Source organism: Rattus norvegicus (genome assembly GCF_036323735.1).
Source record: "Rattus norvegicus strain BN/NHsdMcwi chromosome Y unlocalized genomic scaffold, GRCr8 chrY_unlocalized_36, whole genome shotgun sequence".
Classification (NCBI taxonomy): Eukaryota; Metazoa; Chordata; class Mammalia; order Rodentia; family Muridae; genus Rattus; species Rattus norvegicus.
Window position 1 is genome coordinate 12182 of NW_026947396.1, and position 144179 is coordinate 156360.

The following is a 144179-nucleotide window of genomic DNA, read 5'->3' on the forward strand; positions in this document are numbered from 1 at the left end:
GCTGGATGATGTGCAGGGAAAAGAATGACCTGAGGACCAGTTAAACGTCTACTTCAGGTTTGGGATTTACCTCAATGGAGAGCGCTTGCCTAGCAAGCGCAAGACCCTCGGTTCCTTCCCCAGCTCTGAATAAAAGAGAAAAAATCAAGTCTACTTCAATAGGTTCATAAAAAAAGGGGGAGTCTCTTTGAAATTGTCATTTTTGAATTCTATATTCTTGACCTAGTTGGTCAGAATCCATGTTAACTTTCCAATTAACTTCATAGGTGTAAGAGCCACCAAAAGTATATATGTATACATCAGACCAAAAAAAAAAAAAAAAAAAAAAACTAGATAAGATTGATGAAGGTAGGAAGTGCATTCTGCAAGGAACTGGATATAGATATTTACTGGAGACACAGATACAACATGTCAAATACAGAAGTGAATGCTAGTAGCAAACCAGTGAACTGAAACCAGACATGTGGTTAAATTAAAAAAAAAAAAAGGATTAGAAGAACTGAACGTGCTTTAAACCACATAAGAACAATGATGCCAATGAACCAGAGATTTTTATAACTAGACCAATAATCAGAGAAAGTACATGGACTAGCCTATGGCTACAAATGCATATGCTGCAGAGGATGGCCTTTTTGGGCAACATTGAAAAGAGAAGCCCTTGTCCCCTCTAATTTGTCTCCCTGTTCAAGGCAATGTCATGCGGCAGAAAGTTTGGTTAGAGAAGAAGGATATGGAACAGGTAGGGATCTTATGCACAGGAAACTGGGAAAGGAAATAATATTTTAAATGTATATATAGAAACATCTAATGAAAAAGCAATAAATTTTGTTTAAATATAAAAAAATGAATGATATAAAAGAAAAGAAAGCTGCAATGTCATCACAAATATTGACTCAGAAATCTGAAGTGGTAGAGTAATACTAGTGGAATGACTGAGTTATTGAAGTCCCAACTAGAAGCACTTCTCTCTCCCAAATATCAGTGTCAGACACAAAGTGCATGATAGGTATACAAAGCATGTATGTGTTTACCTTTAGTTAGTGACACAATACTTGTTTTTCCCTTCTTCCTTAGGACCTTTTCTTCTTGCGAAAAAGTGTAAAGGTCATGAGTTCTCAGGAAAACAACTGTGCCCTTCACAACACTTGGCTTTTGGAATAAAGAAATAAATGATATAAACCCTTTGACTTCCAGGAACCATAAGAACAGGGAAGTCTACAAGCTTCTAAGAGCCTCACAGTTCCTTATTCCCTTATATAGAAGCTCAGATCAAGGCTATCTCTTCAGCCATCCCACTCAACCCCTACCAAGGGCTCTCTGAGTTTTCCAAAGGACCACATATTTCTTCCTTGTTTTTTTATACCAAGATAGAAGGCCAGCATCCTTCTACCCATTTCCAATCTCTTCATCCTCTTTATTATCACTCCCCAATTTCTCTGAATTAAATGTCAAGCAGTAACCACTTTCAAAGTATGTCTCCTGTGACACAGTGGAAACCTTTATGTACTCCATCTGTCTAATTCTAGAGATTTCTCTCTGCTTCACTAGTGGTTTCATGTTCTGAATGGAGAAACTTGTTCAGGGGCTTGGCATGGGTAATAAAGATGTAGGAACATGGAGTGTTGGAGATTCTTCTAGAGAATATTATTATTCTGTATGTCACAGATTTTTTCCTGTGACATACAGTTCAATTTTCTAGGTTTTCTCTGTTTTCCAAAGTCTAGTATTTTCCCTACAGACCTTTTATTGAATGAATATTGTATTTGAATTTCTTATTGTAAATTCCTTGAAAAGCAACTGTAGGCAGCTGCGACGTGCCAGGACTCTAAGTTGGTGCTAGTTTCTGCCTTCCACCCTCCCAATGGTGAGCTCTCCTTTTAGTAAACTATTCCTTATTTGGCTATGCCGCCTGGCCTGCCAGATTCTGCATTTTGAAAGCCTATCTGCATGACCCATTTGGCTTGCTAGGATTGGCCAGCACTATCTATTTAAGTTTGGTTTGGGGGTTCCCTGTGGTCAGAAATTGTATCAACGTTCCTGAGTAAAACTCGTCGAAGATGATCTTCACTATTCTTGTCTTCCATGCTGGTCGAGGGTGGACATGGCAAGTGGTGACCCGTAAAGGGACCTCCTGATATCAGAATTTCTTGCAGTCGGGGCATCGCTGGAAATTTCCCAAGGTAAGGTGGGACCATAAGGACCGTGGGAAATAAGTGGTTATAAATTCTCAGGGTAGTTAAAAAGTAAGTTCTCGGTAGAAACAAACTGAAATTAGGAAGACACTTGGTAAATTTAGTCACAGCAGCCTAGAAAGTTTTGATCCTGAGGACCTCACAGTCTCATCCAATTTTTCTGGCTCTTCAAGAGCTGTTTGAGCATAAGAAACTAAAAATAAAAAGGAGCACCATAGAGAGATTTTTGTGTGAATGCCATGTCTTTGCTCCCTGGTTCTTAGTCTCTGGTAATCTTACTGTGGCAAGTTGGGAAAAAATAGGGAAAGACCTTGATTTTGCATTGGAACAGGGGACTCTAAGACCTGGGGTCCATCCAGTGTGGCATTTACTGCATAGTTGTCCTGAGGATCAAAAATGTTGTCAGGCAACTATAGAGAAGGGGAAAGCTGCCCATGAAATGCTTCAAGAGGAAAGTTCAGAAAACCAGGGAGGTACAAAGGAGACAGACTCAGAAAAGACAGATATAGAGGAAGAAACAGACGAAACAGATTAAGAAGAAGAAAAGGAAAAAGTCTAAAATGGTGGAGGAACTCCCTAGGAGGGTACCCTCAGCTCCTCCTCCCTGCAAAGTTGTAGAGGGAGAAAATAAAGTTTCAGGTGCAGGGGGTCCTCCTGTGGTTAACAACGGCACTGTACATGTGCAGGGTTTTCACCCGGCATCAATTGGCTAGTAATATGCTAATGAGGGAGCAGCACAATGCTAATGAGGTAATTCATGCTCCACCAATCCCTGAAGGACAATTAGCATAGCCTCTGCTGCTGTCTTTATAAGGTGAGCACTCTTGCTGCTTGAGGTCCCACTGTCCCTGTTCAAGAGAGCTGTACAATAAAGGCTTGTTCGCAGAGGAATCCTGTTGCCACGGCTTCTTCTTGCGAGACATTGGGCACGCAACAAACAGGTAGTCCATTCTGCCCAGAAGTGTGGGAGCCAGTCCGCACAGAAGTGAATCTGGCCTATCCTGTTTATGTGGATGCTAATCAACAAAGGTATCATGAGCCTTTATACTTTAAGGTGATCAAGTCCCTGAAGGAATCAGTAACACTTATGGCATTATGGCCTCATTTACCATAGCTTAGGTTGAAGTCTGACACAGATTTTGCATGACTCCTAGTGATTGGATTAAACTTACTAGGGCCTGTCTTAGACTGCGACAGTATTTGTATTGGAGAACTTGTCTTATTGAGTTTCCCAATGAACACGCTGACTCTAACTTGGCAGCAGGGCGAGGGGCAGCCAGTCTGTCTGGGATAGAGATATGCTGCTCTGTCAGGGACACTTTGCCAATACTCAGACAGGGTATCCAGGACAGGTTTACCAGCAGATTAAGAAGTTGCAACAAAGGCATGGAAATCCTTACCTAATAAGGGAGAAGTGAGTGGAAACCTAATCAAGATCCTTCAACGACCTATGGAGCCATAATCTGACTTTGTAGCCTGATTAGTGGAAGCAGCGGGGAGAGTCTTTGGCGACCCCGATATGGCTATGGCGTTGATTAAACAGTTGGCCTATGAACAGTGCACAAAGGAATGTCGAGCTGCTATCATTCCTTACAAGAATAAGGGACTTGAAGCTTGGATGAAGGTATGTAGAGAAATAGGGGGACCTTTGTCTAATGCTGGACTTGTGGATGCTGTTATGCAGAAGACGCAGAGAAAAGGAGGAAGTTCAGGAGTGTGTGTTAAGTGTGATCAACAGGTGCACCTAAAAATGCAATGTTGAGAAAGGAGAAGTCTATTCAGTACTGGAATTGGCCAACGCCCAAGGCAACAAGGTCTGTGCCACAAGTCCAAAAAGGGGAACCATTGGGCTCATGAGTGCCACTCAGTAAAAGACATCAATGGGCAGCCTCTTAGCTCGGGTTTTGGTATAGCAGGTCCAAAAAATGGACAGCCGGTTCCAGGACACCAGGACCTACAAATATGTGGGCCAGTGGAGAATCAGGACGTATAACAGAGTCACGAGATATGGCCGTCCCTTCGCCATCCAAGAGGACAAGGTGAGCCACTAAGTGCTCCACAGGACTGGACCTCTGCTCCACCAGCAGACCTGTACTAACACCTTGAATGGGGGTCTAGTTGATAGAATCTGATTTTAAAGGACCCCTTGAACCTGGGCCAGTAGGGTTACTTATAGGGAGATCATCTACATATTTAAAAGGACTACATGTCCATCCAGGAGTTATTTACCCAGATTATACTGGGGTAGTCAAGATCATGGTAGAATCACTGAAAGGTATTGCTACCATTTCCCCTGGGGACAGAATACCCCAAATATTACTTTTGCCTAGACTTCATGAAAGATTTGTAGCCCACTCTAGAGGGAGAGGAGAGAATGGTTTCCATTCCACAGTCCCCGACCTTACATTTTTAGCCTTGGGTTTAAACCAAAGCCCAGTAATGGAGCTAAGGGTAGATGGTAAAAGGATCCTAGGAGTGTTGGATAAAGGGGCCGATAGAAGTATAATAGCTAAGAAAGATTGGCCCTCTGGAAGACCAGTACAGGCCTCATCTCAAACATTCCAGGTCTCCATTAGACAAAAGCTCCTGATATGAGGGCAAGACAACTGAGTTGGAGAGATCAGGAAGGGCATTCAGGAGTTATGCAACCCTATGGGTTGGATTTGCCCATTTCCCTTTGGGGGAGATATTTGCTGAAAGATATGGGTTTCAAATTGACCACTGAGTATTCTGAAACTTCACTAAAGATTATGAAACATATTGGCTATTTTTCTGGTATTGGAATAGGGAAACACCTGCAGGGTACGACTAACCCTATAACTGCCCAACAGAGGGAAAGGAATCAGGTCCTGGGTTTTTCCATGGGGCCACTGAAGAAGGGTTCCTATTACCTGGAAAACAGAGGAGCCGGTTTGGGTTCCTCAGTGGCTGCTTTCTTCTGAGAAGTTTGCTACAACTAAAGCTGGGTGCCAAGCTTATAAAACCATCAGTATTACCTTGGAATACCCCAATTTTTGTGTTTAAAAAGAAGTCAGGGAAATGGAGACTGTTGCATGATTTACGAGTTATTAATGAACAGATGCAAATCATGGGCCCCAGTGCAACTCGGGCTTCCTCTTTTATCCTCTCTGCCAGACTGTTGGCCTGTTGTAGTGATTGATATAAAAGATTGCTTTTTCTCCATACCTCTTTGTCCAAGAGATAGTGAAAGATTTGCTTTTACTGTTCCATCATGCAATCATGAAGAACTTGATCAACGACTACAATGGGTAGTTTTACCACAGGGTATGGCCAATAGCCCTTCTGTGTGTCAACTTTTTGTGGGCAATGCCATTGCCCCAATAAGACAGAAGTTTCCTGCACCCAATTTTACAGATGATATACTTTTAACTGCAAAGTATGAAGAGATTTTAGATTTAGTATATGGAAATTTAGTTAAATTGCTAGAAGGTAGGGGATTTGATTACTGCCCCAGAAAAGGCACAAAAGGGCAATTTTGTGAATTATTTAAGAACAAAACTAAGTTCTTATACCTTTATCCCCCAGAAGGTTGAATTGAGGTAAGATAATCTTAAGACTCTTAATGATTTTGAAAAATTACTAGGAGATATTAATTGGGTCAGATGTCATTTAAAATTACCAAATTATGAATTAAAACCATTGTATAATACTTTAGTTGTGGATTCGGCCTTGTAATCTCCAAGACAATTGACTGATGAAGCAAAGGAAGCTTTAGAGAAGGTTGAAAAAGGATTACAAGGCACAATTTTACATCGATGGAAGGAGGGTGCTATGCATTCTAGCCACCCACAGGCAGCCCACAGTATTGTTGTGGCAAGATGGTCCTCTGCTTTGGGTTTATCCCAAGGTTTCTCCAGCTAGATCAGTAGAGTATTACCATACAGCAGTTGCATGATTAGCCCTGAATGCGATCCAACAGTGCGTACAATAATTTGTTGTTTCCCCAACCTCAATCATCGTGCCCTATACAGGTCAGCAGATGAAGATCTTGTGTGGCACTGTGGATGATTGGGCTATATCATGCTGTGGATTCCATGGAGAGATAGATAATCATTATCCAAAACACTCTTTGCTATCCTTCTTTAAAGAACATCCCGTGATCTTTCAGTGTTCCTATATAGGGGGCGCCAAACATTTTTACAGATGGATCCAAAAATGGCTGTGGAGCTTATGTGATTAACCATCAAGAGACAATTTTGTGCCAATATCAACCCGGCTCTCCACAAATAATTGAATTCAAGATTGTGCAGGAAGTGTAAAAAATTGTTCCTTTGCTTTAATTTGCTCTCTGATTCGTCATATATGTTAATGCAGTTAAGATATTAGAAGTGGCTGGCCCTATTAAAATTAGCAGCACGGTATGCCAGCTGCTGAGAGAACTTCAGGAATTGATCTGAGAAAGAGGTCACAAGTTTTTTGTCCAAAATATTAGAGCACATAAAGGTTTGCCTGCTCCTCTCAGTGAGTGAAATGATCTTGTGGATAGATGTACCCGAATGGAGTTCATATTCCTAAGCTCATCATTGGATGAAGCCCAACACTTTCATAAACAATTTAATGTGGTTACTAAGACCTTAGAGCAGAAGTTTCACTTGTCTTGAGCAGATGCTTGACAGATAGTTTTAGGATGTCAACAGTGTATCACTTTTCACCATCCCCATAGTGTAGGGGTTAATCCTAGAGGACGTTTGCCCCTAAAGGTTTGGCAAATGGATGTAACTCACATATCTGGATTTGGGAGCCTAAAATACATTCATGTTTCTGTGGATACTTGTTGAGGTGTCATTCATGCTACCACTACGAGTGGAGAAAATGCACCCAATGTTGTTGGACACTGCCTCTAAGCCTGGGCTGCTTGGGGAAACCCTCAACACTTAAAAACTGATCGTGGCCCAGCATAAACTGCCAAATCTTTCAAATCCTTTTATAAACAGATGAATGTGCCATGACCTGCCTTATAATCCCCAACATCAATGTGTTGTTGAGCAAGCACATCGTACCTTGAAGGAATGCATAATTAAACAAAAAAGGGGAATAGGCCATGGTAGAAGCCCCAAGGAACAGATATCCTTAGCCCCTTTTATTCTTAATTTTTTTTTTAATTTTGAATGATGATGGCCTTTCTGCTGCTGACCGACATCAGTGTCGGGCGGGCACATTGAAAGTTATGTGAAAGGGAAAGATGTGATCACTGGCTTATAGCATGGACCAGATCCCATGTTGGCATGTGCAAGAGGGTCTGTTTGTGTGTTTCCTCCGGATCTGCAAGATCCTTTGTAGGTCCCTGAAAGATTGACCAGGAGGTGCTACAAGAATGATGATCCTGCTGTTGCTGACACTCCTCGGTGTGACCCAAATGCTGGTTCAAACAGAGCCCTGGTGGGGGATACTACCGGTGTTCCCAAGACTCATGCCGATACGTCATGACTTTTAAGCCCACTCCTCTAATTTGGTTAAACAGTTGTCACGTTATCTTCAAGGCAATTGGGCAGGAGAATTCGACTCCTAAATGGATCAGCTACATGTAGCCATCCTGAAGATGAACTCCACACGTGCAGATGCTAGACTGGCTACAAGATTGTCATCTTGGATTGCTAATGCTAAGAATCATCTGAGGGTATGGGTGGGTATGGAAACCCTAGCTGGACTCTTGCTGCTGGTCTCCCTAGTGTGCCTGTGGTTTCTATTTTAGAATGAGGTTTGTTCAGAGGTGGCACACAGTTTGCAGCCATTGAAGCAGGACAGTCCCCTCAAGCCTGTCTAAGGGTCATTCAGAAGACCTTGTTGTACCTCACGCCCGAGTATGTGTGAGTGACTGTGCACAGTGATGGGCAACCTACCTTCTATCTATGGCATGGAAACTTGTGGAAGACGAGTTGTCCTAAGACTGGTTTAATGAAGAGATGATCCTAAGACACGTGGTTGGGGAGGGGTCACCATGCTCAGTGGTTCCTTTGCCTGCTTGGTTAATTAAATAAAAGGGGGAACTATAGGCAGCGGTGTTTGGTCCGCCTCAAACATGGCACTGGTTTCCACCTTCCACCCTCCCAATGGTGCGCTCTCCTTGTAGTAAGCAGGTTCTTATTTGTCTATGCCTGCCTGGTCTGCTAGCTTCTGCATAGTGATAGCCTACCGGCATGGCCCACGTTGCTTGCTGGGATTGGCCAGCACTAGCTATTTAAGTGTGCTCCGGGGGTTCCCTAGTGTCTGAAAATTGTATCAAGGTTCCTGAGTAAAACTGCTTGAAGAAGATCTTCATTGGTCATGTCTTCCTTGTTAGTCGAGGTTGGGCATGATAAGGGACTTTGTAAATATTCCTCCATGTGTACTCAAAAATATTGTTTTCAAATTCCATTCTCTGCAATGATTTTGGTCACAAAGGGGACCCAGGTAATGAGTGAGTATAACATTGTAAATATGGTGTACCTATTTCAAATGATGAATTCCCAAATACTTATTTTATAAAAAAAATTACCAGACATCAGGAAAGCAAAGGACAACATGGACTAATGAATTTGGTTTCTTGTCCCATTTGATATCAGTACTACATTATTGAGCTTCCAGAATTCCTATGGCCAGACTTGAGGTTTTAGGATGTTTTAACATGATTCTATCTTAAGGCAAAACATAAGATACCAGATGATGGGCAGGGAGAAGAATGGCTTGGGGAACAGTTAAACATTTACTTAAATAGGTTTATAAAAACAGGAAGGAGTATTTTTGAAATGGTCATTTGTGAATTCTATGTTCTTGACATAGGTGGGCAGAATCCATGTTAACATTCCACTTAAACACTTAGGTGTTGGAGCCATCAAATGTATATATATATATATATATATATATATATATATATATATATATATATATATATATATACACATCAGTCAAAAAAACTAGATATGATTGACGAAAGTAAGAAGTGCATTCTTCCAGGAACCAGATATAAATATTTCTTGAGAGACACAGATATAGCATGTCAAATACATAAGTTAATGCTAGTAGTAAGCCAGTGAACTGAATATGGACCTCTTTTTGGTAAATTTTGAATAAAGATAGAGGAGCTGAGGGTGTTTTCAAACCCATACTAACAACAATACCAATGACCAGAGCTTTCTCGTACTAGCCCAACATACAAAAAAAGTACATGGACTGACCTATGGCTCCAAATGCATATGTGGCTGAGATGGCCTTTTTGGGCAACATTGGAAAGAGAGGCCTTGTCCTCCACAGTTTGTCTCCCAGTTCAAGGGAATTTCATGCGGCAGAAAGGCTGGTTAGAGAAGAAGGTAATGGAATGGGTAGGGATCTTATGGAAAGGAAATGGAGAAAGGAAATATTTTAAATGTATATGTAGAAACATCTACTTAAAGAAGAAAAAATTGCTAAAATATAAAAAAAATGAATGATATAAAAGAAAAGAAAGCTGCCAAGCAATCTCACATATTGACTCAGAAATCTGAAGTGGTAGTCAGGTTAATACTAGTATAAAGACTGAGATGATGAAGTCTCAACTAGAAGCAGTTCTTTCTCCCAGATATCAGTGTCAGATACAAAGTGCCCTATAGGTTTCCAAAGCATTGAGGAGTTTAACTTGAGTTAGGGACACAATACTTGTTTTTCCCTTCTTCCTTAGGACCTTTTCTTCTTGACAAAAACAGTACAGTCATGAGCTCTCAGGAAATCAACTGTGTCCTTCATAACACTTGGTTTTGGAATAAAGAAATAAATGATATAAACCCTCTGACATCCAGCAACCATAAGAACAGGGGAGTCCAGAAGCTTCTGACAGTCTCCCAACTCCTATTTCCCTTATGTGGAAGGCTCACATCAAGGCTATCTCTTCAGAGACCCCACTCAATTCCTACCAAGGACTCACTGAGCTTTCCAAAGGACCACATATTTCTTCCTTGTTTTTTATACCAAGACAGAAGGCCAGCTTCCTTCCCCCATCCTATCTCATCATCCACTTTGTTATCACTCTCCAATTTTCTCTGAATTAGAGGCCAATTAGTAAACCCTAGAGGTATTGAAGGATATCTGAGAGACAGTTGCAATCATGACAACAGTTATGACATCACAGAATAAGCCAGGGCTCTCCAGGTTACAAGAGAGTTTTCAGGGAGGACCTAATGATCATGTCACTGAGAAATGCCATGTCCTACATCTTGAACATCTTTCTTTACATTGACAAGATTCGAGGGTGCCCTTTCCTGGTGTGTCTCTTCGACACGGAGGAAACCTTTATGTACTCCATCTATCTAAAGGAGAGACTTCTCTCTGCTTCACTAGTGGTTACATGTTCTGAATGAAGAAAGTTATTAAGGGGCATGGCATGGGTAAAAAAGATTTAGGAAAATGGAGTGTAGGAGATTCTTCTAGATAATATTTTTATTCTATATATCATAGGTTCATTCTTGTGACATACAGTTCAATATTTGAGGGTTTCTCCGTTTCTCAAAGGTCAGCATTTACCTACAGACCTTGAATAGAATGAATATTGTATTTCAATTTCTTACTGTATATTGCTTGATAAGGGACTTTGTAAATATTCTTCAATGTGTACTCAAAAATTTTGTTGGCCAATTCCATTTTCTTCAATGAATTTGGTCACAAGTGACTCCAGCTATAGAGTGATTATAAAAGTGTAAATACTGTGAACCTACTACAAATGATAAACTCCCAAATCCTTATTTTATCAAAAAATTTCCAGACATCAGGAAAGCAAAGGACATTTTTCAATGTTCAATTCAGTTCTCTACTCCCATTTGATATCAGTACTAGACTACATAGCTTCCAGTTTTCCCATGGGCAGACTTGAGGGTTTAGGATGTTTCACCATGATTCTTTCTTCAGGCCAATCCTAAGATATTGGATGATGTGAAGGGAGAAACATGGCTTGAGGAACAGTAAATTATCTACTTCAATAGGTAAACACAAGAGGACTATTTGAAACTGTCATTTGTGAATTTTAGATTCTTGACATAGTTGGGCAGAACCCATGTTAACTTTCCCCTTAACCACATAGGTGGAGGAGCCACCAAAATCATATATATATATATATATATATATATATATATATATATATATATATATATATATATATAATCAGCCAACCTAACTAGATAAGATAGGTGAAGGTAAGAATTGCATTCTTCCAGGAATCGGAAAAAGATTTTTCCTGAGAGACAATGATACAGCATGTCAAAAACAGAAGTGAATGCTAGTAAAAAACCAGTGAACTAAAAACGGACCTGTTCTTGGTAAACTTAAAAAAAGGATTAGAAGAGCTTAAGGTACTTTCAACACCATAAGAACTACAATGCCAATGAACCAGGGCTTTCTCTTACTGTACGAATACACAAAGAAAGTACATGGACTGAGGAATGGCTCCAAATTCATATGTGGCAATGGATGTAATTTTTGATCAACATTGGAAAGAGAAGCCCTTGTCCTCCCTTGTACATCTTTCAGTTCAAGGGAATGTCATGCGGGAGAAAGGTTAGTTAGAGAAAAAGGAAATGGGAATGTGTAGGGATCTTATGCTCAGGAAACTCAGAAAGGAAATAATATTTGAAATTTAAATATAGAAACATCCAGTTAAAAAAAACAATAAAATATGCTAAAAATAAAAAAGAAAGATATAAAAGAAAGTAAAAGCTGTCAAGTAATCACACATATTGACTCGTAAATGTGAAGTGGCAGAGTAATACTTGTGGAAAGACTGAGATGATGAAGTCTCAACTAGAAGCACTTCTGTCACGTTAATATTAGTGGCAGACAAAAAAATCACTATTGGTGTCCAAAGCATGTTGTTTACTTCGAGATAGCAACACAATATTTGTACTTCCCTTCTTCGTTAGTACCTTTCTTCTTGACAAAAACAGTAAAGGTCATGAGCTCTGGAAAACAATTGTGCTCTTCACAATACTTGGGTTTTGTAATAAAGAAATGAATGATATAAACTATTTGAATTTTAGGAACCATAAGAACAGGGAAGTTCCGATGCTTCTAAGAGACTTGCAGCTCATGATTCCCATATGTGGAAGGTTCAAAAAAGGCTATCTCTTTAGCGATCCCACACAAATCCTACCTTGGACTCACTAAGCTTTCCAAGGACCACATATGCCTTTCTTTTTTTTAAAAAAAAACAAGACAGAAAGCCAGCTTATTCCCCTTCTCATATCTCTTCATCTTCTTTTTTCTCACGCCCAAATAACTGTTTACTCTGAATTAGAGGCCAATTAGTAAACCCTAGAGGTAATGAAGGAACATCTGAAGATCAGTTGCAGTCACAGCAATCCTTGTGACATCACAGAAGAAGCTTTGGCTCTCAAGGATACCAGAGATTTTTCATGAATGAACTAATGATGATGTCTCTAAGACCTGCCATGGCCTATCTGCTAAAGAGCTTTCCTTACATTGACTAGATTTGAGGGTGCCCTTTCCAGGTATGTCTTCTGTGACACAGTGGAAATGTTTACATACTCCATCTCTCTAAAGCTAGTGACTTCTCTTTGCTTCATTAGTGGTTACATGCTCTGAATGGACAAAGTTATTCAGGGTCTTGGCATGGGTCGATGAGATTTAGGAACAGGAGTGTAGAAGATTCTTCTAGATAATATTTTCATTCTCAGGTTCATTCCTGTGACACAGTTCAATTTTTTTCGTTTTCTATTTCCCAAAGGCCAGTTATTCCCTACAGACCTTTAATTGAATGCATGTGTATTTCAATTTTTATTGTATATTCCTTGATAGGTGACTTTATACATATTCCTGAATGTGTACTGAAAATTCTTTTTTCCACTTCTATTTTCTTCAATGATTTTCGCAACAAAGGCACCCAGCTCTAGAGTGATTATAACCCTGTAAATTGGGTGTACCTACTTCAAGTGGTAAACACCAAATTACTATTAAATCCTAACATTTCCACATATAAGTAAAGCATAAGACCACATGTAGTATAGAATTTGGTTCTCAGGTCCGTTTTGATCTCGGTTCTTCTGTTCCAGTGTCTCAGGGCTAGATTTGAGGTTTTTGGATGTTTTACCATGATTCTTTCTTGAGGCCAAACATAAGATAGAGAAGGATAGGAAGTGATAAGAATGGCTTCAGGACCAGGGAGACCTCATCTTCAATAGTTTCATAAGAACAAGAGGGAATCTATTTGCCAATGCAATTTGTGGATTCTACATTCTTGACCTAGTTGCACTGAATCCATGTTAAAATTCCCCCTAACTTCATAACTGTTGGAGCCACCAAAAGTATATTCATATATATCATTATATATATATATATATATATATATATGTATATATATATATCATTATATATATATCATACGTATATCACACACACACACACACACACACACACATATATATATATATATATATATATATATATATGTGATCAGCCACCAAAACTAGATAAGATTTATGAAGCTAAGAAGTGCATTCTACCAGGAACTGGATATAGATATTTCCTGAGAGACACAGTTAGAGCATGTCTAATACAGAAGTGAATGTTAGTGGAAAACCAGTGAACTGAAAACGGACATCTTGTTGGTAGATTTTGAGACAGTATTACAATTGTTGAAGGTGCTGTTAACTACAAAAGAACAACATTCTCAATGACCCAGAGCTTTCTGGTACTAGACCAATATTCAAAGAATGAACATAGACAGAAATATGGCTCCAAATGCATATGTGGCAGAGGATTGCTTTTTTGGCACCAATGGAAGGAGAAGCCCTTGGTCCTACCTTGGTTTGTCTCCCAGTTTAAGGGAATGTCAAAGGGCAGAATTATGGTTAGAGAAGAAGGGATTGTGAACAGGTTGTGATTTAATGGGCAGGAAACTGAGAAAGGAAATAATATTTTAAACGTAAATATAGACTCATTCAGTTTAAAATCACTTAAATTGATAAAAAATTTAAAAAAGAAAGAAATAAAAGTAAAGAAAACTTCCAACTAATCACAGTTATTTACTCAGAAATCTAAATTGGTATTCAGAGTAATACTTGTAGTAAGACAAAGATGATGAAGTCTCAACTAGAAGCACTTCTTTCTCCGAGATATCCGTGTCAGACACAAAATGCACTATAGGTATCCAAAGCTTGGAGGAGTTTACTCTGACCTGAGGACCCAATACTTGTCTTTACCTCCTTCCTTAGGACCTTTTTCTTCTGGGCAAAAAGAAAAAAAGGCCATAGATCTCAGAAAAACAACTGTGCCCTCTCAAAATTTTGCTTTGTAATTAGGAAATGAATGATATAAAACCTTTGACATCCAGGAACCATAAGAACAGGGAAGTCCAGATGCTTCTGTGAAGCTTCCAGCTCTTGATTCCCATATGTGTAAGTCTCAGATCAAGTCTATCTCTTCAGCGATACCACTCCAACCCTTCCAAGGGCTCCCTGAACTTGTCAAAGTACCACTTATTTTTCCTTTTATTTCATACAAAGACAGAAGGTCAGCTTCTTTCTCCCCATCTCTGATCTCTTTATCCTTTTTGTTCTCACTCCCAAATGGCTGTTTACTCTGAATTAGTGGCCAATTAGCAAACCGGAGAGTTACTGAGGGAATATGTGAGAGGCAGTTCCTGTCAGGACAGTAATTGTTACATCACAGAAGAAGCTAGGGCTCTCCTAGTTACAATAAATTTGTCATGGAGGTCCTATTTATGATGTCACTGAGAACTGCCATCTCCTACATGCTAAACAGCTTTCCTTACATTTACCAGATTCGAAGGTGTCCTTTCCAGGTATGTCTCCTGTGACACACTGGAAACCTTTATGTACTCAATCTCTCTTAAGGTAGAGACTTATCTCTGCTCCACTAATGGTCACATGCTCTGAATGGGGAAAGTTAGCCAGAGGCATGGCTTGGGTCTCTAAGATCTAGGAATATGGAGTGCAGGAGATTCTACTGGATAATAATTTTATTCCCAGTTCCATTCCTCTGGCCTATAGTTCAATTTCCTCAGATATCTCTCTTTTCTAAAGGCCAATATTTTCCCTACAGACCTTTAATTGAGTGAATATTTTATTACATTTTGTTATTGTACATTCCTTGATAGTGGACTTTATATATATTGCTGAATGTGTACTCCAATGTTCTATTATCCTATTCCATTTTTTGCTCTGATTTTAGAAAAAAGGGGGCCCAGTTCTAAAGTGAATATAATAGTGTAAATATTCTGTATCTACTTAAATGATAAACTCCTAAATCCTTATTTTATCCAAAAATTACCTGACATTAGTAAAGGAAAGGACAACATAGACTATATAATGTGGTTCTGCAGTGGCATTAGATAGCAGTTCTCTAATATCTACCTTCCAGTGTTTCCATGGCCAGATTTGAGGGTTTTGGATGTTTTACCATGTTTCTTTATTCAGTCCAAACATAAAGTTCATGACATGGGCTGGGAGAGGAGTGGCTTGAAGTCCAGTGAATCTTCTACTTCAGTAGGTTCATAAGAATAGGAAGGAGTCTATATGGCTTTGTCATTTGTGGATTCTAAAATCTTAACCTAGTAGTGCAGAATCCATGTTAAAAATCCACCAAACACCATAGCTGTATAAGGGACCAAATATATCCTCGTCATTCTGATTGGTGTGCTGTGGAAACTCAGGATTTTTTTTCTTTATTTCCGTTTACCTGATTGCAAAGGATGTTGATATTCCTCATTTGAGAATTCATTGTTTAGCTCTACAGACACAGAAACACACACACACCACACGCACGCACACACACACACACACACACACACACACACACACATTCAGCAACCAGATGTAGATAAGAGTGTTGAAGCTAAGGAGTCTATGCTGCCAGTGAACTGAAAATTGACATCTTGTTGGTAGGGTTTGAAAAAGGATTAAAAGAGCTAAAGGTGCTTTCAACACCATAAGAACAACAATGCAAATGCAACAGAGATTTCTGGTAATAAACCAATATTCAAAGACTGTACATGGAAAGAACTATGGCTCCAACTGCATATGTTGCAAAGGATGGCCTTGGGGTCACCAATGGAAGGAGAAGTCATTGGGTTTGACTCCAAGTTCAAGGCAATGTCAGGGGGCAGTAAGGTGGGTTATAGAAGAAGGGGAGCAGAATTGTATAGGCTAATTATGGAAAAGAAACTGGGAAAGGAAATAACATTTGAAATTCAAATGTAGAAATATCCAGTTAAAAAAGCAATAAAATTTTATAAAAAATAAAAACAATGAAAGAAAGAAAAGAAATCTGCCAGCTAATCAAACCTATTGACTCAGAAATCTAAAGAGTCACTGTCAGAGAATGATATTCAGAGTAATACTAGTGGAAAGACTGAGATGATGAAGTCTCAACTAGAAGCTCTTCTCCTCCAGATATCAGTGTTATAAACAAATTACACAATAGGAATCCAAAGCATGGAGGTGTTTACACTGCTGAGGAGACCATACTTTTCTTTCCTTTGTTTCTTTGGACCTTTTTCTTCAGAGCAAAAAGAGTAAAAGCCACGAGCTCTGAGAAGAACAAATGTGCCCTTCCCAACAACTGGCTTTTACATTGAAGAAATTGATTACATAAACGCTCTGACTTCCAGGAACCATATCAAGCAGGGAAATCCAGATGATTCTAAGAAGATCGCAGCTCCTAATTCCCATGTGTGGAAGGCTCAGATAAAGGCTACTACTTCTGCAATCCCACTCAATACGTACCCAAGACTCACTGAACTTTCCCATGGACCAGATTTGAGGGTGCCCTTTCCAAGAGTGTCTCCTGTGACATACTGGAAACCTTTACATATTATATATCTTTAAAGCTAGAGACTTCTCTTTGCTTCATTAGTACTTACATGTTCGGAATAGAGAATGTTGGTCAGGGACTTGGCATGGGTAAAAAAGATCTAGGAACATGGTGTGGAGGAGAATATTCTGGATAATAATTTCACTTCCACGTCCATTCCTGTGACATACAGTTCAAGTTCCTAGGTTTTCTCTGTTTCCTAAAGTCCAATATTTTCCCTCCAGACGTTAAATTGAATGAATATTGTATTACATTTTCTTATTGTACATTCTTTGAAAGAGGACTTTATATATATTCCTGAATGTGTACTCAAAAATTCTGTTTTCTAATTTTATAATTATAATTATAAAATTATAATTATAAAAATTATTAATTATAATTTTATATTTTTGTAATGATATTGGCAACAAAGTGGGCCCAGCTAAAGCGTGAATATAACAATATAAATATTGTATACCTACTTCTAATGATAATGTCCCAAATCCTTATTTTATACGAAAATTACCAGCCATCAATAAAGCAAAGGAGAACATAGACCCTAGAATACGGTTCTAAATTTCTTTTAGGCTTGAAAAATTTTGCCTAGAAAGTTTTGTAGTTGTATTTGTGTCTTTATCCCTCCACTGGTGTCCTTCCGGGCTACAGGAGTTGGCCTCTTAATGTTCCATATCACCAATGTAAGTCACAGCTTCGGTAAACCCCATTGATTCGTGCGCACCTTCATTATCCCGGACTCTTTCTCTTCCTGGAGATTACCTCCTCATCTCTGAAAGTTCAAGATATCCTTTCCTTCTCCTGACTATCGGGTCATATCTCCTCTCCCTTCCCACACAGGATCCATTTTCCTCTTCCTTCCATCTCCCATCTATTTCCTTCCCTCAATCGGCCTCCTAGACAATTTTATGCCCATTCTACATGAGACTCAATCATATGCACTTGGGGCATTCTTCTTGTGTATCTTCTTTGTATCTATGAGCTTAGTGGAGAATGTCCTGTAGTTTACGGATAATATTACTTATAATTGAGCAATTTCAAAAACCCTGCTGGATCATATTTTTATATTAGTATTCAACTTTGAAAATGATAATTTAATATGTGTGAATGTCTGGAGGAACAAATTTAAGTAAAAAGAAACTTAAAACATAGATCAAATCACAGATTTTAAAAGTTGACCTAATAATAAAATTGTCTACTATCATAAAGTTTGATTATATCACAGGCAATTTTTTAAGTGGTACAATAAATTTGGCAGACAAATGATGTTTTTACCAAATAATTATGGATAATTTGACTAAGATCAAATAAGATAAATATATTATTTCCATTTTGATATCACTTGCTGGCATTTTTCCTCAAACATGATGTATATAGCATTAAACATAATGGTATTAGATTTAAATTTTAATATTTATTTTAACCTAACCTATAAAGTAACAGGTTGTCTTATTTTATTCTTGTTGACATTCAACCTCATCCTCGCTTTTTCACTTCTTTATTCCTTCCTGTCCTATGTCCCTCACCACTTATACTAGTCTCACTTCATTAGTCTTACATCTACATCCATATCCCACATGTTCAATATCTTCCATGGCACACTGTTTAAAACCCAACTTTCTAATGTCTGCGACCTATATCAGTTAAATAAACTCAAACCATCCACAGCTTCACATAAATACAAGTATATTAGAAGGAGATTCTATGATCTATATGAGGAAGAACACTTGGTATTTGCCTTTCTGAGTCTTTGCTACCTTACTCGGTATATTTTCTAGTTACATTTATTTTCCTGAAACCATGATAGTTTAGTTTTCCTAGGGCTTAATGAAATACCATTTCGTATATTGTCATATTCTTTTTTTTTAACAGTGAAATGTGTGCTTTTATTACAGGACTCGTTCTATCCTTTATGCAGATAGATTGCCAATTCAGAGAATTATAGGACGAACCAGACCATATCCGGGCAACTTCTGACCCACTTTAATTTTTTTAAGTCTTTCCATAGATTTACAGCATCCAATTTGAGGTCCATTGGCCCTATTCTGTCATATTCTTATGTATCTACATATCAATGAACATTCCTTACTTTTCTCAATAAAACAACAATAGATTTTTTTGTGAATAATGATGAGAAAGCTCAGATAGAGAAGTCAAGATTAATTACTGACAAACTAAGAAAAAAACTTTAAAGATAAAAATTTGTGGTTATGTTAACTAGATCAGTGTATGCTAAGGTTAATAAAGGTTGTGGTATATATAATGTTTTAATACTAATTAAAATTGTAGAATATTCATACTTTAGAGAATGTTTATAAAATTGTCCATCACTAAGTGATTTTCCACTAATAATTTAATTTTTTATAAAATATTTTTGTTATATATATATACATATATATATTTACCTATTTACCTTAAAAATAAAGAACATTAAGAAGATACTGTCATAAAATTCTATAATAACACCAAAGACCTGTTAAATTAATTAAAAACGGATTAGAAGTTATGGAAAACCTCTTTAGTTAAAATAAGAGAATTAGAAAAGTGATAGCATTTTAATAGAAATGCACATGTCAAACAATATATTATAAAATCCTGAAACTATACTAAGATGGTTACTATTCATTCCTATGTTCTAAGGATTCATCAATAAGCATGGTATATGAAGAGAAGGCATATATCAGAAAAATTTATTCATGTTTAACATACTAACTTTCTTCATGAAACTCAAGCGGACAATTCTCTTTTTTGTTGCTTAAAAAGTTTGTACAAAGCACGGCTTTTGATTATAACATAATATTTCAAAACTATCATTAAATATGCAAAGATCTTAACACAAAACCCAGTGTTTTCAGAGCAACCATACAAACTTAAGAAGAAAAGAAAACATTTTTAAGTACATAGATATGCGTAATGAAGTCCCCACCTTACCAGTAACAGACGGGTCAAATTTATTGTTCTATATATTACCTAGAATACTCTATCCCAGTTCATTGTTCCTTAGCATATGTTTTTCCTCATCTTTCTCTGTTTCTTATCTTCTGAAAACAGGTGGTATTTCTCATAAAATTAGTTCAAATCATAAAATCTTCACTCAACAAAAAGAAAGTGTTTACATTAGAGGAAAACCAATTAAAGGTTCTCATTCTTTATTGTGCAAAATTTTATATTTGATTTTGTATGCTTAATATGCTTCTACACCTTAGTGATGACCTTTCAAGATTGGCCTGAAATTCACCATTCTTAATTCACAATGTAAAAGCCCTTTAGCTAATCACTGAAAAGCCTTCAAAGTGTATTTACATAGGATTATTTAATAAAAATTCAACTTATAGTTTAAGGGGAATAGTGATGTAAAGCACCTTTTCTTACATTTTCGGTGCCTTCAGATTATTTTATAGCTAAGTCATTTCATTAGAATGAAGAAAGAATTATTAACATCTTACTAAAATAAAATGAGAATTTTTTTCTCTGTATAATACGGAACTTATTCTTGAACATTTTTTTGACAGTGTTTCTTTTATATCCCTGGCAGTACCAGAAAACAATCTCTCTCTCTCTCTCTCTCTCTCTCTCTCTCTCTCTCTCTCTCTCTCTCTCTCTCTCTCACCTTTTCTCTCTTTCTCTCTCTGTAGACCAAGCTGGCCTTGAACTTAGAGTTCTGCCTGCTTCTGCTCCCTAGTACTAAGATTAAAGGCCTGTGCAACCACACCGCGTGCTTTTCTACATCTTTAACAAGCTCTTTTCTGATTATATTCCAAATCTTATGAAGTTAGTTCCCTAAAGTACCTAGAAGAAATCCAATACCAAAAATATATTTTGCATATCTCAGTCCCTCTTCCCGAGTTCCTCCTTGATCTAGTCTCCTAGCAAGCTCTCTGAAGGAACTGAAAACAATAAATGTTTGCTTTCATTACAGGAATAAAGAAAAGGACTGTTTACTGCACAATCTCATGATATCACAGAACAATTCTTCCAACACTACAAAGTGAAATCTCATAAAAGGATGGGTACCCGAAGCCACAGTTTATTACCTTCTATTTGGTTGTGCACACTGTGACCACCATTCATTTTAATCAGGTTTAACACAAAGGTAATCTCTGCCCCAAGAATCCATTTCTACTATATTGACATATGCAGCCATGTTCAGTTAAATTTAAGCACCAACCGCTCCAAAGTAAGGATTTATAAAATATCCAACAGAAACATGGGAAGACATTCTACAAAAATAAATTCATACCGAATAAATAAACAAAAGGTCTTTTACTTTTTGTAACACAACATCTATCCATTTTTATTATATTAATTGGTTCTGTGTACATTCACAAGCAAAGAAAATTGAATTTAAGCCAGGAAACAACTTGTGAGATTTAGTTCTCTCTATTATTTAGACTATGAAGACTAAACTTAGATATCAATGCTTAATAGAAAGCAATTTTAAATGTTGTGTCATTTAACTTTTTCTCAGATTTTTTTGTATAATTGAAAAAGTATAGCTAAATCTTGTTATTTAATATTTTTCCCACTCCATTTTAATATCTACTTTAACTCTGAGTAATAAGTCCAAATGGGATCTGATTACATATATTGGCCACATATGTATTTTTCTAAAACTTATAAGGCAAAGTTTTATATGCTAGAATGTACACTTTTGGGAGTACTGGAATTTAGTTCATCCTTTTTCATTATTTTCTCTGAAAGACTATTATTTACTAATTTGTTTTAAATTTTTAGAAGTATTTTGTGTGTGTGTGTGTGTGTGTGTGTGTGAGTGTGCCTGTTTGAGTATACATACATACATATACATGTTCATTTGATAATTCAAATATAATAAGACCAGAGAAAGTAGCTTGAGTGATATTGATAATTTATGGACACAGTTAATTTTTGTATATGATGTATATATAACCTTGAAAATATTTTCTGAGTATTTTTCAAAAGCAATTTTTAAATATGTACACTAGATCACACATGCTAATTGCATTCTTATCTTTTTCCACACTAATTTTATCTCATTGGATGTCTAGAAAGAAATACATGGATCCATGAATCATGTCTTAACTTCAACTGTAGGTAGAATCAATGATAGATCTTATTTTACTCACCTTTAGTTCATAAATTATATATTTAATTTGCTCTATTTATATTAGAAACGTGTGCCATATATATATATATATTCATTGATAACTTCCTTCTGTCAACAAACATTAAGAATTAATTATTTATATGCATTATTACAAAATCTAAGAACATTTAGTTTCTTCCATAATCAGCTACCATAATGCATAAATATTAGAACCATTTCCTGACTGACGCTATTAACAAAAAGTACTTGATGTACCATTCCTATAAACATATTTTGATATTATCCATCAAAGTGTCTTCACGGAGATGTCTAACTTTTACTAAAGGGAAATATAGTAAAATTGTTATTATCTTTGAATCACAAATGATGTCAGTATTTTTTCCATTCTATATTTATTTAAATTGTAAAATACAGTTTTTTTTAAAATAAGGCATAGAAAAAAGGGACATATTGGCTATAGACAGCAAAAGAGACCAAAGAAATTAATCCTAAACTCTAATATTTGAGCCAATATCAGAAATGGGAAATGATATTTTACTATTAATTTAATGAGACATAGTGTCATTTTTATTTAATAATTTTTCCTGAATATTTTATGTATTTTCAGTTCAAATGGTATATCCTTTCCTACCTTTCCCATAAACCCCCACTTCAGCTTCTTTTGAGGATGTTCCCATTCCCACCCACCCACCTCAACCTCAATCCTCTGGCATTACCCTACACTGGGGATATAAGTCTTCACAGTATTAAAGGCTTTTCCTTCCAATCATGCTCAACAGTGCATTTCTCTGCCACACATGTGGCTGGTATCGTGGGTTCCTCAATCTGTACTCACTAGTGGGTTGTTTAATCCCCCGAATATATAGTGGGATCTTGTTCGTTGGTGGTGTTGTTTTTCCTGGGGTTTTGCAAAATCACTTCAGATCATTAAGTATTTTCTCTAAAACTTCCATTGAAATCCCCTTGTTTAATCCAATGGTTAGCTGCAACCATCCTCATTTATATCAGTAGGGATCTGTCAGAGCCTCTCATGAGACATCCATATCTGATTTCTATCAGCAAGGATTTGTTGGCATCAGCAATAAAGTCTGGATTGGGTGGCGGCATAGTGGATGGATCCCCACGTGGGGCAGTCTCTGGTTAACCCTTCTTCAGTCCCTGCTTGACTCTTTATCATTGTATTTCCTCCCATGAATATTTAGTTCCTTTTTCTTAGAAACAATGTAGCATCCACATTTTGGTCTTCTTTATGCTTGGGCTTCATATGACCTGTGGATTCTTTCTTATGAATATGTTTGTGTGTGTGTGTGTGTGTGTGTTTATAATACAATATATATGTATGTATGCACATATAATTATATACATACATACATACATACATATATATATATATATATATATATTGTTGCTATCCACATATAGCATCATGTGTCCTTGTTACATGTTGGAGCATCTTTTGGGTAAATAACCAAGAAGTGGTATTGCAGGATCCTCATGTATTACCAAATGTGTTAGAAAATTCCAGACTGATTTCCAGAGTGGTTATACCAGCTTGTAATCCCACCAACATTGGAGGAGTGTTCCTCTTTCTCTACCTCCTTTTAATTATCATTTGTCATCTGAATTTGTTTTTATCTTAGCCATTCTGATTGGTGTGCTGTGGAACCTCAGGTTTTTTTTTTTTTTTTTTTTTTTTTTTTTTTTTTTTTTGTTTACATTTACCCGATGGGAAAGGATGTTGATATACCTTAGTACCTTAGTTAAGAATTCATTGTTTAGCTCTAAACACCATTTTGATAGGACTATTTGATTCCCTGTAACATAATTCCTTGAGTTTTTGTTTAGATTGAATTTAGCCCTCTATCATATGTAGGATTGGTAAAGATCTTTTCTTAATCGATTGGTTGCTCCTTTTTCCTAATGACAGTGCCTTTTTCCTTACAAAAGCTTTACAATTTTATGAAGTTCCATTTGTCAAATCTTGATCTTAGAGCATAAGCCATTGGTTTTATATTCAGGAAATTTCCCCAGTGCCCAAGTGTCCAAGATTCTTTCACATTTTTTCTTCTATTAGTGTTAGGTTATATGATTTTATGTGGAGACCCTTGATCCACTTTGACTTGAGCTTTGTATGCGGTGATAAGAATTGATTGATTTCCCTTCTTCTGCATGCTAATTTCCAGTCAAACCAGCATTATTTGTTGAAAATGCTATGTTTATTCCATTGGATGGTTTTGGCTCCTTTGTCAAATATCAAGTGCCTGGGATGTGCCTTCATTTCTGGGTCTTCAATTCTATTCCATTGATGTGGGTATCTGTCTCTGTACCATAACCATTAAATTTTTATCATTATTTTTCTGTTATACAGTTTGAGGTAAGGGATAGTGATTCCCAAAGAAGGAAAAGATCTTTACCAATCATGCAACAGATAGAGGCCTTATATCCAAAATGTACTAAAAACTCAAGAAGTTAGACCGCAGGGAGACAAATAACCCTATTAAAAGTGAGGTTCAGAGCTAAACAAAGAATTCACAGCTGAGGAATGCCAAATGACTAAGAAACACCTAAAGAAATGTTCAACATCTTTAGTCATAAGGGAAATGCCAATCAAAACAACCCTGAGATTTCACTTCACACCAGTGAGAATGGCTAAGACCAAAAACTCAGGTGACAGCAAATGCTGGCAAGGATGTGGAGAAAGTGGATCACACCTCCATTGTTGGTGGGAATGTACAACCATTCTCGAAATCAGTTTGGAGGTTCCTCAGAAAATTGGACATTGAACTGCCTGAGGATCCAGCTATACCTCTCTTGGGCATATACCCAAAAGATGCCCCAGCATATAAAAAAGACACGTGCTCCACTATGTTTATAGCAGCCTTAATTATAATAGCCAGAAGCTGGAAAAAACCCAGATGCCCTTCAACATAGGAATGGATACATAAAATGTGGTACATCTACACTTTGGAATGTTACTCAGCTATCAAAAACAATGCCTTTATGAAATTCATAGGCAAATTGATGGAACTGGAAAATATCAACCTGAGTGATGTAACCCAATCCCAGAAAAACACATATGGTATGCACTCATTAATATGTTGCTATTAACCCAAATGCTTGAATTACCCTAAATGCCTAGAACACATGAAATTCAAGATGGATGATCAAAATGTGAATGCTTCACTCCTTCTTTAAAAGGGGAATAAGAATACCCTTGGCACGGAATAGAAAGGCTAAGATTAAAACAGAGACTGAAGGAACATCCATTCAGAGCCTACCCTACGTGTGTCCCATACATATACAGCCACCCAATTAGACAAGATGGATGAAGCAAAGAAGATCAGGCAGAGAGGAGTCAGTTGTAGATATCTGCTGAGAGACACAGCCAGAATATGGCAAATACTGAGGCAAACGCCAGCAGCAAAGCACTGAACTGAGAACAGGAAACCCGTTGAAGGAATCAGAGAAATAACTGGAAGAAGTTGCAGGGGCTCTAGACCCCATATGAACAACAATATCAAGCAACCAGAGCTTCAAGTGACTAACCCAGTACCTAAAGACTATGCATGGACTGACCCTGAACTCTGACCTCATAGTAGCATTGAACATGCTAGTAAGATCACTCATGTAAGGGGAAGTCTTTGGTCCTGCTAAGACTGAACCCCTAGTGAACATGATTGTTGGGGGGAGGGCGGCAATGGGGGGAGGATGGGGAGGGGAATACCCATAAAGAAGGGGAGGTGGAGGGGTTGGGGTATGTTGGCCTGGAAACCGGGAAAGGGAATAATACTCAAAATGTAAATAAGAAATCCTCAAGTTAATTAAAAAAAAAGAAATGAAAGGATCCAGTGTTAGAAATATGCAAAAAAATTAAGCGAAAGACTACAGAAATTTGGAAGGGAGATGAGATGGGGGCAGGTCTAGGAGGAGCAGGAGGGATTGTGGGTGCACTTGATCAGAGCACATTGTATTACATGTACAGAATGTTCCACAAATGAAAAGCAAACCTTCCCATCCTTTTGCTAACCTTATGCTGTGTTATGATGCAAGGCTTTCAAGAAGAACACAGATCAGATATCAGCTCCTGCTTCTTCCTTTAGGGGTGCCCTTGTGGTGAATAAACTTTACAAGCAGAAAAAAAGGAAAAAGTAAAGAAGTTCTATTCTTGTTGAGGAGAGTTTTCTCTGTCATGGGGTTTTTGTTATTTCAAATGAATTTTCAAATTGCTCTTTCTAACTCTATGAAGCAGTGAGTTGGAATTGTGATAGCGATTGCCTTGAATATGTTGATTGCTTTTGCCAAGTTTGCCATTTTTGCAATATTAACTCTACCAATCCATAAGCATGGAAAATCTTTCCATCTGAGATTTTCTTCATTTTTTTTTCTTCACAGAGTTGAAGTTCTTGTCATAAAGACCTTTTACTTGCTTGGTTAGAGTCACACTGAGGTATTTTTTATTATTTGTGACTAATGTGAAAATTGTCATATCCCTAATTTCTTCTCAACCTGTTTATCCTTGAAGTAGAGGAAGCGTAATGATTTGTTTGAGTTAATTTTATATCCAGCCATTTTACAGAAGTTGTTTATTGGCTGAAGGAGTTCTCTGGTTGAATTTTTGGGGTCACTAAAATATACTATCATATCATATACAAATCATGATATTTTGACTTCTTGAATTCCCTTTGATCTCCTTTGGTTGTCTAATTTCTGTGAATAAGATTTCTAGTGCTATATTAAAGAAGTAAGTGGAGATTGGGCAACCTTTTCTATTCCCAGATATTTGTTGAATTGCTTCAAGGTTCTCTCCATTTATGTTGATGTTGGGTACTCTTTTTGTAATATTGTTTTTACTAAGTTTATGTATGGACCTTGAATTTATAATATGTACCAAATCTTTTACCATGAAGAGGTATTGATTGTTTTCATTTTTGTCACCATCTAACAAAGTGATCATTTGTTCCCCCACCCTGTGAGTTTTTTTAAATAATTGATTTTTCTATATGCTGACCTCACGTTGAACCATCACCATTTTTGAAAAATCTGTCTTTTTTCCATTAAATGGTTTTAGAACATTTGTCAAAGGTAAAGTGACCGTAGGTGTTTGCATTTATTTCTGGATCTCCAGGCTTGGATATCTGGTAAAATTTTCAATTACCATGAATGCAGAAACCAAGATACTCCATGACAAAGCCAAATTTACAAAACATCTTTCAACAAATCTAGCCCTACATGGGATAGTAGATGGACACTTCCAACACAAGAAAGGAACTACACCCTAGGAAAAATTTGGGAATTAATCTTTCAACAAACCCAAAAGATGATAGCCACACAAAAGTAATTCCATTTCTAACAATAAAAATAACAGGAAAGAACAATAAATTTTATTTAATATCTCTTATCATCAATGGACTTAGTTCTCCAATAAGAATATATAAACTAAGGGATTGAATAAATAAAGTGGACCAAACATTTTGCTGCATACAGGAAATATACCTTAATTATATAGACAGTCACTATCTCAAGGTAAAAGGCTGGAGAGAAATTCCAAGAAAATGGTCCCAAGAAATAAAACGGAAATAGCCTTTCTTACATTGAATAAAATTGACTTTCAACCAAAGATATCAAAAATGATAAGGAAGGACAAAATAATTGTCAAAGAAAAAATAATACTAAGATGAACTATCAATTATGAACAACTATGTTTCAAATGCTAGGGCACCAAATTCACCAAAAGAAAATCACTAAGCCTCAAAGAATATATTGGCGCCAACACGATAATAGTGGGAGATTTCAATACCCAAGTTCATCAATTGACCGTTTGTGGCAACTGAAACTAAACTGATACATTAAAGATAACAGAAATAATCATCCAAATGGATTTAGCAGATATTTAAATAACATTTCATCCTAAAACTAGAGAATATAGCTTTTTTCTTTGCACCTAAAAGTAACTTCTCCAAACTTACCATATACTCTGTCACTAAACAGGTCCATATAGATACCAGAATATTGAAATAATTCCATGCACCCTATCAGATTATCATGGACTAGTGCTGGTCTTCAATACTTTCTTATTTTTATATTTGTTTTTATTATCGATATTTGCTTAATGTGGTATTTTTGAAACACTAGCTTTCTTGATAGTTTGGCACTATGAAATCTAGGTTGGGTTTAGCCTAATAGTAATTCTTCCATTTTGCCTCTATAGTAGCAAGAATGAGAGCTCCATTCCATTCTTTGGTATATACTATATTTTGAGTGAACATTTTGGGCACACTGTGCATTTAATGGTTTTCATCTTTTCTTAAGTATATATTATTATTATCTCATCTTAAAAATTTGTAACTGGACAATGACATTTTTAATATCATGTTTCTGAATGGGTCTTTTGATCTCATTTTGTTTATATTTTATCTCCATTTTAAATGGATTTCCTTTGTGAATATTTTCTGTCTTTAAGTATGAGATTTTATTATTGTTTATCAATGAAAAAAATGCATTTTATTTACACCAGCAGCCATACAGGAAGAGGAACACAAGAGTTAGTTAGCTATTTGTATAGTATTGGTTACTTATTAAAAAATAAAAATCTCTGAAACAAAGGACAGTGATTAATTTAACACTATACTCCACCAATGTTCCCTGCATACAGTAATTCCTAGTAATGGCCTGAGGTCATGTGCTGTCGGGAAATACTTTATGGAAGAATAAACCCACAAACCACAGAATATTTAAAGAAAATCTTTCTTCTATACACACAGATACATAATACGATTACAGGGAGGTCAATACAATTAATTAAAGAAGATGTAAAGAATATGTTGTTACAAGAAACTGAGGACAAGGAAAGAATTTCAAACCACTGTCAACTATACAATGGTGAACATTTGTTCCCAAAAAGTAGTTTGTGTGCCAGAACAATAACAGCTGTACTGGACCCACCTTTTATCTACACAGAGTGGGGAGCTACGGTCCTATTGGAAACAATGAAGACAGAAAACCAAAACAATAGCAAAAGGGGGAATTAATATAAGCAATCTGGTAATGCAAACTACCAAAGACATCTTTATGTTCTAACCGGAAATCGCAGGAAAACTCATATCTGAGCGCCCTATCTAATGACAAGAGTGAGCAAGCCATGGCCTTTCTCCCTTTCATATTTTTAAGTACTTTACAGAAACAAGAATCTCAGATTGCTTTATCCATGATTTATGAAAGGGTTTTCTAGGCGTCATGTATTAAGAAATCATTTAAAATATTTTTAGCTCCTGACAAGTTTTTATTAAAGTCCTCAAACTTCTTGGACTAAGATTCCAAAGTGTAACTAGGCCAACCCTGAGCTGTAAAACTATGACAAGGCAACAATAACAGATATTTTCATGGCCCAAGCACTATAGCAATATACTATTGAGTACAGAGATCCAAATTTATTCAAACAGCTCAAGAGAGAAGGGAGAAAAAAAGTTAGAAAAGTGATGAAGAATCAACACCTCCCTTGTGTATGCCATCATTTATGGTTCTGTAGTAAGTCCTAAGAGGCAGTATCCAAGTAGCAAGGGGAGGAAAGGAATAAGGACAAAACAGGGAGATAAACTAGCATGACAGGTGTATGTAAGAGAAAAACTTAGACATGAAAATGTCCTGTAATTTAAAAAAAAAGATTTTTTTTCATTATTTTCTCATTCCAATCAAAAGAGACATCCATGAATGATTCTCCTCTAAGGCTTCCATAAAAGTGGTAAAACAAAAACGAATATAAACATTGAAAGTTTGAAAATAAAACAAAAGAAAAAGAACTTGTGTACGTTTCAGAGCAGGAGCACTTAAAAATGAACTAAATCTGGTCAAGATGAAACCTAGAGTGAGAAGTAGGAACTAGAATTAAGAGCTGCAAGAGATAGGCAGGTGAGGAGTGACAGGAACATGGCCAGGCCTGAGAGATAAAACTGGTCCTTTACAAGGGCACAGAATGAGGTAAGAAAACATTTCAAATAAAGCAGCACATTTCCTTTATGCTCACCTCAGTAATCCCATCCTCTAATAACCCCCATTTACATACTAAAATAGAAGAGTTGTGGTATGTATATCACTCACTTCCCATTTACTTTTAACCCTGCCTCCAAAGTCAGGAAGTCCAAACTTTCTAACTTCCAAGAACAAAAATACAGCCCCAGGTATAAGGGGGTCCTGAGGGACAAGTGACAAACTGCAATATGTGAGAGTAGAGAATATGGAGATTTCTCATTCAACATAGCAGAAGTTTGATGGCCCAAGCTAAGAAAGGAAAAGGCAACCATATCAGGTAAACAAGGTCTGCTTCTCATAACATTAAACTCATTTATATTATTCTTTCCTTTAAAAAAGAAATACTTTATTTGGGCTTATAATCCAGAATATCAGAGTCAGTGATGGATGATATCAGAGTAAAGATAAACAGGCAGAGGTTGCTGAAAGATTACATCTCAGACCATAAGCAGAAGGTGGAGAAAACTAGATTGAAATAGCTTACGTCTTTTGAAACCTCAAAGCCTAACCCTAACAACATACCTCCTGCAACGAGGACATACCACTTAGTGAGATTGCAATTTTTGGGCATTTACATTATTCTTAACTACACTTAGTCAAATCACTTCCCAGCTCAATCTTCATTTTGAATGAAGCTGATTTTCCTGCAAAGTGGCTGTACCATCTTCTCTTCCTAATATTGGCTTTCATCATGGGGATAATAGATGATTCTGGATGCATAGGGGATGTTTTTATTCATATGTATCATTCCATTATGTACTACATGTGTACTGACATTTCAATGAGTTTCATTTGGAAAAGGTATAAATGGTTGATCTTATATATACAGTTTCAACCTCTATTAACATCTTTTAGAAAATATCAAATATCCATTCTTGATTAATAATTTCTTCTCTCATATGATAAGAAAAAATAAAATTTTACTCTAATCAAAATAATTCTCTATATTTTCATACTGAAAAATACAGAAGAATATTAAGATAATGTGGAATATTAAATCAGCTGAAATGCATGTTCATTAATTAAGAATAACCAGAATCATTGATATGTTTTTGGTACATAATATACGAACAAATACCAAAGCATTGAATAAATAGTGTCAGAAGACGAGGGTCATTATATAAAATGTACCTTACCTTCAGATCCAGTGTTTTGTTCATGTAGCAAGAATTCAATTTACCTACTCTTCCTCAGTATTTTTCATCCTCTCATTGACTCGAATTTCAAAGCTGTATCCTATAACTAGCATGATTGTTAAATTTCAAACCAAGAACAGTGCATGTGTCAATCATTTTCCGCCTTTCCTTATTTGTGTTTTATTCTGTTCCCAAAAGGCCATGTTGTGTTGAAGTTATGAAGAATTTCTTGCTCCTTTGATGAAAATTTTCTAGAAGCATAGATTATTCATATTCAAAATACTATTGATATGTTTAATAGTACTGGATATTATAGTTAAAGTCATCTGGGTTAGGAATTTTTGCATGTATATCATAACACACTAAAATACTAAAGATTAAAAGTAGAAGAGATAGAATTTATTACATGTTTTTACTCTTCTAGGGTTTGTAAGTTTACAAAATCTGAGCAAATGATTTCTTTCTGTGAAATTCACATTCATGAGCTATTATATTCTAATCAAACAGTGTGTCAGCACCAATAAACTTGGATTAAATTCTAATTGCAATACAAAATGTTTGTAGTAAATAAATGGGCAAATAATTTGTCTGTATATACTAAATAAGCATGTAGTATAATCATAGGTTTGCTCTTAATTAAATAAGTACTCCCAGATACACCTTGAAAAAATACAGATAGTAATGTAAGTTTTTTTTTTATATAACAGCTAATAATGGTCTGAGTAAAGGTTTAAATCAACAAACCATGAACAGTAAGTAGGAATGTCTAGTGAGTTAGAGGTTCTTTCAAGCATCTTCAAGGGTCTAAAATAAATTCCTTTATAATTCTCCTGAATCCACTTATCATGAAACATTCCACATCAGAGTAAATAACACCAACATCTTTTCATTTTCTCAAAAAAAAGTCATTGGGTTTCTTTTCTTCCTACTCAACCCACCCTCATTCTACTACCAAACACAACAATTTCCATCATAGCTCTCTGATATGACTCTTTTTCATTATCATTGACACTACTTCCAGATAGACTTCAAAAACATCCTTAAAATCATTCTCTGTATCATATCATAATTCATAAGTAACCAGAGTCCCTTACTATATACATTGTGAGTTAAACAATCTTATTTAAAACTATTCAATGATTTCTAAGACATTTTCAGTAAATAAAAATTATATGTCTAACATTGTTTCTATATTCCCATATGAGACATTGCCTGAGATTCAGCTTTATTTGGACCGTTCTTCGATCTCTTAATCAATACAAACTACTCTCATATTTACTTTTTTGGATATGTCAAGGTCTTTGTCTTCTTATCATCCTTATATTTACTGTAATTTTGCCCAAAATATAGATCAATTATTTTTCATCTAATTTAACTTAAATGTCACTTCCTCATGACAATCTCCATGACCTTATTTCTAAAATAGATTCTTCAACTACTTGCATACTATCAACTCCAACACACTGATTTATGCATTCATTTTTTTCTTTTTTCTTGTACTATAATGCAATCTTTATAAAAGAAAGTTCATAATACTTTCTATTCATTCCTAATCTATACACTATTATGGACATGGTACATTAGTGGAGACTTATTATTTATTACATGATTCAGTAAGTTGCATAAATAAACTTTATACTATTCTTCATTTTAATGAATATGCATCCCGTGCATTGTTTAGACCATCATGTAGTAATTATGTGAGTTCTTCAATTCAATGACCTAGTTCACATTGCCTAAACATTTTAATTTGTCACAGATAGTCTCTGTCATATTCAAAACAATACTTTGTTCACTGAACAATTATCTCAGCTGGGAATATATTTGACATGAAAGAATGGGATTCCTAAGTTTAATTCACAGCATCCATGTGAAAATGCCAGCTGCCATATGTTTGTGGTCCCATCTCTGAAGAGACAGAGAGATGATGATTCCTAGGCACTTACTTATCAGGGAGTCAAATTTCTTTTGTGAGCTGTTCCAGTGAAAGTTTAAAAACCAAGAGGACCCAGAGCTGTGTTCCCAGAGCTGAACCTGTACCTCAGCTCTCTGTCCTCAGATCCAATGAGGAAATAGATGGACTTCCAGGAGTGCTGACACACTCAAGAACACAGGAAAGACTTTTTCTTCTCAGAGGTAACTTCCTGGAGTGCTCAGAACCCATGAAAAGAGGTGCAGTCTGTTACAGCATACTTTTGTTTCTATCTATTCCATATTGCTGAAATTTATCCACAGTTCTTGGCACACAAGATAATTCAAGAGAGAACAACGGTCCCATTACTGTTGAAACACAGGCTAAGAGAGAATTCAAGCCACTTTCAGAGACAGCAAAACCAGCTAACTCCAGATGGTGAGGGGCAAGTATAATTCCCTAAGGAACATAAACTGATGTTACTAGACATCATCAGAAACCAGTTCTCCCACCAAAGCTAGCCCAGTATACCCCTGACACACCAGAAAAGAGATAGAAAAGTTTGTAGTTCAAATCACTGAACATGATGAGGTTAAAGGATTTTAAGAAGGACATAAATAACTCCATCAAAGAAATACAAGACAACAGATGTAAAGAGATAGAAGACCTCATAGAGGAAACCCAAAAATCCCTTAACGAATTACATTACAACATAACCAAGCTGCTGGAGGAATTGAACAATCCATCAGGAAGTATAAATGGAAACAGAAAACAACAACAACAACAACAACAACAACAACAGCAAACCACACAAAGATGAACACTCTGAATATAGAAAACCTGGGAAAGATATTAGGAGTCATAAACGCAAGCATCAACCAACAGAATATAAAATATAGAAAAGAATCTCAGGGGCAGAAGATACCATAGAAAACAGTTACACAATTGTCCAAAAATACAAAACAAAAAACTCCTAACCCAAAACATCCAGGAAATCATAGACAAAATGAGAAGATAAAACCTAAGGATAATAGGTATACAAGAGAATGAAACTCCCACTTTGAAGGGTCAGTAAATATCTTCTACAAAATTATACTAGAAATCTTCCCTAACCTAAAGAAAGAGACAACCTTGCACGTACAAAAAGCAAAAAGAATTCCAAAAAAATTGGAGCAGAAAAGAAATTTCTTCCATCACATAATAGTTAAAATATAAAGTGCACAAAACAAAGAAAAAATATTAAACGCAGTAAGGGAAAAAGGTCGAGTAACATAAAAAGGGAGACCAATCAGTATTCCACACTTCTTAAAAAAAGCTAGCAATCCTGGGCATATATCACACAGATCCTAAATGAAAAAAAATGTCAGCCCAGGCTACTGTAAAACCTCTCAACTACCATAGATTGAGATTCCAAGATACGCCATGTCATGAGCAAATTTACACAATATCTTTCCACAAATCCAGTCCTACAAAAGATGATAGATGGAAAATTCCAGTAAAAGGCAGGAAACTACACCCAGAAAAAGAAAGAACACAATCTACTTTTAAAAAACACAAAAAAGAGATAAAATAGGTAGCCACAGAAAAATAATTCGACATTTAACAAGAAAAATAATAGACAAAAAAAATCATTTGTCCAATATCATTAAACATCAAAGGACTCAAATACCTATAAAACGACAAACACTAGAAGTCAACTGCCCTGGAATAAAAACACTTTATTCTTCCTCTGTCTGCAATGGAGGGGTCAGAGACATGGCCATCTGATGGACCAAGATCTAGAATTGACCTTTTGACTGAGGAGTGTCTCAAACAGTCAGCCTCTGCTGTAGTGTACCTGAAACTGAATCCTTGTGAACAAGAATCCATAGAAGATTCTCACTTTGTTTGTGGCTGACCGGAACTTGTTCCTCAAACCTTATTGCATAGCCAATACAACTCTGACCACCAAAAAATCTCCAAGAACAATGGATTGAGGTCCCTTGGCCAATGAATAAAAATTCCAGCCTGGATCCAAGGCCACTTATCTCAGATTCTCACCAGAAAGGCCAATATCCCTCACACCCATACCTGTGCGGCTTATAGTAAGTTTAAATAGGGTTTAGATCCAGTGACTTTGACACAAGATTTCAGAATAAATCTCAGATTGCTGTCAAGTCTGTAGTGGAGGCCTTGGAGATAAGAATTTTCTTGAGTTCTCTGAAAATATGGAGTCCTGGATTGCTGGGACCATAGTCTTCTATAGAAGGTAATCAGGAATAGTCCCTTACTTTCAAACTGGTTTAAGACCTTTCTCCTTTCAAAAACATTGGTATTTTTTTTCTGCTCAGGATGACTAGGCCTTAGAGTTACTCATTTGACCAAATGGTCTCTCAGAACCATCCCTTTTGCTTGGGGCCCATGGAATATTTTACCTCAGACCATGGAGCATTGATCCCTCTGTTGAAGGTTCACTGAAATCCAAAAGGAGGGAGCAAATCCTGGAATCTCATGCTACTTCCTTGTGTAAGGTCACATGGTATGTTGTGAAGTCATCAGTCTGGTGCTCATTTCTTTTTGGTTGAATATAGTTTTTAGGAGGCAATCAGGCTTAGGACACCCCCAACTTTTCTTGAATCATGGAATCTATATTCAGTTTCTTGCAGATTCAGCTAAAGATGTGTATATGCTAGACTGTGAAGTACCATTAGAAGATGAAGCAATGTAGGACCTCTTGAGCTATTGTAAGCAATTTAATTTTTTCTCAAATACTAGGGGAATTTGAATACTCAAAACAATTTCCTGTCACAGGGACATCAGCAACTCTTCTTTACTCGGGGGTACTCATCTATTCTTTCTTTGATTAAGGAGGTGTCATATGTTATCCCTGAAAGAAAGGTTACTTCATATCATTCTAGTTTGTCCAAAGGAAGTTTAGATATTAATTTAGGGTGAGGAAACCCACACTATTTCTTGATATTATGGACTGTGCCACAGATATGTTTCCTAATTTTTCCCTGGTTTCTCTGTCAGTTCAAGGTAAACTGGAGGTTCAATTGGGATGCAATGAAGAGCCCCTGACAAGCATATTCTTCAAAGTAAGATGAATATATTCCACTTTCTTTGAATAAGAAAATCTAGACATACCCTTAAAGTTGAACGTGGCTTAATACAAATTCTTCTGATAAAGAACATACAGAGAAGCAAATGAAATGAATTCTCATACAGATGTTTATTTTTTCTTAAGGAAACTTTAAATTAATATCCCCTGACAATGGTTTCTTCCGAGAATCCACCTCTATCCAGAGAATCTCAGTTCTATTCTTCTAAGAGGTCTTAATGTTTCCTTCTGACCTGGGTGGCCAGGCATACATAAATGTTTGAAGGAATGGCAGACCACATGGACATGATGTCCTCAGACATGTCAGTGCAAATCTGAGCCCTAACCTACGTTCTGCCTTTAAGGTTTGTAACATAAAATGGAGCAGTTTCATCTTTGTTGTCGATGATTATCCTGCTGCTTAACAGCTTGAGGAAAAGATAAATCCAGAGATTACCACCCAATATGTAAGAGCAAATTCCCTAATTTCTGGCAAGCACGCCTCATAGTCCCCAGACACATGGTTATTCTGGACTGTGAAAACAGTTGCACTTGACTCTCTTCTTCCAGTACCCAAGGTAAACCTTTGCCTGAAGGATTCTGTGACCTTTTCGCTCTTTCCAGTCCTCCTAAAATGTTCTCTCTGAATATTGGGCCCTTGAATTTCCAACAAAGTAGTTGTATACCTAACTGATCAGACATATTTTCAAAAGTGACTCCTTCTATAATCCAGGGACTCGACTCTACTCCGGTTTGAAGTCCCAGAGTCGAAGTTTGGAATCAGAGTATATAACCCTTGCAAACTGCAATCAGGCAAATCAATAGAAATGTAATAATTTCAACATTTCTGCTTAGATCTTAACAGCTGAACGAACCAGAAGGATTAACCTAGCCAGAAACAATTATCCAAAGCCTTTGGCAGAAGAAATATGTTCCTGTCTTTTCTCTTGCATTAACAGAAATTATGAATATATAAAACTCTGAATGAGAATTTGAAACTTATGATTACTGCTGGAAACTTTATCCACTGTATAAGGTACCAGGGACCTTTTCTGTTGACAGAAGTGTGTATGGCACCTATATACACTATGCCTGAAGAAATTTCTCTTCATTTTCAATAGTGCTTTAGAGTTTTCCTCTCTTACATGGGGTTCACTTTACCCAGTGTTAACTTACTCCTTCTTCTTATATTGTAGAGCATGTCAGTACTCGCGAAAGTACAGCATTGCCCTAGATCCTTTATGGTAAAGAGGCTTAAAACCTGCTTGAAGACTTACATGGCCCTTTTATATTCCTATTCCCATCAAGTGGTGTTGTGTTTTCTCCTTAAAGAGCTGCCAGACCAAGGGAGTGTTATACCACGCATCCTACATGAATGATCATCTAACATTCCCTGTCTTTCCAGTAGGATTGTGGGTCAATTTTCTACTTCAATCCACCCAGTAGATTTTAGACCCTCAGCTTCTGCAAATGGGGGCTTGGGAAATCAAATTCTATTGAAAGGGCTCTAAAAATTATTCCCAGTGCACATCAATTGTCTCAGACCTTCTCCCTGTGTACTATGGGAATTTTGGAGTACCTGTGGAACTAAAGAATCACTAGAGCTGCCCTTCGTCCTATGCCACAGAACACAGCTATTAAGAAAGTTTGCTTAAAACTAACCTCTTTATTCAAGGTATTCATACAACACATATGCAAACAATGGTATCTTATATTTCTCTGCTTCTAAATCCTAGTTCAGAAGACACAAAGCTAAATTGACTCTTATACTATGTGCCTTAAAGTAGGTCATTAAAATATACACCATTCCTATATTTTATTCACATATGTGTGTAGCTGAACACATCCATGAAGAAACATCACCGCTTCCTGAACCACTTATACTGTTGTTGTGACCATTGCCTGGACTAAAAGATATATAGGGTATACATATAGAGAACATACTTAGAAGTTACTGAGATAGAGGCAGAACATTTCTCCAAGACCCAGTGTAGCCGATAACCTTCCCCTGCTGACCATGGGTGAAGTGGATACTTCTTTTCTTCAAAATATGACTAGGGACCTCCACATTCTGAACCAATACATTCAGGACTTCACTTTTGCTGAAGATCTTCTCAGAACTTCCCATTCTGTGAATCTCTTCTCAGAACTCTACTGTTCTGATATACGTCCTAGACTCATTCCTCTTTGACGAGGCCCTGAGAACCACCCTGAATGATGATGTGACTCCTTCCCCATCAGTGTGGCCTTGGATCTTTCTCACCTCTTGATGGAGTACACTGCTTTTGACCAAAGGAAATTCACACATTCCTTTATTCACAAGGTGACATGAGACATGCTTTTCCAAAAAATAGTATGCCATACCTTGTATTCTAAAGCAGTCCCTCACGAATTTGAATTACCTCACATGGATATACTCTAAATAATAGAAATTCAAGGCTTTTACCTTTTACCATGGTGGATAGAGAAATATGTTCTTCCACTCGGGTTTGAGGTCCCAGTTCTTATATATAGAATCATTGATTGATGGAATCAATCCAATCACTAGAAATCAAGAGCACCCTTTGTTGCTGCCAATATATGGACATATTAAGACAAACTGAATGAGCAAAAGATCCAGAGACAGTCATGCAGGCTGTTTAAAAAAAGGCCTGGGATGTTACCTGCACTTCCCCATATTAAATACAAGATGTAAAATTCCTACCAACTAAAGAAGTATAGAAATTGAACGGCATTGTTGGGGAAAATCCTTTACCAAATCAGGTAATAATGACATTCATGTTTCACAGGATGTTTCATACTACCAACCCCAACTCCAAGGGTTTTCTAACACATACCTTTGCACAATCAGATCTCAAAGTTTTCTCTTTCTTAAAGGCGTCAAGATCTTCCTTTTTCCATCAATTACCTAAGTCATTGAACAGAATGTCAGATCTCCCTCTTACAACTGAGCCTACTCTACACATTCCCTGGTTGCCTTATGTCCTCTCAAGTACTCATATAAAGGAAAGACCCCCAAACTTTGATTATTTGAAAGTGGGCTCAATTCACTTCACTTCTGACGAAAGAGGCCCCATGGTCTCATCGAATACCTCTGTAGAAGCCAGAATCAGATTCAATAACATGCCGTTCAATGTAGTACAAAATGGGATCTTCATCCACAAAAACTATAGACATCCAGTTCCTGGCCAAGGGAGTATTGGTATGGATTGATGCTCACAGAGAAATCTCAGGTTTGGCTCCTATGGGCAAGTCTCATTGATTCCATCTATATTTGTGAGGAGTTTCAGTTGTAGCCTCTAGCTCTGGATGCCCCAAGAGCATCACTTAATTACAAGGACATCTTATACCTGATTTAACTTCATTTTTCTTAATTGCCAAACTTGACCAAGATTGCCAGGCAATCATAATTCCAATTTCCCAGTGGGACATCATAAGATTCTTGGTGTAGATCAGAGGGCAGAGTACAGATAGCTAAAATTAAAATATATGCAACCTTACTACAGAAGGTTGTCAGAAATGCAATTTTTCCATCTCTCATTTATGGATGTGTACACATGTACACTTATAAATATATACATCATATATACATATATACATCACATATATGTATATATGTATATATACATTATATATATATACATCATAGGTATACATATATACATCATATATACATACATATATGATATATATACATGTATAAATCTTATATATACATATACATATACATATACATATACGTACACGTACACGTACAGATACACATACACACACACACACACATATGTGTGTGTGTGTGTGTGTGTGTGTTTGTGTGTGTGTGTGTTTGTGTGTGTATCAATGGAGCATCACAGTTCAGACAATCACCCTGATAGAAGAGCATGCTGACTAATGGAAGCTGGAAAGAATAATTGGAAGAAAATTATGCAATACCATATGTTTTCCCACCACCAAAGGTGAGCTAGAATTTTTCCTTCTTCACAGTTAGGTGACTGGATCTTGGTAATTGGTTAAAAATGGCCAGGCACTTTCTTGTTTAGCAAAGCAGTTCAGGATGACTCCATAAGTTGCAGTTATGAACACAGGTTACTCAAACTGCACCTATTTCCAAGCCATCTCAAAACCATCCCCTTTAGATGAAGGGAAATCAGCACTTCACTTTGATTGGTAGCCTTCAGGTTTTTATTCTTTGACAAATAATACCTTACACCATCCCCTTCTGTCTAAGATCAGTTATAAGAATGACTATAGTTTACTATTGAGATCTCAGAATTTTTTTTTTTTTGCCCAAGAGGACCAAGATTAAAGAGTCCTTAGAGCATACTCAACCTTCTAATAGGGATGTTTAGATCAAAGGTAACCCTCTAATAGGGAGCTTTAGATCATGTCCATCTAATTATGGCCACTAAGAAAATACAGATGTGACCAAAGGCACTTCACTTAATTATGATCTATGTTAGTAAATCGTGAAACTTTCATTATTTGTCCTATATACCATCCTTCATGCTTATAACCATCGTCGATGATTAGCTTCAAGAGGATTTAGAGAATGAAAATCATGACTGCTGAATAATACTAATGCTTGGATCCCTGACAGGCCTCCCATGGTGTAACTGAAGATACGATATGTGAAGTAGCCCTAGCTTGCCTGCTCAAGGTAGGCTTGAACACTCCATTATCCTTAAATAGGTTTGTCACTTTAAGCAGATTCTACGTTTCTTTAATATTCTACTCTTAAACGTCATTACTTTAGATCATCGATTTATGTCCAGTATATATCAAATGTACATTCTGTATATAAGAGTGTCCGATATCTGTCTTATAAGACTTACAATTCCTGAAGTCATCTCTGGCACCCAGGTCTCAAACTCCACTTCCACTCAAAAAGGTCCTCAGCAGCTAACCTATTTGACAAAGAATGATTCTGAACCATGCTACTTTTGATGAAAGATGTCACAAAATTAACACTTAATTGTGTCTCACATTCAAAACTTCCTCTAGGAGGGACATCAGAATGATACCTTTTGCTCCAGTTGTTCTCAAATTCACATCTTCTGTCCATGGGGTCTGTAATGTCACCGTTTCATAGAAGAACTTCAGTGTCTCTCCTTTTCCCTATGGGAGCATCAACACTCCACATCTACTCACAAGTATTTCACCTTTTTTCTCTGTATAGTGGACAAGAGCACTTTCACCAAAGGCCCACATTGGCCTGAAATATCTTCTTTTGCCCAAGGCGTACTCATGCCTGCACTCTCTTGTGGCCATCATTAGCACTTCTTCTCTTGATTTTGTGAGCCTGCTATATCCCAACTCTTTAGGATTACATACAAACTTATTTCTGCTACATGTATTCTGAGACATTCCTCCATGGAAGAAAGGGGTGTTGATCTTTTCTTGTCTGACAAAAGTCTTCAAAGCCCAAAGACAACTGCTGGAATGAAATGCAACCTATAGGACTGATGGAAGAATTGCTACCTGGACTTTCAAATGGCATGAAAATATATGGACATTCTAAATACTGAAAAAGAATAGTAAGCTGATCAAGCAATACTGGATCTTCCTCTGCTCCACGAGGTACTAACATTTTCTCCAGAATAAAATGTTTTTTCTTATATTTTAGAAGTAGCCAGAGATTTTAAACTTCTAACAAACCGGTATACAATATCTCCTTTGCACATTTTCTCAGAATTCCCGATGATGTCCACGGTGCAATAACAACTTTTTCCCATGAAGTCTGGTATATTACCTTTTTGATGACTGACACAACAGTCCTACTTCTATGCAAGTTCCCTACCTCCACCATCTTACTGAGTAAGATTTAGACTTATACAATTAAGAGGACTCCAGAAGGCCAAGGAATTACGACACATTCCCCATATGCCAAATCCATTTCCTCTCTAAAATTTCTAAGTTTATTGTCCTGAGAAACACTGTTCTGACGAAGAGATCTCAGAGAAATCTGGACTGAGTTCTCAAACAAGAGTCTAAAAGCAAGCACAAATCAGACTACTGTCTTCATTGTGTTCCCTTACACAGAGGTGTCCTTTCACATGCAGAGGAATGTGTAGATGGACATATATTTGAATAAGATACTGAACCTAAGACTACTGCATTAGAGCCTCGTACAAGACTTCTAAGACTGTTGACTGCCTACCATGGATATTCAGGTGTGTATTCTTTACTGTGATTTTCAGTTTGGAGTTGCTGAAGTAGTGTGTGGCTGGAATGTTCTATAATTTCCAAGGTATCAATCAACCTTCAACTTCTGCTCAATAGTACTCCAGACATAAGAGGAAGAGAAGCTATGCACATTCCATAAAGTCCAGGGGATATCCTATTTCACCCTTATACTTTAAAACATCAAAAATCTATCACCTTTTCCTGGAGGGACAGCAAAAATTCCTCTTCTGCACACAGGGAAATTAGATATTCCTCCACCTATTCAAAGGAATCTGAGGATCCTCTTTTCATTTATATGATTTTTTAATTTAAGTTTCAAATATACCATTTCCTGGTTTCCTGTTCATACATCATCTATCTGCTCTCACTCCTTCTTCGATAATGGTGTTCCCATCCACATCATCCACCCGTCTAATCTTTCTCACCTTCCTTATATTAAGAGTCCACATTTGGAAGGATTAAGAGCTTTTCCTCCCCTTGTTGCCCAAAAAGGACATCTTGTGCTACATATACATCTACAGCCATGAGTCAATCCATGTATATACTTTGGGTGATGCTTTACTCCCTGGGGCCTTTCGTTGTTGGGCATTGTTGTCCTATGAGGTTGCAAGCCCCTTCAGGTCTTTCAACCGCTTCTCTAATTCCTGCAACTGGTGTTCCATTTTCAGATTAATGTTTTGCTGCTAGCATTCAACTATGAATTTGACCTGCTCTGGCTGTGTCTCTCAGGGACATCTATATCCAGTTCCAGTCAGCATGCACTTCTTAGCGTCAATAATCTTATATACTTTTGGTGACTGTATATATGTATATGAGCCACAGGTGGGGCATGAATTCCTTCAGTCTCTACTTCTACCTTTGCCTCCACATAAACTCCCGTGAATGTTTTTTGTTCCGCCGTTTAAGAAGGAGTGAAGCTTGCATAATTTGATCATTCTTCTTGAACATCATGTGGTCTGTGGATTATATCTTGCCGAATTCGAACTTTTGGGCTAAAATGCACTTATCAGAGAGTGCATACTATGTGTCCTTTTCTGTGATTGGGTTACCTCACTAAGGGTGACGCTTTCTAGGTCAATCCATTTTCTTATGAGTTTCATGAATTCATTGATTTTAATGTGGAGTAGTAGAACATTGTACAGATGTATCACATTTTATGTATCCATTCATCAGTTGAAGAGCATCTTGATTCTTTCCAGTTCCTGGCTATTATAAATAATAATGCTGTGAGCATAGTGGAGCATGTGTCTTTGTTGTATGTTGCACCATCTTTTGTGTGTATGCAGAGTACAGGTACAGCTGGGTCCTCAGTTAGGGCATTATCCAATTTTCTCAGGAAACTTCAGAATGATTTCCAGAGTTATCATACAGGTTTGCAATCCCTCCAATAATGGAGCAGTGTTCCTCTTTCTCCATAACCTCACCAACATCTGTTGTCACCTGAGTTTTTGAACTTAGCCATTCTGACTGCCGTGAGGTGGAACCTCGGGACTATTTTTATTTTTATTTCCTTGATGACTAAGGATGTTGAACATTTCTTGACACACTTCTCAGCTATTTGTTATTCCTTAGTTGAGAATTCTCTGTTTAGCTCTGCACCCCATTTTTCATAGGATTATTTGGCTCTCTGGTGTCTAACTTCTTGAGTTATTTGTATATTTTGGATATTACCTCTGTATCAGGTGTAGGATTGATAAAGATCTTTTCCCAATCATTTGTTTGCTGTTTTCTCCTAATAACAGTGTCCTTTGACTTACAGAATCTTTGCAGTTTTACGAAGTCTCATTTCTGATTCTTGATCTTACAGTACAAACCAGTGGTGTTTAGTTCAGGAAATTTTTCCCAGTGCCCATGTGATCAAGATTCTTCTCTACTTATAGTTTCAGTTTATTGGGTTTGATGTAGAGGTTTTTGATCCACTCAGACTTAAGGTTTGATTAGACCAATAAAAATGAATCGATTTGCATACTTCTACATGCTGCCCTCCACTTGTTGAAAATCCTAATTTTTTTTTCATTGGATGGTTTTGGCCTCTTTGTCAAATATCAAGTGACCATTGATGTGTGTGTTTGTTTTGGGGTCTTCAATTCTATTCCACTTATCAACATTCCTAGATCTGTACAAATACAACTTTTTTTTTGTCATTGATTTTTTTTAATCACTATTGCCCTGTAATACTGCTTGAGGTAAGGAATGGTGATTCTCCCAGAGGTTCTTTTATTGTTGAGTACAGCATATGTATGTGGTGCCATCACTTTTATTAAATTCTAAAAAGTCTTTAATCTTTCTTTATTTCTTGCTTGACAAGTTATCTTTGAGTGGAGCACTGTTCAACTTACAGGTATGTGTGGGCTCGCTGATGTTTTGTGGATATTGAAGATCAGCCTTTGTTTGTCACGGTTTGATTGGATAAATGGACATATTTCAGTTTTCTTAGATCTGTTGAGGCCTGTTTTGTGACTTGTTATATGATTAGTTTTGGAAAAAATACTATGAGATGCTGGGAAGAAGGCATATTATTTTATTTTAGGATGAAATATTCTATAAATATATGTAATGTCCATTTTGTTCACAACTTCTGTTAGTTTGTCTAGATCTTTGTTTAATTTCTATTTCCATGATCTGTCCATTGAAGAGAACGTGGTGTTGAAATCTCCCACTCTTATTATGTGAGGAACATTGGGTGCTTTGAGCTTTAGTAAGGTATCCTTTAGGAATGCAGTTGCCCATGTATTTGGAGCAAAAATATTTAGGAGTGAGAGTTCCTATTGCTGTGATAATCTTTTGATAAATATGAAATTTCCTTCCTCACCTGTTTGGAAAACTTTTGGTTGATAATCGATTATATTCCATAGTAGAATGGCAAATCCAGCTTCCGTCTATCAGACCATTTGCTTCAAAATTTGTTTTCTAGCCTAATACTCTCAGGTAGTGTCTGTCTTTGTCTCTAAGTTGTGTTTTTTACATGCAACAAAATGCTGGGTACTCTTTATGTATCCATTCATTTAGTCTATGTCTTTCTATTGGGGAATTCACTCCACTGTTGTTAAAATATATTAAGGAATAGTGATTGTTGCTTCTGTCATTTTTGTTGTTAGAGGTAGAATCATGTTTGTGTGTCTCTTTTCTTTTGGTTTCATAGCAAGATTAGTTTGTTGCTTTTTATAGTGTGTAGTCTCCCTCCTTGTGTTAGAGTTTTCTACCTATTATCTTTCGTAGGGCTGGATTTGTAGAAAGATACTGTATAAATTTCGTTCTGTCATGGAATATCTTCGTTATTCCATATGTGTTAATTGAGAATTTTCCTGGCAATAGTAGACTGGAATGGCTTTTGTGTTCTTTTATGGTCTAGAGTATATCATTGCAGGATCTTCTGACTTTCATAGTATCTGGTGAGAAATATTGTGTAATTCTCATAGGTCTGACTTTATATGTTACTTGACCTTTTTCCCTTATTGCCTTTAAACTTCTTTCTTTATTTTGTGCATTTAGTGTTTTGACTATCATGCGATGTGAGGAATTTCTTTTCTGGTAAGATCTACTTAGAGCTCTTTTGGCTTCTGGCATGTTTTTCGGCATCTCTGTCTTTAGGTTGGGGAAGATTTCTTCAAATTTTTTTGAAGATATATACTGGCCCTATAAGTTGGGATTCTTCACTCTCTTTTATACTTCTTATTCTAACACTCGATCTTCTCATTGTGTCCTTGAGTCCAAACAACAGGTAACTTGGAGCAGAAAAGATAGTCTTATCTCTGCCTTCAAGTGTGTAGGCACTCTTACCAACTGGTTTTCAGCTCTCAGCACAGCCAGAAAACAAAAAAGTCCTTCAGCTGAATTCTCCTAGTTCCCTGTGTAAATATTGTGTACCTCCTTCAAATGATAAACTCTGAAAGCCTTATTTTATCCAAAATAGTTTTGGTGCATATGTGTGTGTGTGTGTGTGTGTGTGTGTGTGTGTGTGTGTGTGTGTGTGTCACATGTCCAGCAGACTCTGAATGGTCATTCCTTCAGTCTCCAAAGAACAATATCTCCCTACCCCTCTTATGGATATTTTATTTACTCTTTCAAGGAAGGAGTGAATCATCAGGATTTTGGTCCTCCTTCTTGAGTTTTGTGTGGTCTGTGCCTTGTATCATAGTTAACTTGAGCATTTGCACTGATATCCAATTAAAAATGAGTGCATACTTTGTTTTTCTGTAATTGAGTAACCACCCTCTGGATGATATTTTCTAGGTGCATCCATTTGCCTATGAATTTCATGAACTCATTATTTTTGATAAATGAATACTAGTCCATTGTGTAAATATAGGCCATTTTCTGTATCCATTCTTCTCGTGTAGCACATCTGGGTTAATTCCAGTTTCTGGATATTATGAATAAGGCTGCTATGAACATAGTTTAACATTTGTCTTTGTTGTATGTTGGAGCATCTTTTGGGTATATGCCCAGGGGAGGTATAGTTGGGTCTTCAGCAAGTGCAATGACCAATTTTTGAGGAAACTCAGGTCTGATTTTCAGGGAGGTTGTACCAATTTGCAATCCCAACAACAATGGAGGAGTGTTCCTCTTTCTCCACATCCTTTCCAGCATCTGCTGTCACCTGAGTCTTTGATCTTAGCCATTCTGACTGATGTGAGATAGAATCACAGGGTTGTTTTGATTTGCATTTCCTTTATGACTAAGTAGGTTATACATAAACCAAATCGTTCTAAGATATGATGTTACCCTAACTGTTGTTCTGTATATAGCTGTGTGCCAATTGAACATTTCTATCTCCTTCTTCAAAGTTCAAGTCAAATCACATCAAGGAAATCCACACACAATCACATATGCAGAAGCCAATAGAAGGGGCAGTGTCAGAAAGTGCCTAGAACACATATGCACAGGAGAAAATTTTCAGAACAGTACACCAAAGGCTCTAAGATCACCAGTCAATTTACAAAATCCCATCATTCTGAAAACTTTCTTTAAAGCCAAGTACACTACCAATAGGAAAACAACAACCTACACATTTGGAAAAGAGTTTTACGAACCCTACATTTGAGAGAGTGCCAAAATTAAAAATATAAGAACTCAGAAAGGTAAACTCCCACACAACAAAGAACCCAACTTTTAAACTGGATTAGAGAGCTAACCAAGAATTCTCAACTGAGGTATCTCAATAGGTGAAAAACATATCGAGAAATGTTTAACATCCTTAGTTCACATAAAGGCAAATCAAAATGAACATAAGAGTCTTCCTTAAAACAATCAGATTGGCTAAGACAAAAAACTAATGCAGTAGCAGAGTGGGCTAGGATGTAGAGAAAGTGGAACAGTCCTCCACTGCTTGCGGGATTAGTAGCTGATAGCCACTTTGGATATCATCAGTGTGGAGGTCCAGAGAAAATTGCAAATAGCTTTACTTGAAAACCCAGCTTTACCACTCACTTCAACACATATACTCAAACTTGATCCACACATAACGTGGACATGTGGTTGAAGATATTCACAGCAGTCTTACTTATAACAGTCGAATGCTGGAAAGAACCATGATATACCTCATCTCCACTCAGGAATAAATACAGAAAGTTTGCTATATGTAAACAATGGAACATTACTTAGGTATTAAATATGAGGACACCAAGAACTCTGTAGACAAATGATGGAACATGAAAATAGTGAAGTAACAGAAATCGAAAAGGACATAACATGGGATGGACTTAGTGACTAGTAGATGTTAGCCCTGCTAACAGAATACCCACTATACAAATCTTTTATAACATGAAGGGTAACATGTGAGAAGGCCAAATGGCGGATACTTGGAACCCACTTAGAAGGGAGAACAAAATAATCATGGAATGCAGTGGAGTGGAAGAATCTAGCTAGATGTGGAAAATGATGGATAAAGTGGTGGGAGTTGCACCAATTAAAAGAGACAGGAGAGAAATTCAGAGGAAACGTGGAGTAAATAACAATAAGCGTCAGTGGTGGGTGGTGAACTTGGGTATCCCCAGGAAAATCCCAGATGCCAGGGATGCAAGTGTATCCCAGAAACTTACTGTGATGGTGGTAGTTTAAATACCGAGCAGGAAAATAGATAGAACAACTAGAGACTTCCTCCTGTAGCTAGACATGCCCCCCAGTGAAGGGGTGGTGCTGCCCACACAGCTCACATTTTTTTTTACCTATAAATCTCCAATCTAAAAAATGTAAATACAAAAATGGAGCAGAGACTGAAGGAAAGGCAATCCAGAGACCACCCGACCAGACTAACAATTTCCTCCAGAGACTCCAAATCCTCAGACTATTCCTGAGGTCAAGATGTGCTCGCAGATAAGAGCCTAATACGTCTGTCCTCCGTGGGGCTCTGCCATCACCTGACCGTGACAGATGCAGAAACACCTAAGCATTTGACAGCACCTGACAGCCACAAAGGAAGAGATAGGGGAATGACTTAAGGATCTGGAGGGATTTGGAACCCAATATGAAGAACAACAGTATCAATTAAGCTTACCCTTCAGAGGTTCAGGAAATTTTCCACCTTCTAGTATATGCTTTGGCCAGTCCAAGACTTCTGCTACATAGATACCAGAGCATATGGGGAAGACAACTGCCTCAACTGCCATATCTGGGAAGGGAAGCAATTGGTCCTGTGGAGATGTCATATCAAAGAGAAGGGGGATGTTAGAGGGCAAAAGTCGAAGTGGGGAGCACCATATTAGAAAAATGATGATCAGAATAGCTTAGGGAATTTAAGAAAGAAAAACCAGTTTGGGAAATGACATTTGAAATGTAAACAAATAAATATATTATTTTATACATATAATGTGTATAATATAACGCATTTATGTTTACAACAGAGATATTCACATCTGTCTCCTTAAGGACTATATATTTCATTTTCTGTACTATAGGTTTGTTGAGAGTTGAAATCCATAATTTTCGTGAGTTTCTTACTATTGAAAATCACATAGATACACCCAATCAATGTTTTATCTCCTGTCCTTATAGCTATAAATCTTTAGTTACCACTACAAAAAAATATTTTTTATTTCTGTTGCATTGGGATTCCTTTCCATGCCTCAAATGTTTCCCAACTTAACTGTACATCTCTATATTCCCTCCATTGTCATCCTCTTCCCTCTTTCTTCACGTTTGACATTCCTGTTCTTGACAGTGTTCCTCTGCAATCCATAAGTTCATTTGTACGTCCCAAAGTGAGGACAGTCTGGACCGCATCCCTTGAATTTACACTAAACTAATCAAACCGAAATAGTGTGGAGAATTAACATTCAGATTAAAGTGAAAATGTCTCCCATTTTTCTTTTTTGATCTGGATTATCTCATCTATGATGACTTTCACAAGATCCATTCATTGTCCTGAAAATTACATGCTTTCCTTTTTCAATCTGTAAAAGAACCACATTTTCTTTATGCATTCATTTGTAAAGGAACAACTTGAATATTTCTAATTATTCAAGGGTCTCTATACTAGGATGAATCAAAATTTGGATATATTTTCCTCGAGTTATATCTTTAGGCGCATCCATTTCCGGATTCCTGAAGAAACATCATACTGATTTCCAAAGGTGCTGTAGAAGTTTGCATTCCAACCAGGAGAATAGTAATGTTCCCCTCTCTCCATAACACAGCAAACATAAGTTGACTCATGTGTTATAAAACTAAAATTTCTGAAAGGGAGGAAAAAATTCTCAGAATAATTTTGTTTTGCATTTCTGTATTGTATAAGTATGATAAATATTTCACTTTCGATTCTTAGTCACTTGAGTTTCTTCACTTTTGAATATTTTGTTTAGATATGTAGCCTAATTTAATTTAGTTTCTTGATATATAGTGTTTTAGTTTTTCTAATATTATTTATAGAAGCACGTTTTTGAACATGTACATGGAAATAATGCTTACTATTTTTCAAAATAGCCACTTTAAAATCATTAAGATCAAATTACATAATGCACTCATTAAACTCACAGAATTGGCAGATCTGTTTTAACCAACTGAAATCATAAGGTCGCTGTATGAAATATCCCTATATAATAAAACATTTTCTACATACATTATACTGAGGAATATAGTTTATATATTTTACTCTTTGAGAATTTCCACCAATGAATGTTGATGATAATTTTCCATTTATTTTTTCCACATCACTCTATTTCTTTGAATCCTTCCTGTGTATATCTTCTACATTAAAGTACTGTTTAATAACTCTATGATAAACCCTTACAAATAATTTTCAATCCTCCAACTGAAGATACTAACTGTCCATAGTATGTCAGATAGGTATAGCAGTTTTCAGGCCTTTTCCCTGCATTCTTCCCTGTTGACTGGTTTGAAGCTGTGCAGGAAACAACAGCTGCTATGTGACATGAGGGCAATACTTCTTGTATCCAGAAGACACGCTTTATGTCTGATCCCTCCCACAATTTTCTACACCTAAAGTCTCTTTTCACCTTGTTTCAGAATGGCTTTTTGGCCTTGCGGAAGGTGTATAACATGTATATCCAACTCATCATGGCTGAAATCAGTAAAATGTAGACAACTATATAATGAATGAAAGGAAGGGGTCACTCTTGGAAAGTATTAACAAGATCGTCATAACCTCTGGCCATGTTAGGTAATGAAAGGTTTGAATTAATAAAATGAAAGAGAATATAGGAAACATGGAGAAAACACAAATTATTTAGATTTACAGTCCCAAATCTAGAATATTTTTTAAAGCATTCGTGATTTACTGTGGGGAGCTGGCGTAGTGGCAATCCCAAGATGGAGTCCGGGACTGCTGCCACGTCTCACGAATAGCACCTGAACTTAAGCCCATGCCCCATTGTGAGAACTGCGCAGGTGCACCATAACATTATATGACGTGGACCTATGAACAGAGGTTACACAGACTGGTGAGGTAGTTGAGGGAGGATATAAGGGAGTGGCCTCGGGGGCTGGATGGAGGCATTGTTCCTGCTTGCAGACAAAAGGGTTCCTGAATAAACTGCTTTGAGAAGAACGTGTGGTGTTGCTCCTTTCCTGCTGGTCGGGGTTGGAAGTGAGAGTATATACTAGATGTATTGGGTATAGCAATATTAAATCAGCTCACTTTGCATAATTAAAACAGCTCTATATAAATAATTGCATAGAATCAGGTATTTAATTTCTCCCACCTCAAATATCATAGATTCACATGTATTCAGTTGAAAAGAAATGAATATACATTTAAATAGCATTTAAATTGTTTAGGACTATTTCATAAAGTAGACAAAAGGATTTAATACAATAAAATTCTATTTTGAATCTGGTATTATCTAACAATGATAGAGAAAATAAGGAGAGAGAGTGAGACAGGGGGACAATCTGGCAAAAGGGAAGGTAATGAGAGAGGGAGAAAGAGGTACGGACCACTGACACAAAGAGAGGAAGAGGGAGTATTTTATACACTAATTTAAACCTATACACACATATTCTCAATAAAATACTTGTGAACAGATTCAAGTCAACATTAAAAATAATCTTCTACCAGATAAGCTTTCTTCAAATCCCACACATACAAGAGAGAAAAATTTAAAGCAGGTCCACTACAAGCAACAAGAAGACAAGGATATACACTGGTTTCACAACTATGTATTACAGTATTTGGAATTTTAGCTGGAGGAATATGACAACCGAAGAAGATCCAGGGAATACAAATGAAAAATTAAGAAATCAAAATGTTCTCGTTTGCAGATGTCATGACACCATTTTAAAAACTCTAAAAATGTATCAGTCTCTTAAGACTGAAAAATACGGTCATAAAATCAGAATATCATACGAACACACAAAATTCCTTAGCCTTCCTTTATGGCAATCCAAACCATACTTTGAGGAAATATGGGTCAAATTCCCCTCACAATAATCTGAATATATAAAATAAAATATTGTGGATGAAAATATTAAAAATGCAAAGACCACTATGAATTAGCTAGACGTGCTCCTGAATAGAGACAATTGTTCTTTAAAAGTTTACGTTTCTTAAAGCTGAAAATATATTCACAATTCAAAGTGAAAACTCAAAACACGTTATCGTTTTTGTTTTCCAATTTCAAACCATGGGAGAGAAATCAGGGAAGTATTCCACTTGAAACACTCTTAAAATATATAACAAAATACCCTGAATTCGCATAGTTATAAAGCATACTATGAGAAGACATACGAAGTAACCATGATCCATCCAGAAAACATATAAGAACATTCCAGCTGATGTTCTGAAGGACCTTAAAAACTTGAATAAATCAAACTTTTATAGTTTTAAGAATAAGTAGATAGTGTAATAATGTCAATTTTTGATTAATTAATAAAGGAAGGCTAAGGAATTTTGTGTGTTCGTATGATATTCTGATTTTATGACCGTATTTTTTCAGTCTTAAGAGACTGATACATTTTTAGAGTTTTTAAAATGGTGTCATGACATCTGCAAACGAGAACATTTTGATTTCTTAATTTTTCATTTGTATTCCCTGGATCTTCTTCGGTTATCATATTCCTCTAGCTAAAATTCCAAATACTGTAATACATAGTTGTGAAACCAGTGTATATTCTTGTCTTCTTGCTGCTTGTAGTGGACCTGCTTTAAATTTTTCTCTCTTGTATGTCTGGGATTTGAAGAAAGCTTATCTGGTAGAAGATTATTATTAGAAATAAAATCTCCTCTTCTGGAGATTGCAGATTAGCCTCAGGAAATGGTTTTTGGCTGGCAGCACCATTGACAAAACAGTGTTTTGGTGGAGGATTTTCCATCAAAAAACTTAGCTTTACCACAGAGGCTAGGTCCAAAATACAAATGATAGTCAGTCAACAGTTTGCCATATCTTGTTATCCAAAGAAAAGGAACAGTTGATTTAGTCATGATTCGGTGATGACTCTAATTCATTTCAGAATCATAGATATTGTCAGCATATATAAAACCAAAAGACCCATTGTCAAACAGCAGTATTCTCCGCATTGCCCACAGTCACCATAGTAATACCAGTGGTGAGCTCTACAGTATGGTTTGTTTCTGTTTCCTGTTTTTGCAGCTTATAAACCTTGTTTCTTTGACCCTCAGAGAAGTTTCAAATAAAATAATGAAAAAAAATTTGAATTGAAACTATTGGTCGCTTGTAGTTGTAGTTAAAAATGAGGACCTCAAGCAATCTTCACTTGGTCCTCTTCTTTTAGGATTGGGGTTGATTCGCTTTTGCTTTTGCTTTTAGTTTCATTTTGGTGATTTTTTTTTGTTTTATTATGTTTTCTTTTTCTTTTTGTTCTTTTCTACATGCAGAGATCAAGAAGTGGTCAGAAGAATTTCAAGTACAAATTCAGATGGCTGGAAAGAGCCCAGTCTCTCTAACAGGTCCACATTGTTTGCTGTACTAGGGATTTTTCTCTTGCCTTTAATATTGCCCATTTCCACTTTTTGGATGCTTTTATCCTGGCATAATTAATACTACATGTATATTATAATTATTTGAATTTCAACTCTGAAATTCTAACTCCTCTATCTCCCACACAAAACCAGAGACATGGATTGAGTCTTGTTTGGTCACGTTTTGATTCTTAGATCGGGAATCTTCCTGCAAACACTGAAGGTCCTGTTCCCAAATTGATTCTCTATAGTTCAATAAAGATGCTCTTGGCCAACCAGTTGTGAGGATATCTAGTATTCCTGCAAACAGGCTAGTAGACACAAGGGTGGAGAAAGGATTTAAGGGTGGAGTAAGAGCTACCAGTCATGTGAGATCTAGTATGGAGTGGCCATTGGTGTAGCAGGCAGGATGTTAGAAACACATTAAGATAAGCTCATATTTGGGGTGCTGCGCTATGACCAATGAAACTGAGCAATTGAGCTAGGGCTCATTTAGAGGTGTTGAGGAGGGAGTAAAAAGGACAGCTTGCTATTTGTTAGAGGCTTAAAAAAACTTGACAATAGAGCTAAAGCACATCAAAAGTTCCTCAGCGTATGTGGCTTTCAAGTGCATTCTAAGGGAACCTGATCAGCTCTGTTAGCTTGGTCTTCCTGGAGCTTACACTGAGGCAATAGGAAAAACCTTCTGCAGAGTCTTATGAGAGCAATCCATGACCACAATGAGCGTGTCCAAATTGACCTTGACCATGAGAGTTAGAGCTGACCCACATGTATCTTTTGATTATAACCATTTCTTCTATGTGTTCTTTTAGTGTTCTATTTGCTCAAAACTATTAGTGAAGAGGGTAAAATGATTCTAAAGGCTATTCTTGTTTGTCAACTATTCATCTGAGATTATTTAATCCCCAATGATAGAGGGAATATGTGAAGAATTTCTTAATAATATAAGGTCAATGTCAAATGTGCTTCTTATATGGATCTTTGGAGTAGGATGTTGCATCTTTACCCTAGAATTTTATCAAGATCTATTCTTTATATTTATTTTTTCAGGCATCTGCAGATACATCCCTTTGAAAAATGAATCCTTCTCACTAGAGACCATAGAGAGAACCTGCATTTCAATGATAATTAAATGTCATTTCAAGACATCAAATCAAAATATCAAAGTGAGAATGGAATAAATTTATTAGGACAGTGTTTTGCGAACAACTTCTTTCACAAACAGCCTTGGAAGGAGAGTTCTGAAATTTTGCATTTTATATTTGACTTTGCTCGTACTCTGACACAATCAGCTCAGAGCTGTTTGGGACTTTATGGGCAATTAAACGCGACAAACAGAGCTGAATGCATCATATACTCTGCCGTCTGTGTTAATATGGCTACAGTGAAGAACAACCATGCTAAAGCTATTCATCTGTTTCTCAAACAACATCCTCATACAAGTGTGGACTTCTGTGGGTTGTTGGATGAATAGGTTAAACACTGGCTGAGAGTTGCCAAGGCAGATGTGGGATGGTACATGCTTGGGGCATGAAAGGCCTGTGTGTAGATCATAAACAACTTCATAATTTTCATTGCTTTAATAATTACTAGGAAGTGGACTTCTGTAAAATGACTTCAGAAGACCAGCATGGTAGGCAAACAGTAACTGATTCCCTGGAGATTTAAATGATCTGGCTTGTGAAACATGGACTTAGAAGTAGAGACATGTCAGAACATGAAGACTGGAAAATCAAACCTCTGTTGCCTCTTAAGTTTCCCTACCCCATGGTTTGAGGCAAACAGCAACAGATTTTTTTGCACTGAGGAATAGAATAAAAGCGAATTTGTTCTAAATCCCAATCCTATGAAAATACTGAAGTCATCTGTGACGCACTTCAACTCTCAGCATGGTTGAATGTCTGCTGTCAGCATGGGCTTTTACAGCCATCCCTTTTATAAATGCAGAGCTCCAAACTGCTTCAGCAACATCATTATATCCTCTTTCTGTTGCAGGGAGATTAGATCACTGTGACTACCTATGCAGTCTTTCTCTACCTTTAAAGATCCAAGGAACTATTCTCACTCCAGTGACCTGTTGTAAGTAATCTTGAATCGCATTGTTGTTGTTAGTAGATCTAATATCTTCGAATCCCAGAAGACCATGTGTCCAAAAAAGTTGATTGAGGAAGTCTTGGGTGTTTCTGTAGTAGGGGCAGGTGTGATTGATGAACAGGTCTGCCTTCCCAGACTAGATCTTGCAGTTCACATACACCTGAGCCATTCTGACAGCGTGCAGCTTCCCAGAAATGAATGTTCAGTTGAAGATACTGGTCTGTTTGAGAATGGCAATCCCAGTCTATTCTTAACTATGCCTTTTATTTGAATCCCCATAGAAAACATGGAAGAATGAAGCTTTTACTTTTTCATGTTTGCACTCACAATGCTACCAAACCCTCACATACATTAGAACCTGCATACTGAAAATTTATCCATATACTTATGACCAGATGAGACACCAAGCCTTTTGGACTAATAAACTAATGGATTCTAGGAGTTTACAAATAGTCAGCCATTGTTAAATTATGTGGTCCATAGTCTGTGATCATTTTGAACAATCAGATTCCTCTATACAGAGAGATTCATCCTTTACTATCTGTTGGGAACACCAACTACTACACCAGGTATCTAGAGACGACCTTTTATGGCAGTTTGTCTCTAGTAAGAGTTTCAGCTCAGTTACAAATTTCCAATGGACACATTCCCGTATTCTGACTTTCAAAGGATGCTTTGATACAGCCCTTCTTATTTTCTATAGTTCTTGGCAACAGAATTAAAATATCAATTGTAATCTATCAATGAAATGCACCCTAATTTATTTGCATTAGTGCATAAGAGAGAAGGATTATAGGATGAACAAGAATTGAAAAACAAGATGTCCTTCCTTCTGAGGACCAAGACCAGGAAATCTGAACTACATAGAAATCTGAGACAAGTTGTCTGAAGTTTGTTCTTTCCTTCAATCATGGATCTCCTAGTGAAGGAGCTCAGGTCTCATGAGTTGGCAAAAAATAACTTTATTGCTGAGCCAGGTCAACTGCTGAATACCTCTTTCATGGACCTGAAGAAACTCTGTATTCATCCTGCTATAATGTGTATATATCTATGTATCATTCATAGAATGGACACTTTACTGTTTGTTTGAAAGCAACAGATTGTCCCTGAAGAGACACTAATTTCTTCTTTCGCACATTATTTCACAGGCTGATGGTGGGTCTCATAAGTTTATTCTGGAAGTTGCTTTACAATAATCATTCTCTGATCTGGAAGAGACCCTTTTTAATGTTATGAGATCTGTTAGAACCATATCAACCATCATTTTCCATTCCCAGTTTAGTACTGAATCATTCTAAACTAAAGGTCTGTGGTCTCTGATAAAGGCAGCATCTCCCCAGACTAGTATTAATATTGCTCTTGGCACCGCATTTATGATACATCAATGTGATTTCCTTACCATTTTCATCCCCAGGAGAGTTTTTCAATTCTTCATTTCATCTGATGGGTCTAATCTACATCGTCACCCAGGATGATATTTGAGAGTTTTGCTAAAAAAAATTAAAAAAAAGAAAGAAAGAAAAGAAAGGAAAAATGCAAGCTTATCTCACCAATTGACTCAGAAAACTTAAGTGTTAGTCAGTGGAAATACTAGTGGAAAGATTGAGATGATGAAGTCTCAACTAGAAGGACTTCTCTCTCCCAGATATTAGTGTAAGAAACAAACTGCACTATTGGTATTCAAAGCATGGAGGAGTTTGCTCTGAGCAGAGGACACAATACTTTTCTCTCCCTTATTATTTAGGACCTTTTTATATTTTACGAAAAGAATTAATGCCATGAGCTCTCAGGAAAACATCTGTGACCATCCAAATACTGGGCTTTTGGAGTAAGGAAATGAATGATATAAAATCTCTGACTTCCAGCGGCATAAGAACTGTGAAGTCCAGATGTTTCGGAGAGGCTCACAGCTCTTGATTCCCATATGTGTAAGGCTCAGATCCAATCTATCTCTTCAGTGATCCTACTCAACCCCTACCAAGGATTCACTGAGATTTCCCAAGGACCACATATTTCTTCCTTTTTTTGACACCAAGTCAGAAGACCAGCTTCCTTCTCCCCATACTCATCTCTTCATCCTCTTTCTTCTCACTCCCCAATGGCTCGTTTTTCTGAATTACAGGCCAGTCAGTAAACTCTAGAGGTCCTGAAGGAATATTTGAAAGGGAGTTGCAGTCACAACAACACTTGTGACATCACAGAAAAAGCCTACCTGCTAAATAGCTTCCTTACATGAACCAGATACAAGGGTGCCCTTTCCTGGTATGTCTCTTGTGACACAATGGAAACCTTTACGAACTCCATCTCTCTAAATCTACAAACTTATCTTTGCTTCATTAGTGGTTACATGCTCTAAATGGTGAAATTTGGTCAGGGACCTGGCATGGGTAGAAAAGATTTAGGAACATGGAGTGTAGGAGATTCTTCTAGATAATATTTTATTCCTAGGTACATTACTGTGAAATACAGTTCAAATTCTAGGGTTTCTCTGTATCACAAATGCCAGTATTTTCCCTACAGACCTTTAGTTTTAATGAATACTGTATTTCACTTCTTACTGTATATTCCTTGATAGGTGATTTTATAAATGTTCCTGAATGTGTACTCAAACATTCTAATTTCTAACTCATTTTTTGCAATGATTTCTCAACAAAGGCGTACAGCAATAGACTGAGTATAACAGTGTAAATATGGTGTAGCGACATCAAACGATAAACTCCAAAATTATATTTTATCCAAAATTTCCAGATATCAGTTAAAAAAGGACCATATGGAGCATAGAATTTTCTTTTCTAGTCACTTTTGATATCATTTGCAAAAATATCTACATTCTAGTGTCTCAGGCCCAGATTTAATTGTTTAGGATGTTTTACCATGTTTCTTTCTTAAGGCCAAGCAGAAGGTAGAGGAGGATGATCACAAAGAAGAATGGCTTCTGGACCAGTGAAACCTCAACTTCAATAGGTTCATAAGAACAGGAGAGAGTCTACTTGGCAATGCCATTTGTGGATTCTACCTTCTTGACCTATTTGCGCAGAATCCATGTTAAAATTCCACCTAACTTCATAATTGTAGGAGTCACCAAAAGTATATATAACAGCCACCAAATTAAATAAGATTGATGAAGCTAAGAAGTGCATTGTACCAGGACCTGGATGTAGATATTTCCTGAGAGACATAGCTAGAGCATGTCAATTACAGAAGTGAATGCTAGTGGCAAACCAGTGAACTGAAAACGGACCTCTTGTTGGTAGATTTTGAGAAAGGATTACAAGAGTTGAAGGTGCTTTCAACACCATAACAACAACGGTACCAATGAACCAGAACTTCCTGGTACTAGACCAATATTAAAAGACTTTACATGGACAGACCAATTTCTCTAAATGGATATGTGGCAAATGATGATCTTAATGGACACCAATGGAAGGAGAAGCCCTTGATCCAACCCAGAATTGTCTTATAGTTCAAGGGATTGTCAAGGGGCAGAAAGTGTCATTAAAGAAGGGATAGTGAATAGGTAGGGATTTTATAAGAAGGAAAATTAGAAAGAAAATAATATTTTACAGGTAAATAGAGAAACATCTAGTTTAAAAAAAGCAATTAAATTTGCTAAAAAATAAATAAACTCAAGATATAAAAGATAAGAAAACAGTCATCTAATCAAACCCATTGACTCGAAAATCTAAAGTGGTATTCAGAGTAATACTAGTGGAAAGACAGAGATGATGAAGTCTCAACTAGAAGCACATCTCTCTCCCAAATATCAGAGTCAGATAAAAACTGCACTATAGGAATCCAAAGCATGGAGGTGTTTACTCTGAGCTAGGGACACAATACTTGTCTTTCCCTTCTTCCTTAGGACGTCTTTCTTTTGGACAAAAAAAAAAATAAATAAATAAAGGCCATGAGGTCACAGCAAATCAACTGTACTGTTCCCAAAACTTGGCTTTTGGAATAAAGCAATGAATGATATAAACACTCTGACTTCCAGGAACCATAAGAACTTGGAATTACAGATGCTTCTGAGGAGCTCTCAGCTCCTGATTCCCATATGGTGAAGGCTCATATCAAGGCTATCTCTTTAGTTACTCCAGTCAACACGTATGAAGTATGCACTTAGCATTCCTAAGGATGACATATTTTTCTCTTATTTTAATACCACGGCAGAAGGCCAGGTTCCTTCTCCCCATCATTGTTGGGCACTATGGGAGTAGAAGCCTTTTGTCCTCGCTAGCTTTGTCTCCTAGTTCAAGGGAATGTCAATTGGCAGAAAAGGGGGTTTGAAAAGAAGGAAAGGGAACAGATATGATCTTAAGGGCAGGAATCTGGGAAAGGAAATAATATTTTAAATTTAAATATAGAAACAACAAGTTAAAAAAAAACAATAAAATTTGCTAAAGAGTAAATATAATGAAAGATAAGAAAGAAAACTGACAATTAATCACATATATTGACTCGGAAATCCAAAGTGGTATTCAGAGTAAAACTAGTGGAAAGACTGACATGATGAAATCTCAAACAGAAGCACTTCTCTCTCCCAGATATCAGTGTCAGACACAAACGGCAGCATAGGTATCCAAAGCATGGTGGAGTTTACTCTGAGAAGAGGACACAATACTTGTCAATCCTATCTTCCTTAGGACACTTTCTTTTTTACAAAAAGAATAAAGGCTATGAGATCTCAGGAAAACAACTGTGCCCTTCCCAAAACTTGGCTTTTGAAATAAAGAAATAAATGATATAAATTCTCTGACTTCCAAGAACTATAATAACAGGGAAGTCCAGATGTTTTTGGGAGGCTCCCAGCTTCTGTTACCCTTATATTGAAGGCTCAGATCAAGGCTGTCTCTTCAGCCATCCCATTCAATCTGGACCAATGACTCACTGAGCTTTCCCAAGGACCATGTATTTCTTCCTTTTTTTATATCAAGAAAGAAGGCCAGCATCCTTCTCCCCATCTCTGATCTCTTCATCCTCTTTGCTTTCACTCCAAAATGGCTGTTTACTCTGAATTAGAATTCAATTAGTAAACACTAGAGGTACTGAAGTGATATCTGATAGGGAGTTTCAGTCACAACAATATTGTGACATCACAGAAGCTAGGGCTTTCCAGGTTACAAGAGATGTTTCAGGGAGGGCCTAATGATTATGTCATTGAGAAGTTCAATGGTATACCTGCTAAACAGCTTTCCTTACATAGACCAGATTCGAGGGTGCCCATTCCATGTATGTCTCCTGTGACACAGTGGAAACCTTTACATACTCCATCTCTCTTAAGCTAGAGATTTCTCTTTGATTTTTTAAGCAGTTACATGCTTGGGATGGAAAAAGTTAATAAGGGCCTTGGCATGGGTAGAAAAGTTTAAGGAACATCTAGTGTAGGAGGTTCTTCTAGATAATATTTTTATTCCCAGGTTCATTCCAGTGACATAGAGTTCAATTTTCTTGGTTATCTATGTATCTCAAAGGCCAGTATTTTCCCTACAGTCCTGTAATTAAATGAATATTGTATTTTACTTTCTTATTGTACTTTCATTGACAGGGCATTTCATAAATATTCCTGAAAGTGTACTCAAATATATTGATTTCCAATTCCATTTTCTACAATGATTTGGCAACAAATAGTGCCTAGCTATAGACTGAGCATAATGGTGTAAATACTGTGTACTCACTTCAAATGATAAACTCCTAAATGCTTATTTCATCTAAAAATTACCAGACATCAGCAACACATGGACTATAGAATTCGGTTCTTTAGTCCCATTTGATATTAATTCTGTACTACCTATCTTCCTGTGTTCCCATGGCCAGACTTGAGGGTTTTGGACGTTTTAATATTATTCTTTCTTAAGTAAAAACCTTAGATACTGGAGGATAGGCAGGGAGAAGAATGGCATTACCACCAGTCAAACCTCAAATTCAATATGTTCATAATACAGGATGGAGTCCATTTGACATTGTCATTTCTGAATTCTACATTCTTTACCTAGTTGGGAAGATTCTATGTTAACATTCCACCTAACCACCTAGTTGTAGGAGCCACCAAAAGTATATATATATATATATATATATATATATATATATATATATATATATATACACATCTGCCACCAAAACGATATAAAATTGATGAAGCTAAGAAGTGCATTATGCCAGGAACAGATATAGACCTTTCCCGAGAGACACAGCTAGAGTATGTGAAATACAGTGTTAAATGATAACGGCAAATCCTGAACTGAAAATGGACTTCTTGTTGGTAAATGTTGAGAAAGGATTACAAGATCTGAATGGGGCTTTAATCCCCATAAGAACAATGCCAATGAACGAAACCTTTCTGGTACTAAATCAACATTCAAGACTGCACATTACAGACCAATGGCTCCAATTCCATATGTATCAGAAGATGGTCTTGGTGAGCAACAATGGAAGAAGAGGCCCTTGGTCCACCCTAGGTTTGATTCCCAGTTCAATGGAATGTCAAGAGGCAGTAAGGGGGTTATAGAAAAAGGGGAATTGGACTGGTCAGGGCTCTTTTGGAGAGGAAACTGGGAAAGGAAATTATATTTGTAAAGAAAATATAGAAGTATCCAATTAAAAAAGCAATAAATTGCTTAAAAAATGATATAAGTAAAAGAAAAGAAAATTGTCAAGGAATCATACGTATCGACCAAGAAATTTAAAGGGTACCTGTCAGGGAATTGTAATCAGAGTAATACTAGTGGAAAGACTGAGATGATGATGTCGCAGCTAGATGCACATCTCTGTCACAGATATCAGTGTCAGAAACAAAGTGCACTATAGGAATCCAAAGCAAGGAGGAATTTACACTGAGCAGAGGATACAATACTTGTCATCACTCCTTCCTTAGGAACTTTTTCTCATGGAGAAAAATAATGAAAGTCATGAGCTCTCAGAAAAACAACTGAACCCTTCCGAACCCCTGCCTTTTGGAATAAAGAAATTAATAATAAAAAATCTCTGACTTCCAGGAGCCATAACCAGCAAGGAAATGCAGATGCAACTGAGAGGCTCTCACCTTCTGAATCCAATATGTTGAAGGTTCAGGTCAAGGCGATGTGTTCAGTGTACCCTCACAACCCCTACACAGTACCCAGAGCTTTCCCATGTACCATGTATTTCTTCGTTTTTTAAACTAAAACATTAGGCCAACTTCCTTCCCCCCATCTCTGATATCTACATCCTATTTGTTCTCCCTCCTAAATAGCTGTTTAAACTAAAATAAAGGCCAATTAATAAACCTTAGAGGTACTAAAGGAATGTCTGAGAGGCAGCTGCAGTCACGACATTACTTTTGATATCACAGAAAAAGCTAGGGCTCTCTAGGTTGCAAGAGATTTTTTAGATACGGCCTAATTACATTATCCCTGAGAATTGCCATGGCCTACCTGCTAAAGATCTTTCTTAATATTGACCAGATTCTAGGGTGCCCTTTCCAGGAGTGTCTCCTTTGACACAGTGGAAACATTTATGCAGAACATCTCTCTAATGCTAGAGAGTTCCCTTTGCTTTATGAGTGGTTACCTGCTCTGAATGGACAAAGTTATTCAGGGTCTTGGCATGTGTAGAAAATACCTAGTAACACGGGATGTAGGAGAGCCTTCTGGATAATTTTATTACCAGGTCCATTCCTGCGACAAACAGTTCAATTTCCTAAGTTCTATCTGTTTCCCAAAGGGCATTGTTTCCCTACAGATATTAAAATGAGTGGATTATGTATTTAATTTTCTAATTGTTAATTCCTTGATAGGGGACTTTATAGATATTCCTGAATGTGTACTCAATAATTCTGTTTTCCAAATCTAGTTTTTTGCAATGATTTTCGCAACAAAGCTGGCCAAGCTAAAGAGTGAATTTAATAGTGTAAATATTGTGTACCTACTTCAAATGATAAACGCCCAAATTTTTATTTAATGCAGAAATTACCTGACATCAGTGAATCAAAGGACAGCATGGACTATAGAATGCAGTTCTGTAGTCACATTAGATATTATTTCTTTAATATCTACCTTCCTGTGTTCCAAGGGTGAGACTTCAGGCTTTTGGATATTTTACAATGATACTTTCTTCAAGCCAAACAATAGATACAGGATGATGAGAAGGGAGAAGAATGGCTTGAGTTCCAGTAAAACCTCAACCTCAATAGGCTCATAAGAACAGGAGGGAGTATATTTGGTATTGTCATTTGTGGATACTCCATTCTTCACCTAGGAGCACAGAATCCATATTAAAATTTCACATAATTTCATAGATGTAGAAGCCACCAAATATATATATATATATATATGTAGAGAGAGAGACAGAGACAGAGACAGAGACAAGGATAGATATCTAGATAGATAACTAGATAGATAGATAGATAGATAGATAGATAGATAGATAGATAGATAGATAGATCAGCCACCAAAATTAGATATGATTAAGATTAATGAAGCTAAGAAGTGCATGATTCCAGGGACAGGTTATATATATTTCCTGAGAGACACAGCTAGAGCATGTTATTTACACAAGTGAGTGCCAGTGGCAAACCAGAGATTTGTAAATGGACCTCTTCTTGGTAAATTTTGAGAAAGGTTTACTAGAGCTGAAGATGCTCTACCCCATCAGTAGAACAATGACAATGAACAAGAAAATTCTGGTACTATACAGGTATTCAAAGACTGTACATGGGCAGACCTATGGGTCCAACTGCATATGTAGCAGAGGATTGCATTGTTGGACACAAAAGGAAGGAGAGGCCCTTGGTTCTCCCTAGGTTTGACTCCCAGTTCAAGGAAATGTCGAGGGGCAGTAAGGGGGGTTTAAATGTAAAGGAAGGGAAACGTTCAGGTCTCTTATGGAGAGGATACTGGGAGAGGAAAAAAAAGCATTTAAAATGTAGATATAGAAATATCCAAAAAATATTAAAATTAACTTAAAAATTAAAAAAATCAAAGAAATATAAGTAAATAAAACTGCAAGGTAATCAGACATATTGATTCAGAAATCTAGAGGGACACTGTCAAGGAATGGTAGTCAGCATAACACTAGTGGAAAGAATGAGGTGATGAAGTTTCAAATAGAAGCGTTTCTCTCTCCCAGATGTCAGTGTCAGACAGAAACTGTACTATAGGAATCCAAAGCTGGAGGAGATTACTCTGAGCTGAGCATACAATACTTGTCTTTCCCTTCCTCCTTAGGTCTTTTTCCTTTTGGGGGAAAAAATAAAAGGCATGGGCTCTCAGAAAAAAAAAACACTATACCTGTCCCAACACCTGACTTTTGGAATAATAAAATTAATGATAAAAAATCTCTGATTCTCAGGAACCATAACAAGCAAGGAAAACCAGATGCTACTGAGAGGTTCGCACTTCCTGAATCCCATATATGGAAGGCTCAGATCAAGGCTATGTGTTCAGTGAACCCTCACAACTCCTACACAGCACTCACTGTGCTTTCCCATGTACCACATATTTCATTTTTTTAAACTAAACAGAAGGCCAACATTCTTCTACTCATTTCTGTTATGTACATACTCTTTGTTCTCCCTCCCAAATGACTGTTTGTACTGAAATAGAGGCCATTTAGTATTCCCTAGGTGTACTGCAGGAATATCTGTGATGCAGTTCCTTGTGACATCACAAAAGCTACTGCTCTCCAGGGTACAATAAATTTTTCAGGGAGGGCCAAATGATGATGTCACTGAGAACTGCCATGGCCTACCTGCTTTCCATATATTGACCAGATTCAAGGGTGCCTATTCCAGGAGAGTCTCCTGTGACACAGTGGTAACCTTTGTACTATATCTCTCTACAGCTGGAAACTTCTCTTTTCTTCATCAGTGGTTACAGGCTCTTAATGGACCAAGTCCGTTAGGGGCTAGTATTGGGTAGAAAAGATCTAGGAACATGGGTTGTAGGAGATTCATCTGGATAATAACTCTATTACCGGGTCCATTCCTGTTACAAACTGTTCAATTTTCTAGATTTTCCCTCTTTCTCAAAGGCCATTTTTTTTCTCTACAGGCATTTAACTGAGTGAATTTTGTATTTCATTTTCTAATTGTTCATTCCTTGTTAGGGGACTTTATAGATATTCCTGTATGTGTATTCAAACATTCTGTTTACCAATTCTAGATTTTTGCAATGATTTTGGCAACAAAGGTGGCCAAGCTATAAAGTGAATTTGCAAGTGTAAATATTGTGTATCTACTTAAAATGATAAACTATCAAATTTTTATTTTATGCATATACATAGCTGCCTGAGTAAATAAAAGGAGAGCAGGGACAATTGTAAATGTTTCTGTAGTCCCATTAGATATCATTTCTGTAATATCTACCTTCCTGTGTTCCAAAGGGTGATATTTCAGCATTTTGGATGTTTTAAAATGATTCTTTCTTCTGGCCAAAGATAAGATAAAGGAGGATTGACAGGGAGGGAAGAACCTGAGGTCCAGTGAAACTTCAACTTTAATAGGCTCAAAAAACAGGAGCGATTCTATTTGGCATTGGCATTTGTGGATTCTACATTCTTGACGTAGCTGCTCAGAATCCATGTTAAATATATATATAAAATCAGCCACCAAAACTAGATAAGATTGATAAACCTAAGAAGCACATTCTGTCTGGAACCAGATGTAGATCTTTCCTTGGGACACACCTAGAGCATGTCAAATACAGAAGTGAATGTGCTGTTGCAAAAATATAAAAATAAAAGTAGTCTTTTACCCCGCTAACACTGTCACTGTAGTTTCCCAAGCCTCTGCTAGATATCTTGGTTGAATACAGCCCTACTCCTCATCTGCCCAGTGTCTCTTACTGCCACACACATTCTTACACTCAAATCCTCACATAAAAGAACACACAACAAAATAATCTTTGACCCAATTGATAAGATATAATAGCCCACTTAAGCATACCAAGCCTGGTACCATCCATACCTTTGGAACATTAATAACAACAAGTAAATACACAGAGCAGAATCTTAACTTCACCTGCCATGGCTTCTCACCTCTCCTCTTTCTGTCTCTCCTTTTTCCTCTAGTCTCTTCTACTCCTTCAAACTTCTTTCCTGCCCATCATTCCTTCCTCCAATGATAGGCCTCCTTCTATACTGGACCTGCCCCTCACCTGTACTTCACAAATTTAATGGTAAAGTGGTTTTGCAGAATTCACCTGAGTTCTGAGTACAGGACAAGGCAGCTGTCCTTAGAGCAGTGGATTAGCATCAAAATACAGATAACTTCAGTGTAAACAATGTTTCCCCCTTTTTGTCCAGTTAAACAGACTTTTCATTTATATATCAATTGAGTAAGATTATTACCATTCAACAATTTATAAAGCATTTGATATATTCAACACCCAGTCTGTTACTATATCAGTTAGAAATAATATTTAGTTCTTAATTTCAGCTTGAGAAAGGCTTAAAATCTATATTATGTCTTGGCTAGCTTGTATACTATCTGATAACTATCCAAAAATATCTATATCCAGATTTATACGGCCTGATAAGCAATGAGACTATAATCAGTCTCCAAACGCGCCAGAAATCTGAGAAAGACCAAATATCTATACACATAGGAAGCCTAAGACGACTTCTAGTACTGAGAGGTTGTAGAGACAAATTTCCACTAGCACAGTCCACTGTTAGCAACATGTGAGTGGGATACTTCCTACACTTTTCAGTGTTTTTTCCTAAATATTGACTTTAAAATGCATTTAGCATAATAAATATTGAGGAGGATGGAGGGAGGGAGGAAACTGAATGGGAGGGGAGGTAGGGAAGGGAGTGGGCTTTGGAGGAATTAGTTATAGGGAAAGCAGGGAAAAGAGAATGGAAATCACAAGTGTGGGGTGCACATCTCAAGGAAGATCCAGAGAACTGGGAAAGGCGAGTCCCCAGGATGTCTATTGGGGTGACTGTAGCAATGAGGGTACAGATCCTTAATTTGCCAATTCTGTAGCCAGGAATGACTCACAGTGATGTGACAAGGAAAAAAACCCACCCATTAAACCTTCAATCAAAAGTGAACACAGCCTACAAGATCTTCAGAGACAAAGATAGAAACAGTAGACATGGAAGGAATTTCCAACCAATGGTTATTACAGATTGAGACCTACCGCGTGAGCAATCACCTATCTCTGATACATTAAAGATATTCTATCATGCTTGCAGACAGATTCCTAGTATAACTTTCCTCTCTGTGACTCCACCCTATAGCTGAGAGAAAAAAGTGTAAAGATTCACCACCAAACATTAGCTGGAGCTTGGGGAGTCTTTAAAAAAACAGGTGAAGAATCGAGGCCCAGATAATATGAGGGACTTCACAGAAAGACCAATAGAATCAACTCATGGGGACTCTTGGGGTTTGTCAAAGACTGAACCACTAACCAGAGAGTGAATATGGACTGAGCCTGAGCCACCAGGACATAGGTAGGAAATATATAGCTTTGTCTTTTTATGGGTTCCCCTGACAATGGGTGTTGGCGTACCTTGAAGATGGAGCACCGATCTTGGGATGTAAAGTGAGTAAATAAATGAATGAATTTTAAAGAAACAGATGTCCCATCTACATACAACATGTTTTGGGGAAACCCAATTCTAGTTGTTCGGTACCCACATGAAGACAAAGCCTGTGGACTGCCTATATCCTTAGAGGCCATAATCCTCTTCATTCTGTTCTTCCATCTGTGTCCCCAAGCACCACCCCTGGTATGGCTAATGGATGTCTGCTTCTGTCTGAGTCAGCAGCTTAGTGGAGTGTCTCAGAGGGAAGCCATGTTAGACTCCTTTCTCCAAGCATAACAGAGTGTCAGTAATAGTGTCAGGGATTGGTGCTCATCCATGGGATGGGTCTCGATCTGCACTAACCATTGGTTGATATTTCCTCACTCTCTGTTCTATGCACGGCGCCTTCATTTCTTGTGGTCAGAATAAATTTTGGGTCAAAAGTAGGTGTCTTTATCACTCCATTTGGGTTGCTCTCTGGCTACCGGAGATTGCTTCTTCAGGTCCATATCACTGAGGCTGTGAGTCTCAACTAAGGAAACACCCATTGATTCATGGGCATCTTTTACCCCAGCTCTCTGCCTCTTTCTGGATATGACCTCTACCTCCTCAACCCATTCATCTAGGCTGCTGTGTCTGTCCTCACTAGCAGATTGTGTGATCACAGAGACTAGATATGCAAGGTGAGGAGATACCCGAGGGTTCCCCTCCTGCTCAGAGGAGAAAAGGCTGGGAGAAGGATTGTGAGAGGGGTGAACTGGAGGGGGCAGTGTGCAGCATGTAAAGTGAATAAATAAACAAATAACTATGAAAATAACTAAGTCTACTTGAAGGTAAGAAGAAGGTGTGTGTGTGTAAGTAAGTAAGTAAACTTGAATGTAAGAGCAGTGTGTGTGTGTGTGTGTGTGTGTGTGTGAGTGTGAGTGTGTGTGGCTGTGTATGTATTTGTGTGTGTATGATATATATATATATACATATATACAAATACATACATATATATATACATATATATATACATATATATATATATATATATATATATGAAGTTAAGAACAGGTGGGTGTATGTTTAATATTAAATTATCACATTTGAGAAAACAGTAGTCTATGCAGAAGACAGGACAATTTAGTCACTATATTTACAAAAAATGGTGTTTGCTGCAGATGAATGAATGATTCGGTGATTAATAGCATTACCTGTTCTTCCAGAGAACCCGTTGACAGCTCACAAGTGGCTGTAATTTCAGCATCACGGAACCTCACACCTTCTTCAACCTCCTGGACAGTAGGCATGCCTGTGTTGCACATGTGAACAAGCATATGTACAACTAAAAGTATAAAAACAGAAGAGCAGTTCCTGCTTGACATAATTTGATTTTCGTGAATATTCATAGTAATGATCACAGTCAAATAAACACTTTATTGTTCTATAGTGCAATCAAAACCACTAAAAGGTAATGATCACATAAGTCACTTAAAATCTATTTATTTAAAAAATTGCAATAAAAATTTGCAGAAATGAAATTAAAATTTTATTAATATACGAATTAAAAAATATTAATATTCTCATATAGAGCTGAAAATAATACTTTACACATATTTCTTTGGCTTGTATAAACATTGCAGTTTGTGGTTAATTTGCTGCTGGTTTTTGTAGGAGTTCTTTTCCAGGTATTAGCCCATAAACTCTATAAACTCATGAAGAATACACTACAGGAACGTAGGCTCTATTGTGTTGAATCCAGGAAGGTTGCTACATGTTTTCCTTCTTGTCTGATCAATTTTCTCTACGTACATTACAAGGATATTTTTGTTCATGGATTCTTCCACTTTTGTCAAGCTGATAGCTGATAGCTGATTACTGGAGAATATTTAATTTTTGAAGATCATTTTTGAAGATATTTCCTAATGTCTGCACTATCAATGATATAGATTTTCAAATGTGTGGCCAAAGGAACAGCTATCAAGGGACTAAACATGACTTTTAACTAGTGTTGCTTTGTCTTTTTGAAAGAAGTAATCGGAAAGGGATGCTGTTTGTTTTAAGGGACTCTGGGGGGAAAACAGGAAGGAGGACAGCATTTGAGACATAAATAAATTAAAAAAATAAATAAATACAAAAAATAAAGAAGAATTCAAACTATACAGGAAAAACCGATTTAATTGCTAGGAAACAGTATGGTTTTATGTCGTGTCCTAATTCCTGAATTTTTATACTTTAAGCAATCTAATGACTAATTCTCAAAAATCAGAAAATTGAAAAAAAATTGTTACAAGTAACACAGTAGGTTTACCAAATCATAACAACAATGTTTCTAGAACTGTACACTTTCTATGACCATATCCAATCCAGAAATCCAGTTAACATTTACTTATTACATATCTTAAGTCATTCAGTTTTGTGATAATTCATTAATATTTTTATCTTCTGTGACCACACCTTTGAAGATAACTACTTACCTTGCAAGAATGTCTCTGAATATGGATTTGCCCAGTGGTTTTCCTCTTTTAGGTTGAGATTATATGTACTTGCCACAGATACCACAAAGTGTTTCTTGCTTCGCTTATCGCAGTTAAGCATTAGGAGGATATCTGTCATCTTAACAAGAACCAAATATGGAGCAATGAAATTATTTTAAATTATTTTCCTTTCATATTTAAAATATTTTAATGTATTTTCTTTTGTATTTCCTTTTAAAGTAATAGAAGTTAAAAGAGAATTACTTAATGCCTATGGAAAGACTGTGTGTCTCTTCAATACTTTATGCATTGCTTTCAACATCTCGTCATTTTTTTACCAACATTTTGACCTGAGTGGTCCTTACTCCATGTAAGTAGACTCAGAACAATGAGTCTGAGGAGAATATAATTACTGTCTTTCTGTATGGGTGACTCATGCCTAAAACAATACTGTAGTTTTGGTGTCATGGTAATTTGTCAATGTCTTCAATATTTTCAGCACACTTAAATGGAATTTTATTTTTGTTTCATAATACTCATAAAGACTCAAGATTCTAATTTTATATTATGTTATTTTACTGTTGAATAGCAACCTGAATCTAATTATATAACTCTAGCTGACTTTTATATTTGTATTCGGTCACTTGTAAACCCACTTCAGTTCCTGTATGTGAATGCATATTTGTGTGTGTGTGGATGTGTGTGTGTAAGTGCATGTGTGTATGTGTGTGTGTGCGCGTGTGTGTGTGTGTGTGTGTGTGTGTACGTGTGTGTGTGTTTATCTGAAACTATGATATTGATGTTGAGAATCACCTGGCTGAAATTCTTTTCCACAGCCCTTTTAGAAATCAAAAAGTGGAGGAAAGACTACTCCTGTTCCAAAATAATAGACACTGGGTGAACAAAACTGAAGTATGGACTGATCAAATGGTACACAAAGCAGAGGTTAACAATTCACTCTCCTGAGAACTAATTAGCAGTTCCAGTCCAATGCAAAGAATTTACATGTACTGAGGAATATGGAATTGTATCATAACGAGCTGAGATCATGTACAAACAATTTCTGAAAGATTTCCAAATAGCTAAGAATGGATACAGAGAATTTTAAAGACCCTGAGACATTAACATGTGGTTTAAACTCTGTCCAGAGGAAACCACTTAAGTACAGGATTAATCTACTAAAGTAATTTAGTAGCAAGCATACTTTACAATTGTTTGCAATTAAGCATGGTGGTGAATAAAGAGAACACTTTAAAAAAAGGTATGTTTCTTAAAGTTTGTTACAAAACAGCAAGAAAAAGCAGTTATTATTTTTTTTCTTTCTTTCACAGACTTTGCACCTTTTTGAAAGAGCACTTTGGGATCCTTTATTACCTATTTATTATCAGAACTTTCTTCAGACCCAGAGTTCTTTTCAGTCCTGTCTTGACTTCTTCGTACTTTAAGCAAAGATGATGGGTTCAGCATGGATATCACTGTGGTATGGAAGATGACCAATAATTTTTCAACTCCTTGTGGGTGGTTAGATTTGGATCTCAAGTAGTTTTTTCCCAACCCTACAAGGCAACCTATTCCCCATGAAACAATTGCCTTGTGGGAACATACCTCACTACTCATTTGGGCTGCAGAATGAAGCAGGGCCATACAGTGGACAAAGGCCATGGCTGGCAATAGGCAGCACTCAATTATACAAAAAGTGTGAAGAAAAACGTCTGTGTGGCACATCCCTCCTGAGAGATTCCTCAGATCTCACTTTCAAGGCTCTCCATATATTGGGTATAACAGAACTAGTGTAACCAATTTTCAGGATACATAAGTTCATCAGAAAAATGTACATGGGGGTGTGTAGAGATGGACTGGTGCAGATAACAAAGGCAATGAGAGCAGGATGAGGGTTGACAGGAGGAAGCATTCTCCAGGTACCTCAAACTTCTTGGCGATTGAAAAGCATTTGACAGACAAGTCCTTTTCCTGCCACAAAGAGCAATTGACACAATTAACACTCATCTCCTGGAAGACAGAGCATTAAGCCATTAGAAGGATTCTTGCAGATAAGAGATATTGATTTTTTAATACTTTTAGACACTCAGTTACATCAGAGTCAAAGTCTTTCTCTGTAGTCACAAAAATCAAAGCTTAGAAGTGATTTATTCTCACAGATTTTCATATCTAATACTTTCTCTCTTAACACCAGGAGATTTTCCAAAGTGTGTTAAGCATTGAGTCAAGTGTCCAAATATTTACAAAGCTGGTGCAAACTTGTAGTCTTTGCACTCATGCTGTTCAGGCAGTAATTTTCCCATGGGTGAGTTCAGTTTCACATGCTCTATAAGCAATCATTGAAATTAAGGAAAAGAAAACCTTGACTGTATCTCAACTTTTTCCCCATTCTAATCAGTAACTAGTTATAAGTGTTATGCAGAAAAATAGATCAACCTACTTATTTCTATGCTTTCGTATTGCCACCGGTATAGTCTCTCCAACCACCCTGTGTGTGTGTTGGGCCCCGATTATTCTCTGATTGCTATTATGAATATTCAAACCCACACAATAAAGGTATAAATTCTTCAAGACCCATTATTTTTGAAGATAATGCAAAATCAAATAATCATTTGATAAATAAATGATAACTGGTTTTAATACATAGAATTAAACGCAAGGCACATATTGATATCTACACAGTAAGGAGGTCATCAGAGAAGCTTTTTAAGATGTGTAAAGTGAGACATGGAAGTGAAGAATGATCAACCAAACAACACCATACCCCTTCGTGCCACAACCTTCAATATGACAGATGGTATTTGTAACTTAATAATTAACGTCTCTTTATAGAACATGTTTTTTAGCAGGAGTATCACTGCATAGGCGTTAAATTTCTATTTTCTAATATTTTTCGTGATATTCTATCAACCAGACTTTTGATTTAAATAAAGAAAAAAAAAGAATAAAAGATGTATTGTCTTGATATGTAGTCCGGGCTAACCTGAAATTCCTAATTTCTCTGTCTCAGTCTCTTGAATGTGAGTAGTCTAAGAACAGGATATGGTGCCTGACTTGATAGAAATTCCTTCCTATTCTTTAATCTCAACATCATAGAATTCCAACAAACTACCTGTATTTCTGTACACATAGTATTTATACAGTTCATCCCTCTTTGCTCATTTTTGCATATGGCACCTGTGGTGTGATTGCTTGGTTACTTTCATGGAAAATTGTTCAGTTCCAGCAGAGCCTAGTCTGTTTTCAAATATCTACCTTTTCTTCTCTCTATAGTTACACTCTGTTTTTCACAATGTCACTGCTAAAGTAGCTGTTAGCACTGTGGTGGTGACTACTTTTCATCTTGTTCACATTGTTGCCTTATATTGAGACTGAGTATGGACTGCAAAGTTCTTATCATTATGTTTACCATCCTTACCAATATCTGAGCTCTCATGTAATGAGGAACTCCAGTGCTAAGCGTACTTTGGTTCCTTGTGGATTCTGCCTGTCCCTTCCCATTATATCTTCTGAAGTTCAGTCTCATGTCCCTCAAATATTGGAATGTGGCAAACTCATTTTTCTCACACTCTGATAACTTTTCCCTTCAAATGAGATGTCCTTTCCTGTTTTGTGGAGTGTATATGTCTTTGCTGATGTTTGGGTTTTCTTGACAAAAAATATACCACTTTTTCCTGACAAGTGTAGAGTAGGAGATATCACCAGCCTCTTAGGTTCTCTCTCTATTCACTTGATATAATGAAATGTCAGAGGTATGTGAGTAGATCAGCACATGGTTAATCCACAAATCAAATGTGATCTTCAGTATTTCCAAATTTTAGATAAATAAACATGTTATCTATGTTTATAAATACCATATAAGACACACACACACACACACACACACACACACACATATACACACTCACACACACACTTGTATGCCTATATATTCATGCAGAGACAGAGACACAGAAAACACAATAGAAAAAAACACGTAGAGGTTGTACATGAATTAAAATGTTAGTATAAGCAACAATGAAGGATAACAGTATTTGTTTACATCCTGCTTCACCATTTGATCACTTATAAACACGGCTAAGAAAAAAAGCATTCCCCATGAGTTTACTTCTGTATGAATAAGTTAATTTCCCAAATCACTTAAGTTGATCAGGTGTGGAATGCTTGTCAGCTACATGGGTCATGAGCTTGTGTGCATGTCTAGCCACAAACATTTTAGATTTACATTTGGGTACACGCTATTTTGGGGAATTTCTCACCACAATACATAATTTTCGTTTCTGTTCAATAATTGATCACTAGATTAATTTTCTATTTGGGTTAATGAAAAAACACAGCTCTCCAAAACAACAAAAACAACAAAAAAAGAAAAACAATACACGATTTTCTTGTGGGGGCAGGGGACATAGTCAGGTATAATACTTTATTAGATCTATTAGATTGATCTGACCCATTCATACAAAAGTTATAAAAATCTAAGTGTAGAGAACATAGGGTAGACTTAAAGCTCTGACAGTTATGAAGCGAGAGTGCTGTTGAACATACTTGACCATTCAGTGGACTCTGTTCTTGTAGAAAAAAAATGCTGGAATGCATAGGATTCTATTGTTATGCATTTCACACTTATTTTAATGTAGTGTAAATATTTGTCCATATTAAAATAAAAGAAACAAAAAACAAAAACAAATAAACAGCCTTCCCACAGCGAACACAGAGAATGACTATATTTTTAATATGAAATATTTTTAAAGCAACTTACTTTTCATTAGTAATTTCTGTATTTGTATAGTTAGCTCTCTAGTTAGAGAGTGAGGCCTTTCATCTCCCAGGTAAATTTCCAGAATATTAACTCAAGAACTAGAATGTTGTATTTACATTTGGATTTGTGCAATAAAAATGACTCACGAGAAATCCTGAGGTTTCATAAAAGAAAACTTACTAAAGCTAAAAGCACACATTGCACCTGACATGATAATAGTAGGATATTTCAACACCCCATCCTCATCACTGGAGAGATCTTGGAAACAGAAATTAAACAGAGATGTAGAGAACATGATAGAAGTTATGAACCAAATGGATTTAACAGATAATTATAGAACATTCCATCCTAAAATATAAGGATATACATTCTTCTCATAACGTCAGGGAACCTTCTTCAAAATTGACCACACAATCGGTCCCTCAGCAGACCTCAACTGATACAGGAAGATAGAAATAATCCCATGCATTCTATAAGATCACCACACACTAAGACTTTTCTTCAACAATAACAATAATGTCAGAATGCTCACGTATACATGGAAGTTGAAAAATGCTTTACTCCATGACAAACTGGTCAAGGAAGAAATAAGGATAGAAATTAAAGACTTCTTAGAACTTAATGAAAATGAAGACACAACATTCCCAAACATATGTGACACAATGAAAGCAGAGCTAAAAATAAAATCTTATAGATCTGAGTTCTTGCGAAAAGAAACAGGAAAGAGCATATATCAGGAGCTTGATAGCACATGTAAAAGCTCTAGAACAAAAAGAACTAAATAAACCCAAGGGGGGTAGAAAGCAGGAAATAAAACTCAGAGATGAAATCAATGAAGCAGAAATGAAAAGGACCATACAAAGAATCAACAAAACCAGGAGCTGTTTCTTTGACAAAAACAATAAGATAGATAAACCCTTAGCTAAACCAACCAGAGGTAAAAGAGACTGTATCGAAATTCACAAAATCAGAAAAGAAAAGGGAGACATAACAAGGGAATCTGAAGAAAGTAAAAAAAAAAAAAACATCAGATTCTACTATAAAAGCCTATATTCAACAAAACTACAAAATCTGGAGGAATGGACAATTTCGAAGACAGATACCAGGTAGCAAAGTTAAAACAGGAACAAATAAACTATCTAAAGAACCCCATAACTCCTAAAGAAATAGAAGCAGATATTGAAAGTCTCCCAACCAAACAGAGCCCAAGTAGAGATGGTTCAGTGCAGAATTTTATCAGACCTTCTTAGAAGACCTCATACAAATATTATCCAAACTCTTCCACAAAATTGAAACAGACAGAGAACTACCACATTCCTTACATGAATCCACAATTACTCTTATACTTAACCCACACAAAGACTCAGCACAGAAAGAGAACTTCAGACCAATATCCCTTATGAATATTGATGAAAAATACGTATAACATTCTTGCAAACCGAATCTAAGAACACATCAAAAAAATCATCCATCATGATCAAGTAGACTTGAACCCAGGGATGGAAGCATGGTTTAATATAGTAAAATCCATGAATGTAATCCATCATGTAAACAAACTCAAAATTAAAGAGCACATGAACATTTCATTAGATGGTGTGAAAGCATTTGACAAAATTCAACAATCCTTGTGGATAAAAATCCTGGAAAAATCAAGAAATGAAGGCTCATATCAAAACATAGTGTGGGGCTGGGGATTTAGCTCAGTGGTAGAGCGCTTACCTAGGAAGTGCAAGGCCCGGGGTTCTTTCCCCAGCTCTGAAAACAAGAACCAAAAAAAACATAGTGTAAGAAATATACAGCATACCTGTTGCTAACATCAAACTAAATGGAAAGAAATTTGAAGCATTCACACTAAAACCAGGAACTAGACAAGGCTTCCCAACTCTCCCCTACTCAATCTAAACAAGACTCCATGCCATAGTCAGAGAAATCAGACAGCATAAGGGGTTCAACCAGATACAAATTGGAAGAGAAGATATCAAAATATCACTATTTGCAGATGATATGATTGTATATACTTAAGTGACCCCAAAAGTTCCACCAGAGAATTTCTCAACCTGATAAATAACTACAGCAAAGTGTCAGGGTATAAAATTACCTCAAATATACCAGTATCCTTCCACTCCTCAATGGATAAACACGCTGAGAAAAATAATGAAATCACACACTCCACAATAGTCCCAAATAATATAAAATAACTTGGTGTTAGTTGAAACAAGCAAATGAATGATCTCTATGACAATAAGTTCAAGTATCTGAAGGAAGGAATTGAGGAAGATCTCAGAACATAGAAAGAGATTCCTTGCTCATGTATTGACAGGATTAATTCAGTAAAGATGACTATTTTGCCAAAAGCAATGTACAGATTCAATGTAATCTCCATCAAAATTCCTACTCACTTCTTTAATAAAGCTAGAAAGAGAAATTTGCAAATTCATTCCGAATAAGAAAAAAGCCATGTAGCTAAAACTATCCTCAACAAAAAAAGAACTTCTGGGGGAATCATCACCCCTGAACTCAAGCAGTATTACAGAGCAATAGTGATAAAAAAAACTGCATGGTATTGGTAAAGAGACAGATGGATAGACCAGTGGAATAGAATTGAAGACCAAGTAATGAACCCACACACCCTATCGTTTGATATTTGGCAAAGGAGATAAAACCATCCAAATGAAGAAACATAGCATTTTCCAGAAATAGTGCTGGTTCAACTGGAAGTCAGCATGTAGAAGAATGAAAATAATCCCAATTTTATGACCATGTACAAAGCTTAAGTACAAGTTAATCAAGGACTTACACATAAAACCAGATACACTCAAACTAATGGAAGAAAAGGTGGGGAAGAATCTTGGACACATGGGCATTGGAGAACATTTCCTGAGTAAAACACTAGTGACTTATGCTTTAATATCAAGAATTGACAAATAGGAGATCATAAAACAGCAAAGCTTCTGTAAGGCAAAAGACACCGTCATTAGGATAAAACTGCAACCAACGGATTGGAAAAGATTTTTGCCAATCCTATATCTGACAGTGGATAATATCCAAAATATACAAAGAACTTAAGAAGTTAGACTCTAGAAAACAAAAATACCCTATTAAAAATGGGGTAGAGTGAGTTACAAGACATTCTCAGCTGAAGGTTTTCAACTGGTCAAAAAACACCTAAATAAATTTTCAACATTCTTAGTCATCAGGGAAATTCAATCAAAACAAATCTGAGATTCCACCTCACAGCAGTCAGAATGAGTAAGATATAAATCTGAGGTGACAGCAGATGCTGGCAAGGATGTGGAGAAAGAGGAACACTCCTCCATTGTTGGTGGGATTACAGACTGGTACAACCCTTTTGAAAATCATCTGAAGTTTCCTCAGAAAAATGGACATTCCATTACCTGAGTACCCAGTAATACCTCTCTTGGCCATATAACCAAAAGATGTTCCAACATACAACAGTGCAATATAGTCGAATATGTTCATAGCAGCCTTATTTAAAATAGTCAGAAGCTGGAAAGAACCCAGATGCCCTTCAAGAGAGGAATGGATACAGAAAATGTGGTACATCTACACAGTAGAATATTACTCAGCTATCAAAACAATGACTTCAAGAAATTCATAGGCAAATAGAATAAACTAGAAAATATCATCCTACATGAGGTTATTCTATCAAAGAAAAACATACTTGGTATGCATTCATTGGTAAGTAGATATTATCCAAAAAGCTTGAATTACCCATCGTGCAATACACAGACCACATGAAACTCAAGAAGGATGATTAAAATGCAGATGCTTCACTCCTTCTTTAAAAGGGGAAACAAAATACCCATGGGAGGGGATAAGGAGGCAAAGTTTATAACTGAGATTGAAGGACCTGCCGTTCAGAGCCTGGCTCACATGTAGCCCATACATATACAGTCGCCAAAACTAGATAAGATGTATGAAGCTAAGAAGTGCAGGCTGACAATAACTGGATATTTATCCCTCCTGAGAGACACAGCCAGAATATGTCAAATACAGAGGCAAATGGCAACAGCAAACCACTGAACCAAATCAGACCCCAGTTGGAGGAATTAGGGAAAGGATTGAAAGAACTGAAGTTAATAATAACAATCTCAACCAAACAGAGCTTCCAGGGACCAAATTTCCAACAGCAAGACTATACATGGCCTGACCCATGGTTCCAACTGCATGTGGCAAAGGATGGTCTTGTTGAGAAACAATGGAATGAGAAACAATTTTTTTTTCGGACAATGTTGTACCCCCAGTGTAGGAGAATGTGGGGAGGTGTAGGGAGGCTGTGGGTGGAGAGGTGAACTCCCTTATAGAAGGGTAGGGGGAAGGGTTAAGGGGCTTGTGGACTGGAAACTTGGAAAAGGGAATAACATTCAAAATGTAAACAGGAAATATCCAACAGTGAGAGAGAGAAAGAGAGAGAGAGAGAGAGAGAGAGAGAGAGAGAGAGAGAGAGAGAGAGAGAGGGAGAGGAGGAAGAATAAGAGGAAGAATAAGAGGAAGAATAAGAGGAAGAAGAAGAAGAAGAAGAAGAAGAAGAGGAAGAGGAAGAGGAAGAGGAAGAGGAAGAGGAAGAGGAAGAGGAAGAAGAGGAAGAGGAAGAGGAAGAGGAAGAGGAAGAAGAAGAAGAAGAAGAAGAAGAAGAAGAAGAAGAAGAAGAAGAAGAAGAAGAAGAAGAAGAAGGAATTGAAAGAGAAAGAAAAATAAACTTCCATTCTTCCCCATTCCCTCTCTTCCTCAGCTGTTGTTTAGGCAGTCATGTTAGTGAGATGCTATAAGTGTAATTTCTGGTGTTACTTTGGAACACCATCTCATAGTATACTTTAGTCTCTTACAATCTTCTTTCCCCTCTTCTGTAATGTTCCTCAGCCTTGAATCAAGTGACGTTTTATAGATAGATGCATTGAGACTGCACCTGAAATTTCTATCCTGCATTTTGAAAGGCTGGGATTTTTACTGTGATCTTTGTTGCAGAGACTGTAATTAATTCTGTATATAAGGACACATGACTTTGATTGATGTTAGGTATGATACTGGCTTAAGTAAGTAAGGGACTGTATATACTCCCCCATAGTCACAGCTGCAATAGCCTTATTTATGTGGCTAAATTACCAGTACCATCCATGTTCATTGAACAGGACTTAAGCAAAATTAGAGAGCTGTTGGCTATCAGCAAGCTATTTCTGCCACTGCACTGCCCTTATGTTTATCCTGTCATGTTGATCATTGTGTTTTACAGGCATGATGTGAACAATCACTTGAAACTGACAAGACTGGTGATTGTAATTACATGCTATACTAGAAATTAGACCTGTGCCTGGCACATCTTTCTCTTTAATAGTTACTTTCTGATACTCAGGAGAATGTAAAAGTTAAATTTAGTCTTAAACTAACAAAAGGAAATTAAACTTTTTCCTGCTATAGAGCGTTTTTTAATTGAAGCAAAATAAATATTTACTTGATGTTGGGGAAATATAATTTAATAGTATAATCCAAACACCTTTTAAGTGATTGAAAGTCACATGTAGTTGGTAGCTGTCATACTTTCTAAAATTGGCATCAGGATTATAACGATGAAATATTCTCTGCTTTATGCAAATACATAGGAATAATGAACAAAATTACGTACCAAGCTTCATGCTTTAGGTAAATAATTGCATTTATTCAATTGTATATAAGATTATATCATATTAGCTAGGTTTCAAGTGCATAATAATCATGATTAAATTATTAATTAAATATTAAAATAAGCATACTTGGGTTACCAAGTATAAATGGAAAATAAAATATATTAGAATAACCAAAAATATTCATTAAAAGCAAAATGATGAAAATATTGTTTACATAAAAGCAGCCTGGAGCTATATGTCACCTTAAAGTTTTATAGTGTGTTCCAGTGAGGTGTCCCAGCAGATAAAATTTCATGCCTTGAAAAACCAAGAACCTAAATTTGATACCTACACATATATGTTTTGAAGACTTCAATATTCACCACAACACCTGCACACATAAAAGGCTATACAGAATATTAATAATGAGACTAATGAGAACAATAATAATAAGAAAAAGAAAAAAAACAAAACTATAGGAACATTTTAAATAAATAATATATTGTATTGGTCTTAAAATAGGAAATTAAACACATTTTCTTAGTACACTAACTATTCAAAGGAAAACTAACAGGCTTTTACTTCATTCTATATGAAAGCAAAAACACATGAGATCGATTGTGCAGAGGACAGAAACAGACACTTATCCAAGGTTCTATAAGAAAAATTTGAAAGATCTACAGTATAATATTAACATATTTAATCAAACACATCTTACGATGATAAAGGAAAGAAAACTGGAAAAAATGATGGCTGAGTGTAGTCTCAGCACCTAGAATGTGCCAAGATGTCTCAAATACAAAGACACCAGAAATACATGAGAAAATGATAAATAGGTTGATTTTATGATGGAATAAGTATTGTAATATTAGCTTAGTGGTTAAGAGCACTTATACTCATAAGAGCAAACACATTCATTTTCCAACATCCACGAAGCCACTTGCAACCAGCTGTAAAAGCAGCTCCAGGGGATCTGACATCTCCTAGTCTCCCCAGGTGCCTGTGTCCATGTGCACAAATCTATTCATACGCATTCACACATAACAGATCACTCAAATAAAAAAGATTCATGAATGTATTTTCTGCACATATTATGAATAGTAAGCATTCTACATATGCAAACACAATTGCTACAATATAATAAGAAAGAAGACAATTCGCAAATAGTATGAAGAGTAAATTAAGGATTAAAGCTTACACAGTTCAGTAAGGATAAAATGTTAAACTTCACTATTGAATTGCAATGTGGATGTTAAAAAAATCTAACATTTGAATTTATGAGTAAAACTATTTTATAAATTATTTTATTTAAATACATTCCTTCCATTGTACAATCTCCTTGTCCCCTCACACAGTTACTCATCCCATTCCACCTCTTCCTTCCCTGACTCCAAGACGATGTTCCCCAGATTCTGCCAGGCCCCATAATCCCTGGGGCCTCAAAACTCGCAAGGATTAGGTCAGACCAGGCAGTCGTCAGCTATACATGTGTCAGGGCATCAGAGCAGATAGTGTATGCTGCCTGGTTGTTGGCTCAGTGTATGGGAGATATCAACAGTCCAGAATAGTTGAGACTGCTGGTCTTCCTATAGAGGTTGCCCCCCACTTCAACTTCGTCAATCCTTCCCCTAATCCAACAACTGACAGAAATCAGAGACTGATACCGTTTTAAAATATATGTATCATTTAATTTTGAATGGTACACTATGGGTTCTTTCACAAAAAATTGATAGCATTATGTATTTATTATATTCTTCAGAGATGGAAATTTGGCAGTATTTATACAAGTATTTCATTACTTTACAGCATTGAGATCATTCCAACAATGTGTTTTGTAATTTAAACAAAATATATTGTAAATAATCACCACTGAGTACAGTGCCAAAGTCAGTGTCCATGCTGATTTTCTGTAGCGAAATTTACTTAATGAAAATGAAAATAATCTGAATGCCACAATTAGGTTATTATTTAAACAAATGAGTAATCTACCATTTATTAAATGCATGATATTCCATGAAGAAATTCCTCATGCACATGTATTCAAGATATATTGTTAAATGAAAAACAAATGAGAGAATATTGCATTATGTAATTAAACTTTATAAACAGAAGATTAACATATATTCTATAATTTTGTCAATGTAGAGTAAACCTGATACAAGAGCATGGGAGGCAGTAGACAGAACACTGGGAATTCTAGGTCATTTTGAGCTACACAATGAGATCCAATTTTAAAAACAAATAGATCTGATTTGAAAGAATGTCTGCCAAACCGATCTTAGTGGTTACATTTGGAAGTTTTAAGAAAGCAAGTTATTCTTTGACAATTCCATACATGCACAACACATGTATGGAAGCCCACTACACTTCCAATATCTTATCTTCCCCAACCAACATATCCTCTTTAGACCAAATCCCCTCAGCACATGCATATCTTTTATTTTTCCTTCATGACCCCCTGGATTTAACCTGAGTCACTTCTGTGAAAAAGACCATGAAGCTATACACTTAACAACTGGTAAGACACCAGTGGCTACATCATTTTCTATTCTCCAACACTTCGCTTAGTTCCTTTGAATAGGCAGGGTCAATATTATATAGAGTCTGTTCAGATAGATGTAAGTATTCTGAGTTCCTGAGTGCCACAACTGTATCAAGCTCAGAAGACAGCATCTCACAGATTTCCTTACCTATTATTAGCCCTTGAAAGAGGCCAAGGCCTGCATATCACCTTATCTCTACACTGAAAGTTATCTCCGGTGGATAATCATTTGAAAATGAAAACTTAGTTTTCTCCAAGGGAATCTCACTGGGTAACCAAACTAATTTTAAGGGTAGAATTCGTATAAAGAAATAAGGGAACTGAACAACATCTTTGGGGGATCCTTGTCTCATAATATGACAGGAGCTTTTATTCGGAATGTCTTTTTCCTTTTTTTATTTATTTATTTATTTATTTATTTATTTATCTATTAATTTTTACTCTGTATGCTTTGTGTATATATTTTTTCCTGGTTTTCTGTTTCCATGAAATACCTGATTGTGTGAATGGAAGTCTGTGTCTCTGTGTCTGTATCAGATTCTTGTAGCCTGCATTGGCTCTTTTCTATCTGTTGTTTTGTTCTATTCAAATTCATGAACTTTCATTTTATTTTTATCCCGTAGATGACTGTTTGTTTTCTAGTGAGAGTCAGAAGAATGTAGATACAGATGACTGGAGAGGAATGGAAGAAGGAGGGAATAGAGGAAAGGGAAATCATAATTCAAATACATTGCATGAAAAAGTCAAATTTTAAGAAAAGAATTTTAAAAAACATACTTTCTAGTGCCTGTCTGCCCACTTTTCTCAAAGGCTTAACAAATTTTATATTAAAAGTTAATAAAAATATTTTAAACCCTTTCCAAGGCAAGGAAAATTATTTGTTTACAGCCAATCTGGAACTGCAACTATGGGAGTGAAGCTTCTGTAGAGTTGCAATATTGCAATAGGAAATTCTTTAAATGCTTTCAGAGATATTATTCCACGGAAGTCCAGTGGGAGTTTCACATGATGGATGTTAGAAATTTTCAATGGGAAGATATACATTTTCGATACTTCAGTTTTCATGCAACTCTTCAAGATCAAATTAAATGTATGGGATACAATCAAGGAAGAGGTATGATCCTTTGAAATTTTCACAATTAACCCAAATAATACTAAAATACAATTAATAATTCAGAATATATTGTATCCTAAGCCCACATCAGCATGACAATTAAGAAATAGAAGTAGATGTGTATCAGTGGATAAAAGCTGTTTCTGGAGAGGCACTATTTTATTTCTGGGACAATTTCACTTCGTTGGTAGATGGGTTAAATTAAAGTTTGATAATGAAGGCCTTGCTGTAAAAGATCATTCTCTCTCAACAGGAATTTCAAACCGTGATGTACAGCATGCTAGCATTTCAATCAATCATCTGAAGAAACCTTGATAATGTCTTTATAACATTAAAATGACTGTACAGGAGTTAGTGTTAATCAACATCTCTTCTTCAAGCAAAATACTTCTCATTTCATCCTTTGGTGTAACAAGATTCCAAATTCAATTTCATGTAAATTAGATGAAGATGATGATGTTGATGTTGATGATGGTGGTGGAGGGGGTGGTGGTGTTGGTGGTGGTGTTGGTTGTGGTGGTGAATATGATGAAGAAGTCAAAAACGATCTTTTGAGACAGAGAACAAAGCCCATAATATATTCAGTGTTTTTCCTATCTTTATTGTGTCTAGGATTGAGAGTGAAAAATAATCTATTGTAAGTGCTATGTTGGGAAGGAAGAGGTTTAAGCTCATCAATAGCCCACTATCCATTACAAGAAAAAGCAAATTTGTCCTGATATATATATATATATATATATATATATATATATATATATATATATTCACATGAAACCCTTACCATAACCATAGCAATGGATCAATTTAATTATGTGAAGCAGCAAATTGCCTTTCAGAGTTTAGCTAATTAATATAAAGTGATCATGTACAGAGTGCACTCCCTGGCTGTCAGGACCAAAGCCCATCAATTTTAGATCTTGTTGTCCTAGTATTTTAAAAGTGAATGACATAATTGATGGCAATGTGCAACTCTAAAAGTCTTACTATATAAGTCACAGAGACACCATAAGATATGCTGATTATCAGGTTAGAACTTTTATATTCATAAGTATTTGGAGTTTCAAAGAGTAAAATTGTTGAGGTTAAGAACTGGGCATTTTTAGGTTTGCATTTCAATCTCTAGTGTGCAGTTTGGTTTTGGTGGATCATTACACAGTGTTTTATTTTATTTTATTTGAAGAGGTGATATAAGTTAACTGTACAGATTAATGAGTCTCAGTTTGATATTTCCATAATGCAGACAGCATGCACTGAACTAATGTAACTACATATTTTCACTGAATTTTCTGCAACTTACAAAAAGTTAGGATTCTCCATTCTATTTTTGGGAAAAAAAATGACTTCCATAGGATATAAAAATCCTTATTTTATTTTCAGAACTTTTTCCTTATTTTAGAATTTTATTTATTCTTCACACACGAATACAATGTACCTTGATCACACCGATCCTTAACTTGGTTCTACTCTCTCTGGATTCATTCCATTTCCAGCTTCATGTTCTTTATATTTTCCTGTTTTATTTTCTTTATAATCTTTTTGTTCACTGATTACTGCCTGTTGGGATCTTCCCTAATTCATTGTCTTAACTGTGTACAGGACTTGTGCATACGACTGTAGATGCAGTGAGTCCATTGGTCCGACAACTGTTTCATCTCTAGATGTCACGGTTGGATCCTCTCACTCCCCAATTTGGCCTTCTCCTTTTCTGCTGTTTCCCCATCCTTATGCTCAGCTTTCTTCTTCTCATGGTCTTAGCACTTATATAAGTTACACAGATCAACAGTAATTACTGCACAGTACACCTATACATTTCTCTGACCACAGATCATAAAAGTAGTAATGTATGGATAAAAACAGTTAGTTTTGGAAGGCAGTTTAACAACATGGCCATTTAGCAAAACAGGAATAGTAGGATCCTCTCTATGGCCATGTGAGCCATGGGGAAAATGTGACCGTGTTTACAACATGACATCTGACTTTCCTTCTATAGTAGAGGCTTCAAAGTCAAACAAACAGCAGTTGGCCATTTTCATAAAATTTATATAATTGTCTTCATATTTCTGGATTTTCAACTGGCACAATGATATCTAGTTTCATCAATATCCATGCCAATGATATAATTTTGCTCTTTTGATGGTTAAAAAAAAGGTCTGGTGCCTATATAAATTATTTTTCCAATTTTGTACATGGATATTTTGAACAGTGAGAAGGTAAATACAGTCATGGAGTTATACCTGGAATAGACATATTCCTAAAGGTACATTTTCCTTCAGTGTTACTATTGAATCACAAATAATTTCAGTTTTCAGTTTTATATTAATTTCTTTAGTAGCTATATTGAATTTTAGATCCAACAAACATATACCAGGGTTCTTTGTTCCAGCAACACTATACAAACACTGTCATTTGTATTTGTACTTCATCAACGATTTGTGGGTTTAGTAATTTTCATATAATTTTTGATAATTACTGTGCCATTATTTTAAGCATTTATTCAACCATACTGCACATTTAATTGCATTACTTTATTTCTGATGAATAAGGTATTTTGTGTCTTATAAATATGATCCATACATCAGATAAATAGCCAGTAAAGTTTCTCCATCGTTATTTAGTTGGTATCTCTTAATGACACTCCATTGTGAACATGTGCCATATTTTCTGTATCCATTCTTCTGTTGATAAGCATCTAGGTTCTTTCCAGCTTCTCCTATTATAAATAAGGCTGCTATGAACATAGTGGAGCACGTGTCTTTGATACATGTTGGGGCATCTTTGGATATATGCCAAAGAGAGGTGTAGTTGGGTCTTCAGATAAATCAATGTCCAATTTTCTGAGGGACCTCCAGACTGATTTCCAGAATTGTTGTTCCAGTCTCCAATCCCACCAAAAATGGGGGGTGTTCCTTTTTTTCCACATCCTCGCCAGGATTTGCTATCAGCTGAGTTTTTGATCTAAGCCATTCTGACTGGTGCGAGGTGAAATATCAGGGTTGTTTTGATTTGCATTTACCTTATGACTAAAGATGTTGAACATTTCTTTAGGTATTTCCCTGCCAATCGATATTCTTCAGATGTGAATTCTTTGTTTTGCTCTGAACCCCATTTTTCAATAGGGTTCTTTGTATCCCTGCCGGCTAACTTCATGTGTTCTTTGAATATTTTGGATATACACTCTCTATCTGTTATAGGATTAGTAAAGATCTTTTTCCAATCTGTTGGTTGCCATTTTGTCCTAACAACAATGTCCTATGCCGTACAGAAGCTTTGCAATTTTATGTGATCACATTTGTCAATTCTTGATCTTAGAGCATGAGCCATTTTTGTTTTATTCAGGAAATTTTCTCCAGTGCCCATGTGTTTGAGATACTTACCCAATTTTCTTCCCTTAGTTTGAGTGTATCTGGTTTGATGTGGAGGTCCTTGATCTAATTGGACTAAAGGTTTCTACAGGGCAGTAAGTATGGATCAATTTGCCTTCTTCTACATGCTGACCTCCAGTTGAACCAACACCATTTGCAGAAAATGCTATCTTTTTTTCCATTGGATGGATTTGGCTCCATTCTCAAAAGTTAAGTGACCATGGGTTCATTTCTGGGTCTTCAATTCTATTCCACTGGTTTATATGCCTGACTCTGACTTAAAGCCATATGGTTTTTATCACTATTGCTCTGTAATACTCCTTGAGTTCAGGGATAGTGATTCCCAGGGAAGTCCTTTTATTGTTGAGGACAGTTTTAGCTATCCTGGGGTTTTTTTTCCAGAAGAATTTATGAATTGTTCTGTCTAACTCCATGAAGAATTGGACTGAAATTTTGATGGGTATTGGAATGAATCTGTAGGTTGCTTTTGGTATAATTGCCATTTTTACTATATTAATCCTGCCAGTCCATGAGTATTGGAGATCTTTCCATTTTCTGAAATCTTTTTCACTTTCTTCGGAGACATGATGTTCTGCTCATGTGCTTATATCTTTTACTTGCTTGGATAAAGTCACCCTGAGATATTTTATATTATTTGAGGCTATTTTGAAGGGTGTCATATCCCTAGTTTCTTTCTCCGCTTGTTTAGCTTTTGTGCAGAGTTATTTTTATCCCCAGGCCCTTTGCTGAAATTGTTTATCAGGCTTAGTAATTCTCTTGTGGAACTTTTGAGGTCACTAAGTATACTATCATATCATCTGCAAAGAGTGCTATTTTGACTCCTTCCTTTCCAAACTTTATCCCTTTGACCTATTTTAGTGTCTGCTTGCTCTGGCTAAGACGTCTAGAACTGTATTGAATAAGTTGTGAGAGAGTGGGCAGCCTTGTCTAGTCCCTGATTTCAGTGTGATTGCTTTAAATTTCTCTCCACTTAGTTTAATGTTAGCTATGTATTTGCTGTATATATTTAGGTATGGGCCTTAAGTATCTGTCCTTTCCAGGACTTTTATCATCAAGGGATGTTGAATTTTGTCAAAATCTTTCTCAGCATCTAATGAAAGGTTTTCATATTTGAGTTTCTTTATGCAATGGATTAGATTGTTGGTTTTCTGTATTAAAACATCCCTGCAAGTCTGGAATGAACCCTTCTTAATCATAGTGTATTATTGTTTAATGTGATGTCGGATTAGGTTTGCAAGAATTTCTTTGAGTATTTTTGTGTCGATATTGGTAAGAGAAATTAGTCTGAAGTTCTCTTTCTTTGTTGGGTCTTTCTGTGTTTTAGTTATTACAGCAATTGTGGCTTCATGAAAGCAATTCGGTAGTACTACATCTTTTCAATTTTATGGAATACTTTGGACAGTATTGTTATGAAAATTTCAGTGAATTTTGGATGGATTTCTCCATTAAACCTATCTGATCCTGGACTCTTTTTGTTTGGGAGAGTTTTGATGATTGCTTGTATTCCTTTGGGAGTTATGAGTTGTTCAAATGGTTTATCTTTTCCTGATTTAGCTTTGGTACCTAGTATTTGTCTAGGAAATTGTTCTTTTTCTCCAGATTTTCAAGTTATGTTGAACATAGGCTTTTGTAGTAGATTGATTTTTTTTTAAATTTCCTCTGATACTGCTGTTAAGTCTCCCTTTTTAATATTTGATTTTGTTAATTTGGACACTCTCTGTATCCTCTGTTTAGTCTGGCTGTGGGTTAATATATACTGTTGATTTTCTCAGAGAGCCAGGTATTGGTTCTGTTGATTCTTTGTATAGTCCCTTTTTTTCTACTTGGTTGATATCAGCTCTGTGTTTGATTATTTCCTGACTTCTACTCATCCTGGGTGTATTTGCTTCTTTTTAATCTAGAGGTTTTAGGTGTGCTGTCAAGCTGCTGATGTATCCTCTCTCCTATTTCTTTCTGTAGGCACTCAGAGCTATGGGTTTTCCTCTTAGAACAGCTTTCATTGGGTCCCAAGAGTTTGGGTGTATTGTACCTTCATTTTCATTGAATTAGAAGAAGTCTTTAATTTCTTCCTTTAATGTTTCCTTGACCACGTTATCATTGAGTAGTGCATTATTCAACTTCCATGTATATGTTGGTGTTCTTTCCTGATTGTTTTTGAAGAACAGCCTTAGCCCATGGAAGTCTGGTAGAGTGCATGGAATTATTGTTATATTTCTGTATCCTTTGAGGCCTGCTTTTTGACTGATTATATGATCAGTGTTGGAGAAAGGGCCATGAGGTGGTGAGAATAATGTATTTCCTTTTGTTTTGGATAGAATGTTCTCTAAATATCTGTTAAGTCCATTTGGTTTATACCTTCTGTTAGTCTCTCTATGTATCTGTTTAATTTCTCTTTCCGTGATCTGTCCAGTGGTGAGAATGGGGTGTTGAAATCTCATACTCTTATTATTTGTGGTGCCATATGTTCTTTGACTTTAGTAAGGTTTCTTCTTTGTATATAAGTGCCCTTGTATTTGCAGCATAGATATTTATGATTTCGAGTACATCTCAGTGGATTTTTCCTTTGATAAATATGAAGTGTCCTTCGTTATGCTTTTGAAGGACTTTTGGTTGAAAGTTGATTTTGTATGATATTAGAATGGATACTCCAGCTTGCTTCTTCAGACCATTTCTTTGGAAAGTTTTTTTCCAGTCTTTTCCTCTGATGTAGTGTCTGTCTTTGTCTCTGAAGTGTGTTTCCTGTAGTGCAACACGCTGTGTCCTCAATACATATCCAGTGTGTCAATCTGTGTATTTTTAGTGGGTAATTGAGTCCATTGATGATGAGAGATATTAAAGAATAGTGATGGTCGCTTTCTGTTATTTTCATAATTGCAGGTTAGAAAATGATTGTGTGCTTCTCTTCGATTTGTTGTGAAAAGATTAATTTCTTGCTTTGTCTATGATGTTACTTGCCTCCTTGTTTTGGGGCTTGCCAGTTAGGGTCCTTTGCAGGACTGGATATGTAGAAAGATATTCTGTAATTTGGTTTTGTCATGGAATATTTTGGTTTCTCCATCTATGTTAATTAGGAGTTTTGCTGGATACAGTATCCTGGGATGGTGTTTTTGTTCTCTTAGTGTCTGTATGTCATCTGTCCAGGATCTTCTGGCTTTCGTAGTATCTGCTGAGAATTCTGTTTTAATTCTGATAGGTCTGTCTTTATATGTTACTTGACCTCTTCCATTACTGCTCTTAATATTTTTATTTTTTTTTCAATTTTGGTGTTTTGAGTATTATGTGATGGGACGATTTCCTTTTCTGGTCCAATCTATTTGGAGTTCTGTCGGCTTTGTGTATGTTTATGGGCATCACTTTCTTTAGATTAGGGAAGTTTCTTTCTATAATTTTGTTGAACATATTACTGTCCCTTGATGTTGACAGTCTTCACTCTCTTCTATACCTGTTAAGCTTAGGTTTGATCTACACATTGTGCCCCGCATATCCTTTATGTTTTGGGCTAGCTGCTTTTCCATTTAAATTATCTTTGACAGTTGTGTCAATGATTTCTATGGAATCTTGTGCTCCTTAGATTATGTCTTCAATCTCTTTTATCCTGTTGGTGATTCTCGCACCTGTGACTCCTGGTCTCTTTCCTAGGTTTTCCATTTTCAGAGTTGTCTTCCTTGTGCTTTCTTTATTGTGTCTATTTCTATTTTTAACTCCAGGGTGGTTTTGTATATTTCCTTCTCCTGTTTTGCAGTTTTTCCAGTAGTTCTTTAAGGTACTTTTGAGTTCACTCTTTCAGGGATTCTACTTGTTTACTTCTGTATTTTCTATTGTCCTTTGTATTCTTAAAGGAGTTATTTATGACCTTCTTAACACACTCCCCCGTCATGATAAAATGTGAATTTAAATCTAGATCTTGCTTTTGTTTAGATATACACTGTTTGTTTTGATGGGAGAATTGGGTTCTGTTGTGCCTAAGTAGTCTTGATTTCTGTTGCTTGTGTTCCTGACTAGCCATCAGGTTGTCTCTGTAGCTAGCTTCTCTTGGTCTTTCTGTCGGTGGTTGACCGCCCAGTAGGCTTGTGTGTCAGGATTGCTGTAGACCTGTTTTCCTGTTTTGTTTTACCCAGTTATGGGAACAAAGTATTCTGTTCTCAGGCATGTAGTTGCTCCTGTCCACTCCCTTTCATCTTTCCCTGTGGGCGGGAACGAGAAGGAAGTTCCCATACTTCTCCTAGGTCCCACTGTAGGGTGGGGACACTGATGGCACAAAATGTTTTCCTCTTGAGTCAGGAATCTTGGCAGAGTGTAGTCCTCTCTGGTTTCCCAGGAGTGTCTGCTTCTCTGAAGGTCTAGTTCCCCCACACTCAGGATTTTGGTACAAGGAGCTGTTTGACCAGTTCAGTTCAGATCCAGGCACAGTCTGGAACATGGTGCTCCTTTAGATTTACTCCTCCTATATTCGTGTGTCCAGAAGCACTAGGCAGTTTTGTCTTGGGCTAGAGGTGTGGGCAATGGTGGGCAGAAGTGGCAGTCTCTGTTCCTTGTACGCTTGGTATTGCCCACACTCCTGGGTGATCAGCTCTCTCTCCCACAGCATCTAGAATCAGGGAGCTCTGGGCCAGGACCACAGAAGTTCAGGAGCCTGCAAGAAACTGGAACTGACTGGTCCCAGGGCAGTTCTGCCTTTGTGTGTCCTGAGACCACCACTCAGCTCACTTCAAGCAGAAAAGTTTGATTCACCTCTTGTCTCAGGCCTGAAGTCACTCGTTGGGCTGACTTGCAGATTTCCATGAAGGCTGCAACCAAAAATGTTCTGCCCCTACTGCCCCTAGCTCCCTATTAACAGGAGGCCCAGATGGAGCTAGGTGTTTTTTCTTGAGTCAGGACTGTGAGCAGAGTTCTCAGGGGTTTCTGCCCCTCTGACAATCTAAGACTTCCTCAACCCACATGAGATTAGGGTGTAGAATAATGTTAGGACCAGTTCAGATCCAGGAGCAGTTTGTACTGCAGGGCTCCTGAAGCTTGACTACTCCTATATTCATGTGTCCAGAGGCACTCTGCAGTTTCCTCTTGGGCTAGGAATGTGTGCACCGGTGATCAGAAGTGGCAATCTCTCCTTCCCTGTGGTCTCAGTATTGCCCACTCTTCTGGGTGATCAGCTTTCTGTCCCACAGAGTTTCCAAAGGAGATTCAAATGTTCATTCCCTATCCTACAGGTCTCCAGTCTTTCTAATTCTCCTCCAAAGTGTATTGGAAAAGACCCTTCTGTTCAAGGGGAGTACAACAAATCCCATCAGACAAAGAGGGCTGCAAAAGTTCTTCTCTTAAAGGTTATCTCTGTGATTTCTCATATTCCACAAATGGATTAAATCCTCCCCATGAGACTTTACTACCTTGGCCAGCTGCCAAAGCAGGGATCAGAGCCATGTCCACTCACAAAGACAGACAAAGATGCCTCCCATCTCCACCAAAGTGCCTTATGCAATCTGCTTCGGGTAAAATGAGTTTGAAACCTGATTCTGCTGACAAAGGGAATTTCAGAATTACCCTATTAAACCAAGAGGACCTTCAATGTCCTATACTATTAAAAATGGGCTTAAATAATCACTTATGGTCCAAGGGGGACAAAATCCCCAAGTGAACCTCATAACACACATACCAGCCCAAGCAGAGACAAAATTTTCTGCATTTACACCATTAGTTCAAGGACCACTGCCAGTTTCAGAAGGGGCTCTTGAGAATTCCAAACACACGTAAGATGTGTTAGAAAATTCTGAGTCCACCCAAGGAACTCTTACGCCTTCCGAACATAAAAAAATATGTTCTAGCACCCTCACCATTTCCCCTTGTACTGCAAATGTCCCTATAAAACAGAGAATTATTCAAATATCTTCTACCACTGAAAAGGACCCACGTGACTTGTCAATAGGCTCAAAAGAGCCAGGTTTATCACAACACACAGTCAATGAGCCATGCAGGCTCCATATTTATACAATGTGCAGAGAAGATAAAACATCTCCTACATACTCAGGGGACTCTAGGTCATTTTGTCCTGAACGGAGAGGTTCCAAAATTTTCCACATATAAATCAGAGATGCTAGAATTTCCAAAACTGAGCAGTATTCTCTGAGTAGTACTCTATCTCATAAAGATTCTGTGAGACAAGAAACATCTACAAAAGAGTTCTACCCACAGCCACATCTTTAGGATTGGCTTGTGGATTGGACACATGTGCAAAAGATGTTCTAGGACATATTCCATCTGTAGAGAAGGTTATGGGTCGAATCATATGTGAACCAGGAGTAGGGGAACATGATATGCAAACACCAGTGTCTGTAGCATCCCCGAAATCTGAGGAAAGGGATTCCTTGGATTCCATTAGTTCAAAAGAATGCATATGACCTCCGCAAACTTCACAGGAGTCTATAGAACTTCCTTATCTCCTCAAGATTAGCCATCTTCCCCAACTACAGAAGATGCTACACACTCTTGCAAATATGCAGAAAGGGTTGCCTGTCCTTCTTTATACCCACAAGCGGACCCAGAACATTTGTAAAATACTTCAATGGCTCTGCACTTTTCCTTACCTTCTGAAGGGGCCTTGGAACCTGTTTTGCCTGTCAAGCAGGCTAGGGAAACTGACTCTTCTATACGAAAGTCTGTTTCCTCTTCTCTAGCAAAAGAAATATTTCTTGGAACTTCCTCAATTAGTCAACAATATGTAGAAACATCCTTATCCGCTCATGAGGCTCTCAGCCCTCTCACATATGCCCATGATGCTGTAGGAGAGGTCTCATCTTCAGAGGTAGCTCTAATACCTGCACCCCATTTTGATGTCAGTCAGGATTTCTAAACATGTACAAAATACATTAAGACCTTCCTCATCTGAGAAGGATGTCTTAGGATCTACTGCATCTGAACAGCATGCTTTACAACTATCCCCATCTACCCAAATAGATTTCTTTCACATATCCACTCTGGGCAGAAATACTCGATATTCTCCCTCTACCAAAATGGACCACAGGCATCCAGTTTCTAGAAACAGTGGTTTAAGGTTTGTTCCTTCTGATGGAGTCTTGAAAAATTTCTCCTCTAAGGAAGACAGTTTCAACCTTCCCCCTTCTGCCAAAAGAAATCTTGTGCTATCTTCTTCTGCAAAAGAGACACCAAAAGCTACAACTACTCCTCAGGTGAGTCCCACACATTCTCCATCTGTCCAAAGGGCCGTGGAATTTTCAAAAAATGACGAAGGAAATGTGGAAAGTTACCAATCCTTTCAAGGGAATGCTGGACATCTCATGTCCTCCAAAGATGCTCAAAGTGATTTGTTATTGTGCAAATTAGACTTCAAAAATACAAAACCCTTTTATATTTCCAAAGGTCTGACGGAATGTCCACATCAAAAAAAATCATTTGGACCTTATGCCATTAGCCCATGCATCTAAAAATCAATCTGGCTCTAGTACTCTTCCTGGAATACATTGACCACCAGCCATACAATCCCCAGGACAATTGAAATCTAAAAAGGGGTATCCATCTGCCCAAAAGTCTTTAGGATGTTCAGCAACTTCTCCAAGAGCTCGGTGCACCTAGAGAACAAAATAACTATAGTCATCTTCCCAGGGTATTTTCCCTAGAACCACATATTTCTTCTTTTATTTTATATCAAGACAGAAGGCCAGCTTCCTTCTCCCCATCTCTGATCTCTTCATCCTATCTGTTCTCCCTTCCAAATGGCTCTTTACTCCGAATTAGAGGCCAAATAGTAAACCATAGATATATAGAAGGAATATCTGAGAGGTAGTTGCTATCAAGATAAACCTTGTGATGTCACAGAGGAAGCTAGTGTTCTCCAGGATGCAAGAGATTTTTCATGGAGGGTCTAATGATGATGTCACTGAGAAGTGCCATGGCCTACCTGCTGAACAGCTTTCCTTACATTGACCAGATTTGGAGGTGGCCTCTCCAGGAGTGTTTCCTGTGACACAGTAGAAATCTTTACATGCTATATCTCTCTAAAGCTGGAGACTTCTCTCTTCTTCATTAGTGATCACATGCTCTGAATGAAGAAAGTTATTCAGGGGTTTGTCATGGGTAGAAAAGATCTAGGACCAAGGAAGGAAGGAGATTCTACTCGAGATTTAATTTACTCCAATTTCCAACCTTCTGACATAAATTTCAATTCCCTAGGTTTAATCTGTTTCCTAGTTGCCACTATTTTCCCTACATACCTTTAATTGAATGAATATTGTGCTACATTTTGTGACTGGAAATTCATGGACCATGGGCATCATTTATGTTCCTGCATGTGTATTCAAAAATTTCATTTTTCCAATTCCATTTTTGCAATGAATTTGTCAACTAATGGGGCCCACTTATAGAGTGAATATAAGAGTGGAAATATAGTGTACCTACTTCAAATGATCAACTCCCCAATCCTTATTTTATCTATAAATTACCAGACATCAGTTAAGCAAAGGACAGCATGGACTATAGAATTTGGTTCTGTAGTTCTATTATATATCTTTTCTCTAATACCAACCTTCCTGTTTGTCCAGGAAAAGACTTGATGATTTTGGATGTTTTACCATGATTCTTCCTTCAGGCCAAACATTAGTTTCTGGGTGATGGGCAGCAAGAGGAATGGCTTGAGGTCCAGTGAAACCTCAACTTCAGTAGGTTATGAGAACAGGAGGGAGTCTATTTGGCATTGTCATTTGTGGATCATATATTCTTGACCTAGTTAGGCACAATCCATGTAAATATTCCATCAAAAATCGTAGTTGTAGGAGCCACCAAAAGTATATATAAGTTTAAAAGTATATATAAAGTATATATATATATATATATGATAGATAGATATAGGTATAGATAGATATAGAAATAGGTATAGATATAGTTATAGATATAGATGACATAGATATAGTTATAGATGATATAGATATATATTTTAGGTATAGATATAGATGATATAGATATAGATAAAGATATAGAGATAGAGATAGAGATAGAGATAGATAGATATAGATAGATATAGATAGATATAGATAGATATAGATATATAGATATACCAGGCACCAAAACTAGATAGGATGATTGAAGCTAAGAAGATCATACTGCCAGGAACTGGATATAGATAATTCATGAAAGAACCAGCTAGAGCATGTCAAATACAGAAGTGAATGTTAGTGGCAAACCAGAGAACTGAAAATGGACCTCTTGTTTTAAGATGATAAGAAAGGATTACAACTGAATGGACTTTCAAACCCATAAGAACAACAATTCAACTAAGTAGAGATTTCTGGTACTAAACCAATATTCAAAGACTGGGCATAGACAGACTATGGCTCCAACTGCATAGGTATCAGAGTATGGTCTTGTTGAGCCCCAATGGAAGGAGAAGCCCTTGCTCCTCCCTAGGTTTGCCTCCCAATTCAAGAAAATGTCAAGGTACAGTAAGGGGGGTTATAGGAGAAGGTTAGTGGGACTGTTTAGGGATCTCATGGACAGGAAACTGGGATAAAAATAACATTTGAAATGTAAATATAAAAATATCCAATTAGGAAAAGTAATAAAAATTGCTTAAAAAATAAAAAAATATGACAGAAAAAAAGAAAAGTTAACTGCCAGCTAATCATACCTATTGACTCAGAAATCTAAATGGTAACTGTCAGGGAATGGTAGTCAGAGTAATACTAGTGGAAAGACTGAGATGAAGAAATCTCAAATAGAAGCACTTCTCTCTCCCAGTTATCAGTGTCAGACCCAAACTTCACTATAGGAATCCAAAGCAAGGAGGACTGTACTCTGAGCTGAGGACACAATACTTGTCTTTCCCTTCTTCCTTAGGACCTTTCTCTTCTGGGAAAAATTATAAAAGCCATGAGCTCTCACAGAACAACTGGGCCCTTTCCAACACCTGGATTTTGGAATAAAGAAATGAATGATATAAACCCTCTGACATCAAGGAAACATAACAAGAAGGGATGTCCAGATGCTTCTGGGAAGCCCTCGTTCCTGGTTCCCTTATGATAAGATTCAGATAAAGGCTATCTCTTCAGCAAACCAAGTCAACCCATAAACAGGGCTCACTGAGCTTTCCTCTGGGCCAAGTATTTTTTTTTATTTTTTTATACAAATACACTCCCAATTGGTTCTTTACTCTGAATTGAAGGCCAATTATGAAACCCTGGAGGTACTGAAGGAATATCCAAGAGTCTGTTGCTGTCAGCACAACACTTGTGACATCACAGAAGAAGTTAGGGCTCTCCAGGATACAAGAGATTTTACATGGAGGGCTTAATGATGATGTCACTGAGAATTGCCATAGCCTACCTGCTAAATGATTTCGTTACATTGACCAGATTTGGAGGTGCCATTTCCAAGAGTGTCTCCTGTGACACAGTAGAAACCTTTACATATTCATCTCTCTAAAACTAGAGACGTCTCTCTGCTTCATTAGTGGGTACATGCTCTGAATAGAGATAGTTTGTTAGGGGCTTGGCATGGGTAGAAAAGATCTAGGAACAAGGAGTGAAGGAGATTCTTCTGGAGATTAATTATTTCCCCAGGTCCAATCTTTTGACATATAGTTCAATTCCCTAGGTTTCGTCAGTTTTCCATATGCCAGTATTTTCCCCACAGAACTTTAATCGAGTGAATATTGTTTTACATTTTCTGATTGTACATTAATTGACAGGAGACATATATATTCCTGCATGTGTACTCAAAAATTTCATTTTTACAATTCCATTTTTTTTGCAATGAATTCGATAACAAACTTGGCCCAACTATAGAGTGACTAAACAGTGGAAATGTTGTGTACATACGTCAAATGATCAACTCCCAAATCCTTATTTGATCCTAATATTACCAGACATCAATAAAGCAAAGGACCACATGGACTATACAATTCAGTTCTCTAGTCACATTTGATATCTGTACTACAAAATCTACCTTCCTGTATTCTGATTGCCAGACTTGAAGGTTTTAGATATTTTACCATGATTCTTTCTTAATGCCAATATAAGAAACAGGAAGATGGCAGGGTGAAGAAAGCTAGAGGAACAGTGAAACCTCAACTTCAAGTACAGGAAAGAGTCTATATAACATTGTCATTTGTAAATGGTACATTCTTGACCTAGTTGTGCAGAATCCATGTTAACATTCCACCTAACCAAATAGCTGGAGGAGGCACCAAAAGTGTGTGTGTGTGTGTGTGTGTGTGTGTGTGTGTGTGTGTGTGTGTGTGTGTATGTGTGTGTATATCAGTCACCAGTAATAGATAAGATTTATGAAGCTAAGAAGTGCATTCTGCCAGAAAACGGATTTAGATATGTTTTGAGAGACACAACTACAGCATGTCAAATAAAGAAGTGAATGCTAGTGGCAAACCAATGAACTGAAAATGGACCTCATTTTGGTAGAATTTGAGAAAGGCTAACATGAGCTGAAGGAACCTTCAACCCCATAAGAACAACAATGCTAATGAAACAAAGTTTTCTGGTACGAGACTAATATTGAAAGACTCTACGTGAACAGACCTATGTCTCCAACTCCAGAGAATGGCCTTGTTGGGCACCAGTGGAAGAAGAAGCCCTTGGTACTCTCTTGGTTTGATTCACAGTTAAAGAGAATTTGAAGGGACAGTAAGGGGGGGTTATAGAAGAAGTTGAGAAGGACCGGTTAGGGATCTAATGGGAGGAAACTCTTAAAGGGAATAATATTATAATTGTAAATAGAGAAATAAACATTTAAAAAGACAAATAAATTTGTAAAAATTAAAAAAAATAAGATATAAAAGAAAAGAAAACTGACAGCTAAACACAGCTATTGACACAGAAATCTAATGGGTCACTCTCAGGGAATGGTAGTCAGAGAAATAATACTGGAAAGACTGAGATGGTGAAGTCTCAACTAGAAACACTTCTCTTTCCCGATATCAGTGTCAGACACAAACTAAATAATAGATATAAATAGCATGGAGGAGTTTACTTTGAGCTAGGGACAAAATACTTGTTCTTCCCTTCTTCCTTAGGTCCTTTTTCTTCTTGTCAAAAAGAATAATAGCCATGAGCTCTCAGAAAGAAAACTGTGCCCTTCCCAACACTTTTGAAATAAAGTAATGATAGAAACTCTCTGAGTTCAAGGAACCATAATAATCAGGGAAGTCCAGATGCTTCTGAGAGTTTCCCAGCTCTTGATTCCCATATGTGGAAGGCTCAGGTCAAGGCTGTCTCTTAAGAGAACCCACTCAACCCCTTCAAAGGTCTCACGTAACTTTACCATGGACCACACATTTCTTCTTTTTTATACCAAGACAGAAGGCCAGGTTCCTTCTCCCCATCTCTGATCTCTTCATCCTCTTTTTTTTTTCTCTCTCAAATGGCTGTTTATTCTGAATTACAGATCAATTAGTAAACTCTAGAGGTACTGATGGAATATCTAAGAGGCAGATGATGTCACAACACTTGTGACATCACAGAAGAAACTAGGGCTCTCCAGGATACAAGAGATTTTTAATGGAGGGCCTAATGATGATGTCACTGAGACTTGCTATGGCCTACCTGCTGAACAGATTTCCTTACATTGACCAGGTTCAAGAGTGCCTTTTCCAGAAGAGTCTCTTGTGAAACAGTTGAAACCATTACATACTACATCTCTCTAAATCTATAGATTTCTCTTGGCCTCATTAGTGGTTACATGCTCTGAATGAAGATAGTTAGTCAGGGACTTGACATGGGTAGAAATCACTTAGGAACATAAAGTATAGGAGATTCTTCTACATAACATTTTTATTCCCAGGTTCATTCCAGTGACATACAGTTAAATTTTCTAGGTTTTCTCTGTTTCCCAAAGGGCAGTATTTCCCTATAGACCATTAATTTATTGAATATTGTATTACAAAAAATGTGATCATGTTTTAGTTTTCTTCTCTTGCATAGTGTTGAAAAAGTGATACCCAATACAGTATTAGAACAAATATTACATAGTAACCTAAAGAAAACAAATTATTCCCAAGGCCAACATAACTTCATTAGTAAGCAATTTGATTTTACAGAGAAATGGTTAAGTATTGTATTATTTATCTTCAAAAATACTCTTATAAGAATCTTTAAAAAAAAACAGTAATATAAACATCTGTATAAAAATGTCATCTGCTTCAAATTATCAGAATGCACATCTGTGATTGGGAATTATTATTAAATCCTATCAGGAAGCAGAGGGTAAAACTGGTTCAGAAATCAGTCATCAACATTCCAGCCTTTGTGACAGTCACACCATAAGTCTGTGCCGCCATTGTTCTTGATCCCTGACCTTAAAAGATCCCAGCCTTTCTGAACTACCAATTGTTCCATACATTGTTTTTTATAACAGAGTCAGTACGGAAAAGATCTTAGCCAGCTTCACAATCAATTTTATTTTTCCAAATGCTTTTTAAGGGTTGTGGTCCTTTTTAAGGGTTGTGACAATTCTACATTTCCTTGGTCAACGATAGAAGCACTGATCTACCCCAGGGGCAATTGCTAAAAGACCTGGACCACGGTTATTGCAAATGCCAATGGCTCTGCCCTCTGAGTGGTGGGAAGCTCCATGAGGATTTTCATGCTCTTCTTAGATTAAGAGAGAATGATTGCAATAACTGAGTGACACTCTGTGTGAAGTTCTCGTGGGGTTCATGACTCACCAAGGTCCAAGGAGACTGTGCTGAAGAGTGGGCCATACCCCAGGAGTTCTAAAGCTGTTTGTAAAGCCTCCTTCACAGGCCTTGGCCATACTCCATGTCAGAATCAATTTTGAACTATGCTTTTACCCTGGATAGAATTTCAAATACTATAAAGAATAGGGATAGTGGGCAGCCTTACATTGCCCTTGATTTAATGGAATTGCTTTATGTTTCTTTCCCTTTAGATTGATGTTGGGTACCGGCCTGCTGTCCATTGCATCTATTATGTTTCTGCATAGGAATCATATCCCTGATTGGTCTCATGCTTTTAACATGAATGGGGGTTGGAATATTTTTGCAAGCTTTTTCAGCATATAATGAGATTATCATGTGGTTTTTCTCTTTCAGTTTCACTTTATAGTGAAATATATTGATGGATTTTCAGAAATTGAACCATCCCTGCCTCCCACTAGAAATTAATAATTACACAGCATAAACTACAGAAAGTATCTCACATTTACATGCATACTCCAATAGCTCCCCAGAAAACAAAAACAAAAAATACAAACAAAAAAAACATGCACCCCACTGAAGAGAAGTAATACTCACATACCTTCTCAAACATCCCAATCAAAAACACAAAAACCAAAAAACATGCAAGCAAAAAAACCATGCTTCTGCAACATCTGATTAATACCTTTAAGCATTAATGTCCTCTACTCAACAGTAAAAGGACACAGGATAACACAATGGATTTAAAAAGAGGAAACATCCTTCTGTTGCACCCAAGAAACACAATCCAGGTACCGAGCTAGACACAACCTCAGACCAAGGGGTTGGAAAAGTTTTTCCAAGCAAATGGACACAAGAAACAAGATGGTGTAACCATTCTAACATCCAGCAAATCAGACTTTCTACCAAAGGTAATGAATAGAGACTGGGAAGGACACTTATTATGCATCAGAGGAAATATCCACCAAAATGGCATCTCAATTCTGGATGTCTATAAGACAAAGACAAAAGCAGCAATATTGGTGAGAGAAATATTGCTGAAGTTTAAATATCACATCGAAGCTCAACATTAATAGTGGGGTCCATCAATGTCCCACTCTCACTAAGGGCAGACCATTGAAACAGAAACTAAAAAAATAAATAAATAAATAAATGATGTCCCTAACACGGGGTTCAATTAAATTGACCACACTGATATCTACAGAATAGTTCACATGAACACAAAAGTATACACTCCCTTTTCAGTACCTCATGGAACATTATCCTAAACTGACCTTGTTCTCCCACTATAAACAAGCCACAACGGATACAGAAAGACTATGCTAAGCATTGGATCTTCTCAGATCGCCAGGGATTAAAACTGGACTTCAACAATAAGAAAAAATATATAGGGGTTGGGGATTTAGCTCAGTGGTAGAGCGCTTGCTTAGCAAGTGCAAGGCCCTGGGTTTGATCCCCAGCTCCGGAAAAAAAAAATATATATATATATTCATTGAAATTCAATAGCTCAAAACTGAAGAACCACAAGTTCAGAGAAGACAAGAAAAAGAAAAATCATTCCTAGAATTTAATGAAAATGAAGGCACAGCTTCCCCAAACTTAAGGGACGTAAGGAAAGCAGTGTTAAGGGGAACATGCATATGCAGCACAGGGAGCTTTCATAAAGAAATCAGAGTGACCGCACACTAGCAACTTCCCAGCATACCCTAAATCTCTAAAATAAAAATAAGCAAATACATATTAAAGTAGGGGACAGAAAGAAATGATCAAACTCGGGGTGAGAGTGATCCATCAGAAACAAAGTGAATACAAAAATTAACAAAAAGTAGAGCTAGTTCCTTGGGAAAATCAAGCAGACATACAAAGCCCTAAACAAATAATGTAATAGGAGGTAAGACAGCATCCAAATAACAAAATCAGAAATGAATAGGGAGCCGCATAGATGGGCACTGATGAAAGTCACAGAATCATTAGGTGTCAAAAACCTGCTGTCTGCAAAATTAGAATCTCTGAATTAAATGGATGATTGTATCGAAGGATAACACTGACCACAGGTAAACTGAGGTCAGATAAACTATGTGAATAGCTCTACAACACTTAAAGAGTAATTTAACCTTTAAACAGTAATTAAAAGTTTCCCCACTGTAAAATTCCCAGGGCCAGATTGATTGAGCACAGACTTCTACCAGATTTTCAAAGATATCTCAACCTACGCCTAAACACAGAAACAGAAGGAAAATAACCAAACTGATTCCATGACAGCATTGTCGCCCTGACACCAAAATCACAAATCAACTCAACAAAGAAAGAATTTCAGACGAATTCCCTGACGAACATTGGTGGAAAAAAGACTAGGTAAAATGCTTGAAAACAAAATCCAAGGACATTTCAATCCGCCATCCAGCGACATTTAGTAGGCTTGCTCCTGAGGATGCAGGAGTGGATCAATCGATGAAAACTGATCAAAGAAATCCACCATATTAACAAACTGAACTGAAAAAAAAAATTCTGCCCTCAGCACTTTCCATTAACGTGGGAGCTCTCCTTTGATTTAACTTTTTGGTAGTTGCATATCATGCAATATATATAGTAACATATTAAATTGTTATATCTTAATATTATAATATATAACTAATATTAATGTATTATATTAATATTAACATTTTGTATTATACATTAAATTATATTAATATGATAAATATAATTAATATTGATATGTTATGTTACAATGTTAAATTAATATTTCAAAATTAATATATTAATTATTAATATATTTAATATGAATTTTTAATATGCACTATTACACAATGGTGTGAAGGAGCAGAATTGAAGAAACAAAGAAAAAAATGCAAGACTATCTCTTTAGATGCTGAAAAAGCCTTTGACAGAATAAATCGTCCTTCGCTATTTTTGGTCTCAGGGAGACCAGGGATGACAGGCACATACATAATGCAATAAAATACTAAAATAAATACAAAAATATTACATAAAATGAAATAAAGCAGTCCACCAGTTAATACCAAATATGGGGGGGAAACAAAAGGCAATTCGACTAAATTGGAGAATGAGAACAGACTGCTCATTTCGCAGCATCCTTTCAGAAAAGTCCTTAAATTCCCAGCTAGAGCAATAAGACAACCAAAGGAAGTCGAGGGGATGATATTGGAAAATCAGAACTCAGTGTATCACCATTCACACATCATATAATAGTGAACATATGTGATCCCAAAGATTTACGAGAAATGACCTACATATGAATAACACCTTCAGCCGAGTGGACGGATGAAAAATAAAATGAAAATAATCTGTCATGCAAATAACAGAGAGGCTGAGAAGAAATTAGGGAAGCAATGCCATTCACAATGGGCATATGTATATATATATATATATATATATATATATATATATATATATATATATATATATATGAAATATAAAATAACTCTAACCTAGCACATCAGAAACATGTCTGGTGTGAACTCCAAGTCTCTGAAGAGAGAAACTGAGGAAGGTAGCAGAAGACAAAAAGACCTCCCATGCTCATGGACAGGTAGGATTAAGAGATTCAAAGAGGCCATCTTACTTTTGGGTGAAGATACAAAGTTGCTATCTCACTGTCAGGTATGACATGGTTGCCAAAGTGCATGCACGACAAGACGCAATCTTGCAGTCATGTGTGGAGTCAAAGACGACATCTTGCTATTTGGGTGTGACATGGTTGCCCAATGAGCACATGTTACCTCATGGGCTGTGGAGGCAGGGTCAACCTGAAACATCTCTAGCTTTCTAGCATGCAGATGGTATCACAATTTCTAAATCACATAAGTCACCGAAAATAACCAGGGTAAAAATCTCTAACAGAGGGATGGCAGCCACTACTGGAGAAGGAAATGGATTTGGCGTCTGTAAGAACAAACTGCTCATGCCACACCATTCAATCAGCCCAAGCATCATTGGATGAGGAGATCTAGATTTAGATACTGAATGTTTAATGTTTTCTTGGGAAATTTTAGCTGCTTGCTACGGTTCACTATTATCAGGAAATATTTGAAATGGTATACTATGCAGCTGTGAAAAATAAGGACATTGTGAAGCTGCAGTCAACTAGATGGAACGAGTTGAGAAACCTGAAACCTCTGAGTGAGATCATTGAAGACCTCGAGAAAAGGGAACACTGGGCCTGGGTCACTGAAGACACAGAATTCTATAGAAATTACAAGAGACATGACCGAAGAAGGAACAACTTTGTCTACTGGACTATGGAGCAATGGTTAGAGACCCTACAAGGGGAGATCTCTATTAACAGAAAATTTAATCCAGAAATACTGTTGAGGAAAGCTTGTTGGAATTTCTGAACTCAATGAACCCATAAGAAAACACACAATCTGGTTATTATAATTACAATCTATACATGTGTATTGGGCAGATCTAACGCTATCATAATGTATTCCCCAACCAGAAAACACGTTGCTACATGTGCTTTCTCAAGGACATATGGATTCTTTCCATCATTACTTCCTCCTCTTTTTCTTCAGTCCTCTGCCTTTCCCTCTTACCCTCTTCTGCCTCTCTACCTAACCCCGCAGCCAAACCTCCAGTACCAACTTTCCCCTCTGGCTCTCAGTAATAGGCTCTAGCATTTACTGACCGGTTATAATGGGAAGAAGGTTCATATGCCATCTCCTAAGTCCATGACAGAGGGCCAGTCGGGGGGAAACCTCCTTTGAGGAAGCAGATAAATATCAGGATACAAATTACTTTTGCTGGGGGAAGAGCAAATACTTATAATGCTTTCCATATCTATCCAGTGGATTCTGATAAAATGGGGAATATTCTTCCTAAAGAACCGGCTATACTACATCTTGTCTTATATCTGAAAAGACCTCTGCCATACCGCAAGGACATGTACTCCATTATGTTCATAGTGGATTTCTTCATAATGAACAGAAAATAGAAATAAGCCAGATGCCCCTCAACCAAACAATGGCTACAGATAATGTGGTTCCTTTACACAATGGAATACTACACATATATTAAAAATAAGGACATTGAGAAGCTGCAGTCAAGTAGATGGAATGAGAAAGTATTATCCTGAATGAGGTTACTGAGACCCAAATAACATGTACATATTCACTTAAAGAAGGTGTTAGGCATAAACTACAGAATTCACACACTAAGATCTACAGAACCAAAGAGGATAAAGAAGAAGAAAGGGCCAAGAAAAATTCTTTAATTTCACTCAGAAGGAGGAATAAACTAATGAGAAGAGGCAGATGGAAGGAAAAGACTGTGTGTCTAAGGGGATGGGAAGGGAAATGGGGTTTGAGAATCATTTCTTGGGAGAGACGGGCAAGTGGGACAGAGGGCCAAGAGAATAAACTGAAATCAAAGACTGGGCAGGGTGGGTGCTATCTCTGTGATTTCCCTGCAATCTGGGATGGGTGAGACTACCCCTGCGTCCATGAGACTGACTTTAGCTGAGACTCTTAACAGTGGGGATACAGATACTGAAATGTTCACTTTCTTCAGCCAGAGAGGACCCAAGGTGGAAGGATAAGGACTCAAAGCCACCCCCAAAATTTTGACTCAGAAATTGCCTCCACCATAAGAAACACATGGACAGAAATAGAAAAGGAAATGAGGGAATGGCCAAAGGATAAGTGCCCGGATGTGAGCCTTATCCTAATGGCAAACGACAAACACTGACATTATTAATGGTCCTTTCTTGTGTTTGCAGACGGGAGGGTCGCGTTATGTCCTCAGCAAGGCTCCATCAAGCAGCCGACAGACACAGAAGCAGAGGTGCACGGCCAAATAACGGAAGGAGCTCAGTGATTCTCACTGAAGAGCTGAAGGAAGGACTGACAAAGTAGAGGAGCACAATGGACTTCACGTGTGTTCACTAAACCTGTCGCCTGTCTGTGGATCCTGTTCTCTTACTCGGGCTGCGTTTTCAGTACCTGATGGGAGACAATGAATCTAGTTCTGCAAAGACTTGATGTGCCAGGGGAGAGATTGCACCAAGAGGGGTCCTCCACTCTGTTAGAGAAGAAGGGGAGTGAATAGAAGGAGGGGCTGTAAATGGGTGGAGCCTGGAGGAGTGTGGTGAAAGGGCAGCATTCAGAATGTTACCTGTTGAATATATGCAACTATTCAAGCAAGGGGCGCAGGCATGACATCACTGGGATGGGGGCGTGAAATCATGGGTGTTGGGCATGACATCATGTGGGTGGGACATGACATCATGAGAGTGGGACATGACATCATGGAGGTGCGGGCATGATATCATCGTGATGAGGGCATGATATCATGAAGCATCATGGAAAATAGTTGAAATTAGGAAAAAAAAAAACACCCCGAGAGTGAACTGAGACCTAGGGAGACAAACATGGCGCACGTTTACCTATGGATAGTATCAGCTGTGAGATAAATCTTATTCTATCTACAATCCACAAATGGAGAGAGGTCACAGGAAAGGTGAAGGCCGGTGAGGGGAAAGCATTGACCTCTCTGAAAGGAAAACTGGAACAGATTCTGTGGATGAGTGAGGGCGACTGAGGACATGAGCAGAAGGTCAGAAGGGAAGAAGGAGAGATAGCGCGGTGCAAAGAGAACCGGCCAGAGTTAGGGGACATACGGGTTAGTGCAGAAACTTGATGGATGAACTGGTTTATTCACGGCATCTAGAGGGCAACCTCCCGAGGATGTAATCTGATAGAGAACGCAGAGTCCGAACCTGCAATCCTTTGAAATCAAGGGAGTAGGACTTCAGGATTGGGGATGGTCACATTCAGTCGAGTCCGTTTCTGAGGAAGTCAAATGGAGATCCCTGAACAACAGACGGATGCTGGGACAGAGATTATAAAAGCTCAAGCAAATGATGCCTTCCTGGTACCTTAAGCCTCTTATCGATGTAAATGCACCCGAAAACCCCTTCCCCCTCTCCAAGATTTGTGTAGCCCTTGTTCAACCTGAGTAAAATATATGCACACAGCACGTCCCTGAATACCTTCTAAGAGAGTTGTGACACTGAATACCTTGGAGCAACCCCCAACTCACTTGCAGGCTGACCAATATTGTGTTGACCGACTAGTTCCTGGGGCCACTTCATCCTTTTGCACCTAAACACTCTAGGAAGCATACATCAGAGGTGTGTGTGTGTGTGTGTGTGTGTGTGTGTGTGTGTGTGTGTCTGTGTCTGTGTGTTTCTGTGTGTGTGTATTTTTATGTGTGTGAGTGTTTATGTGTGATTGTGTGTCTGTGTGTCTCTCTGTGAGTCTGTGTGTGTGTGTCTGTGTGTGTATTTTTATGTGTGGGAGAGTTTGTATGTGTGTGTTTCTTTGTGTGTCTCTCTGTGTTTATGTGTGTCTGTATATGTGTGTATGTGTGTCTGTCTCTGTGTCTGTGTCTCTGTGTGTGTGTTTCTGTCTGTCTATCGGTCTGTGTCTCTCTGTGTATCTTTGTGTATGCGTGTGTGTGTCTGTGTTTGTGTGCATGTGTGTGTGTGTGCCTGTGTGTGTGCCTGTGTGTGTGTGCATGCGTGTGTGTGTGTGTGTGTGTGTGTGTGTGTGTGTGTGTGTGTTAGTCATGCACAAGCTAACCATCCTTACACACAGACTGTCTGGTTTGCTTTTCTTTTTGGAAGGTTGGCAAATCTTTCTCTTGTCCTAAGAAAAGACCACCCTGGTTCTCAACTCTCTGTGAAGACATGACAGGTTGAGTGATTTTCATGTATGAGGAGTCTGTCCTAGTGAGAATTACTTTAATTGATACAATAACCCTTGAAAAAAAGTCTCTACATTTACTTTTCTTAGTCTGTGATCCCTTGAGGGGAATATTCCATTATTATTATTATTATTATTATTATTATTATTATTATTATCCCAGAATTATTCCATTATATTATTGTCTGCGCTGTTACTAGTTTGCTAATATTCACTGATGCCAGGAAGATTATGGTTCATGTGGGCCCCAATGGACGGCCATGTTTTAGTTCTTGAAACTGAAAGTTTTATTTACATGTTCCGTAGAGCAAATACATGCAAGTACAGAAAGTTCCTTGGTCTTCTTCATGAGACTGACACCCTCACGTAGTCCTCTGATCTATTTGAGAAAGAGTATTTGGACGAGCAATGGAAAGGTTGGTGACCAAAGACACAAGGTAGGGAGAAATAATACAATTTTTCACAATGTTTCAGGCTTTGAGGATTGGTAGACATTAAATAACCATCTCTTCATTCATAGCAGGAATAGTCATAATTATTAAATAATAGTAGGCTGAAAAATTTAACAACATATGTATGATGACTAATTTAAATTCCATATTTCATCTCTGGAAAATTATGTATTCTTTTTCAGGTTCTTCTTGTAATTCTTTGAAAAACGTGGAAACCAGTATGTGTTTATCTGTACACATTCATAAAGCATGGCCGTTGCTCTAGTGATGGACAGATGACATGACTATCAGGAGACAGACTGACTTTCTTGCCAAAAGAGTAAATCTTCATGTTCACGGAGCCAGTTTCATTCCTAGGTGCAAATGTTTAAAATACCCTGAGAATGCTTCCTCCAGCTACCGTTTCCTATATGTGGTAATATCCTAAGATGTGGGTTTGTTCTTTGCATTTTGTTTCAAGATCTACAAGAAAGTTTCGATTGTGTATACTATTTGGAGATGTTGTCTTTTATCTTTTCTATCGTTGTATAGTGGGTTGTAGACACTCAGCATTTTCTGATCCATCTCTCACATGAGGGGCTGCAAATGAGATGAGTCTTCATCAGGAATAAAGGAAAGAAGACAGGTAAGGTAATAGATGACTCCCTGGTGTATTTATCTCCTGTGAATCTGAGATGACTGTAGTCATCAACCTGTATATATAAACTTTAACTTTACAACAAAGTACACTTACATGAGTTTAAACTGTTGTATTTTTCATTTCGTAAATATTTGCAATAAAGAGAGCATTCAAAGTAATAAAGTTGTGTGATGTATGTAACTCTTTTAACAGATTCCCTTGTATAACTTAATAGAATATATAAATGGTTTTCCTTCAAGTTGAATGTAATAAAGACAGTGACTCTTATATCAATATATGTAGTAATTGTGGCCTCTATAAAATTTAATATGTTCATATCTTGCCTAAACATCGACCATAATTACTGAAATTCTTCCTATACTTACTCAGTATTTTTCCTAAATATTGACTTTAAAATGCATTCAGCAGAATAGATATTGAGGCGGATGGAGGAAAGGAGGAAACTGAATGGGAGGGGAGGTAGAGAAGGGAATGTGTAGGAGGAATTGGATATAGTGGGTTTGGAGTAACTAGGTATAGTGAATGAAGGGAAAAGGGAATGGAAATCACAAGTGTGGGGTGTGCATCTCTAGGAAGTGCCAGAGACCTGGGAAAGGCAAATCCCCAGGGTGTCTATTGGGTTGACATTCGCAATGGGGATAAGGATTCTTAAAATGCCACTTCTGTTGCCACACATGACTACCAGTAATGTGACAAGAAAAAAAAAATAAACAACAACAACCAAAAAACCTTCAGTCCAAAATGAACACAACCTACAAGACCTTCAGAGACAAAGATAGATAGAGCAGACATGGTAGGTACTTCCAACCAATGGTTACCACAGATTGATATCTACCCCGTGGGCAATCACCGATCGCTGACACTATTACAGATACTCTATCATGCTTGCATACAGAATCCTAGCATAACTGTCCTCTAAGTGACTCCACCCAACAGCTGAGAGAAAGAAGTGTAAAGATTCACCACCAAACATTAGCTGGAGCTTGGGGAGTCTTTAAAAAAACCGGTGAAGAATCGAGGCCCAGATATTATGAGGGACTCCACAGGAAGACCAATAAAGTCAACTCACAGGGACTCTTGTGGTTTGCCAAACACTGAACCACCAACCAGAGAGTGAACTTGTACTGAACCTGAGCCCTTAGGACATAGGAAGGAAATGTGTAGGTTTTTTTCTTTTTATGGTTTCCCCCGACAATGGGTGTTGGTGTACCCTGAGGATGGGATGTAAAGTGAGAAAATAAATAAATAAATTTTAAAGACACAGATGTCTCATCTATAGACAACTTGTTTGGGAAAGCCCAATTCTAGTTGTTCGGTACCCACATGAAGACAAAGCCTGTGGAGTGCCTATACCCTTAGAGGCCATAATCCTTTTCATTCTGTTCTTCAATCAGAGTTCCAAGCTCCACCCATAGTTTGGCTAGTTGATGTCTGCTACTGACTGAGTCAGCAGCTTAGTGGAGCCTCTCAGAGGGAAGCCATGCTAGACTCCTTTCTCCAAGCATAACAGAGTGTCATTAATAGTATCAGGGATTGGGGCTCATCCATGGGGTGGTTTTCAATCTGCACTAACCATTGGTTAATCATTCCACTCTCTCTGCTCTATGCACTGCCTTTTTATTTCTTGTGGTAAGAATAAATTTTGGGTCAAGGTTGGTATCTCTATCATTCCATTTGGTTTGATCTCTGGCTACAGGAGATGTCTTCTTCATGTAGATATCACTGAGGCTGTGAGTCTCAGCTAAGGAAACACCCATTGATTCAAGGGCATCTCTTACCCCAGCTCTTTGCCTCTTTCTGGATATGACATCTACCTTACCACCCTTATCCATGTAGACTGCCGTGTCTGTCCTCTGTAGCAGAGGATGTGATCACAGAGACTAGATATGCGAGCAGAGGAGATACCTGTGAGGTCCCCTCCTGCTCAGAGGAGAGAAGGCTAGAGGAAGGATTGTGAGAGGGGTGAACGGGAGGCTGGCAGTGTGCAGTATGTAAAGTGAATAAGTAAACAAATAGCTTTGAAAATACCTAAGTATACTTGAAGGTAAGAAGCAGTGTGTGTGTGTGTGTGTGTGTGTGTGTGTGTGTGTGTGTGTATGTAAGTAAGTAAGTAAGTAAACTTGAAGGTAAGAGCAGTTGTGCATGTGTCTGTGTATGTGTGTAAGTAAGTAAACTTGAAAGTAAGAGCAGTTGTGCATGTGTCTGTGTGTGTGTCTGTGTGTATATATTATATACATATACATATATATATACATATATACATATATATATATGTATACATATATACATATATATATGTATATATATACATATATATATATATATATATATATATATATATATATATATATATATATATATATATGATGGCAAGAAGCAGGTGGCTATGTGTTTAATATTAACTTATCACAATTGAGAAAATAGTGGTTTATGCAGAAGACAGGACAGTTTAGGCACTATATTAAGAAAAAAATGGCGTTGCTGAAGATGAAGGTATGATTCGGTGATTAATAGCATTATCTGTTCTTCCAGAGAACCCAGTGCCGATATACACTACTGAGTGACAGCTCACAAGTGGCTGTAATTTCAGCATCACAGAATCTCACACGCTCTTCAACCTCCTGGACACTAGGCATGGATGAGTTGCACATGTGAACAAGCAGGTAAAACTCTTACATATGTAGAACAAAAAGTATAAAAACAGAAGAGCAGTTCCTGATTGACATAATTTGATTTTTGTGAATATTCATAGTGATAATCACAGTCAAATAAACACTTTAGTAATCTATAATACAATCAAAGCCACTAAAGTTAATGATCACGAGTCACTTAAAATCTATTGATTTAAAAATTTGCAATAAAAATTTGCAGTCATGAAATTAAAATTTTATTAATATACAAATTAATAAACATTAATATTCTCATATAGAGCTGAAAATAATACTTTCCACCTATTTGTTTGGCTTTTATAAATATTGCAGTTTGTGTTTAGTTTGTTCTTGGTTTTTGTAGGAGTTCATTTCCAGGTATTATCCCATAATCTCTGTTGAGGCTCTCTTATGTTGAATCTAGGAAGGTTGCAATATGTTTTTCTTCTTGTCTGATCATTTTTAACTATGTATATGACAAAGATACTTATGTTCTTGGATCTTTCCAGTATTGTCAAGCTGATAGCTTATAGCTGATAACTTGAGAATATTTAATTTTTGAAGATCATTTTTGAAACTATTTCCTGATGTCTGTACTATCGGTGTTGTAGATTTTCAAATACATGTAAAACAGCTATTCAGGAACTAATCATGCCTTATGTCTACTGTTGTTCTGTCATTTTAGAAGAAGAAATCAGAAAGGGATGGGGGTTGAGGTAAAGGACTCTGTGGGGGAAGACAGGAAGGAGGGCAACATTTGAGATATAAATTAAAAAAATGAATAAATACCAAAAATAAAGCTGAAGTCAAAATGTACAGGAAAATCAAATGTAATTGATAGGGAACAGTACTCCTTTTTTATCGTAATCTAATTCCTCAATTTTATATTCCATAATCCATCTAATGAGTAATTCTCAAAAATCAGATAATTGAAAAACATTAACATATTACAAGTACCACAGTGATATGAGCAAATCATAAAAGCAATGGTTCTACTACTGTACATGTTCTATGCCCGTATAAAATCCAGAAATCCAGTTGACCCTTAATCATTACATATCTTTGTTTATTCTATTCTGTGATAATTCATTACTATTTTTATCTTCTGTGACTACACCTTTGAAGTGAAATAATTACTTTGCTAGAATGTCTCTGAATTTGGATTTGCCTAGTGTTTTTTCTCTTTTAGGTCGAGATTCTATGTACTTGGCAGAGATGCCAAAAAGTGTTTCCTGCTTTGTTTATCTCAGTTCAGCATTAGGTGGATGACTGGCATCTTAATAACACCCAATTAAGGAGCAATGAAATTATTTTAAATTATTTTTCTTTTGTCGTTTAAAATATTTTAATGTATTTTTCTTTTATATTTTCTTTTAAAGTAATAGAAGTTATAGGAGAAGTACTTGAAGACTATGGAAAGACTGTGTGTCTCTTCAAAACTTTAGGCTTTGTTTTCAGCTTCTCCGTCATTTTTTTCCAACTCTCTGGCCTTAATGGTCCTTACTGCGTGTAAGTAGACTGAGAACAATGATTCTGAGGAGAATCTAATCATTGTCTTTCTGTATAGGTGACTCATGCCTAAAATAATACTCTAGATTTAGTGTCATTGTAATTTATATTTTAAAGTCTTCCATATTTTCTGCACACTTGAAAAGAATTCTATTTTTCTTTCATTATACACTATTCTAATTTTATTTTATTTTATTTTATTTTATTTTATTTTATTTTATTTGGGAATAACAACCAGAATCTAATTTTCTGACACAAGCTGACCATTTATATTAGTCTTCTGTCACTTGTAAACCCACTTAATTTTCTGTATAATGTGCAGATAAATGCATGTGTATGTGTGTGTGTGTGTGTGTGTGTGTGTGTGAGTGTGTGCGTGTTTGTGTGTGTGTGTGTGTGTGTGTGTGTGTGTGTTTATCTGAAACACGGATGTTGATTTTGAGAATCACCTGGCTGAAATTCTTTTCCACCGCCCTCTTAGAAATCATAAAAGGGAGGAAAGATTACTCCTGTTCCAAAATAATAGGCCCTGCATGCCCAAATCTGATATGTGGACTCACCTAATAGTACAAAAAGCAGAGACTAACAATTTACTGACCTGAGAACTACTTAGCAGTTCCAGTCGAATGCACTGAATTTACATGTACTGAAGAGTTTGGAATTGAAACATAATGTGCTGAAGTATTTTCTTGGAAGATTTCCAAATATGTAAGAAAGGATACAGAGGACTTTCAAGGCCCCTGAGTCATTAGCATGTGGTTTAAACTCTGCCCATATCAAAATCTTTAAGTACTGGACTAATCTACTAAAGTTATTTAATAGCAAGCAAACATTAATATTTTTACAATTAAGAATGGTGGTGAATATAGAGAACACTCTAAAACAAAGTTATGTTTCTTAAAGTTTCTTTCAAAACAGCCAGAAAGATTACAGTGTTTTGTTTTCTTTCTTTCACAGACTATGCACATAATTATTATCACAATTTTCTTCAAACCCAGATTTCTTCCTAGTGCTTCCTTGATTTCTTGGTTCCTTATGCTATAGATGATGAGGTTCAGCATGGATGTCACTGCTGTATAGACCAAGAGTTTATCAACTCTTGATGTGTGGTTATATTTGGGCCTCAAGTAATTTTGTCCAAACCCTACAATGGAACCTATTTCCCATGAAATAATTGATAAATGGACACATACCCCATGACTCATTTGGATTGCATAGTTAATCTTGCCAATACCATAGCCAAAGGCCATGACTGCCAATAGACAACACTCAGTTATACTAAAAAGTGTGGAGAAAAACATCTGTGTGGTACATCCCTCCTAAGAGAGCCCTCAGATCACACTGACAAGTCTCTCCATATCTTGGGTATGACAGAGCCCATGTAGCCAATTTCCAGGTTACATAAGTTGAGCAGAAAGAAGTGCATGGGGTGCGTAGAGATGGACTGGTGCAGATAGCAAAGACAATGAGAGCAGGATAAGGGTGAACAGGAGGAAACATTCTCCAGGGACCTCAGAGAACTTGGCATTTGCAAAGCATTTGAAAGACAATACCTTTTCCTGCCACAAAGAGCAATTGACACAATTGACACTCATCTCCGGAAACACAGAGCAGTAAGAAATCAGTAGGATTCTTGCAGATGAGAGATATTATTTTTTTAGTATTTTAGAGCCTCATTTACATCAGAGTCAAAGTCTTTTTCTGCAGTAACAAAAATCAAAGCTTAGAAAAGATTTTTTCTCACATAATTCCATATTTAATACTTTCTCTCTTAACACCAGGGGATTTTTTTAAAGTGTACTAAGCATTGAGCCAAGTGTCCATATATTTACAAGAGAAGGTGGAAACATGGAGTCCTGCCACTAATGAAGCTCAGGCTCAAGATTTACCTTGCGTTTAAGTTCAGTTTCACATGCTGTACAAGCTATCAATCAAAGGAAGGAAAAAAAACCTTGACTGTATTTCAATTTTTTACCCAGTCTTATAATTAACCTGTCATCAATATTATACAGAAAACCTGATCAAAACACTCATCTCTATGCTTTCCTGATGCCACAGGTATAGTATCTCCAACCATCCTGTGTGTGTGTGTGTGTGTGTGTGTGTGTGTGTGTGTGTGTGGAGCCCAGATTATTCTCTGATTGCAATTATGTATATTCAAACCCACACAATAAAGGTATCATTTCCTAAAGACTCATCGTTTTTGAAGATAAAGTAAAATCAAAAAATCATTGGATATATAAATGATTACTGGTTTACATACATAAATTTAAAGCCAGGGAACATCTAGATGTCTGCACAATAATGACGTGGTCAGGGATGCTGAGCCATGAAAGAGAAGAAGGATCAACCAAACAGGATCATAACCCTTCATGCTACATCCTTCAATAATGCAGCTGTTATCTGTAACTTAATAATACCTGTCTCTTTATAGAACATGTTTTCTTAGTGAGAGTATCACTGCATAGACATTACATTTCTGTTTTCTTAAAATTGTTCATGATATTCTATCAATCACACTAGTGATTTGAATTTAAAAAAAGAGAAAAAAAGAGGTGTTGTCTTGATATGTATTCCAGGGTAACCTGAAATTCCTTATTCCTCTCCCTCAGTCCCTTAAATGTGAGTATTCTAAGAGCAAGACATTGTGCCGAGCTTGATAGAAATTTCTTCCTATTCTTTCATCTCAACATCTTAAAAATCTACCAAATTGCCTGTATTTATATACACATAGTATCTATACTGTTCATTCCTCTTTGCTCACTTTTGCATAGGGCAGCTGCTGTGTTGCTTGGTTACTTACATGGAAAGCTGTTCAATTCCAGCACAGCCTGGTCTGTTTTCAGATATCATCCTTCTCTTCTTTCTACAGTTACATTCTGTTTTTCACACTGTAACTTGTAAAGTAGCTGTTAGCACTTTGTAGGCTTTTCACCTTGTTCAAATTGTAGTCTTATATGGAGACTGAGTATAGTCTACCATCCTTACCAACCCATGAGCTGTCATGTAATGAGAAGCTCCAGTGTTTAGCTTATTTTGGCTTCTTAGGGATTCTGCCTGGCCCTTCCCGTTATATCTTCTGAAGTTCAATCTCATGTCTCTCAAGTATTGGAGATGTGGCTTACTCATTTTTCTCCCAGTCTGATATCTTTTCCCTTTAAATGACATAACCTTTCCTGTTTTGTAGGGTGTATATGTGTTTGTTGAAGTTTGGGTTTTGTTGCCAAAAAATATTTTTTTCCTGACAAGGGTAGAATTGGAGATACCACAAGCCTATTAAGTTCTCTCTCTATTCACTTGATATAATGGAATTTCATAGATATGTGAGTAGATCAGTCGCATGGTTGATCAACAAATCAAATGTGAGTTTCAGTATTTCCAAATTAAAAAAATACAAATGTTACCTATGTTTACAAATTCCATAAAACACACACACACACGCACACACATATACACACACACATGCACAAACACTCACATGTATGCCACATACACATGTGTTCCTATATATTCATGCAGAAACACAGACACAGAGAAACACAATAGAGAAAGAGCACATGAAGATTGTACATGAATTAAAATGTTAGTATAAACAACAAATAGGGTAACAGTATTTGTTTACATACTGTTTCACCATTTGGTCACTTAAAGACGCGACTGAGAAAACAATGTATTCCCAATGAGTTTGCTTGTGTGTGAAATAAGTTAATTTCCCAAATCACTCAAGTTGGTCTGGTGTTGAATGCTTGTCAGCTACATGGGTCATGAGCATGTGTGCATGTCTACCCACACACATTTCAGATTTACCTTTGTGTTCACTCTGTTTTGGGGAATTCCTCATAATCATTCATAATTTTCGTTTCTATTCACTAATTCATCACTAGATTAATTTTCTATTGGGGATACTGAAAAACACAGTTCTCCAAACAACAACAACAAAAAAGCAAAACAATACATAGTCCCTCATGGGGGCTGGAGACTTAGTCAGGTATACTAGCTTATTACATCTATTAGATTAGATCTGCACCCATTCATGCAAAAGTTATAAAAATCTAAGTGTAGAGAACGAGACAGACTTAAAGCTCTGACAATTATAAAGCAGGAGGTCTGTTGTACAGACCTCTCAGTAAACTCTGGTCTTGTATAAAAATTGCTGGAATGCAGAGGATTCTATTGTGATGCATTTCACACCTATTTTGATGTACTGTAAATATTTCTCAATATTAAATTAAAACAAACCTCAGCCCACATCCCTGATGCAAGGAGAAATTGAACAGTACTTCTGGACACTGGGATACAGTAACAGTCAGCCACCGGTACCCACGATTCGGGTCTGTACCAAGGCCTGCACTGAATGGCCAAACAGTTCCCTGTACGCAAATCCCTTAGTGGAGAGAGCTGGATCCTCAGGAGTGTGGATAATCCTGAGATGCCAGAGGAGAATACCCAGCTTCCCACCATAAAGACCCAAGAGGGTTTTGCACAGTGCCAACTTTGCCCATGGAGGGTAAGTACATACAGGAACAGTCAGGGTCATGATCATTTGATTCCTGCCTGTTCCTAGAGCTGGAAGAAGGTCTCCAGGAGTGCCTACACATATGGGAACAGAACACCTGTTCGCAGGAAAGGCTGAAAGAAAACAAGAAAAGAGTTCTACCACAGTGCTGACACAGAGGGCTACAGCAGGGTCAAGTCACTCACAGAAACAGTAAGGCAAGTGAACACCAAAGACAACCCAATAACTAGGGGCAGGCGAAGAAACCTAACTAACAAAAACCAATACTACTTGGCATCAGCAGAGCCCAGTTATCCCACCTAAGAAAATACTGGATATTTAAACACACCAGAAAAGCAAGACTTAGATTTACAGTCACATTTGTTGACAATGATGGAGGTCTTTGAGGGGAACCTAAAGAATCCCCTTAGAAAAATGCAGGAGAACACAAGTGAACAAGTAGAAGCCCTTCAAGAGGAAAAAAAAAATCCATGAAAGAATTACAGGAAACATCACCAAACAGGAAGATGACTTGAAAATAGATATAGAAATAATAGAGAAAGTAAATGTTGACAAAGATGGAGATAGGAAAACAAAGGAGGAGACAAAGGACCGTAGATACAAGAATCACCAGAAGAATGCAAGATATAGAAAAGAGAATTTCATGGACAGGTGATTCCATAGAAATCATCCACACAACTGCTGAAGATAATGGAAAACAAATGTTCCTGGCACAAAACATACAGGATATCTAGGATAAAATGAAAGTTCAAACATGAGGTTAATAGGTATAGAAGAAAGAGAAGACTCCCAACTTGAAGGGCCAGTAAATATATTCAACCAAATTAAAAAAGAAAAGTTCCCTAACCTAAAGAAAGTGATGCCCATAAACAAACAAGAAGCCCACAGAACTCCAAATATATTGGAGCAGAAGAGAAATTACTCATATCACATAATAGTCAAAACTCCAAATGTGCAAAGCAAAGAAAGAATATTAAAAGCAGTAAGGGAAATAGGTCCAAGTGAAATATATAGTCAGATCTATAAGATTTACACCAGACTTCTCACTAGTGACAATTAAAGTGAGAATATGCTGGACGGATTTCAAATAGACCCTAAGAGAGCACAATTGCCAGACCAGGTTACTGTATCCAGTAAAACTTTCAAGGATCATAGACAGAGAAACCTAGATATTCCATGACAAAACCAAATTTATGAAATCTCTTTCAGCAAATCTAGGCCTACAAAAGAAAATACATGGAAAACTCCAACACAAGGAGAGAAAATACATCATACCAAAAACAAGAATATAATTTCCTTGCAATGAAATGAAAAGAGAGACAAAGAAACATAATTCTACCTCTGACTAGGAAAATAACTATCTCTCAACATCAATGAACTCAATTCGCCAATGAAAAGACACAGACTCACAGAATGGATACATAAAGAGTAGCGAGCATTTTGCTGTAGACAGGAAACACACCTCAGAGACAAAGACGGATACTACCTCAGAGTACATGACTGGAAAACAAATTTCAAGAAAATTGCCTGAATAAGCAAACTGAAGTTAGATTATAATATCAATTAAAATTGACTTTCAACTAAAAGTCTTTAAGAAAAAGATAAGGAAGGACATGGCTTTCTAAGGAGGAAAAGGAGGATTATGACATCATAGTCATCAAAGGAAAAATCCACCAAGATGAACTCTCAACCGTATGTATCTATACTCCAAATGAAAGGTGACCTGCATTCATAAAAGAAACCTTACTGAAGTACAAAGCATACATTGGACTTCTCATGATAGATAACAGTAGGAGATTTCAACACTCCACTCTTATAACTGGAGAGATCATGAAAACAGAAATTGGACAGAGATGTAGAGAAATTAACAGAAGTTATGAACCAAATTTATTTATCAGATATTTATAGAACATTCCATCCTAAAAATAAAAGGATATACATTATTTTCAGAACCTCATTGAACCTTCTCCAAAATTTACCATATAATCAGTCACTAAACAGGCCTCAACATATGCAGGAAGACAGAAATAATCACATGTATTCTATCAGATCACCACACCCAAAAACTGGTCTTCAACAATAACAATAATGTCAGAAAACTCACGTATATGTGGAAATTGAACAATGCTCTACTTTATGACAACTTGGTCAAGGAAGAAATAAAGAAAGAATATAAAGACTTCTTAGAACTTAATGAAAATGAAGATACAACAGTCCCAAACATAAGTAACACAATGAAAGCAGTGCTAAGAGGAAAACTTATAGCTCTGAATGCTTGGGAGAAGAAATAGGAGAGAGCCTATATCAGCAGGTTGACTACACACCTAAAAGCTCTAGAACAAAAAGAAAAAAGTAAACCCAAGATGTGTAGAAGGCAGGAAATAATCAAACTCAGAGCTGAAATGAACCAAGTAGAAACAAAAAGGACTTTAAAAGAATCAACAACACCAGAAGCTGTTTCTTTGAGATATATAAACCCTTAGACAGACTAACCCGTGGTCACAGAGAATGTATCCAAATTGACTAAATCAGAAATGAAATGGATCCAGAACAAAGAATCTGAAGAAATTCCCAAAATCAGGAGATTCCACTATAAAAGTCTATATACAAGAAAACTGAAAAATATGGAGGAAATGGACAATTTTCTAGACAGATACCAGATAGCAACGTTAAATCAGGATCAAATAAAGTATCTCAACGCCCCATGAATCCTAAAGAAATAGAAGCAGTTATTAAAGGTCTCCCAAGCAAAAAAACAAAAAAACAAAAAAACAAAACAAAAAAAAAAACCCAGTTCCAGAAGGATTCTGGGCAGAATTTTATTAAACATTCATAGAAGACTTCATACAAATACTGTGCAAACTAGTCCACACAATTGTAACGGAGCGCTACCAAATTGCTTCTATGAAGCCACAATTACTCTTATACCTAAACCACACAAAGACCCAACAAAGATAACTTCAGACCAATTTCCTTCATGAATATTGACGCAAAAATACTCAATATAATTCTTGCGAACCGAATCTAAAAAACAATCATCCATCTTGATCAGGAATGCAGGGATGTTTTAATATACAGAAAACCATCAATGTTATCTAACATGTAAACAAACTCAAAGATAAGGACACATGGTCATTTCATTAGATGCTGAGAAAGCATTTGACAAAATTCAACCACCCTTCAGGGTAGGGAGCGGCTCGGTAAAATAAAGATGGTGCCCACATCCAGTCCTGTCTGGTAATAATCAGTTTATCCCACATGCGCAGGCTTGTCCCCCTGCCAGGGCAGCTGTAGAATAATGAGGTGATCCGTATCCCTCCTGTGGTGAACTCAAAGGAAGATAGTCGACAGGGTTCCCCCTATTCAGAAAGCTTGGATGATCGCCCGGCTACTATAAGCAGAACTGTCAAGTGAGGCAGCTCCTGACGGCCGGTGCAGTCTCGAGAACAGTCCCTCTCGAGCTTTGCTTGTTTCTCGAGATCAATGTACATTCGAGTTCGGCCTGCTTCCAGTTCAGGAAGTGTCCATGGTTCTTGGGAGAGAGAGCCATACTCAAAGAGTACAGCTTAACTGATGTTCTCCACGACTCACCATTGGAAAGCACATTCACTGCCCCTTCACGGGGTAGTAGGCCATTTGACATTTCTTGTTCAATTTCCTTAATGACTCAATGGGCAAACGTGTGGAGAGGGACCAGCGAGCCTCATACTGGACTTTACCCTCAGACCATGCACCGCCTATATCCCAGCCTCCACAGCCTGTGAACCCCTTCAGTGCCCTCCAAGATGATTATAACATAGGACTCCAATGGTGGAAGCACTTGAAGGGTTCCCAGCCACCGCCGCCTGGACCCCCTTCAGTGTCCACCAACCAGATTGCAACATCCTATCCCAACTGGGGAAACACTTGAACAGCAGAAACCCGAGGGACTTTGCACCTCCGGGACATCTTAGAAGGACTCGGCACAAGTTCAGATGCACAAAACCTTATGAAGACCAGAGATTAAAAAAAACCTGATGCTCGTGTTACAGAAAAGCTACAGAAACTCAAAGATCATATAAAGGCTTCAGTCAATAAGAGGGCCCTAAACCCCAGAAGGGAACTGACGGAGTACAAGAAATGGACAGTTCCACTTCCTTTGAGGGTTTCTGAGGGCATGAGTAATCCACTGACCAAGGTTAGCACATCAATGAGTAACCCACTGGCCAGGGATACCAGAACATCTGCTTTACATCCTGCTACTAGAAAAAGAGTGGCCTCATCTTTAGTGCCCATTCTTGGGAAGATGAAAAAAAAAAGGCAGATTGTCTACTGGGTTTGAAGAACATGTGGACTATGACGAGTTGGTAGCCAGAATGCCTGCAACATCTACAAAACACAGTAGTGGAGAGAGCAGTGAAAGTCTCAAAGAAGATCACCCCGTGCCTGGGCCACCATCTGCAGACTCTTCTACTGAAAAACTGGCACAGGTAATTTCCCCACACATTACAGGTTCCCAACATCCTTCCCTATCTAGACATGGAGAACTTGGATCTCCCATTTTTCCCCAAGATGTTCCTACCCACCCAAGACTTTCCGGAAATAACTAAATGTTTCCAATGTTCTATAGGTTTTTTCCACATTTGTCAAGGTGTCCAAAATTCCAACCACACATCCTGAACGGAAAATCATACATTCTCCTCTTCCAGAAGGAGTGTTTTTTTTTTCAATCATTATTAACTTGGGAATTATTTACTTGGGACATTTCAAATGTTATTCCCTTTCCAGGTTTCCCCGTTAACATTTTTCTAGTCCCTCCCCCTCCTCTTCTATAGGGGTGTTCCTCTCCCGATCCTTCCCCACATTACTGCCTTTCTCCCAAAAATGCCATTCACGGGGTATTCAGTCTTGGGAGGACCAAAGACTTCCCCTTCCACTGGTGCCCCTAATAAGCAGTGATTGATACGTATGAATTTGTAGTCCAGGGTCAGTTCATGTATAGTTTTTGGGTACTAACTTAGTTTCTGGAAGTTCTGCTTGGATGGCACTTTTGTTTATATGGGGTCTCAAGCCCCTTCAGCTCTTTCAGGCCTTTCTCTGATTCCTTCACCTGGGATCCCTTTCTCAGTTCAGTGGTTTGCTGCTGGCATTTGCCTAAGTGTTTCCCATATTCTGGATTTGTCTCTCAGTAGAGATCTACATCTGGTTTCTGTGAGCCTGCACTTCTGTCCTGCTTCATCCATCTTATCTCGTTTGGTGGTTGTATATGTGTGGGCCCCATTTGAGGCAGGCTCTGAGAGGATGTTCCTTTTGCCTCTGTTCTATAATGTGCCACCCTATTCCATGACAAGGGTATTCTTGTCTCATTTTTAAAGAAAGAGAGAAGCATTCACATTTTGGTCATCCTTCTTGACATTCATGTGTTCTGTGCGTCTAGGGTAATTCGACCATTTCGGCTAATAGCACTTACCAATGAGTGCATACCATGTGTGTTTTTATGTGATTGGGTTACCTCACTCAGGATGGTATTTTCCAGTTCCATGCATTTGCCTATAAATTTAGAAGAGTCATTGTTTTTGATAGCTGAATAATATTCCATTGTGTAGATGTACCACATTTTCTGTATCCATTACTTTGTTGAAGGAATCTGGGTTCTTTCTTGCCTCTGTCTATTATAAATAAGGCTGCTATGAACATAGTGGAGCACGTGTCTTCGTTATATGTTGGGACACCTTTTGGGTATATGCCCAAGAGAGGTATAGCTGAGTCCTCAGATAGTTCAATGTCCAATTTTCTAAGGAACCTCCAGATTGATTTGCAGAATGGTTGTACCAGTCTGCAATCCCACCAACAATGGATGGGTGTTCCTCTTTCTCTATTTCCTCACCAGCATCTTATATCACCTGGGTTTTCATCTTAGCAATTCTGACTGGTATAAGGTGGATTCTCAGGGTTGTTTTGATATGCATTTCCCTTTTGACTAAAGATGGTGAAGATTTCTTTAACTGTTTCACTGCCATTCTAAATTCTTCAGCTGTGATTTCTTTGTTTTGCTCTGAATCGCATTTTTCAATAGGGTTTTTTGACTCCCTTTAGTCTAACTTCATGATTTCTTTGTATATTTTGGATATTAGCCCTCTCTCTGTTGTACGATTGGTAAAGGTCTTTTTCCAATCTGTTGGTTTCCATTTTGTCCTAACAACAGTGTCCTCTTCCGCACAGAAGCATTGTAGTTTTATGAGATCACATTTGTCTATTCTTGATCTTAGAGCATGAGCCTTTGGTGTTTTGTTAAGGAAATTTTCTCCAGTGCCCATGTGTTCGAGATGCTTCCCCACTTTTTCTTCTGTTAGTTTGAGTGTATCTGGTTTGATGGGGTGGTCCTTGATCCAACTGGACTTAAGCTTTCTACAGGGCAGTAAGTGTGGATCAATTTGCGTTCTACATACTGACTCCCAGCTGGACTAGCACCATTTGCTGAAAATGCAATCTTTTTTTTCCATTGGATGGTTTTGGCTCCTTTCTCAAAAATTAAGTGACCATGGGTGTATGGGTTCATTTCTGGGTCTCAAGTTCTATTCATCTGGTCTATCTGCCTGGCTCTGTCTCAATGCCATACAGTCTTTATCACTGTTACTCTGTAATACTGCTTGAGTTCAGGGATAGTGATTCCCAAGGAAGTCTTTTATTGTTGAGGACATTGTTAGCTATTCTGTATTTTTTGTTATTCCAGATGAATTTATAAATTGATCAGTCTAACTCCATGAAGAATTGGATTGGAATTTTGATGGGGATTGGAAAGAATCTGTAGATCGCTTTTGGTATAATGGCCATTTTTACTGTATTAATCTTGCCAGTCCATGAGCATGGGAGATCTTTCCATCTTCTGAAATCTCCTTCAGTTTCTTCAGAGACTTGAGGTTCTGCTCATACACATCTTTTACTAACTTGGATCAAGTCACCTGAGATATTTTATATTATTTGGGGCTATTATGAAGGGTGTCATATCCCTAGTTTCTTTCTCCACTTGTTTAGCTTTTTTGCAGAGTTTTTTGTTTGTTTGTTTGTTTTTTTTTTTATACCCATCCACTTTGCTGAAATTTTTTATCAGGCTTATTAATTCTCTGGTGGTACTTTTAAGGTCACTAAGTATAGTATCATATCAACTACAAAAAGTGTTATTCTGACTTCTTCCTTTCCGATCTATTTCCCTTTGACCTCCTTCAGTATCTGCTTGCTGTGGCTAAGATGTCTAGAACTATATTGAATAAGTTGTGAGAGAGTGGGCAGTCTAGTCTAGTTCCTGATTTCAGTGTGATTGCTTCAAGTTTGTCTCCACTTAGTTTAATATTAGTTACGGATTTGCTGTATATGTTTAGGTATGGGACATAAATTCCTGTCCTTTCCAGGACTTTTATCATCAAGGGAGGTTGAATTTTGTCAAAATCTTTCTCAGCATCTAATGAAAGGATCATGTGGTTTTCATCTTTTTGTTTTTTTATGCAGTGGATTAGGTTGTTGGTTTTCTGTATATTAAAGCATCCCTGCAAGCATGGGATGAATTCTACTTAATCATAGTGGATTATTGTTTAATGTGTTGTAGGACTAGGTTTGAAAGAATTTCTTTGAGTATTTTTGCGTCCATATTGATAAAAGAAATTGGTCTGAAGTTCTCTTTCTTTGTTAGGTCTTTCTGTGTTTTAGTTATAAGAGTAATTGTGCCTTCATGAAAGCAATTTGGTAGTACTCCATCTGTTACAATTTTACGGAATAGTTTGGACAGTATTGTTATGAAATTTTCAGTTAATTTTGGATGGATTTCTGCACTACAACCTTCTGATACTGGACTCTTTTTGGTTTGGAGAGTTTTGATGATTTCTTGTTTTCCTTTGTGAGTTTTGGGTTGTTTAAATGGTTTATCTTTTCCTGATTTACCATTGGTACATTGTATTTGTCCAGAAAATTTTCCTTGTTTTCCAGATTTTCAAGTTTTACTGAACATAGGCTTTTGTAGTACAATAATATATTTTTTTTAAATTTACTCTGATTCTGCTGTTTTGTCTCCCTTTTTAATATTTGCTTTTCTTAATTTGGACACACTCTCTGTATCCTCTGGCTAGTCTGGTTATGGGTTAATGTATCCTGTTGATTTTCTCAGAGAGCCAGTTATTGGTTCTGTTTATTCTTTGTATAGTCTCTTTTTTTCTACTTGGTTGATTTCAGCCCTGTGTTTGATTATTTCCTGCTTTCTACTACTCCTGCATATATCTGCTTCTTTTTGTTCTAGAGGTTTTAGGTGTCTTGTCAAGCTGCTGATGTATGCTCTATTTTGTTTCTTTCTGCAGGCACTCAGAGCTATGAGTTTTCGTTTTGCACAGCTTTCTTTGTGTTCCAAGAGTTTGGGTATACTGTACCTTCATTTTCATTACAATCTAAGAAGTCTTTAATTTCTTCCTTTAAAATTTCCTTGACCAAGTTATCATTCAGTAGAGCATTGCTCAACTTCCATGTATGTGTAAGTGTTCCTTCCTAATTTTTATTGAAGAACAGCGATAGCCCATGGTTGTCTGATAGAGTGCATGTAACTATTTCTATCTTTCTGTATCATCTGAGGACTGCTTTTTGACTGATTATATGATCAATGTTGGAGAAAGTGCCATGAGGTGGTGAGAAGAATGTATATTCTTTGTTTTGGATAGATTGTTCTCTAAATATCTGTTAAGTCCGTTGGGTTTATACCTTCTGGTAGTCTGTCTATGTCTCTGTTTAATTTCTCTTTCTGTGATCTGTCCAGTGGTGAGAATGTGGTGTTGAAATCTCGTACTCTTATTATTTGCGGTGCCATATGTTCTTTGAACTTTAGTAAGGTTTCTTTTATGTATGCAGGTGCCCTTGTATTTGGAGCATATATATTTATGATTTCGAATTATTCTTGGTGGATTTTTCCTTTGGTGAATATGAAGTGTCCTTCCCTATGCTTTTTGATGACTTTTGGTTGAATGTCAATTTTATATGATATTAGAATGGCTACTTCAGCTTCTTCTTCAGACCATTTCCTTTGAAAGTTTTTTCCAGACTTTAACTCTGAGGTAGTGTCTGTCTTTGTCTCCAAAGTGTGTTTCCTGTAGTGCAAAACGCTGGGTCCTCATTACATATCCAGTGGGTCAATCTGTGTATTTTGAGTGGGGAATTGAGTCCATTGATGTTGAGGGATATTACGGAATAGTGACAGTCACTTTCTTTTATTTTCATAATTTGAGGTTAGTTAATGTTTGTGTGCTTCTCTTATCTTTGTTTTGTTCTGAAAATATTAATTTCTTGCTTTATCTATAATTTTACTTGCCTCTTTTTTTGGATTATGCCATTAGTGTCCTGTGTAGGACTGGATATGTAGAAAGATATTCTGCAAATTTGGTTTTGTCATGGAATATCTTGCTTTCTCCAGTTGACAGTTTTGCTGAATACAGTAGCTTGGAATGGCGTTTTTGTTCTCTTAGTGTCTGTATGACATCTGTCCAGAATCTTCTGGCTTTCATAGTACCAGGTGAGAATTCTGGTTTAATTCTGATAAGTTTGCCTTTATATGTTACTTGACCTCTTCCCTTACTGCTTTTAATATTTTTATTTATTTTTTTGATTTTGTTGTTTTGACTATTATGTGATGGGAGGATTTCCTTTTCTGTTCCAATCTATTTGGAGTTCTGTAGGCTTTGTATATGTTTATGGGTATCTCTTTCTTTAGATTAGGGAAGTTTTATTGTATAATTTTGTTGAAGATATTACTGTCCCTTGATGTTGACAGTCTTCACTCTCTTCTATACCTGTTATCCTTAGGTTTGATCTTCTCATCGTGTCCTGGATTTCCTGTATGTATTGGGCTAGCTGCTTTTCCATTTTACATTATCTTTGACAGTTGTGTCAATGATTTCAATGGAATCCTCTGCTCCTTAGATTATGTCTTCTATCTCTTTTATCCTGTTGGTGATTTTCACATCTGTGACTCCTGTTCTCTTTCCTAGGTTTTCCATTTCCATGGTTGTCTTCCTTGTGCTTTCTTTATTGTTTCTAATTCTATTTTAACTGCTAGATGGTTTTATTTATTTCCTTCTCCTGTTTTGCTGTTTTTCCAGTAGTACTTTAAAGTATTTTTGAGTACTCTCTTTCAGGGATTCTACTTGTTTACTTCTGAATTTTCTATTGTCCTGTATATTCTTAAGGGAGTTATTTATGACCTTCTTAACATCCTCCATCGTAAAAATAAAATGTGAATTTAAATCTAGATCTTGCTATTCTGGTGTGTTTAGATATACAGTGTTTGTTTTGATGGGAGAATTTGGTTCTGTTTTGCCTAAATAGTCTTGATTTCTGTTGCTTGTGCTCCTGACTAGCCATCAGGTTGTCTCTACATTTAGCATATCTTGGTCTTTCTGACAGTGATTGACTGCCCTTTAGGCTCATGTGTCAGGATTGCTGTAGACCTGTTTTCCTGTTTTTTTTTTAACCTAGTTATGGGAACAGATTATTCTGCTCTCAGGCATGTAGGTGGTCCTGTCCACTGGCTTTCAACTGTCCCTGTGGGCAGGAACCAGAAGGAAATTACCATACTTCTCCTAGGTCCCTCTGTAGAGGATGGGGTCACAGATGTCACAAAATGCTTTCCTCTTTAGTCAGGAATCTGGGCAGAGTGTAGTCCTCTCTGGATTCCCAGGAGTGTCTACGTCTCTGAAGGTGTAGTTCCCCCACACTCAGGATTTGGTACAGGGAGCTGTTTGACCAGTTCAGTTCATATCCAGGCACAGTCTGGAACATGGTGCTCCTTTAGCTTTACTCCTCCTACATTGCTGTGTCCAGAGGCACTAGGCAGTTTTGTCTTGGGCTAGAGGTGTGGGCAATGGTGGGCAGAAGTGGCAGTCTCTGTGCCTTGTACGCTCGGTATTGCCCAAAATCCTGGGTGATCAGCTATCTCTTCCACAGCATCTAGGATCGGGAGCTCTGGGCAGGGATCACGGAGGTTCAGGAGCCAGCTAGAAACTGGAGTGCCTGGTCCCGAGGTAGTTTTTCTTTTGCTTGTCCTGAGCGCACGAGTCAGCTCACTTTGAGCAGGCCTGAATTCGCTCATTGGGCTGACGTGCAGCTTTCCATGAAGGCTGAAACCAGAAATGTTCTGCCTCTACTGCTCCTAGGTCCCTATGCACAGGAGGCCCACACTGAGTTAGGTCTTTTTTTCTTGATTCAGGAAAGTGAGCAGAGTTCTCAGGAGTTTCTTCCCCTCTCATGGTCTAAGACTTCCTCACCCCACACGAGATTAGGGTGTAGAATACTGTTTGGACCAGCTCATATACAGGAGCAGTTTGGACTGCAAGGCTCCTGCAGCTTGACTGCTCCTATATTCATCTGTCCAGAGGCACTATGCAGTTTCCTCTTGGGCTAGCGATGTGGGCACAGGTGCACAGAAGTGGGAGTCTCTCCTTCCCTGAGATCTCAATATTGCCCACTCTTCTGGGTGATGAGCTCTCTGTCCCACAGAGTTTCCAAAGGAGGTTGAAATGTTCATTACCTATCCTGCAGGTCTCCAGTCTTTCCAATTCTCCTCCATAGTGTGTTGGAGAAGACCCCTCTAATCAAGGGGAGGTACAACAGGCCCCATCAGACAAAGACGCCTGCAAAAGTTCTTCTCTTAAAGGTAATTTCAGTGATTTCTCATATTCCACAAATGGATTAATTCCTGCCTCTCTCCACAAGAGACTTTAATACCTTTGCCACCTGTCAAAGCAGGGCAGAGCTATGTTCACTCAGAAAGACAGTCTAAGATGTACCCCATCTCCACCACAGTGTCTTAAGCAATCAGCTTTCGGTTAAATGAGTTTGAAACCTGATTCTGCTGACAAAGGGAATTTCAGAAATTTCCTATTAAACAAAGAGGACTTTCAATGTACTACACTATTAAAAATGGGTTTAAATCATCACTTATGGTCCAAGGGGTCAAAATGTAGTCACAAATCCCCAAGTGAACCTCATAAGACACATACAAGCCCAAGAAGAGAGAAACCTTTCTGCATGTACACCATTAGATCAAGGACCATTGCCAATTAGAAGGGGCTCTTTAGATTTCCACAACACGCAAGATGTGGTAGAAAATTCTGAGTCTACCCAAGGGTCTCTTGTGCCTTGTGCTTATAAAAAAATGGGATGTACTGCCCTCACCATCTCCCCGAGTGCTTCCTATATCCTTATACATCAGAGAATCATTCAAATATCCTGTACCACCCAAAAGGACCCTCCTGACTTGTCATTAGACCAGGAAGAGACAAGTTTATCACAACACACAGTCAATGAGCCATGCAGACTCCATATTTACACAATGTATAGAGAAGAGTAAATATCCCCTTTCTCCACAGGGGACTCTAGGTCATTCTGTCCAAAAGGAGAGGCTCCAAAATTTTCCACATATACATCAGAGATGCTAGAATTTCTCAAAACTAAGCAGGATACTCTGAGGAGTACTCTATCTCATAAAGAGATTGTGGGACAAGAAACATCTACTAAAGGCATTCTTCCTACAGCCACATCTTAAGAAACGGCTTGTGGATGTGACACGTATACAAAAGATTTTCTTGGATATATTCCATCTGTAGAGAACATTATGGATCCAACCATATGTGAAAGAGTAGTGGTGGAACATAATATGCGAACACCCGTGTCTGTAGCATCCTCGACATCTGAGGAAACCAAATCCTTGGATTCCATTTGTGCAAAAGAATGCATACGACCTCTTCAAATTTCACAGGAGGATATGGGAACTTCCTTGTCTCCCTTGTCTCCTGATCAGCCATCTTCCCCAACTACAGAAGATGCTACACACTCTTCCAAATGTGCACAAAGGGTTTCCTGTCCTTCTTTATACCCACAAGGGGACCCAGAACATCTGCCAAATACCTCAAAGTCTCTGGATTTTACCTAATCTCCTGAAGGGGCCTTGGAACCTGTTTTGCCTATCAATCAGGCTAGATAAACTGACTCTTTTATACTAAAGTCTGTTTCCTCTTTTCCAGCAGAAGTAATTTTTCTTGGAACTTCCTCAATTTCAGAACAATATATAGAAACATCCTTATTTGCTCATGAGACTCTCAGACTTCTCACATATGTCCATGATGCTTTAGGAGAGGTCAGCTCTTCAGAGGAAGCTCTAATACCTAACCCACATTCTGACTTCAGTCAGGATTTCTCCACATATACACAGTACATTAAGACCTTCCTCACCTGAGGAGGAGGTCTTAGGATCTACTGAGTCTGAACACCATTCTTTACAACTATCCCCATTTACCCAAGTAGATTTATTTCACATGTTCACTCTGGGGAGAAATAGTCGACATCCTCCCTCAACCAAAGTGGACCACAGGCATCCAGTTTCTAGAAACAAAGGGTTAAAATTTTATTCTTCTCATGGAGTCTTGAAAAATTTCTCCTCTAAGGAAGACAGTTTCAACCATCCCCCTTCTGCCAAAAGGAATCTTGTGCCATCTTTTTCTGCAAAAGAGACACCAAAAGCTACAACTACTCTTCAGGTGAGTCCCACACCTTCTCCATCTGTCCAAAGGGCCTTTGGATTTTCAAAAGATGACGAAGGAAATGTGAAAAGTTACCAATCCATTCAAGGGAATGCTGGACATCCCATGTCGTCCAATGATGCTCAAAGTGATTTTTTCATTGTGCAAATTACACTTCAAAAATACAAAAATTTTTATATTTCCAAAGGTCTGAAGGAATGTCCACATCGAAAAGAAAATCATTTGGACTTTATGCCATTAGCCTAAGTATACTAGAAAAATCACATGTCTTCTAAAACATCTAAAAATCAATCGGGCTCTAGCACTCTTCCTGGGAAACATTTACCATTTGCCATACAATCCCCAGGACAATTGAAATCTAAAAAGGGGTATCTACAAACTTTACCAAAAGTCTTCTTCTGCCCAAAAGTCTTAAGGATATTCAGCAACTTCTCCAAGAGCTCGGTGCACCTAGATTTTTATGAACTAAAGTCATCTTCCCAGGGTATTTTCCAAAGAACCACATATTTCTTCTTTTATGTTATACCAAGAAGAGGCCCAGCTTCCTTCTCTGTATCTCTGATGTCTTCATCCTATTTGTTCTCCCTCCCAAATGGCTATTTACTCTGAATTAGAGGCCAATTAGTAAACCATAGATATAAGGAAGGAATATATGAGAGGCAGTGGCTGTCAAGATGACACTTGTGATGTCACAGAAGAAGCTAGGGCTCTCCAGGATACAAGGGTTTTTTTAGGCACTGCCTAATGAAGAGGTCACTGAGAACTGCCATGGCCTACCTGCTGAACAGATCTCCTTACAATGACCAGATTCAAGGGTTCCCTGTCTGGGAATGTCTCCTGAGACACAGTGATAACCTTTATAAGCTACATCTCTCTAAAGCTAGAGACTTCCTCTATGCTTCATTAGTGGTTACATGCTCTGAAAGAAGAAAGTTAGTCAGGTGCTTGGCATGGGTAAAAAATATCTAGGAATGTGGAGAGAAGGAGATTCTTCTGGAGATTAATTTTATTCCCAGGTCCAATCCTGTGACATAATGTTCAATTCCCTAGGTGTTCTCGTTTTCCAAGTGTCAGTATTTTCCCTAGAGACCTTTAATTGAGTGACTTTTGTGCTACATTTTCTGAATGTACATTCATTGATAAGGGACTATATATATATATATATATATATATATATACATATATATATATATATATATATAATTTATTCCTGCATGTGTACTCAAAATTTCATTTTTCCAATTCCATTTTATGCAATAAAATTGGATACAAACGGGGACCAGATATAGAGTGAATATAACAGTGTAAATATTGTTTAGGTCCTTCAAATGATTAACTCCCAAATCCTTATTTTATCCATAAATTACCAGACATCAGTTAAGCAAAGGACAACATGGATTATAGAATGTGGTTTTGTAGTTCAATTAGACATCAGTTCTCTAATATCGACCTTCCTGTGTTCCCAGGGAAAGACTTGAGGTTTTTGGATGTTTTACCATGATTCTTTCTTCAGGACAAACATCAGTTTCAGGGTGGTGGGCAGCAAGAAGAATGGCTTGAGGTCCAGTGAAACCTCAAATTCAATAGGTTATAAGAACAGGAGGTAGTCTATTTGAAATTGTCATTTTTGGATCCTATATACTTGACCTGGTTTCAATTCTTGACAGATTCCAATAAATATTCCATCAAAATTCATAGTAGGATGAGCCACCAAAAGTATATATATATATATTGATATACCTGGCACCAAATCTAGATATTATTGTTGAAGCTAAGAAATGCATGCTGCCAGGAAATGAATATAGATTTTTCTTGAGAGACATAGCTAGAGCATGTCAAATACAGAAGTGAATGCTAGTGGCAAACCAGAGAACTGAAAATGGACCTCATGTTTGTAGATGTTGAGAAATGACTACAAGAGCTGAAAGGACTTTCAACCCCATAAGAACAACAATTCAACTAAGCAGAGCTTTCTGGTACTAAACCAATATTCAAAGACAGTGTATGGACAGACCTATGGCTCCAACTGCACAGGTAACAGATGATGGCCTTGTTGGGCCCCAATGGATGGAGAAGCCCTTGCTCCTCCCTAGGTTTGCCCCCCCAGTTCATGGGAATGTCAAGGTGCAGTAAGGGGGCTTATAGAAGTAGGTTAGTGGGACTGTTTAGGGATCTCATGGTCAGGAACCTGGGAAAGGAAATAACATTTGAATTGTAAATTTAAATATATTCAATTAGAAAAAGCAATAAAAGTTGCTTAAGAATTAAAAAAATGAGAGAAAAAAAAAAAAGAAAAGTTAACTGTCAGCCAATCAAACCTATTGACTCAGAAATCTAAAGGGTAACTGTCAGGGAAAGATAGTCTGAATAATACTAGTGGAAAGACTGAGATGATGAAGTCTCAAATAGAAGCACTTCTCTCTCCCTGATATCAGTGTCAGACACAAACTCCACTATAGGAATCCAAATCATGGAGGAGTTTACACAGCTGAGGACACAATACATGTCTTTCCATTCTTCCTTGGGACTTTTCTCTTCTAGGAAAAATTATAAAAGCCATGATATCTCAGACAACAACTGGGTCCTTTCCAACACCTGGCTTTTGGTATAAAGAAATTAATGATATAAACTTTCTGACATCAAGGAACCATAACAAGCAGGGATGTCCAGCTGTTTCTGGGAGGCTCTCAGTTCCTGATTCCAATATGTTGAAGGCTCAAATAAAGAATAACTCTTCAGCTAACCCACTCAAACCCTAAACAGGCTCACTCAGTTTTCCAATGGACCAAGTATTTCTTCCTCTTTTATACAAATAAAGAAGGCCAGCTTCCTTCTCCCCATCACTATTCTCTTTACCCTCTTTCTTCTCCCTCCAATACGGCTGTTTATTCTGAATTAGAGGCCAAGTAGTAAACCCTAGAGGTACTGAAGGAATATTTGAAAGGCAGTTGCTGTCAGGACAACACTTGTAACATTACAAAAGGAGCTAGGGCTCTCAAGGATACAAAAATTTTCAGGCATGGCCTAATGATGATGTCACTGAGAACTGCCATGGCCTACCTGCTGAACAGTTTTCTTTACATTGACCAATTTCAAGGGTTCCCTTACAAGGAGTTTCTCCTGTGTCACAGTGGAAACCTTTACATACTCCATCTCTCTCAAGTTAAGTACTTCTCTTTGTTTCATTAGTGGTTACATGTTCTGAATGGAGAAATTTAGTCAGGGTCCTGGCATGGGTACAAAAGATCTAGGAACATGGATTGGAGGAGAATCTTCTGGATAATAATTTTATTCCTAGATACATTCCTGTGTCATACTCTTAAATTTCCTAAGTTTTCTCTGCTTCTCAAAGGCAACTATTTTTCCTGCAGCCCTTCAGTTGAATGAATATTGATTTAAATTTTTTCTACATACCTTGATAGGGGACATTACATATATTCCTGAATGTGTACTCAAAAATTCTGTTTTCCAATTGACTTTTTGCAATGATTATGGCAACAAAGGAGGAACAGCTATAGAGTGAATATTAAATGACCCGCGCTATTGTCTTGCCAGCAAGAACGCACGCGGCCACAAGGATCCTTGTGCAGGAAAGCATTTATTGCATCTTGAAGAGGAGCGGCACCGCGGCCCCAGAGAGTGTTAGTTTTTATCCCCCAAAGCAACGTGTTCCTTCCTGATTGGCTGCATAGCCGTATTCTCATTGGAACGCCCCAGAGTGGGCAAAGACTTGGCGTGAACAAACCTTTGCGCATGCGCACTTCGTCCTTCGGGGGGGACAATAGCTGTGCCCTGTAGTAACAGACAACAGCTGGTATGGGTGGCTACCAACAATTAAAGTGTAAATCTTTTGTACCTTCTTCAAATGATAAACTCCAAAATTCTTATTTTATCCAAAAATTACAAAACATCATTAAAGTAAAGGACTGCATGAACTATAGAATGTGTTTCTGTAGTCCCATTAGATATCAGTTCTCTAATATCTACCTTCCTGTATTCCCAGGAAGAGAGTTGAGGTTTTTGGATGTTTTACCATGATACTTTCTATAGCCCAAACATAAGATTCATGAGGATGTGCAGTATGAGGAATGGCTTGAGGTCCAGTGAAACCTCAGCTTCATTAGGTTCATAAGAACAGCAGAGAGTCTATTTGGCACTGTCATTTGTGGATTCTACTTTCTTGACTTTATTTCCCAGAATCCATGCTAAAATTCCACTTAACCTCATATCTATAGGATATACATACATATATATATATATATATATATATATATATATATATATATATGTATATATATATACACATATATATGTATATATATAGATATAAATATAGATATATAGATATATGTAAATACACACACAAACATATATATATATATATATATATATATATATATATATATATATATATATATATATATATATCAGCCACCAAAACTAGATAAAATTGATGAAGCATAGACTTCCATGATTAGAAGAAACAGATATAGCTCTTTCTTGAGAGACACAGCTAGAGCATGTCAAATACAGAATGAATGGTAGTGGCAAACCAGTGAACTGAAAAAAGATCTCTTGTCCGTAGATTTTGAGAAAGGATTATAACAGCTAAAAGAGCTTTCAATCCAATAAGAAAAACAATGCCAACAAAGCAGAGGTTTCAGGTACTGTACGAATATTCAACGATTGTACATGGATAGACCTATGGCTCCAACTGCATATGTAGCAGAGAATGGCCTTGTACGGCACCAGTGGAAGGAGATGCCCTTGGTCTAAAAAATTGCTAAATAATAAAAAAATAAGTTAAAGATAAGAAAACTGCCATCTAATCACACACATTGACTGAGATATATAAAGGGTCACTATCAGGCAATGGGAGTCAGAGTAATACTAGAGGAAAGACTGATATGATGAATTAGAAACACGTCTCTTTCCCAAAACCAGTATCAGACACAAACTGCACTATAGGTATCCAAATAATCAAGGAGTTTATTCTTAGCTGAGGACACATTACTTGTCTTTCACTTCTTCCTTAGGACCTTTTTCTTCTGGGCAAAAAAATAAAAGCCATGAGCTCTAAAGGAAGAACAGTGCCCTTCCAAACACTTGCCTTTTGTGATAAAGATATTAATGATATAAACTCTCTGACTTACAGGAACCACTAGAAGCTTGGAAGTCCAGATGCTTGTGACAGGCCCCGAGCTCCTTATATCATGTGTTGAAGGCGCATATCAATTCTATCTCTTCAACGTAACTACTCAGCTCCTACCAAGGACTCAGTGAGATTTCCCAGGGTCGACATATTTCTTCCTTATTTTTATACCAAGACAGAAGGCCATTTTCATTCTCCCCAACTCTGAGCCTTTCATCCTCTTTGATCTCACTTCCAAATTGATGCCTCCTGTGAACTAGAGGCCAATTAGTTAACCCTATAGGTACTGAAGTAATATCTGAGAGCCATTTGCAGACATGACAACAATTTTAACATCACAACAAGCTAGGACTCTCCAGGATACAAGAGATTTTTCATGGAGGGCCTAATGATGATATAACTGAGAACTGCCAAGGCCTACCTCTAAACAGCTTTCCTAACATTGACCAGTTTTGTGAGTGCCTTTTCCAGGAGTTTCTCCTGTGACACATGGGAAACCTTTATGTACTCCTTCTCTCTAAAGCTAGAGACTTCTCTTTGGTTCAATAGTGGTTGCATGCTCTGAATGGAGAAAGTTAGTCAGGTTCCTGGCATGGGTAGAAATGGTTTAGGAACTTGGAGTGAAGGAGATTCTTCTGGATAATATTTTTATTCCCAGGTCCATTCCTGTGATATACAGTTCAATTTTCTAGGTTTTCTGTTTTGTAAAGGCCAGTATATTCCATATAGACCTTTAGGTGAATGAATATTGTATTTCACTTTCTTATTGTACATTCCTTGGTAGGGGACTTTATAAATATTCCTGAATGTGTACTCAAAAATTCTGTTTTCCTATTCCATTTTCCACAATGATTTTGGCAATGAAATAGGCTGTTGTACAGAGTGAGTATAACAGTGTAAATTCTGTGTACCTACTCAAATAATAAACTCCTAATCCTTATTTTATCCAAAGATTACCAGTCATCAATAAAGCAAATGACCACATGGACTATACATTTCGGATCTCTAGACACATTTGATATCTGTACTACACTATCTACCTTCCTGTGTTCCCGTGGCCACACTTGAAGGTTTTAGATGTGTTATCATGATTCTTTCTTAAGGCCAAATATAATAAACAGGAGCATGAGCAGGGAGATGAAAGGCTTGAAGAACAGTGAAATCTCAACTTCAATACCTTCATAAGTACAGGAGGTATTTCTATTTGATATTTTCATTTGTAAATTCTAAATTCTTGATCTCATTGCACAGAATCCATGTAAACATTCCACCTAACCACCTAACCAAATAGCTGTAGGAGGCAACAAAAGTATATACATACATACATACATACATACATACATACATACATACATATATATCAGCCACCAAAACTAGATAAGACTGATGAAGCTAAGAAGTGTATTCTGCCAGGAAACAGATATAGATATGTCCTGAGAGACACAGCTAGAGCATGTCAAATAAAGAAGTGAATGCTAGTGGCAAAGCAGCGACTTGAAATGTACCTCTTGTTGGTAGATTCTGAGAAAGGATAACAAGAGCTGAAGGAGCTTTGATCCCCATGAGAACAACAATGCCAAAAACCAGTGATTTCTGGCACTAAACCAATATTCAAAGACTGTTATTGGACAGACCTCTGCATCCAACTGAATATGTAGCAGAGTATAGACTTGTTGGGCACCAATGGAAGTAGAAGGCCTTGGTCTTCCCTTGGTTTGTCTCGCAGTTAAAAGAAATGTGAAGGGAGAGTGAGGTGGTTTATAGAAGAAGTGGAGAGGAACCCGTTAGGGCCCCTATGGGTGGAAACTCTTACAGGAAATAATATTTTAAATGTAAATATAGAAATTTATATGTTTAAGAAAACAAATAAAATTTGTAAAAAATAAAAAATATGAGAAATAAATGATATAATAGTGGAAAGAGTGAGATGGTGAGGTCTCTACTAGAAGTCCTTCTCCCTCCCAGATATCAGTGTCAGACACAAACTGCCCAAAGGATATATAAAGCTTGGAGGAGATTACTCTAAGCAAAGGACACAATACTTTTCCTTCCTTTCTTGCTTAGGTCCTTTTTCTTCTTGTCAAAAAGAATAAAGGCCATGTGTTCTCAGGAAAACAACAGTGCCCTTCCCATCACATGGCTTTGGAATAAAAAAAAAATTAATGATATTAACTCTCTGATTTCCAGGAACCATAAGAACAGAGAAGTCCAGATGCTTCTGAGAGGACCCCAGTTCCTGATTGCATATGTGGGAGGCTCATATCAGTGGTATCTGTCCATCAATACCAGTCAACACCTACCAAGGACTCACTGGGCTTTCCCACACACACATATTTCTTCCATTTTTTAGACCGAGACAGAAGGGCAGCTTCCTTCTACCAATTTCTGATCTCTTCAACTTCTTTGTTCTAACTCCCAAATGGCGGTTTACTCAGACTTAGATGCCAATTACTAAACCCTAGAGGTACTGAAGGAATATCTGAGAGGCAGATGCAGACTTGACAATACTTGAGACATTAAAGAAGAAGATAAAGCTCTCCAGGTTACAAGAGATTTTCAGGCAGGGCCTAATGATGATGTAACTGAGAACTGCCATGGCCTACTTGCTAAACAACTTTCCTTACATTGACCAGATTTGAGGGTGCCCTTTCCTGGTATGTCTCCTGAGATTCAGTGGAAACCTTTATGTACTCCATCTCTCTAAAGCTAGAGACTTTTCTTTGCTTTATTAATGGTTACATGCTCTGAATGGAAAAAGTTAGTCAAGGCTTGGAATGGGTAGAAAAGATCTTGTAACATGGAGAGGAGGAAATTCTCCTGGATATTAATTTTATTCCCAGGTACAATCTGAAAAATACAGTACAATTTTGTAGGTTTGTCTATTTCCCAAAGGCCAGTATTTTCCCTACCGACCGTCAATTGAATGAATATTGTATTTCACTTCCTTATTGTACATTAATCGATATGGAACTTTATAAATATTGCTGAATGTGTACTCAAAAATTCTGTTATCCAATTCATTTTCTGTAATGATTTTGGCAACAAATGTGGCCCAGCTATAGAATGAGTATAACAGTGTAAATATTGTGTACCTATTTGAAATGATAAACTTCCAAATCCTTATTTTTATCCCAAAATTACCAGACATCAGTACAGCAAAGGACAACATGGACTATGGAATTCAATGGTTCTCTAGTCCCATTTGATATCCGTTCTTCATTATCAACCTCACTGTGTTCCCGTGGCCAGACTTGAGGTTTGTGGATGTTTTACCATGATTCCTTCTTGAGGAATAATAAGATACAAGACGAAGGACAGTGAGAGGAATGACTTGACGTCCAGTGAAACCTCAACTTCAATATGTTCATAAGAACAGGAGGGATTTGACATTGTTCTTTGTGGAATCTACATTCTTGAATTAGTTACACAGAATCCATGTGCAAATTCCCCCTACCCAAGTAGCAGAAGAATATATATATATATATATATATATATATATATATATATATATATCCAAAACTAGATAAGATTGATGAAGCTAAGAAGTGCTTTCTGCCAGGAACCAGATATAGATATTTCCTGAGACCCAGCTAGAGCATATTATACAGAGAACTGAATGTGTTCTTTTAAAAATATAAAAATAAAATAAAAAAAGTAAAATTTTGTTTTACCCTGCAAACTCTGGCACTGAAGAGTCTGAAATTCTCTGCTAGATATCTTGGGAGAAACACCACCCTGCTCCTCGGCTACCGAGTGTTTCATGCCGTCACACACTCTCCTATACTCAAACCCTCACATAAAAAACACACAGCACAATAATATTTGATTTAGTTGATTAGATATAGTTGCTCACTGAAACATACAACGTCGGGTACTATCCATCACTTAGGAACATTAATAAAGACCTGTAAATACACAGAGCAGAATCTTAAATTCACCTGCCATGGCTTCTCACTCTGTCACATTCCTTTCTCTCTTTTTTTCCTCTTGTCTCTTCCTCTTCCTTCAAATATCTCTCCTGCCCATTCTTCCTTCTCCTCCATGATAACCGTCCTTCTATCCTATTCCTGCCACTCACATATACTTTACAAATTCAATGGGGAGGTGGTTCTGGTGAATTCACCTGAGTTCTGAGTAGAGAACTATGTAGCTGACCTTGGGGTAGTGGAATTAGCATCAAACACAGATAACTTCAGGGCAAATCACAACATGAACCCTAGTGGCAAACCAGTGAACTGAAATCGAACTTGTTGTTGGTCGATTTTGAGAAATGATTAGAAGAGGTGAAGGTGATTTCAACCCCATAAGAGCAACAATGCCAATGAAACAGAGCTTTCTGGTAATAGACCAATATTCAAAGAATGTACATAAAGAGACCTATGGCACCGATTGCATGTGTTGCAGAAGATGGCCTTGTTGGGCAACAGTGGAAGGAGAACCCTTGGTCCTGCCTAGGTTTGACTCCCAGTTCAAGGGAATGTCAAGGGTCAGTAAGGGGGTTTATAAGAGAAGAATAAGGGGACTGGTAATGGATCTTATAATCAGGAAACTGGAAAAGTAAATAATATTTTAAATGTAAATTTAGAAATATACAATTAAAAAGCCATAAAATTTATTAAAAATTAAAAAATGAAAGTAATAAAAGAAAAGAAATCTACCAGCCAACCACACCTATTGACTCAGAATTTTAAGGGGTCACTGTCAGGGAATGGTAGTCAGAGTATTACTTGTGGAAAGACTGAGATGATGAAGTCTCATCTATAAGCACTTCTCCGTCTCCGATATCAGTACCACACACGAACTGCATTATTAGAATCCAATGCATGGAGGAGTTTACTCTGTGCTGAGGACACATTACTTGTCTTACCTTTCTTCCTTAGGATCTTTTCCTTCTTGGCAAAAGGGAAAAAGCTATGAGCTCTCAGAAAAAATTATAGTGCCTTTCCCAACACCTGGCTTTTGGGATAAAAATATGAATTATATAAACTATCTGACTTCCAAGTTAAATAATAAGCAGGGAAGTCCAGAAGTTTCTGAGAGGATCCCAATACCTGATTCCCATACGTGGAAGACTCAGATCAAGGCTAACTCTTCAGTGAACCTACTAAACCCCTACCCAAGACTCAAGGAGCTTTCCCATTGACCACAAATTTCTTCATTTTTATACCAAGACAAAGGGCCAGCTTCCTACACCCCATGTCTAATCACTTCATCCTCTGTGTTCTCCCTCCCAAATGACTGTTTACTCGGCATTAGAGGCCAATTAGTAAATCCTAGAAGTACTGAAGGAATATCTTAAAGGCAGTTGCAGTCAGGACAACACTTGTGACATCACAGAAGAAGCTAGGGCTCTCCAAGATACAAGAAATTTTTCAGAGAGGCCTAATGATGATGTCACTGAGAACTTCCATGGCCTAACTGCTAACCAGCTTTCCTTACATTGACCAGATTTGAGGGTGCCCTTTCCAGGAGTGTCTCCTGTGAAACAGTGGAATCATTTACATATTATGTTTCTCTAAAGCTAGAGTTTTCTCTTTGCTTCATTAGTGGTTACATGCTCTGAATGGACAAAGTTAGTCAGGTGCTTAGCATGGCTGGAAAAGATTTAGGAACATAGAGTGGAGGAGATTCTTCTAGATAACATTTTATTCCCAGGTTCATTCCTGTGACATACAGTTCAATATCCCAGTTTTTCTCTGTTTCCCATAGGACAGTATTTTGCCTACAGACCTTAACTGAATGAATATTGTATTTCACTTTCTCATTGTACATTCCATGGTATGAGACTTTATTAATATTCCTGTATGTGTACTCAAAAATTCTGTTTCCAATTCCATTTTCACCAAAGCAAAGGACAAAATGACTATAGAATTCAGTTCTCTAGTCCTATTTGGTATCAGTACTACACTATCTACCTTCCTGGTTCCCATTGCTAGACTTGAAGGTCAGATGTTTTACCATGATTCTCTCTGAAGGACAAACATAAGATACTGGAGGACGAGCAGAAAGAAGAATGGCTTGCGGAGCAGTGAAACCTCAACTTCAATAGGTTCA

At 37.2% G+C, this 144179-nt stretch overlaps 3 long non-coding RNA genes across 8 annotated transcripts; 1 reads left to right on the top strand and 2 right to left on the bottom strand.

The window, feature by feature from the left end:
- Positions 1-11953: 11953 nt before the first annotated feature.
- On the top strand, positions 11954-69820 carry LOC134484718 (uncharacterized). Of its 5 annotated transcripts, none has more exons than XR_010062414.1 (5): positions 11954-12661; positions 36169-36233; positions 40833-40892; positions 55788-55871; positions 69599-69820. It is a non-coding gene; the product is annotated as an uncharacterized LOC134484718 (long non-coding RNA). The 5 variants fall into 5 exon arrangements; XR_010062413.1 differs by lacking the exons at positions 55788-55871; positions 69599-69820 and adding exons at positions 42275-42405; positions 54843-54988 and having other exon boundaries at positions 11963-12661; XR_010062412.1 differs by lacking the exons at positions 11954-12661; positions 55788-55871; positions 69599-69820 and adding exons at positions 35789-35879; positions 41412-42405; positions 54843-54988.
- Positions 14179-15767, bottom strand: LOC134484720 (uncharacterized). Its single transcript, XR_010062419.1, has 2 exons — positions 14490-15767; positions 14179-14395 (listed from the first exon to the last, which is right to left on the bottom strand). It is a non-coding gene; the product is annotated as an uncharacterized LOC134484720 (long non-coding RNA).
- On the bottom strand, positions 39100-69711 carry LOC134484719 (uncharacterized). Of its 2 annotated transcripts, XR_010062417.1 has the most exons (5): positions 69587-69711; positions 63914-64111; positions 57286-57376; positions 41068-41139; positions 39100-39143 (listed from the first exon to the last, which is right to left on the bottom strand). It is a non-coding gene; the product is annotated as an uncharacterized LOC134484719 (long non-coding RNA). The 2 variants fall into 2 exon arrangements; XR_010062418.1 differs by lacking the exons at positions 39100-39143; positions 41068-41139 and adding an exon at positions 48612-49050.
- Positions 69821-144179: the final 74359 nt, after the last annotated feature.